Source organism: Coregonus lavaretus (assembly GCF_964263955.1).
Source record: "Coregonus lavaretus genome assembly, chromosome: 5".
NCBI lineage: Eukaryota > Metazoa > Chordata > Actinopteri > Salmoniformes > Salmonidae > Coregonus > Coregonus lavaretus.
The window spans coordinates 62,377,854-62,522,032 of NC_139992.1; the positions used below are offsets into that span (position 1 = coordinate 62,377,854).

The 144,179-nt window shown below is 42.4% G+C and overlaps 6 protein-coding genes across 9 annotated transcripts in view; 3 read left to right on the forward strand and 3 right to left on the reverse strand.

The window, feature by feature from the left end:
• The first annotated feature begins 8,972 nt into the window (after positions 1 to 8,972).
• LOC311129516 (integrin beta-2-like) lies at positions 8,973 to 37,269 on the forward strand. Its single transcript, XM_084161813.1, has 16 exons — positions 8,973 to 9,020; positions 11,725 to 11,773; positions 11,890 to 11,987; positions 25,995 to 26,199; positions 27,444 to 27,614; positions 29,836 to 30,077; positions 31,207 to 31,365; positions 31,559 to 31,654; positions 31,821 to 31,910; positions 32,748 to 32,882; positions 33,169 to 33,362; positions 33,677 to 33,909; positions 34,122 to 34,341; positions 34,648 to 34,859; positions 35,305 to 35,471; positions 35,780 to 37,269. The coding sequence occupies exons 2-16, from the start codon at positions 11,728 to 11,730 to the stop codon at positions 35,843 to 35,845; spliced, it is 2,334 nt and encodes a 777-aa protein (XP_084017939.1). The 5' UTR covers positions 8,973 to 9,020; positions 11,725 to 11,727; the 3' UTR covers positions 35,846 to 37,269.
• A 17,277-nt stretch (positions 37,270 to 54,546) lies between these two features.
• On the forward strand, positions 54,547 to 65,726 carry vil1 (villin 1; the record flags this gene model as incomplete). The annotated part of the gene is made up of 19 exons (XM_084162379.1): positions 54,547 to 54,627; positions 54,775 to 54,849; positions 54,942 to 55,138; positions 56,322 to 56,430; positions 58,021 to 58,131; positions 58,692 to 58,900; positions 59,123 to 59,201; positions 59,932 to 60,030; positions 60,576 to 60,729; positions 61,000 to 61,100; positions 61,189 to 61,326; positions 61,513 to 61,671; positions 61,818 to 61,997; positions 62,589 to 62,734; positions 62,871 to 63,015; positions 63,591 to 63,779; positions 63,973 to 64,041; positions 64,350 to 64,502; positions 64,642 to 65,726. 19 exons carry the CDS (start codon positions 54,547 to 54,549, stop codon positions 64,753 to 64,755), a joined length of 2,508 nt encoding a protein of 835 aa, XP_084018505.1. The 3' UTR covers positions 64,756 to 65,726.
• Positions 65,727 to 65,812: 86 nt separating this feature from the next.
• Positions 65,813 to 87,761, reverse strand: LOC311129864 (peroxisomal N(1)-acetyl-spermine/spermidine oxidase). 3 transcript variants are annotated; one of them, XM_084162380.1, is made up of 4 exons: positions 87,477 to 87,761; positions 67,733 to 68,925; positions 67,073 to 67,262; positions 65,813 to 66,329 (listed from the first exon to the last, which is right to left on the reverse strand). In XM_084162380.1, the coding sequence occupies exons 1-4, from the start codon at positions 87,510 to 87,512 to the stop codon at positions 66,189 to 66,191; spliced, it is 1,560 nt and encodes a 519-aa protein (XP_084018506.1). In that variant the 5' UTR covers positions 87,513 to 87,761; the 3' UTR covers positions 65,813 to 66,188. The 3 variants fall into 3 exon arrangements, with proteins under 3 accessions (XP_084018506.1, XP_084018507.1, XP_084018508.1); XM_084162381.1 differs by lacking the exon at positions 87,477 to 87,761 and adding an exon at positions 87,133 to 87,293; XM_084162382.1 differs by lacking the exon at positions 87,477 to 87,761 and adding an exon at positions 70,429 to 71,381.
• A 20,074-nt stretch (positions 87,762 to 107,835) lies between these two features.
• On the reverse strand, positions 107,836 to 117,775 carry bcs1l (BC1 (ubiquinol-cytochrome c reductase) synthesis-like). The gene is made up of 7 exons (XM_084162470.1): positions 117,118 to 117,775; positions 115,144 to 115,283; positions 114,779 to 114,973; positions 114,577 to 114,640; positions 114,164 to 114,336; positions 112,437 to 112,554; positions 107,836 to 109,313 (listed from the first exon to the last, which is right to left on the reverse strand). Exons 1-7 carry the CDS (start codon positions 117,435 to 117,437, stop codon positions 109,061 to 109,063), a joined length of 1,263 nt encoding a protein of 420 aa, XP_084018596.1. The 5' UTR covers positions 117,438 to 117,775; the 3' UTR covers positions 107,836 to 109,060.
• Positions 117,776 to 127,034: 9,259 nt separating this feature from the next.
• znf142 (zinc finger protein 142) lies at positions 127,035 to 141,122 on the forward strand. Of its 2 annotated transcripts, XM_084161854.1 has the most exons (9): positions 127,258 to 127,331; positions 127,716 to 127,741; positions 134,052 to 134,538; positions 134,659 to 134,892; positions 135,128 to 135,952; positions 136,051 to 136,228; positions 136,548 to 139,821; positions 140,014 to 140,119; positions 140,249 to 141,122. In XM_084161854.1, the coding sequence occupies exons 3-9, from the start codon at positions 134,064 to 134,066 to the stop codon at positions 140,785 to 140,787; spliced, it is 5,631 nt and encodes a 1,876-aa protein (XP_084017980.1). In that variant the 5' UTR covers positions 127,258 to 127,331; positions 127,716 to 127,741; positions 134,052 to 134,063; the 3' UTR covers positions 140,788 to 141,122. The 2 variants fall into 2 exon arrangements, with proteins under 2 accessions (XP_084017981.1, XP_084017980.1); XM_084161855.1 differs by lacking the exon at positions 127,716 to 127,741 and having other exon boundaries at positions 127,035 to 127,331.
• The window catches only part of plcd4b (phospholipase C, delta 4b), a 28,300-nt gene continuing 25,236 nt past the window's right edge, over positions 141,116 to 144,179 (reverse strand). Inside the window, exons 10-16 of the mRNA XM_084161856.1 lie at positions 143,797 to 143,958; positions 143,363 to 143,513; positions 143,091 to 143,207; positions 142,842 to 143,017; positions 142,567 to 142,699; positions 142,192 to 142,341; positions 141,116 to 141,900 (exon numbers count right to left, since the gene is read on the reverse strand). Of these exons, the coding sequence (XP_084017982.1) occupies positions 141,800 to 141,900; positions 142,192 to 142,341; positions 142,567 to 142,699; positions 142,842 to 143,017; positions 143,091 to 143,207; positions 143,363 to 143,513; positions 143,797 to 143,958 (990 nt within the window). The 3' untranslated portion in view covers positions 141,116 to 141,799. The remainder of the gene's footprint in view (positions 141,901 to 142,191; positions 142,342 to 142,566; positions 142,700 to 142,841; positions 143,018 to 143,090; positions 143,208 to 143,362; positions 143,514 to 143,796; positions 143,959 to 144,179) is intronic.

Below are 144,179 nucleotides of genomic sequence, written 5' to 3' on the forward strand. Positions count from 1 at the left end.
CAAGAACACAAAGAAACAGGGCTACGTTCAAGAACACAAGGTTGACTAAGAAAATAAATACAGAACCTTACAAAATCAAATCTAGTAATACATAACTTGACATTATGGGAGGATAACAAACCTTCCAATTAATGGCAATGCATTACTTAGCCGCTATAAATGCTTGGTTACACAATTTCTTCAGATAACAGTCTCCAGTATCAACATTTCCAAGCAAACAAAAACAGGAGGGAGAATCTGTAGACATGCTGAGATAAAATAACATACATTTTGCCAGAATTCAGCCAGCCTTCACAAGACCATATCATATGCAAATATGTCCCCTTTTGTGTTTTACACCTCCAGCAGAGGAATGACATTTCTTAGTGCATGTTATTCAGTTTCACTGGCATATAGTACTTTCTATGGATGGTCTTAAACTGCAGTAGTTTATGTCTGAGATGATATGAACATGACTGGGCATTCAAACATGTCTGTATCCATTTATCATCATCAATAGCTTCTACCAGATCTTCAAATGTTAGTTTTTTGTTGTTTTGTGTCATCGGGAAAAGCCTCTATCAACCCTTGACACAGTTTGAAAATCAACTTTGGAGGTGGTCAGACTGCCTTAAAATAGCATCTGGCTTGTCCAGTATTTGCTTCACAGAGAGAATAAAGTGTTGTATCTGCAAAAATTCACCTCAGCTCTGTCACAGACCGGTCTTCTCTGGCTGCCTGACCCTGCTGAGACCCCTGTCACCAGCTGATTCTCGTAAGATGAGGCATGACAAAGAAATACCTTGGTGTACATTTATACATTATATTTTCCAAGAATAGAATCAATGGTTCAATAATTGAAATGACCATTATTCCCAGATCCCAAACTGTAATTTTAAGCTTAAGCTGCTGTCCTGTAGCTACTGTAGGTCTACCCATCAATTCAAGATGGAACGTTGTATCATTCACTAATTTTGTTAATATACTGCAAAATTCACCTGAGCTCCGTAGACTGGTCTTCCCTGGCTGTCTGACCCTGCTGGGACCCCTGTCACCATCTGATCCTGTTAAGACATGATGAGCAGTGTTGTGTACTGACTGTGCACTAGAGGGCTGCATTCCCGAGGGATGCCTGCAAGACCTGCGTGTCCCGACAGAGGTGTGGTCGGCATTGGGATGAAAATATTTGTATTGTCCCACAAATTATTTGGAAACGGTCCTCTTTCTGCTTTGTATGCATTAGCCTACCTATTGTATTAAAATTACATATTTTTCGCATTATTCACTCACTCAGAATTCGCTGCTTCAACTTCAGTAGCCTACCTCTCCTAGTTGGGCGTGAGAGTTCAAGTGCGCCTAGTATGTGTGGTCTCATTGAAATAGAGTAGGCTGCATACATGGGCAGAGAATCAAGTGGCAGTTAACTTAAATATGACACTAACTTAAATATGATTAGACTGTAGTTTACTACAGTGTATGTAAATATATAGGCTATCGATAATGGAAAGAAGTGGAGGGCGCTCAACCAATGTGAGTCGAAGTGCAATCAAACAAAAATGAATCATTATTGAAAAGGAAAAGGCACAATGCACACATACAGTTGAAGTTGGAAGTTTACATACACCTTAGCCAAATACATTTAATCTCAGTTTTTCAAAATTCCTGACATTTAATCCTAGTAAAAATTCCCTGTCTTAGGTCAGTTAGAATCACCACTTTATTTTAAGAATGTGAAATGTCAGAATTATAGTAGAGAGAATGATTTATTTCAGCTTTTATTTCTTTCATCACATTCCTAGTGGGTCAGAAGTTTACATACACTCAATTAGTATTTGGTAGCATTGCCTTTAAATTGTTTAACTTGGGTCAAACGTTTTGGGTAGCCTTCCACAAGCTTCCCACAATAAATTGGGTGAATTTTGGCCCATTCCTCCTGACAGTGCTGGTGTAACTGAGTCAGGTTTGTAGGCCTCCTTGCTCGCACACGCTTTTTCAGTTCTGCCCACATATTTTCTGTAGGATTGAGGTTAGGGCTTTGTGATGGTCACTCCAATACCTTGACTTTGTTGTCCTTAAGCCATTTTGCCACAACTTTGGAAGTATGCTTGGGGTCATTGTCCATTTGGAAGACCCATTTGCGACCAAGCTTTAACTTCCTGACTGATGTCTTGAGATGTTGCTTCAATATATCCACATACTTTTCCTTCCTCATGATGCCATCTATTTTGTGAAGTGCACCAGTCCTTCCTGCAGCAAAGCACCCCCACAGCATGATGCTGCCACCCCCGTGCTTCACGGTTGGGATGGTGTTCTTCGGCTTGCAAGCAACCCCCTTTTTCCTCCAAACATAACAATGTTCATATGGCCAAACAGTTATATCTTTGTTTCATCGGACCAGAGGACATTCCCCCAAAAAGTATGATCTTTGTCCCCATGTGCAGTTGCAAACTGTAGTCTGGCTTTTTTATGGCGGTTTTGGAGCAGTGGCTTCTTCCTTGCTGAGCGGCCTTTCAGGTTATGTCGATATAGGACTTGTTTTACTGTGGATATAGATACTTTTGTACCTGTTTCCTCCAGCATCTTCACAAGGTCCTTTGCTGTTGTTTTTGGATTGATTTGCACTTTTCGCACCAAGGTACATTCATCTCTAGGAGACAGAACGCGTCTCCTTCCTGAGCGGTTTGACGGCTGCGTGGTCCCATGGTGTTTGTACTATTGTTTGTACAGATGAACGTGGTACCTTCAAAATTGATTTTCCCATGATGTCAAGCAAAGAGGCACTGAGTTTGAAGGTAGGCCTTGAAATACATCCACATGTACACCTCCAATTGACTCAAAGCTTCTAAAGCCATGACATCATTTTCTGGAATTTTCCAAGCTGTTTAAAGGCACAGTCAACTTAGTGTATGTAAACTTCTGACCCACTGGAATTGTGATACAGTGAATTTTAAGTGAAATAATCTGTCTGTAAACAATTGTTGGAAAAATTACTTGTGTCATGCACAAAGTAGATGTCCTAACCGACTTGCCAAAACAATAGTTTTTTAACAAGACATTTGTGGAGTGGTTGAAAAACAATTTTTAATGACTCCAACCTAAGTGTATGTAAACTTCCGACTTCAACTGTAGATTAGGCTACTATGGTGAGCGAAAGTTGCACCTTTTCATTTTCAATACGTTTTGATTACTCATTTATTTGTCTCTGCTTGCAAATCGTCCTCCTAGAAGGTAGACTATATCCAATAGGCTTATGCAAAACGTAGCAAGAGTCGCTGTCATCATTCTTGCTGCTTCAAGTTCAGTAGCCATATTTGCGAGATCAGATGCATGTGTGATCTCAATTAAATAGAGTAGACTATTGCCTATGCATGAGCGGAGAAGCACGGGGCAGTTATCTTTCCAAGGAAATATACTTCCTAAATAGTTTACTACATTGCCTTGAAATAGGCCTAAATATTGATCACCCATATTTCTCCATCTGAAAATCTTCCCACTCCTAAAAGGTAGGCTATAAAAATAGCTCAAGAGAAAGTGTAAGTCTCTCCTACTCTGCTCTCTTCAAACTACATCTAGTATATTGGCTGATATAGCCCAGTAATACAATATAAGGGCCATGTGAGAATCTCAGGTAATTTAAACTATTTCTTAAGTTATCTTTGCGCATTTTGTATTTCCAATAGGGCGCAAAATTGTTGGGACCATGGCTGTCAAGTGAGCTGTGTCACATATGCCTAAAATAACATTGCGGGACTGCGGTTGGGTTTGGGACCAGTTCTTGTGGTAGAAGGTGGGAGTCGGACAGAAAGCCAGCTGGTGCGCGGATAGGGGCAGGAGCGGGATGAAGAAATCGATCCCCTGCAGACCACCATGACAGTGAAGCCTGTAATATTAGAGCTGTTTATTACTGCGTCAGTGTGAAAAGTAGGGAATTAGCTAGGGTAACTGACAGATCAATAACATTACATTGCCATACTGACTGGGGCGGCAGGTAGCTTAGGGGGTAAGAGCGTTGTGCCAGTAACCGAAAGGTCGCTGGTTCTAATCCCCGAGCCGACTAGGTGAAAAATCTGTCGATGTGCCCTTAAGCAAGGCACTTAACCCTAATTGCTCCTGTAAGTCGCTCTGGATAAGAGCGTCTGCTAAATGACTAAAATGTAATAAAAACTCACTTTGCACTGAAAGAAACGTCAGAATATCAATCTTCAATCGTCTGGCTGATGGTTTCATCATTTGATTCAGGTCTAGTGTGATTGAGGCAAAAATAATAGCTAACATTAGCCAACTTTTGGCCAGCTCTCTCTCTCTCTAAAGGAACATCAACTGGCGAAAGCTAGCCAAGTTAATTTACTTCTGTTGAAACGGGACAAAACAAAGGCTACAAAACATTTCCATACAAACAACTGTGGTTAGATAGTAATAATAGCCCCCTCATATCGCTATCTAGATAGCTAGAGGCTAGAGCTGACCTGGCTGTGGTAGCTACTAGCTAGGGTAGCTAATTAATTCACCTCAGTCGAGAGGGGATGAAACATTAGCTAATGTTACATGTAAGTTACAATACTAGCTCAGCACTGCAAATAAACAGTAGTTAAAAAAATACTGTTAATTTAAGCAGCAGTTACCTTGCCAGCTATATCAGTCAACTAAAGAGTAGCCAGTTTCTGCTCTGCTTGCTTTTACAACTTGGTGAAAGAGCACAACACATGCACACTGAACTATGCTCAACTCTTCAGTGCTGGTCCAGCCAGCCTTCCAGAACCTTCACACAGCCTGTCAGCCCGGTCCTAAATCCAGCCAGCTGAACACTCCAAACAGCCTACCCCAGAGATGGAAACTCGAGTCTGAGACTCGGACTCAAGTTGCACTTAAGTTGCAAAGAAAATGACTTGCGACTTGACTTAGACTCGTGATCAATTGACTTGAGACTTGACTTGGACTCTACTGGGATACGTTTTTTTGTTGTGCATTCTGTCAGATAACATGGAAGAGGCGGCATTGTAACACAGAGAAAGTAGTTTAATACAGAGGGCTGAAAAGCGTCCTAGAACGTCTGCGTCATTTGTACGTCACTGTAGTACTACAGCTAAACAATCGTAATCAGCAACAATGTCATCAGGTGGTGAGGCTTTCGTTATTACATTTGGTTAAAAGGACCTGCAGTATAATGCCAATGACAAAAAACGAAATGCTGTTTGCAAAACCTGTGGAATTAACATTAAAGATGCTGCCGCAATTACATCTAACTTCATCCGACATTTGAAAACTCACCGCGAAAGGTCAGTTAGGCTAGCTAGCTAACAATGTTACAATGTGAAATGTATTACTGTCTAATATTTATTGAAAGGTTAAGAGGTGGGTTGTCAGATAGCTAGGCCTACTTGTTAGCAGAGATTATTAAGTTACATCTCGGCGATAGGCATATCACTCTGAGATTTAATATACTTTCTGTTGTAGCCTGGTCCTAGGAAGTAACTTAGTATAAAACGAGAGTTCAAAGCATGCAACTTCTTGGACATTTCTGCTGAAAGATCCCATAGACCATATATATTTGTTTGTGTCCTTGTACTTCCATCTCAAGTCAGCAACAACTATCCATCATGTTGTTCATCTGTAGGTTAACTGAATTCTGCAAAGCAAAGGTGGCCAGCGCAGAGACAGAAGGACAGAGCAGCATTGACTCATTCTTGACAACCACAGGTGTCCATGTGTACAGCCAGGGCCACCCCAGGCAGAAGGCCATAACAGAGGCTATTCTGCAAGACCTGATCATTTCCTGCAACCTGCCTATGTCCTTAGTGGACAACCCTTAATTTAGGCATTTCATGTCAGTGGTAGATGACAAATATAGACCAGTAAGTAGGCCCACATTGACCAGGCGCCTGCATGACTTAACACTGAAAAAAGAGGCTACAATCAAAAGTGCCTTAGAGAAGAGAGAATCAGTGTCTGTCACTGTAGATACAGTATATGGACTGACAGGACCATGATGGGCTTCATGGGAGTAACGGCCCATTACATGGCCATGGAAGAGAAAAAAACTCCCTGTCACGTCTACTCCTGCTCCTCCCCTCCGTCGAGTGACGTCGCCGGAATACTTACCACCGGTCCTGGGATTCATCATTACGCACACCTGGCATCCATCATTACACACCTGCAGATCATTATGATTCACACCTGGACTCCATTACCTTCCTCATGCCACTGTTACGCTGTCTCGTTTCATGTTTTATTAAACGTTTCACCTGCACCTGCTTCTCGACTCACGGTGTCGTTGTTACACTCCCAGACTGGAGTCCGTTCTGTTGAGCTGTGATAGATTCACAGGGTCACACAATGGGGAAAGAATCAGTGATACATTTGAAGTAATCTGTGATAATTTTGGCATAAAACATCAATTAGATTATATCATATTTGATAACGCTGCAAATATGAAAAAGGCCTTCACAGTTTGTTTCCCCAAAGCAAGCAATGATCATGATGATGATGATGATGTGGATAACCCCAGCCTATGGGAAGAATTTGGTGAAGAGTACAATGCTGATGTTGAAGCTATCCAAATCAACTGCAGGCAACAGCGCTTACAGTGCTTTGCCCATTCATTACAACTGGTGATTAGAGATGGAATAAAGGAAATAAATCATAAACAGTGTGATGGCTAAGGTAACTAAACTTTGCAGCTTACTACATACTACCTGTGGTCTGAAAGAAGCATTTTAAGCTGAGTTCAGAGCCAAATCGTAGTATCCCTGCTGCTATGTCTACCAGATGGAATTCCATCCTCCGGCTTGTTAGAGCAGTCACCAATCTGAATCAACAAAGCCTCAATACTCTACTTGAGGCCCAAGGACACAAGGAGCTCTGCTTATCACCAAGGGAATGGAGCCAGCTATTGGAGCTAGTGGACATTTTGGACCCTTTTGTCCAGGCCACCGACCTTACTCAGGGGAGAAAGTGGTGACTTTCAATGCTGCCCTTCCTTGTGTACTGTCACTCAACTATCATCTGCAAAGTATACTGAGCACAAGTCGTCACCTAGTCAGTCTAGTAAAAGCACTGCAGCAGTCACTCAAACGCCGATTCCAGGGGGTGTTTGTGAATGTCAGAATGGAGCACTCAGATGAACAGGCAACAAAACTTCCATTTGGTGACAATGTATAAATAATGGCTGCACTGCTGGACCCATCTTTCTGCCTGTTCTGGCTTGATCATGATGTCCTCATACCACATGAAGATAAAGCTGAATTGAAGGAGAGTCTGATTGATAGGTACAATGCATTGCAAAATGCAATGTTTTCTATGTCACTTGCATTCAAACGATATATATATTTTTTCATGTATAATGTATACTGTTATATTCTTGATCATATACATTATTTAATGATTTTTTTTCAGAACTTGCTTTGTCTGAGGCACGGAAAGTCACCGTTACGGAGAGCAGTAGTGGAGAAGAAGAAGAACAACCACCTGCCAAAACCTCCAGACTGTTCTCTGGCTACTGCAACAAGATCAGCAAGAAGAAAGGAGACATAAAGTCATCTGTCAGAATAGAGATTATTCGCTACATTCAAGTATCTTCTGATGAAAATGAAGTTGATTGCTTGGATTTTTGAAGAATCCATGCAAAATACTTTCCAAGGCTCAAGCAGGAAGCAATGACAGTGTTGGCTGTGCCTGCCACCAGTGCCCCAGCGGAGAGAGTGTTTAGTTATGGAGGCCTCATCATGCGCCCTCATCGTGCCAGGCTCAGTGCAAGAACGCTGACAAACTTGATCTTTCTGAAATGTAACCTGTCTGCAACAGAAATCTTCTCTGTCTTAGGGCACAGGACGTAATTTGCTACTTGTATTTCTGTTGTTAAGTGTCCAGGTCAGTAAGTATATTTTAAGGATAAAGGTCATTATTTTACATTTTACATTTTAGTCATTTAGCAGACGCTCTTATCCAGAGCGACTACAGTTAGTGAGTGCATACATGTTCATACTTGGACACTTTAGTAGTGCAGTTATTGAACAGTTGTCAGTCATTTTGGTTTACATTCATACTTGTCATTTATCTTCCCTCACCTACATATTTTCTGTTTGTGTGACAGAATGAAGTGAAATATAGACAATGTCTGCCTCAAAATACCATGCACTTTAAAATGTTATGTTTGCTTTTTTTCATATCCGGTACAATTACATTTATTAATGTAAACTGTCTACATTTTAAAAGGAAATGTATTTTGATTTAAATAGTGCCTGTTGTGCTTCCTTTCATACAAGTATGGTGTAATGAATAAGGGAGTCTCTTCAAATAATTTACAAGGTTTATAGACCTAACCCACAGCAGGTAGAAAGACAAAAGGGACTTGAGACTTGACTTAGACGTGGCCCTAAAAGACTTGAGACTTGACTTGGACTCTACCTCAAAGACTTGTGAACATCTCTGGCCTACCCGACCGCTCTGAGGCGTCCGCATGGTCCTAAAGCACACCGTTGCTGCTTTTTGTATCACATTGCAATGATAAAACTGGGGGGGACAAAAATGCAATTTCAGAATGTGGGGGGAACGTGACCCCCCTGTCCCCAGTGAAAGTTGCGCCCCTGGCTCCTTTTGTAATATCTCCGTCTGTTTCATCTGTCCACGAGAATCTGTCCACAAGAGATTAGGGCCGGAACGATACCAATATCGCGATACTCATTAATATAGTGGCAAGGAAACAAACACAAAGCAAATTTAACTTATTTAGGAAAACAGCCCTAATGTTGGGAATAAACATAATTATGTTGTCATCCACAGTCACATTTATATTTAAGCTATAGCACACAATATTTTACATACAGCAGGTTTTTAAAGGACCAAAGACTTTGGTCTGCTTCATGTTTACATTTTTGCCATACTGGTATCGTCATAACCCTTACTGTTTCCTTCCATAGTCTTCCTGTCATGAGGGGGTGTGCTTTTTACAAAATAACTGTGATGTTCATCTCAAGCAGTCAGTCACCCACATAGAGAAAACAGTGAGTTGAGGGTTACATAGGAGCTGCAACACCTTGACTTTTGTGAGTAGAGTCCATACTGCTGTATTTATAGTGTATATTTGTTGATACATTTTTTACTAGGAGCAATGACTGTTTTATTACTCAATTTAATAATTGGGACTTTCTATCTTTAGGAGAAAATTATCGTTTTTAATGTGTTAAACTAGACTAATAATAGAGTAATATTGTGGCATAGGAGATCAAGGATTTAGGTTCAGGACTGATATTTATCAGCCTATAAGGATTTACATAAAAGAAGTCTCCATTACACTTGAGGCATATAGTATACCGTATGATTATTCCATATACTACTACAGCACATATATACAGCATATGCCTAGAATGTGAAGCTAGCACCAATGTGTAACTGTACCCTGAGATAATTTGGTTGATTTAGCAATACATTTGAAAAGGAAAATAAATGAAGAGGAACTAACATTGTACTCTAATGCCCGTGTCTGTTTGAAGGAACTGAAAAGTAAAGAAGCTAAAAACTCTCGATGAACTAGAAAATGATGTAAAATGTAAATAATGAAAATGACAGCAACAAAAGTATCACAAATGAATGTTCACTACCTGTTTGTCAGACTTTTATTCGTTTCTTCATAGCCGACAGTGGAGCATTTAATGTTTCTAATATTAACTCACTTAGTTGACTCATATTTTTGGCGGATTGCTCACCATTTCCTAAATGATAGTAAGGCAAAAAAGATGATTGCTCATGCCTTATAAGAAGAAAAGTGAATTACTTAAGTACTTCTGGCCAACTATTTGAGTAGTTCAATATTTCACAAGAGTTTGGGACAATTTCCCAGACCCAGATCAAACCAATTCCTGAATGAAGAGTACCCTCAATGGAGATTCTACATTGAGCATGGTTTTCAGTCCAGGAGCAGACTTAATCAGGGTCCAGCAATACAGCCCCATAACTCTGTAGACTCATATATACTGAATAACTGATTGTCCTCCAATTCACAACCTATTAGCTATACCTCACTGGTCGGTTACAATTTTTTGGAAATTTGTTCTTAGATACCAGCCTGGATAAATAATGGTAATTAATCATTTTAATACTGGCAATGGAGGACATTTAATTTAACAGCAGCTATGATTTTGAAAGATCATTTTATCTCCTTTAGTCTCTGTTCATATTAGTGGGTTTGTCTTCAGCAGGGGAGGCTCCTCAGAGGAGGAAGACGAGGACTCCTACTCAGTGAATCTCATAAAAAAATGTATAGTGAAACATTAATAAAGTTATCCTTTTTAGATAAAACTATACTAAATATAGTGCATTCGGAAAGTATTCGGTCCCCTTCACTTTTTCCACATTTTGCTACGTTACAGCCGTATTCTAAAATGTTTTTTTTTTTTTATCCTCATCAATCTACACACAATACCCCATAATGACAAAGTGAAAACTGTTTTTTTATTTATTTTTGCAAATGTATTACAAATAAAAAACAGAAATACCTTATTTACATAAGTATTCAGACCCTTTACTCAGTACTTTGTTGAAGCACCATTGGCAACAATTACAGCCTTGAGTCTTCTTGGGTATGACGCTACAAGCTTGGCACACCTGTATTTGGGGAGCTTCTCCCATTCTTCTCTGCAGATCCTCTCAAGCTCTGTCAGGTTCGATGGGGAGTGTTGCTGCACAGCTATTTTCAGGTCTCTCCAGAGATGTTCGATCGGGTCCTTGAAAAGCTCTATTAGTCCCATGTATTATTATTATGATTAAAAGCACTGGGGCAAGTGTCCAACATGTTGAAATCGCTCTGCCATTTCCTGGTTGCTAAAATTCAAAATGTTGTTTATGTGACAAAACAAGCAATGTGTGAAGAGAATCAATGTACCATCTAAATCACTGTGAAATATATTTTCAATAATTAAAAATATCATATTTTCAGCTGTTTGAAGTTGGTGGACAAAACTGAAAGTAAAAGACTCAATAGGGAGTCTCCACTGTGGTTGCGGGGGAGGGGATGCAGGCAACCCAGTATCACATATTATTGTGAAATAGACACAAATTGCTTATTGAACATTTGTGACAGGCACACTAAAAGTGTATGTTTTCCTTAACCCCTAACACTAATCTTAACCCCTAGCCTAGCTAACATTAGCCACCTAGCTAGCCTAGCAATTGTGTAATACACACGAAATGCGTTGTGATGAACATCTTGTAAAAGTGAACTTTTTCGTGTCCCTGTCACACAAGTCATTTGTGTCTATTTCACAATAAGCTGTGATAGTGTGTTGGATGTGGGGGAGGGAAGAGAGTTGTTTTGAATGTATCCTACGTTTTAATCTTTTTGGGTTTTTTTGTGGTATTTGTCTTACTTTTTAGCTCTGCATTGTTGGGAAAGGGCTCGTAAGTAAGAATTTCACCTGTTGTATTCGGATTTTATTTTATTTAGGTGTTGTTGCAATTTACCTAGTTTCCGCAAGTGGTATCCATTCTACATAGAGATCCTTTAAATTGAGAAGGTTGATCATAGCTACCAAATATTGACCCTCAGAGACAGTAGTTGATATTGCTCAGAATATTGGACAGTGGCCATATGTGCATCATATTCTAATAGTATAGGAGCTCTTACAGTGTATGTTTATCTACAGTGCACTTTTACTGGTGGTTGAATGGTAAAAATAGATGATTGTAATAGTCTTTCACATACTGTCATGATTGATAGAGTGACAAATGGCTGTTCCCTCTTTCTGTCACCAGGAAATGTATCCGTGTGTGTCTCTCCTGCTCCTGCTGATGGGCAGAGGTGGTACGTTTTAAAAAAGTCAACAAAATCACCTCTTGATTTTTAAAAGTCTCACAAATATATTATGAGTCATTCTGTGTGTGTGTGTGTGTGTGTGTGTGTGTGTCCCATTCCCCTAGTGCTCTCCCAGGAGGTGGAAGTATGTTCCAAATCAGTGGTGAACTCCTGCAGTGACTGCATCATATCAGGAGCGTACTGCGTGTGGTGCAAACAACTGGTGAGGAGAGCCGTATATCCATGTGTGATAGCCAGTGGTGGAAAAAGTACCCAATTGTCATACTTTAGTAAAAGTAAAGATACCTTAATAGAAAATGACTCAAGTAAAAGTGAAAGTCACCCAGTAAAATACTACTTGAGTAAAAGCCTAAAAGTTTTTGGTTTGAAATATACTTAAGTATCAAAAGTAAATGTAATTGCTAAAATATACTTAAGTATCAAATGTAAAAGTACAAGTACGAATAAGTAAATGTAAAAGTACGAATAATTAACAATTCCTTATATTAAGCAAACCAGACGGCACAATGTTCTTGTTTTTTATATTTACGGATAGCCAGGGGCACACTCCAACATTCAAACAAAGCATTTGTGTTTAGTGAGTCCGCCAGATCAGAGGCAGTAGGGATGACCAGGGATGTTCTCTTGATAAGTGTGTGAATTGAACCATTTTCTGTCCTGCTAAGCATTCAAAATGTAACGAGTACTTTTGGGTGTCAGGGAAAATGTATGGAGTAAAAAGTACATTATTTTCTTAAGGAATGTAGTGAAGTAAAAGTAAAAGTTGTCCAAAATATAAATAGTAAAGTAAAGTACAGATACCCAAAAAAACTACTTATCTAGTACTTTAAAGTATTTTTACTTAAGTACTTTACACCACTGGTGATAGCAGTGCTAAAAAGAAAGATATAAACAGGGTGTATGCCTAAATTGTAACAACTCGTGGAGTTCCAATGCGTGTGTCGGTAAGCTAGATGCTAACATGCATTTGGTTGTCTATGTAAAGTGGCGTATGCAAACAGAGCTGAGAATATGCATGAAGGTGTTAAGCCACAGCATGTGGGTGGGTGTGCTAGCAGCAGAACCGAAATATACATGTGAAGGCCCAATTATATTTCAATTTCTTGGTAACACTTAATTTGAATAATAATCCCTTAGATCTAAATGTTCAACTAAGCACAAACTGTCAATTTAATTGTCAACTGCAACATCGTTTGTAAACAACTACAGCAACAACAAAACACCATCATTTTGAGTTGCTGGATATAGTTTGATAGTCAGATCATCTGTAGAGGACTATCCACAGAAAGTCAGACCTCTTGAAACCAACCCAGAGAGATGATCTTAACTAGGGGTCCTACTATTAAAAATTCAATCCAACACACTTACTACAAATTCAGAGTGGATTACAGAGCAACTACATCACTAGCTGCACTAGCTGCAGATTTAGGACGAGCTGTTTTTTTGTTGCCCATTAGTCATTACAGGATTGCTTCTGTTTGGCGTAGACATGTATCTTCTAAAATGTCTGTGTCCTGTTGCAGGTACAGTTGAAGTTGGAAGTTTACATACACCTTAGCCAAATACATTTAAACTCAGTTTTTCACAATTCCTGACATTTAATCCTAGTATAAAATCCCTGTTTTAGGTCAGTTAGGATCACCACTTTATTTTAAGAATGTGAAATGTCAGAATTATAGTAGAGAGAATTATTTCTTTCAGCTTTTATTTCTTTCATCACATTTCCAGTGGGTTAGAAGTTTACATACACTCAATTAGTAGTTGGTAGCATTTCCTTGAAATTGTTTAACTTGGGTGAAACGTTTCGGGTAGCCTTACACAAGCTTCCCACAATAAGTTGGGTGAATTTTGGCCCATTCCTCCTGACAGAGCTGGTGTAACTGAGTCGGGTTTGTAGGCCTCCTCGCTCACACACTTTTTCAGTTCTGCCCACAAATTTTCTATAGGATTGAGGTCAGGGCTTTGTGATGGCCACTCCAATACCTTGACTTTGTTGTCATTAAGCCATTTTGCCACAACTTTGGAAGTATGCTTGGGGTCATTGTCCATTTGGAAGACCCATTTGCGACCAAGCTTTAACTTCCTGACTGATGTCTTGAGATGTTGCTTCAATATATCCACATAATTTTCCTTCCTCATGATGCCATCTATTTTGTGAAGTGCACCAGTCCCTCCTGCAGCAAAGCACCCCCACAGCATGATGCTGCCAGCCCCGTGCTTCACGGTTGGGATGGTATTCTTCGGCTTGCAAGCCACCCCCTTTTTCCTCCAAACATAACGATGGTCATTATGGCCAAACAGTTATATTTTTGTTTCATCAGACCAGAGGACATTCCTCCAACAAGTACAATCTTTGTCCCCATGTGTCACGATCGTTGAGAGACGGGTCAGACCAAGGCGCAGCGTGGTATGCGTACATATTATTTAATGAAGATAAACACTTGACAAAACAACAAAAGCAACGTAATGTGAAGTCCTATGGGCTATACTCACAACAAGCCTAACAGGAACACAAACACAAGTCAAGATCCCACAACTAAGGTAGGCAACCAGGCTACTTAAGTATGATCCCCAGTCAGAGACAATGAGTGACAGCTGCCTCTGATTGGGAATCACACCCGGCCAAACATAGAAATACAAATACTAGATCCTAAACATAGAATCTAATAACATAGATCTCAAACTGAACTCACACCCTGACCCAACCAACAAGAGTTATCTCGGTCAGGGCGTGACACCATGTGCAGTTGCAAACCGTAGTCTGGCTTTTTTATGGCGGTTTTGGAGCAGTGGATTCTTCCTTGCTGAGCGGCCTTTCAGGTTATGTCGATATAGGAATAGTTTTACTGTGGATATAGATACTTTTGAACCTGTTTCCTCCAGCATCTTCACAAGGTCCTTTGCTGTTGTTCTGGGATTGATTTGCACTTTTCGCACCAAAGTACGTTCATCTCTAGGAGACAAAACGTGTCTCCTTCCTGAGTTGTATGACGGCTGCGTGGTCCCATGGTGTTTATACTTGTGTACTATTGTTTGTACAGATGAACGTGGTACCTTTAGGCGTTTGGAAATTGCTCCCAAGGATGAACCAGACTTGTGGAGGTTTACAATTTTTTTTCTGAGGTCTTGGCTGATTTCTTTTGATTTTCCCATGATGTTGTGGTGTCCGAACAACGATGCTGCAATGATGTGTTGATAAGAAATCCACTGACACTGTACTTTGATTATAAAGGTTTATTATATCAAAGATTCAGCATCAATTTACAGACTCTGCAGAATCTGGAGAGCAACGAAACCAATCCCAAATATGATCACGCTCCCATTCTTTTGTTAAAACATGGTATATATATCCTACGCTTTATGTAACATAAGGTAGCGTGATTTGAATAGACCAATCCCTGGCCTCCACATAGCCCAATGTCCTCTGTTTTAGGGGGCCCCTATAATAACACTTTCCAGATGTTTCAGCAAAGTAGAGTAAAGTTAATCTAACCCCCCTATATGCAAACCTCAGCCAAAGTTATAAAAGTTCCAGATACTACATATTTCCCCCCTTCGAGACTAATTAAGTCTCGAAAACAAAAAGAATAGGATTATGACAAATAAAAATGTGTATTACATCAGGCTTCTTGTGTAACTTTAGCAATAAAACAAAGTTTATGGAGTGTGAACAAATTGTTATGGAGTGTAAGAGCGAAAAACCTGTCTGGCAGCTTTCTTTCCAAATATCCATCAATCAATCAAGACAGGAAAATTCTCTCACGGCCCCTCTGCCTCAGGCGACCACCTAAGTAATCCAGGTCAATTTATAAATCTTTATCAATGCATTTTAAGCTATGGTGCAATCGAATACACGTGAAAGCCTCAGAAAACAAAATAAAATCAAAAAATGTCCACATTCAGGCTGGTCGACCCATCGGACCCTCCCGTGGATTCTCTCTGTCCCTGCCTAGACCCAATATCCCTAAGCGTCAAAGAAAAACGAAAAACATCTGAGGTCCCCACATGTACCCAACAACAGAAAACATAATTCTTCAAAAAATGTATACAGAAAGAATATGACACAAATTATGTATTATACATGCAAATATGTATATATATCAGTGCAGACACTGGAATGTAGTCCACTACACTGCAGCTCCTCAGCAGTGTCGACTTTCAATGCAACGTCGATGATGGAATCTGAACATTTCCACACCGTCCTTGTTCAGCTTCCTCCAGTCCATTCATATTGTCCATGTTTGAGTATTTGAGTACATTCCCCATATGCTTCTGGAAGAAAAGAAAACACCAACCAGTATCTTTTTGCAAAGCAACACATGAAAATGAAAACATAAATATCAAAAATGATATATAAAAATGATATATAAAAATGAATCACATTCCATTTTCCCCCTTTGATTCATAAGAAAATACTAAATATCACAATATGCAAAGATATGTGAAAATTATCGCACAATCAGTTATTCAAAATGGATATCTATCCATCAATACTCCATCCAGTACCACTTGTTCATCTCCATCTAGATCAGTCACGGTTAACAACGGCATCTGAGTGTTGTCTCCAGGCATCACAACTCCAACCCATCTCAATATCATAGCCTTCGCAAAAGTCAATAACAAAGACTTTCCTAGAGTTACTTCAACCCTAGTTTTCGTAACGTTTTGGTCTGACTTTTCTCCGAACTGGTCTGGAGCTACTTTGTCTAACCGAATCACCGGCTTCTCCTGTAACAGAGTTGTCCTTGGTGATCTCTGCGGTTTCACATTCCACTGAAATATGCCCTGTTGTTTCTGGGACATATTGAAAATCAATATCCCCAAATCTCCTTTCCTGTCCATCCATTGCAGAGTCGTGGCTGACATCATCAGAAGTGTACACATGATCATCAACGTTGTCCACAGCATGGACAATCTCTCCTTCTGGGTTTTGACTCTGGATATTGTCATACATCTCTCCTTCTGTCTGTTCTTCCCTATTTTCATCCTGCTCTCTTGAGCCTTCAACATCTTGGCTCTCTGCGCGTGGCACCTCTTCTCTAGGCGCTTTAACACAATGTGACAAATGATACCACGTTGGAGACCCTTTAACCTGGACAGCCATTCCAGTACTACGAACAACTTCAAATGGTCCCTCACGGCGTTCGTTATACCACTTCCTTCTAAATACCTTCACGAACACCTTGTCCCCAGGTTGCACTGTACTCCTTATTTGCTCATCGAGCTTCTCCTGCACCTCTTCTTTTCTTTGCCTATCAGAAACATATGTGGATAACTTTTTATGAAAATTGGCCATATATGTAACATACGCTCTCATTTCATCTTCCAAAAGAGCCAAACTTGGACCATTTCCGCTTTTTCGCAAACAAGGCGTAGGCATCCTTCTTCAAGTGACCAGTTCATGGGGTGTCATACGTAGATCACGCAACTCACTTGAGCGACACACCATTAATGCTAAAGTGAGCGCCGCTATCCAGTTTAGACCCGTACGCTGGAAAATCTTGACAATGCGATTTTTCAAAACACCATTCATCTTTTCACAAATTCCTTGACTTTGTGGGTGATAAACTGCTCCTAGACGTTGCTTAATTCCCAATTTTTGCTAAATCAATTTCACTGATTTATCCACAAATTCTTTCCCATTATCTGAGGATATTCGATCGGGAAGTCCCCACCTGCTTATGACTTCTTTACACAAGAACTTGGCAACCGACTGAGCGTCTTTTCGCTTGGTTGGACAGGCCTCCGGCCATCGTGAAAATCTATCCACAACTACCAGCAACCCTTCTCCTGGTTTTATCATATCAACAAAGTCGATAACCAACTCACGCATAGGACCTCTCGGTGTTGGAATGTGACCAGGAAGAACAGTCACACCCCTGCGAACATTATTTTTCAGACAGATTGTGCACCTGCCTATGACATAGTCAACCTGTTCAAGCAAATATGGTGCCCAAAAACCATACTCCTTTGTGATCTTTCTCCTAACCTCCCCCCTTGCAACATCAGCTAACCCATGTGCTTCCTGAATCATCAGACCTAATAGGTCTAGAGGCGCTACTATCAACCCCTCATGGTTTCTCCAAAGACCCGTAGCATCTTTGACGGCACCTCGGTCTAGTCATAACTGTTTGTCAATCGTAGAAGCAGCTTCCTGCATCAAAATCACATCCTTAAGCGTAATTTTGTCTTCCAAGTCCACTCCATGAGTGACCAGAAAAACCTTGCCCAATTTGTCCGCTCCTGTGATGGCTTTTGCACCTTCATCAGCAGCTTTGTTCCCTTGTGTGACTTTTGACACATCTGTTTTATGAGCTGCACACTTAGCTATCGCTATCTCTTTAGGCTTCATCATAGCATGCAACAGTTTCATTATTTGCGCGTGATGTTGTATCGGAGAACCATCCGTTTTCTTAAACCCTCGACCTTTCCACACTGCTCCAAACAAATGACATACATTATGTGCATATGCAGAATCAGTATATATCGTCACTCGCTTTCCTTCTGCTAACAAACATGCTTCTGTTAGCCCCACGAGTTCAGCAAGTTGTGCGGACGCAGGCTGTGGTATTACTTCAGCCTTTTCAACAACAAATCCAGTTCCTTGGGCTTTAACTACTGCATAGCCAGCACACAATTAATCTCCCACACGATAACAAGACCCATCAGTCCAATACTCCAGGTCTGCCTCACGTAATGGAAAGGCTTGCAAATCTGATCTAAGCCTCAAGTATTTAACTGCTTCTTGAACACAATCATGTGGCTCACCATCCTCTGAAGTTGGCAAATTCTCGGCTAGATTGACCGTATCACACCTCACTAGGGTGACATCTTCCTGCTCTAAGAGCCTATGATAATCTCTGAGCCTAGGCATAGTCAATGTATATTTTCCATAGTTCAGAAGATTTCTGAGACTATGATGGGTAAGAATTGTTACTGGGTAACTCATCGTAACAGATGATGCTTTGTCATACATTAAATATACTCCCACCATTGCTCTGTAGCACAGTGGTAGCCCTAATTCTACTTCTGAATAGGCAGTAGAGTAGTAGGAAATAGGTTGAGGATTCGTCCCTGTACCTGTCGGCTGACAAAGAACTGCACATGCATATTTACCTCCAGTAGAAGTAGACACATATAGCAAGAAATTCTTAGAGTAGTCTGGTAGTGTGAGTGCTGGTGCCTCTTGTAACCTCTGTTTGATCGTTTCAAATGCTACAAGGCCTTCCTGTGTCCAGGAAGGATTGCTATGGAGTTGACCACTCCCAGTATCTTTAACCATAGCTCTCAAAGGTCCCGTCAAACTAGTCGATCCCTTGGTTGCTTCATCTTTCAATGGATACTGATTCTTCCAAGGAGGTCTGACTCCTGGTCGAAGTTCAACTTTCACAGGTTGGGCTGATTTCACAAGTCCAATATCGGTACTGTGTTGAGACCACAAACATTCTGGAACTTGTTGCAACATCTCCTCTTTCATAGGGTCTGAATCCATCTTCGCACTGCAAATAGATTAATGTGTCATCCGTACAGCTTGTGGCTGTCCTTGTCCTTGAGCCGAAATCATGATTTTGAGAAATCGGTGATCTTCACTCCTCCAAATCGCTAAATTCTCTTTCATCGGTACAATAAGCTTCCTCTACTTCTGTCATCATTTCTCCTATATGCTTCTGCTCATAGTCTTCAGAAACCAACAAGGTGACATGTGGCACACTCTTCTCAATCTCAAATTCTTTATCCAGATAATCGTCTGTGTTTATCTTCATAGCTGCTCCTTGTGGTCCTAAAATTATGCAACATGAGCTGAGTTGAACTTTCTTTGGTTGATGACTCAACCATTCCTCTGAGTTCGATTGGGCAGCATTCTTGAAATACTTGAGCGTACAATGAAATGGATATTCCGGAAGCCTCGCATCTGGCATGTTTGCCACAATGAATTTCTCCCATATCTTAGCCGGCTTCAAAAAATCTGCACTGAGATTTCCAATCCAAAATACTGAAGAAGAGTCAATCTCTGTCGTCATCAACAATTGGTAAACCGTTTCTTTTGGCACTTCTACCAGACAGCCGTCTGGCGTACATTTTATTGTACAATTCAATCTACACAATGCATCTCTTCCCAACAATGCAATAGGTGTATGTTCCGATACCAGTATGGGTATTGTAGTTTTCTGATTTTTATAGCAGAGCTCAATTGGTTCCGTAAGAGGAATCAGCTGTTTCACTCCCTCAAACCCGATTGTCCGAATCAGTTGATTGGACATTGGGAGATGTGTAGCATCTTCAGGCCGGACACAGGTGAAAGCAGCTCCGCTATCCGCCATCACTTCCAATGGTCGGTTGTTTACTTTCACCTCAATTGTTGGATATTTTTCCGGTCCTGATGCTACCAGCTGACACCCCCCTTTCGGATCTTCTGGGCACCTCTAGAATCCTGGCTCCGGGCCCCTATAAGGGTTCACCGGTCCTCCAAATGATCTTGACTGGTCCTTGTATCTTCCTCTGAAATTTCCTCTGGTGTTACCTCCTGGCCCATTACACTCACGGGCAAAGTGACCAACCTGTCCACAATTATAACACACTTCTGAAGATTGCTGGAAGTATGGATTAAATCTTCCTCCTCTTCCTCTTCCTCTTCCTCTTCCTAAACCTTCTCGTCCTCTTCCTCTCCAATTCTGTGTCTGTCCGGAAACTGGCTGTGGATATGAAACAACTGGTACCACTAGTGGTGGCTGGGACAATTGCGGTTGGACCTGGTTTGGTTGAAGCTGTGGCAGTGATTGTTGATTTGGTGAACACTGATTCTACATAACCAAAGCCTGTTTCTTCTCCGTCTTCTTATTCTCCACCAGTTGTATTTGATTGAGTTTTCTGAGAGTTTCTTGGTCCTGTTCTTTCTGGTTGTGTTCCTTTTTCCTGTATAGATCCACTTGATGGGCTATATGATCTGTATAGATACCTTTTGCCATGCTTCCAAGTCCAACCACCTCTGCCAGTTTGCTCCTTACTGGTGAGGGCAGCCCCATCTGCAGTTTAGCTCGCAAAATTGACTGCTCCATTTGACTCACATCTGGATCATTTCCGGTAATATTTATCCACACTTAATGAGCTCTTGACACATAGGCTCTCGGATTTTCTTGTTGTCCTAGTGGGTCAATCAGAATGTTGTCAGGATGCACATTTGTTGGAAACATATCTTTCAGTGCTCTCCACAGCCAATTTCTACTTGCAGCTAACAACTCAGGATCATTCACCGCAGTCTCCACATATCGATTAAGTCCAGCTCTCTGAAAAATGTCTTCCATACCTGGAATCCCAAGGAGATAAGCCAAAAGTATCTTAATGTCTCCTATGGCAGACTGTGTTCCCACCGTAATTTCTTCCAACTTTGAAATCCAAGGATGTGCTCCATCTTGAAGAGTAGGCAGCTTCTCAAGTATATCTGACATATCGGTATTCTGCAAAGGCTTATACTCCAGGTTCTGTCCTCGGATTATCACTGGCATCATCTTCTTACTTGTGCTCCCTTTTCTTGGGCGCAATGTACACTTCCTCTCCAATTTTTGGGATAATTTTTTCAGCAGTTTTTCCTTCTGTATCTTCAGCTTCTCGAGTTGTTCTTCCAATTCTCTTACTTATTCTAAATTATTCGACTTATCCAAGCATGATATGCATCAATCCATATCTCTTTCTATTTCTTCTGTGCTAGTCATTGTAGGATAAAATCCTCTTGAACATGAAGCAACTTTAATCTCCAAATCTTCATCGCTGTCTCCATCTTCACTTTCATCAGAGGTCGGATCTCTTGTATCCTTCTTCTTCCAACTTCTATCACCCCTTCTTTCCGCTCTGGCCAACCTCCGTCTGATCACAGGGTCATATCCACCCATGATCTCTTCTGAATCACTCTGTTCATCATCATCATCATCTTCAAATTCCATCCTCCTGAACCTCACTCTACACTTAGTTTCCAGACGTGTCGTTTTCTTCTTACTTTTGGAGTTTGGATTCATCTTTATGGTCGTTTCTGCTTGTCCTCTCTCTATTATTCGTTCATCTTCATCTCTGATGCAATAATCACCCTCCTGAATGATCATTGGAAGCTGAGGATAGACGTCCTTAAACTCTACTTTTTCCTCGTAAGGTGGGGGCCTCTTTGCTGAATCCGTGTGTGAGAAAGGTGTATTGACTTCTGCCATTAGTTTTTCTGTTACCTTCGCCTCTTTTGCCATTTTCTCTATACCTCTGTCTCTTTTATCTTTTGTATCTTTTATCAGTTTTTGTCCCTCATTTTCAAACAACTTAAGAACACCCAGCTCTCTTTGTCTCTTTTCTTTATGTTGTTCCCCTTTTTTCCCTTTCTTTTGATCTGCCTTATACGTGGATACAAGCACTTGCATTATTTTAATTACGTCTGGGTTGAGAGTCCCTTCCACTGGCCATGGTTGTTCAATGTCAGGCCAACGTTTATTCCATTTTCCAGATAACCTTGCAATACCATTAACTAGAGGATTACTATTTTGTACTACATCAACAGGAGTAATTACTTTCGTAGATTTGATGTCCTTTTTCCCCATTGTAACAACTCTTTTATATTCCTTTATTGTGAATTATTTATTTTATTATTATTTATTTTAAACTAATTAATTTGTAAACCAAAAAATACTTTAAGCTATGAAGCTAATCTTTCCCTCCTATTTTTTTGTTATATATATTTTATTTTTATTTATTAATGTATTTATTTAATATTTTTTTATTTTTTTATTTTTTAAAACCAAATTATTGATTAGTGGCAATCTTACCACATCCGATAAAGAAAAGTAAAGGAAACTAGTCAACTTCAGAGCAATCAAAAAAGAAAGACCTGCAATCCAGCAACACTACAGCACCCACAAACCAATTGCTTAATAAGCACCCAATCACTTTAATTTTACAGAATAATCTCAGTGCTAGATTTCCAACACAATTCTAATCAAAACAGCTCATGCACAAAAAAAAAACCCTAATGTGCAATTCTCAATTACATCAATTGATCAGTCTGTTGCCAAGTCCCTGTAAAATTGTCACAACATGAAATATTCTATGCATACACAATGTATCTATTATATCCTGTAAGGGAAAGTAAGTTTGTGGATAGAACAGTACTGGCCTTAATTGGACTGGATCCGGTGCAGCACACGCTATCGCGTGACGCACTGGTCAGCACCTCCTCTCTCTCTGTCTCCTCCTTCTCGTTTCTCACATCACAGAAGAACAAAAGAAACAGATAAGAATTTAGTATTTTATGCATTCACTGGGTTATTTCAACCATACAATACCCTTTTAGACATACCTATGTTCACATTCGCGCTAAGAAATAAGCAAACAGCTTAACTCAGGAATATTATAAATAGCGCAATAATATTATTATTTTATTTTATCCGTCAACATAACTCTTATTTATAAATTCAATGGATCTCAATCAAATAGTTTCATAATTAAGCAACAGCCACTTAACAAACATAATACTTTATTCGTGTGTATTCAAAGTCCCCCTCCATCTTTTTCAGCTCTAAGTCTGCGTCTCCCAGCAGCTCAGTGCAGGCAGGGGAGTGGCATATTTGCTCTGTGTAACTCAATCTCATAAAATCCCACGCATGCGCAGCTCATTTACTAGTGCAATTTCAAGGTGAGAGGAGCTCTCCCACAGTAACTTTTCTCTAAGTCAGACAGCAGACAGACCAGCTGTCCCTCCGTTCTTTCTAACACAGACAAACAGTAACACTGAACAAAACGCACAAACCAACACAAAACATAGAACACAAATCCTACTTCGAAGTTTATTAACTTTACTATCTTCACTTATTCTAATCTGCAGATTTATAGTTATTTTCTTATCCATTACAAATCCTCTCTATACAATCATAACGTCCTCCCAGGGGCTCATAGGTTTTAACCGTAATTAACATATTTCCTTACAAAAACTAAAACCAAAACATATATATGTATATATCTCTAACATAAATCTTATCATAGCATGAGTCGACACACAGCTGAAACACAACAGAGACCTCTTTAATTTTGCGCAAACACACACACTCTCTTTCCCTCACACACACATGAAAAGAATGCATCCATTCATACGGTCCTTAAAAGCATGCTTACGTCGCTCCTATTTCCTTTATATTCCTTCCTAAATGTATGCTACCTTGAGTTGCAGATATTCAATGAGAGGCTACTTCGGACATATACCTCGTCAACTCTATACCGAGAGGTAACATACAATTGAATGTATATTCTACAATCTCACAGTTCCTTGAACTGACCTGAAAATTCACCTAGTGACTCTCCAGGATTTGTGGCCCATCAAATGATCGCCTCGTTTGAGGGCTTCCGTAGATCAGCGACGTCCTAACAGTATACTTTTTTCCTTAGTTCTTTGTTCCTTATTTCTTCATTCTATTCCTTTTTCCCTTTAATTCTATTCAAGACAAATTTCCCTGGGCCCAGTGTTATCAATTCCTATAGACACTTTTATCCTGTATTATGTTCTCACTCCCCCCTGTTTGCGTTGTTTTCAACGCACACAACTTTAGAAATTTTGAACGGATTCTCATCCCACAGCAAATAACAGCAAGGCGCACACACAAGTTCTAAACGGTGCATCCCCCAACGCACACACAGGCACACGAACTGACCAGCGCCCAAAGTTGTGAGAAAGCTCACCTTATCTGCTGGCCTCTTGAGCGGGAGTCAGCTTTCTGCAGAATCTGGAGAACAACTAACCCAATCTCAAATATGATTATTCTCCCCGTCCTTTGTTGAAAACCTGGTATATATCCTATGTAACATAAGATGGGTGTTTTGAATAGACCAATCCCTGGTTTCCACATATCCAAGTCTCCTCTGTTTCAGGGGGCCCCTATAGTAATGCTTTCCAGATGTTTCAGCAAGGCAGAGTAAAGTTCATTTAACCAACAATATGAAAACCTCAGCCAAAGCTATAAATTGTTCAGATACTACAAGCGTCTGCTAAATGACTAAAATGTAAAATGTAAAATGGTCTGAGAGTCCTTTAGGTGCCTTTTGGCAAACTCCAAGCGGGCTGTCATGTGCCTCCCTGACCATGGCCCTTCTCCCTCGATTGCTCAGTTTGGCCAGGCGGCCAGCTCTAGGAAGAGTCTTGGTGGTTCCAATCTTCTTCCATTTAAGAATGATAGAGGCCACTGTGTTCTTGGGGACCATCAATGCTGCAGAAATGTTTTGGTACCCTTCCCCAGATCTGTGCCTCGACACAATCCTGTCTCGGAGCTCTACGGACAATTCCTTCGACCTCATGGTTTTTGCTCTGACATGCATTGTCAACTGTGGGACCTTATATAGACAGGTGTGTGCCTTTCCAAATCATGTCCCATAAATTGATTGACTCCAATGAAGTTATAGAAACATCAAGGATGATCAATGGAAACAGGATGCACCTGATTTCAATTTCGAGTCTCATAGCAAAGGGTCTGAATACTTAAATAAATAAGGTATTTCTGTTTTATAATTTTAATAAATTAGCAAACATTTCTAAAAACCTGTTTTCGCTTTGTCATTATGGGGTATTGTGTGTAGATCGATGAGGATTTTAAAAAATATATCAGGTTTAGAATAAGGCTGTAACATAACAAAATGTGGAAAAAGTCAAGGGGTCTGAATACTTTCCTAATTTACTGTATATGCCTTCAGAATGATGTTCTTATTCTCAAACACTCCCTTTTCCCCAAGTGACCTTATCATTACCTAAACGGCTAAAGAGATCAAATTGGGAAAAAGTCAGATTTAATGTTATTATAATTGTATAATTTCATTTTTAATTTTTTTCAGTGTTATGTTTATATCAGGCCTTTTCATTAGGGGAACAATGTTAGAAAATAGTAGAAATATGGATTTGTTTATAACTTTTGTGGACATCTGCTACGGTGATGAGAATTTTGTGCAAATGTTGGTAAAATGCATAATATCTGATCAAAAAACATAATTATAATTATAAAAATAGATAAATACAGATGCTAATCTCAGTGATTGAAGAGGAAATTTGTTGAAAAAATGACACGAGAATTGTTTCGTGAGAATGACCTTGTAACGGCTAATGGATAATCATATTATCCCGTTACAAATCTGTAGCTACTCCATCACAGTACTTCATTAAGAATCTCCCTCCATTGAAGCCAGTCTGTTCCATTCCCAGAACTTCACCAAACCAGGGGAGCAGGAAGCAGCTCGCTGTGACACCCGGGCTCAGCTCGTAGAGAGGGGCTGCATGGAAGGAGACATCATATCTCCCATCAATATATTTTCTTTTTCTAAGAACAGCACCCTGTCCAACAGTACATTTGACAAGGACGAACCCATCCAGCTCCGTCCTCAGGAGGTCAATCTGAAGCTCAGACCAGGTGGGTGTTCTCAAAATGGCCAAACTGGTTTGTAAAATGGCTGCCATGTAGTGATGTTACGTTTGATACCGGAGCTCCGAGGCATGCGTCGAAATCTCTAAGCAGCTAACTTCAAAGGATTGTGCAGATGCATTTATCACTTTATCAGAAGTAAGTCACCAATGACGTTCAAAGATTCATTTGATCACATACTTTTTCAAACCGTGTGTTGCAAAATGCGAGATCCCACTGATTTCGCCACGGTTCCGATGCTTTCTTGGATTCCAAGCTGCTTTTAAACATCAAACTCTACTGGAAGCCATACTTACAAATATAGTTGGGGTTTTGTCCTAAAAGTTAGCAGGTAGAGTAGGGAACTACGTAACATTCAGGGAATTGAGAATATGAGGTCAAATCCCATTGAAGACACACTATTTAGAAAATTGTTTTATGTGAAACCACACTTTCTGCACTGTTGTTCAAATAATTTGTTTTATTTAGTATAGTATAAGCTTCTGGTTTAAGCGTCCTAAATAATGCCATATATTCCGTTTTTGAAAAATAGTAAACTTGAAGGCAAAAAAGGGAAGCATGATGTAAGATGCAAACCTGGTATTCCAACTAACTATAGGCTAACAAAGCCAATGACTTACTGCTGCACCATGTAGATTGCAGGAAAACAATGGAGAAAAAAATAAGTGTATCTGATAATCACACGCTGCTATTTATTGCTGACCATTGCATTGTGAACAGATAATGAAGCTCAGAGTAATTGACAGTTTTTCGGCACAATTTGGTGAAAGCGCCGAAGCCTTCAGAAAGCCTCGGTTTCCCATCACTACCACCATGTTCTGAAAATGGCTTAAACCAAAGAGTTGGATAGAGGCACTTGTTTTAGCATGGGCAGCTGCATGGGCAGAGCATTTCTTCACCAATTAGTCAACTGGGTTGGACTTTTTATGGGTTAAATGAGGATAACAGAATTCCATCCAGGTTAGCACCAGGTATCAGCCAATGAATTAAACTCCTCAGCAAACATTCCATAACTACAGGTGGCAGTACATCGCCAACCTTGGCTTTAAGCCCTCTATCCAACTCTATGGCTGGAACAGATCAAAACTAGTCGAAAGCAATCACAATAAAAGGATCTTAAAATTGCAAATAAACGTCCTCAATTTCTCATTACTGTTATCCTTGCAGTCTATGTTTGTTTTTATGACAGAAATACATATTTTCAGTTTTCACCTTGATTTTGCTTTTTTCAGGACTGCCTCAGACGTTCAAGCTGGATTTTCAAAGAGTGGAGGGCTATCCTGTTGATCTCTACTACCTGATGGATCTCTCTTACTCCATGGAGGACGATTTGAGGAGCATCAAGACTCTGGGAAATGAACTGTTTAATGCTCTGCAACGCATCACAAAAAAAGGACGAATAGGTGACATCATCTCAGATCGGATCAAATTGTTCAAATACTATTTGATTATTTTATTTGCATTTGCTTTAGCCTGCCTTGGGTTCCACGTCGGCAGGGTTTGCACTTTTGGGACTTTTCTATTAGTTCCATTCCAACAGCACAGCTAAAGTACAGTGAGGGAAAAAAGTAATTGATCCCCTGCTGATTTTGTACGTTTGCCCACTGACAAAGACATGATCAGTCTATAATTTTAATGGTAGGTTTATTTGAACAGTGAGAGACAGAATAACAACAAAAAAATCCAGAAAAACGCATGTCAAAAATGTTATAAATTGATTTGCATCTTAATGAGGGAAATAAGTATTTGACCCCTCTGCAAACATGACTTAGTACTTGTTGGCAAAACCCTTGTTGGCAATCACAGAGGTCAGACGTTTCTTATAGTTGGCCACCAGGTTTGCACACATCTCAGGAGGGATTTTGTCCCACTCCTCTTTGCAGATCTTCTCCAAGTCATTAAGGTTTCGAGCCTGACGTTTGGCAACTCGAACCTTCAGCTCCCTCCACAGATTTTCTATGGGATTAAGGTCTGGAGACTGGCTAGGCCACTCCAGGACCTTAATGTGCTTCTTCTTGAGCCACTCCTTTGTTGCCTTGGCCGTGTGTTTTTGGTCATTGTCATGCTGGAATACCCATCCACAACCCATTTTCAATGCCCTGGCTGAGGGAAGGAGGTTCTCACCCAAGAATTGACGGTACATGGCCCCGTCCATCGTCCCTTTGATGCGGTGAAGTTGACCTGTCCCCTTAGCAGAAAAACACCCCCAAAGCATAATGTTTCCACCTCCATGTTTGACGGTGGGGATGGTGTTCTTGGGGTCATAGGCAGCATTCCTCCTCCTCCAAACACGGCGAGTTGAGTTGATGCCAAAGAGCTCGATTTTGGTCTCATCTGACCACAATCCTTTCACCCAGTTCTCCTCTGAATCATTCAGATGTTCATTGGCAAACTTCAGACGGGCCTGTATATGTGCTTTCTTGAGCAGGGGGACCTTGCAGGTGCTGCACAGGATTTCAGTCCTTCACGGCGTAGTGTGTTACCAATTGTTTTCTTGGTGACTATGGTCCCAGCTGCCTTGAGATCATTGACAAGATCCTCCTGTGTAGTTCTGGGCTGATTCCTCACCGTTCTCATGATCATTGCAACTCCACGAGGTGAGATCTTGCATGGAGCCCCATGCCGAGGGAGATTGACAGTTATTTTGTGTTTCTTCCATTTGCGAATAATCGCACCAACTGTTGTCACCTTCTCACCAAGCTGCTTGGCGATGGTCTTGTTGTCACGATCGTTAACGGAAGATACGGACCAAGGCGCAGCGTGATAAGCGTACATTTTATTTAGTACTGAACACACGACAAAACAACAAACAAACGATACGTGAAGTCCTAGGTTACACAAAACAAACCTTTACGGAACAAGATCCCACCCCGACTAGTGCCAAACAGGCTGCCTAAGTATTTTCCCCAATCAGAGACAACGAGATACAGCTGCCTCTGATTGGGAACCACCCTGGCCAACATAGATCTAAACGATCTAGCACATCAACATAGAAAATATAACACAGAAACTACACACCCTGGCTCAACATTTCAGAGTCCCCAGAGCCAGGGCGTGACACTTGTAGCCCATTCCAGCCTTGTGTAGGTCTACAATCTTGTCCCTGACATCCTTGGAGAGCTCTTTGGTCTTGGCCATGGTGGAGAATCTGATTGATTGATTGCTTCTGTGGACAAGTGTCTTTTATACAGGTAACAAGCTGAGATTAGGAGCACTCCCTTTAAGAGTGTGCTCCTAATCTCAGCTCGTTACCTGTATAAAAGACACCTAGGATCCAGAAATCTTTCTGATTGAGAGGGGGTCAAATACTTATTTCCCTCATTAAAATGCAAATCAATTTATAACATTTTTGACATGGGTTTTTCTGGATTTTTTTGTTGTTATTCTGTCTCTCACTGTTCAAATAAACCTACCATTAAAATTATAGACTGATCATTTCTTTGTCAGTGGGCAAACGTACAAAATCAGCAGGGGATCAAATACTTTTTTCACTCACTGTATTTCAAATTATTTCAAATAGTATTTGAATCCAGGTCTATCTCAGCTCCAATTCCTACTCAAAATCGATGTATGTCAATGGGTGTCCATGAATCTCGTTTTTGTAACCATTATCTTTTGCTCTAGGTTTCGGCTCTTTTGTAGACAAGACTGTCCTGCCGTTCACTAACACCAACCCGGAGAAGCTGAATAAGCCATGCGCCGAAACTGAGAAGTACTGCCAACCTGCTTTTGGCTACAGACATGTTCTTAGCATGACGGAGAACAAAGCTGAGTTTGAGAGAGAGGTCAACAAGCAGCGCATCTCTGGGAACTTAGACTCCCCCGAAGGGACCCTGGACGCCATCATGCAGGCTGCGGTCTGTGGGGTAAGAGTAGTTTAATCCCACAGGGCAAAAATATGTTGAATCAACGTTCTGTCAACATACTGACATTGAACATCGGTGATGCTTTTGGTTAGCCTGTTGTCCAAGCAGCATTGTGTATCATAGATAAGTACATAAGATGCCAAATACCTGAACTCCCTCATGGAGTTGAGTGCAGACTATCGTTTTTTAAATGAACCTCCGACTTGCAATGCTTCGATACTTCAAAAATGTTAATTCTTAAACACTTACTGTGTACCTATGTTTGTCCTCTGTTGTTGCATGTCTTTCTTTGTTTGCTGAAATCGATAGTTTTTAATAAAACGTTAATCAAATACAACCACCGACTGTTTCCTGATTGAGATTCAATTGGCACATGCGCATTCTCGCTGAGTTGCCATCTTAGAGCAACAGCAATAAGGAAACAGTCGGTGGTTGTATTTGATTAACGTTTTATTAAAAAGTATGGATTTCAGCAAACAAAGAAAGGCACTCAACAACAGAGGACAAACATACAGTAGGTACACAGAAAGGGTTTAAGAATTTACATTTTTGATGTATCGACGCATAGAGACTAGGAGTCGGAGGTTCATTTCAATACAATAATAATAATAATAGTATAATATATGCCATTTAGCAGACGCTTTTATCCAAAACGACTTAGTCATGCGTTCATACATTTGATGTATGGGGGGTCCCGGGAATTAAGCCCACAATCCTGGCATTACGTGCTCTACCAACTGAGCTACAGAGGACCACAAAAACTGTAGTCTGCGCTCAACTCCATGGAGGAGTTGAGGTACTTGGCAAGTACATAGGTAGCCTATATAGACAAACAGGGAAATAGTTAACTTCTGCAACAAAAAATTCACACAAAGAGATCTGGTCGGTCTATTGTTATTCCAACAATTTTCATAATTCAATGAAATGTGCATATATTTTATCATTCTGCTCAGTTGTGAAACTTAAATGTATTTTCTGTATTTTTACACCACACGACAGGCTGCAGTGATAAAGTGTGCTGCCTGTGTAGCACTCGAAAGAGAAACTCAGGGCCCTACAAATGTGTGATAAATACTTTTTCACCTCTTTGCCATTCATTTTACATGAAGCCCCAAATTGTTTTCCACAGGACAGGATTGGCTGGAGGAATAGCAGCACTCGGCTTATCGTTCTGACCACCGACGATGGCTTCCACATGGCAGGGGATGGCAAGCTGGCTGGCATACTGGAGCCCAATGATGAGAGATGTTACATGGACAACAAGCTGTACACAAAGAGCAATGTCATGGTATGTGATGACATGCGGCACATTCAGATCAATATGATTGGTCCTCAACAAAACTATATGAAAAATACCATAAGAGATTATGAGAAATATGTAGTGAATGTAACGGCATGACTTAGAAGCCTGCATTCCAGCCCATTTGTTCTTAAACAATTACATTGTTGAGGTTGTACAAGTTAAGTGTCTCTGTATGTAGGACTACCCATCTGTTGGTCAAGTGGCTAATCAGTTAGAGAAGAACAACATTCAGCCAATCTTTGCTGTGACGAAGAAAATGGAGAAGGTATACAGGGTAAGTGGACTCTTTCTTTCCTTTATTTTTCCTCTGTCTTTCTGTTGTTATTCATTTTAATGTTATCTAAAGGTCCCGGGTTTCGGCACCAATATTTTGACACACTTCAAAATATCTAATGCAGGCACTTATTAATCCTGCCACATAATCAACACCTTTATTCCAGGAACTCAGTAAAATGATCCCCAAGTCTGAGGTGGGAGTGTTGTCAGCTGACTCCCATAATGTCGTTGAATTGATTGAAAATGCCTACAATGTAAGACATTTACAATCTTTTGTTATTAATTTAACAAATCACTTTTTAAAAACGGTACTCCAAGAAATCATATTGTAATTATGTGTTTAATGTGTGGAACCTTACTTGAGTTCACTGGTGGAAAAAGTACTAAATTGTCATACTTGAGTAAAAGTAAAGATACCTTAATAGAAAATGATTAGATTAAAAGTAAGTCACCCAGTAAAATACTACTATCTGGTTTTAAATGTACTTAAGTACAGTGGAACAAGTACTTAATTGTCATACTTGAGTAAAAGTAAATGCCACACATCGAATTCCTTATATTAAGCAAACCAGACGGCACAATTGTATAGATTTTTTGTATTTACGGACAGACAGGGGCACACTCCGACACTCCGACATAATTTACAAACGCAGTATTTGTGTTTACTGAGTCCACCAGCTCAGAGACAGTAGGAATGACAACGTGTTCTATTGATAGATGTGTGAATTGGACCATAATTCTGTCCTGCCTGAGCATCCAAACTTTTTGGTGTCAGGGAAAATGTATAGGAGTAAAAAGTGCATATCTTCTTTAGGAATGTAGTGGAGTAAAAGTAAAAGTAGTCAAAAAATATAAATAGTAAAGTACAAATACCCCCAAAAACTACTTAAGTAGTACTTTTTAAATATTTTTATTTAAGTACTTTACACCATTTTTACTTAAGTACTTTACAACACTGGTTGAGTTCATCATAAACTTGAAACTCTAGTATCTCTAGGAATAAAGTGTCAGTTTGGATTTGTTTGGGTTGTTTTATTCTGATGATGTAGCGTTGGTGTCAGCTCTGAGTCTGTTTTGTGTCTCTAACACAGAGGCTCTCCTCCAAAGTGACGGTGACTCATGATGCTCTCCCTGACAATGTGAGAGTCACTTACACTCCACTTTGTCCTGAAGGGGGACCCACAAGGGACAAAGGAGTATGTGACAATGTGGGTGTGGGACAGATGGTAAGAGCTCAGCAGCATTAATAAACTATTGACAAAACATTCAATAAATATGTACTTCATTACTTGTAAACATTTATATACATATATATATATATATATATATATATATATATATATATATATATATATATATATATATATATAAGCATTTTAATTCATATAATGGCTAATTAGTGAAATGTATTATAAACTGTTAGACTTTAGGAATACATTTAGTTACATGATACACAGCAACAAACATTATCCAAACAGATACCCTAAATTGCCTCTCCTGAATTCCTGTCAGGTGTCTTTCAACGTAACAGTGACAGCGGATGAATGTATGGACAGTGAAATGTCTTTCCTGATTGGCCCGTTGGGTATAAAAGACAAGCTGAAGGTGAGCTTGTCGACTCGCTGCAAGTGTGAGTGTCATGACCCTGTGATGGTCAATAACACGTACTGCGACAGGAAGGGCCAAGTCAACTGTGGCATGTGCAGGTAAGGCAGGCATTGGCCGGGATATAAAAAAAATAGCATGCACAATATTTTCATACTTATGTTGATTTAGTCAATATTTAATTCAATATGTGATGCATGATTCACCCTCCTTCCCGCTATGAGTGCATTGAGTCACCTGAACAAATGGCCTTCTGAGAAACATGAATTGATATGATTCATATATTTTCTATACTGTATTTCTATTCTCTGTATTCAGGGGGGACAAAACACAGGCACCACGGTGGGAGGGGGGGACATGTAAAGTCTTATCAAGCATTCTGTACATTTGGCTATTTCATCCCAACTCTGTGCAGTTGCAAAGCCGGCTTCGTGGGCCAGAAGTGTGAGTGCTCCATCGGGGAGAAGGACGAGAGCTCTCTGAGAGCGGCATGCCGGAAGGACAACGGCACGGAGTGCGAGGGACGAGGGGACTGTGTGTGTGGCATTTGCCAGTGCTACGCCTTACAAGGCGGCAGCACCTACTACGGCACGCACTGCGAGTGTGAAAACGAGAGCTGCGAGAAGTTCCAGAACAAACTGTGTGGAGGTGGAGTCTGATAAATAAAATATATAAAAATACTGTATCAATTGGGGGGAAAAAGATAGATAATAGATAACATAGGAAATATAGATGAAAACATATACATGTATAACAATAGAAAGAACACCTGCCATTTGTTATGATCTGTTAATGACAGTTCCATTATGGTTTAAGCTACATTCAAAATTCTGACATAAGATCACTTCTCTGTGTTGAAGGGAACGGGAAATGCCGTTGCAAAAATTGCGAATGCAACCCCGGGTATGAGGGCACCACCTGCCAATGCAAGAAGTCGGACGAGCGGTGTCGCACACCAAGCGGGAGTGTGTGCAGCAACAGGGGCACATGCCAGTGTAACCAGTGCAAGTGTATCGAGGGCTACCAGCGGCCCTACTGTCTGACCTGCCCCGCCTGCCAAACCCCCTGTATAACCAAGGGGTAAGAGGGCCTGGGCCCTCCTTTTCCACTCACATAACCACCTTTTTCACTGGCCCCTTGGGGTAATGTTGTTGGAGCCATTGTGTACACGTTAAAAGCCACAGGACAAAGATGGTTACCATTGATCATAAAGGAATAACTGGGAGAATAGAATGTAGGACTATAAAATACAATTTCTGGGTGTTGCCATCTTACTCAAAAAGAAGAGTTTTGGAACCAAAGCATGCGTTTAAGTGTTAAAGAGAAGAGACAAAACGTTGCGCAATGACATTTCTCACTATTTACCTCTTGTTCTTCTGTTTTCAGGAAATGCATTGAGTGTCTGGGCTTTCAGACAGGCCCATTCAGTAAGAACTGCTCCCAGGCCTGTAAGAGTATTAATGAATTCAAGATGGTGGAGACGTTGCCACCTGGTAAGCCTTGTGATGTGAGGGATGTGGAGAACTGCCGAGTGTTCTTTACCATTTCACAGTTGGATGGAGAGGACAACTACAACGCCCAAATACTAAAGACCAGAGGTAAGAGACTTCTGTCTTGTACAACTAAAAAGTATGCAAATGTTCATTGCCCACAGAGAACAGAAATATGTGCTGGGGTTAATTGACTGCACATATTGTTTGACGGGCATCATATAGTCAGCTTTTTCGTCAGCTTAATCTGGGTCCAGGAAATTGCCCCTAGATGCAATTATACTCCATAAACTATCAGTTACATTTCTTTCCCAGGTAATTGGCAACTGCAACTTTGCTGATGTGGGAAGGCTAGATTTAACACGGTTAGACCAATCTTAATTGCATATTATTTGCTAGATAGTGTTTTGACCAAGGCTGCTAACATGCATCTAAATGGAACTATGTCAAAACAAACTGTAACCAAATGTTTTCACAGCAGAAGTGAAACCCTGTAATTGCCTCCAGGACTGCCTAAACTGATGTTTGTTTATGTCTGTCCTAAATGTGTTAGAGTGTCCCGAGTTGCCAAACATCTACGCCATCATTGGAGGCTCCATCGCAGGCGTGGCTGTCATCGGCATCATGATCCTGCTCCTCATCAAATTCTTAATGTACCTCCAAGACCAGAAGGAGTTCCGCAAGTTTGAGAATGAGAAGCAGAAATCCAAGTGGTCGCAGGTGAGGGACATTTGCTCGTACATAAAAAACATCACTTTGAGAATGACAGAACTGCACAGCAGTGGTCTACACTACAGAACCTGGGGGACCTCATTTATAAAACACTCTTGCAAGATTTGATCCGCAATTGTATGAAAGTCAAAATCCAAGCCAATGTTGTGATTTATTAACCTTGTATGTCAGTTGCCATAAATGTATGGCTGGCTAAGATGCAGCTATGAAAAACAGGTTACTGTGCTTATTGCTCCAGACATCTGAGTTCCAAACATTACAGAGTTTTCATAATTTCTAATTTGTCCTCTCAACAGGCAGACAATCCACTATTCAAGAATGCAACCACCACCGTGGCTAACCCTACCTTTACTGGAGAATAAGTTCAGGGACAGAAGTCAGCTAAGACATTCAGTTGGATGCAAATGCATACATTTATTGTTTCTGTTTTAATGTGCATTTTATGTAGATTTACTAATTCATTTATACATTGGTCTGTCTTTTTTATGTGTCCTGAGTCTGAACATTTTGAGAATGACAGAACCTGTACTGATGGAGAACAAAAAACTGCTGCAATGTTGCTACATTATCTTATTTATATAGCCTGTTATCTTATATCTAGTTGGAGTCAATTCCATTTAAGCTCAATTAAATGCAGGAATTAGTTTAGAAAAGCCCTGAATAGTTTTGTGCAAGGCAGTTTTATTTTGTCGAATGAAAGTGTTATGAACTGTTGTGTAAAAAGTTGGACACATTGTTCAACTTCATGAAACCTATTAAAGGCCCAGTGCAGTCAGCGTGATTTTCCTGTGTTTTATATATACAGTACCAGTCAAAAGTTTGGACACACCTACTCATTCAAGGGTTTTTCTTTATCTTTACTATTTTCCACATTGTAGAATAATAGTGAAGACATCAAAACTATGAAATAACACATATGGAATCATGTAGTAACCAAAAAAGTGTTAAACAAATCAAAATATATTTTATATTTGAGATTCTTCAAATAGCCACCCTTTGCCTTGATGACAGCTTTGCACACTCTTGGCATTCTCTTAACCAGACATGAGGTAGTCACCTGGAATGCATTTCAATAAACAGGTGTGCCTTCTTAAAAGTTAATTTGTGGAATTTCTTTCCTTCTTAATTCGTTTGAGCCAATCAGTTGTGTTGTGACAAGGTAGGGGGGGTATACAGAAGACAGCCCTATTTGGTAAAAGACCAAGTCCATATTATGGCAAGAACAGCTCAAATAAGCAAAGAGAAACAACAGTCCATCTTTTGACTGGTAGTGTATATATATTCCCACACTATGAGGTTGGAATAATACTGTGAAATTGTGAAAATAATGATAATGCCCTTTTAGTGTAAGAGCTGATTGAAAAGACCACCTGAAATTTCAGCCTGTTTTTGTGGGATGGAGTTTTGGTGCCTGGTGACATCACCAGGCGGTAAATTAGTTAATAGACCAATAAGAAATAGTTCCAAACCTTTCTGCCAATAACAGCTTGTTTTCAGTTTTACCCTCCCCACTCAGACCACTCCCAGAAAGTCCTAGCAAAATTCTTGCTTGAGAAATGTCTCTTTGCTAAGATATTCGTATTTTATTTTTTTACCATTTTAATTGAAAACAATCACATTAAGGTACTTAATTGAGATACAATGGCTGCATTGGACCTTTAAGCAATTCTTTTTGTAGCTTTTATGTAGTTATCTAAAACATGACATGACTGTACATCATGGGTAAATATTGTGTAAAGAAGCAAGTGATCTTTTTTATTACAAATAAAACTATCTCTCTTGATTTGATGGACTCCAGCTCATGATTCAGAGAAAGAGACTGTGATGCACTCTGCAGTCATCACAACAACAGAGCACATTTTATTAATAACCTACAAAGATCTACTATTGTGTACACTAGCAGCGCTTCCCTCCCTTCTTTTCTCTACATTGTTAATATTCTAATGTATACTATAAACAAATATACTATCTCATCTTCCTATTGTGCGATTCCTTTACAGCAGCAACCTGCACCATCCCAAGCACTCAAAATCCTGTGCAACCTTGCCAGCTGATCGGCCCATTGTGTAAGAGACGGGGGAGCTGGGTCTCCTACGCACGAGTGTTGAGGTTGGGTCTTACCCCCTCCTCTGAGGGCCTGCAACACTCCGGAGCACTTTCACAAAGGGAGAGCCATGGAGCTGAACTAACCATTCGCCCAGCACCTCAGGCTTACATAAGCTTTGGGAAAGGGGGGTGAGAGTCCGCCAGACAATGCAGCCCAGGAGAGGAGCACCCAGTGGCAGCCAGTCAACGAGGGAAGCAGCTCTGAGGTGCTGGATTTCTTCATATCCTTCCAAGCACTTCCAGGCACTACCACCACCGCAGCACCAAGGGGCTGGTTAATGAGTTGGAGGAGCCAGAGGGAGTGGTTGTACACAAGGGGTTGAAGTTCACCGGCACAAGCAGCAGGTGGAAGAGCGAGAGAGAGTGTGAGAGAACCTGACACAGTGACGCTGTCAAGGAGACACACGCCCTTCACCTGACTGAGGTAGGTGAAAGCAATTTGACAGGTGAATGTTCGTTGGTTGTTTCTTGTGTTTGTAGGGGGTTGTGGTGCATGACGCACGTGTGAACAGGCTTTGATTTAGTGTGGATACCAATGGGAATGTGAGAGGGTCGTTTAGTGAGCCAGCTGAGCGAGACCTGGTGTAAAACCCTTAGGGCTTAGGGTTGACAAGGCTTTCAGAGCTGTCGGAAGGAGTGAGCAGGTGTCCGTGTGTCATGTGTTATTGTGTGTGTTTGTATGGATGTATAAGTGTGTCTGTTTCTGGAAGCCTGTGTGCACTGTTTGTGTGCCCCTGCTTGCATTGTTTCTATGTTGTGTCTCTGTATGAGCCTACTGTGTGTGTGTGACGTGTATGCAATTACAGGTCATTATAAAGCTGAGGGGAAGCGCATCGTACGTATGGCCCTGCTTGCATTGTTTATGTGTTGTGTCTACTGTTTGTCTGTTTGCGTGTGAACGTGTGTGTCTGTACATCACGTGTAGCCTATGTGTCTCTGAGTGTTGACCTATCTATTGAGGCCTTTTGGTAACCTGCCTTGCTCTGAATTTTCCCATGCCGTCTCTCCTCTCCAACCAGCAGCGTTTCTGAGGGGCTCCTGTGTTGAGTTGCTGCATGACTTCAGGGGAACAAAAGTCTGACCCATTAGTGGACCAAACAACTCCCTACTGTACCAACACATCTCCCACATAGCATTTGCCAAAACTTAATGGTCCGTTTAACTTGGTGAAGCACTCTGAAGTTCTCTGAAGAACCAACCCATTCGTCATTTGACACGGTGGTCCAAATAACACCAAGTGAGGCCATAATGGTCCGATCCTCTGGACAGTGGACAGTGGATAGACAGAGAGCCCAGTGAATGAGGAGGCGGGACAGGAGAGAAGAGAGTGGGTGGCACAGGGAAGGGGCCTCCATAATAAAGAGAAGGCTTGAGTAATAGCCTGCATTCGATATCTGGTTCAGCTGTAGTTCAAACTGTTCGTCACTGTATGTGTGTGTGTGTGTGTGTGTGTGTGTGTGTGTGTGTGTGTGTGTGTGTGTGTGTGTGTGTGTGTGTGTGTATGTGTGTGTGTGTGTGTGTGTGTGTGTGTGTGTGTGTGTGTGTGTGTGTGTGTGTGTGTGTGTGTGTGTGTGTGTGAGAGAGAAATTTGTATGCAATTACAGGTCATGACAAAGCTGTGAGGAACTGCGAGAGTTAATCATTTGTGCATTCCAAGATTTTGGCTTGAGTGTTGGTAGAATTCCCTTAATCTGAAAATCAGAGAGCTTTTAATCTCCAGACTATTATCCAGAGAGCTCTAGCAGAGGTTAAACCAGTACAATGTGGCACAAGCACAACTACAACCTACAGAAAACCAATATACAACCAACAGAGGAAAGAAAACACATACTACAACCTACAGACTAACATAATACAGTGGCTTGCGAAAGTATTCACCCCCCTTGGCATTTTTTCTATTTTGTTGCCTTACAACCTGGAATTAAAATGGATTTTTGGGGGGTTTGTATAATTTCATTTACACCACATTGAAGATGCAAAATATTTTTTATTGTGAAACAAACAAGAAACAAGACAAAAAAACAGAAAACTTGAGCGTGCATAACTATTCAACCCCCCAAAGTCAATACTTTGTAGAGCCACCTTTTGCAGCAATTACAGCTACAAGTCTCTTGGGGTATGTCTCTATAAGCTTGGCACATCTAGCCACTGGGATTTTTGCCCATTCTTCAAGGCAAAACTGCTCCAGCTCCTTCAAGTTGGATGGGTTCCGCTGGTGTACAGCAATCTTTAAATCATACCACAGATTCTCAATTGGATTGAGGTCTGGGCTTTGACTAGGCCATTCCAAGACATTTAAATGTTTCCCCTTAAACCACTCATTGTCCTGCTGGAAGGTGAACCTCCTTCCCAGTCTCAAATCTCTGGAAGACTGAAACAGGTTTCCCTCAAGAATCTCCCTGTATTTAGCGCCATCCATCATTCCTTCAATTCTGATCAGTTTTCCAGTCCCTGCCGATGAAAAACCTCCCCACAGCATGATGCTGCCACCACCATGCTTCACTGTGGGGATGGTGTTCTCGGGGTGATGAGAGGTGTTGGGTTTGCGCCAGACATAGCCTTTTCCTTGATGGCCAAAAAGCTCAATTTTAGTCTCATCTGACCAGAGTACCTTCTTCCATATGTTTGAGGAGACTCCCACATGCCTTTTGGCGAACACCAAACGTGTTTGCTTATTTTTTTCTTTAAGCATTGGCTTTTTTCTGGCCACTCTTCCGTAAAGCCCAGCTCTGTGGAGGGTACGGCTTAAAGTGGTCCTATGGACAGATACTCCAATCTCCGCTGTGGAGCTTTGCAGCTCCTTCAGGGTTATCTTTGGTCTCTTTGTTGCCTCTCTGATTAATACTCTCCTTGCCTGGTCTGTGAGTTTTGGTGGGCGGCCCTCTCTTGGCAGGTTTGTTTTTTAATAATGGATTTAATGGTGCTCCGTGGGATGTTCAAAGTTTCGAATATTTTTTTATAACCCAACCCTGATCTGTACTTCTCCACAACTTTGTCCCTGACTTGTTTGGAGAGCTCCTTGGTCTTCATGGTGCCGCTTGCTTGGTGGTGCCCCTTGCTTAGTGGTGTTGCAGACTCTGGGGCCTTTCAGAACATATACTGAGATCATGTGACAGATCATGTGACACTTAGATTGCACACTGGTGGACTTTATTTAACTAATTATGTGACTTCTGGTAATTGGTTGCACCAGATCTTATTTAGGGGCTTCACAGCAAAAGGGGTGAATACATATGCACGCACCACTTTTCCGTTATTAATTTTGTATAATTTTTGGAAACAAGTAATTTTTTTCATTTCACTTCACCAATTTTGACTATTTTGTGTATGTCCATTACATGAAATCCAAATAAAAATCCATTTAAATTACAGGTTGTAATGCAACAAAATAGGAAAAATGCCAAGGGGATGAATACTTTTGCAAGGCACTGTACAAGTTACCAACAGAGGAAAAATAACACATACATGATCATCTGTATTTTGCTTCCCTTTACTGCCTAAATCCACAGACAGACCACTACTACATAGAAACAACCACTACTGACAAAAAAACACCATGCAACTTCATTGTTATTGAATAGAAACATTTCTTTGATAAAGCAGGTTCAGTTTGAAAGTGGTATCTGTGGTATTCACTATGTAATTGTGTTCTAACAATATGTACGTCTAGTACTTTCTTCAAAGAATTCAACACAATTGCTTGAGAAAGAAAGTAAAAAACACGTCATTACTGTGCAATTAACAATAATTTCCATATACAGTGCATTCGGAAGGTATTCAGACCCCAGCCTTCTTCTAAAATGGATTATATAAAATAAAAATCCTCATCAATCTACACACAATACCCCATAATGACAAAGCGAAAACAGGTTTTTAGATTATTATCATTTCTTAAACAGAAATACCTAATTGGTAAATTCAATTGATTGGGCATGATTTGGAAAGGCACACACCTGTCTACAGTGCAGTCGGAAAGTATTCAGACCCCTTGACTTTTTCCACATTTTGTTACGTTACAGCCTTATTCTAAAATGTATTAAATAAAAAATGGTCCTCATCAATCTACAAACAATACCCCATAATGACAAAGCGAAAAAAGGTTTTTAGAAATTGTTGCAAATTTACTCAAAATAAAAAACAGAAATACCATATTTACATAAGTATTCGGACTCGAAATTGAGCTCAGGTGCATCCTGTTTCGATTGATCATCCTTGAGATGTTTCTACAACTTGATTGGAGTCCACCTGTGGTAATTTCAATTGATTGGACATGATTTGGAAAGACATACACCTGTGGTAGAGTGGCCAGACGGAAGCCACTCCTCAGTAAAAGGCACATGACAGCCCACTTGGAGTTTGCCAAAATGCACCTAAAGGACTCTCAGACCATGAGAAACAAGATTCTCTGGTCTGATGAAACCAAGATTGAACTCTTTGGCCTGAATGCCAAGAGTCACGTCTGGAGTAAACCTGGCAACATCCCTACGGTGAAGCATTGTGGTGGCAGCATCATGCTGTAGGGATGTTTTTCAGCGGCAGGGAGACTAGTCAGGATCGAGGGAAAGATGAACGGAGCAAAATACAGAGAGATCCTTTATGAAAACCTGCTCCAGAGCGCTCAGGACCTCAGACTGGGGTGAAGGTTCACCTTCCTACAGGTCAATGACCCTAAGCACACAGCCAAGACAACGCAGGAGTGGCTTTGGGACAAGTCTCTGAATGTCCTTGAGTGGCCCAGCCAGAGCCCAGACCTGAACCCGATCGAACATCTCTGGAGAGACCTGAAAATAGCTGTGCTCCCCATCCAACCTGACAGAGCTTGAGAGGATCTGCAGAGAAGAATGGGAGAAACTCCCCAAATACAGGTGTGCCAAGCTTGTAGAATCATACCCAAGAAGACTCGAGGCTGTAATCGCTGCCAAAGCTGCTTCAACAAAGTACTGAGTAAAGGGTCTGAACACTTATGTAAATATTATATTTATGTTTTGTATTTTTAATACATTTTCAAACATTTCTAAAACCCTGTTTTTGCTTTGTCATTATGGGGTATTGTGAGTAGATTGACGAGGGGAAAAAAACATTTAATCAATTTTAGAACAAGGCTGTGACGTAACAAAAAGTGAGAAAAGTCAAGGGGTCTGAATACTTTCCGAGTGCTCTGTAAATACCTGGTAATTGTCTGTACCATAAAAGTAAGTGTTAGGCTAAATGTGTATTGTCCAACAAACACACAACAAGGGCAGGAGGGAGAGGAAGTACCACACGTAAACATGAGGATGCCAAACACAATGAGACAGCTATAGACTAAGGGCAATTCCACAGTAACAGAATGACACTGAAACTTTAAAAGTATGCCAAACAAAAACTATTGATTGCAAAGTTAAACCAACCATACAACTCTATGCACAAGGACTACTTTTAACAGTTTCCACTGAAAATTTTACAAAAACACATTTACTCAAAGAACAGTGCAGGTGTAATGTTTGGTAACAGAATGAAGGTAAAATCTCCCTCCGTTTTTGTCCACGTTTTCTAAAAACTCTGTTAAATATCTACTCCGAATTAAGAATGGGGTGTCAGATATGACATGACACCTTGAGTAAAAAAAAAAAATCTTATTGAACTACAGTAAGTGAAGTGGATTAACACCCGGTACAGACTGACATCATTGGTCCCTGATTTGTACTATACAGAAATGCATTATTTTATTCATGGTGATGTATCCTGAATAGGTACACAAAGGTAGAAAAATGTAATATCCTCCTTTGCATGTTTAGGTATTATTCTACACACTGGCTATTATTCTAATGGCTCTGCCCCCAAACAAGACCAAATTTGGTTGGTCCAGTCCGGACCAAATCTGCACCAATCATAGACGTCTATGTTTCACAAGTTTGGACATCACAGTACAGCACATTAGAGCACAGTAGAGCATAGCTCAGCACAGCAGAGTACAGTACAGTGCAGTATAGTACAGTACAGTACAGTACAGTATAGTACAGTACAATACAGTAAATTATACTGTACTCTACTCGAGTGTGCTTTACTGTACTCAATGACTGTTTATGAATGGACGAAGCCATCGATCAAATCAAATTATATTTGGCACATGCGCCGAATACAACAGGTGTAGACATTACTGTGAAATGCTTACTTACAGTGGGGAAAAAAAGTATTTAGTCAGCCACCAATTGTGCAAGTTCTCCCACTTAAAAAGATGAGAGAGGCCTGTAATTTTCATCATAGGTTCACGTCAACTATGGCAGACAAATTGAGGAAAAAAAATCCAGAAAATCACATTGTAGGATTTTTAATGAATTTATTTGCAAATTATGGTGGAAAATAAGTATTTGGTCACCTACAAACAAGCAAGATTTCTGGCTCTCACAGACCTGTAACTTCTTCTTTAAGAGGTTCCTCTGTCCTCCACTCATTACCTGTATTAATGGCACCTGTTTGAACTTGTTATCAGTATAAAAGACACCTGTCCACAACCTCAAACAGTCACACTCCAAACTCCACTATGGCCAAGACCAAAGAGCTGTCAAAGGACACCAGAAACAAAATTGTAGACCTGCACCAGGCTGGGAAGACTGAATCTACAATAGGTAAGCAGCTTGGTTTGAAGAAATCAACTGTGGGAGCAATTATTAGGAAATGGAAGACATACAAGACCACTGATAATCTCCCTCGATCTGGGACTCCACGCAAGATCTCACCCCGTGGGGTCAAAATGATCACAAGAACGGTGAGCAAAAATCCCAGAACCACACGGGGGGACCTAGTGAATGACCTGCAGAGAGCTGGGACCAAAGTAACAAAGCCTACCATCAGTAACACACTACGCCGCCAGGGACTCAAATCCTGCAGTGCCAGACGTGTCCCCCTGCTTAAGCCAGTACATGTCCAGGCCCATCTGAAGTTTGCTAGAGTGCATTTGGATGATCCAGAAGAGGATTGGGAGAATGTCATATGGTCAGATGAAACCAAAATATAACTTTTTGGTAAAAACTCAACTTGTCGTGTTTGGAGGACAAAGAATGCTGAGTTGCATCCAAAGAACACCATGCCTACTGTGAAGCATGGGGGTGGAAACATCATGCTTTGGGGCTGTTTTTCTGCAAAGGGACCAGGACGACTGATCCGTGTAAAGGAAAGAATGAATGGGGCCATGTATCGTGAGATTTTGAGTGAAAACCTCCTTCCATCAGCAAGGGCATTGAAGATGAAACGTGGCTGGGTCTTTCAGCATGACAATGATCCCAAACACACCGCCCGGGCAACGAAGGAGTGGCTTCGTAAGAAGCATTTCAAGGTCCTGGAGTGGCATAGCCAGTCTCCAGATCTCAACCCCATAGAAAATCTTTGTAGGGAGTTGAAAGTCCGTGTTGCCCAGCGACAGCCCCAAAACATCACTGCTCTAGAGGAGATCTGCATGGAGGAATGGGCCAAAATACCAGCAAGAGTGTGTGAAAACCTTGTGAAGACTTACAGAAAACGTTTGACCTGTGTCATTGCCAACAAAGGGTATATAGCAAAGTATTGAGAAACTTTTGTTATTGACCAAATACTTATTTTCCACAATAATTTGCAAATAAATTCATAAAAAATCCTACAATGTAATTTTCTGGAGAAAAAAAAATCTCATTTTGTCTGTCATAGTTGACGTGTACCTATTATGAAAATTACAGGCCTCTCTCATCTTTTTAAGTGGGAGAACTTGCACAATTGGTGGCTGACTAAATACTTTTTTTCCCCACTGTACATGCCCTTAACCAACAATGCAGTTCAAGAAATAGAGTTAAGAAAATATTTACTAAATAAACTCAATTAAAAAATAAAATAACAAGTAACACAATAAAATAACAATAACGAGGCTATGTACAGGGGGTCCTGGATGGCAGGAAGCTTGGCCCCAGTGATATACTGGGCCATACGCACTACCCTCTGTAGCGCCTTACGGTCGGATTCCGAGCAGTTGCCATAACAGGCGGTGAAGCAACCAGTCAGGATGCTCTCGATGGTGCAGCTGTAAAACCATGCCAAATCTTTTCAGTCTCCTGAGGGGGAAAGGGTGTTGTCGTGCCCTCTTCATGACTGTCTTGGTGTGTTTGGACCATGATAGTTTGTTGGTGATGTTGACACCAAGGAACTTAACTCTCGACCCGCACCACTACAGCCCCGTCGATATTAATGGGGGCCTTTTCGGCCCTCCTTTTCCTGTAGTCCACGATCAGCTCCTTTGTCTTGCTCACATTGAGGGAGAGGTTGTTGTCCTGGCACCACCCTGCCAGGTCTCTGACCTCCTTCCTATAGGCTGTCTCATCGTTTACGGTGATCAGGCCTACCACTGTTGTATCGTCAGCAAACTTAATGATGGTGTTTGGAGTCGTGCTTGGCCACGCAGTCGTGGGTGAACAGGGAGTACAGGAGAGGACTAAGCACGCACCCCTGAGGGGCCGCAGTATTGAGGATCAGCATGGCAGATGTGTTGTTGCCTACCCTTACCACCTGAGGGCAGCCCGTCAGGAAGTCCAGGATCCAGTGGCAGAGGTGTTTAGTCCCAGGGTCCTTAGCTTAGTGGTGAGCTTTGAGGGCACTATGGTGTTGAACGCTGAGCTGTAGTCAATGAACAGCATTCTCACATAGGTGTTCCTTTTGTCCAGGTGGGAAAGGGCAGTGTGGAGTGTGATTGAGATTGTATCATCTGTGGATCTGTTGGGGCGGTATGCAAATTGGAGTGGGTCTAGGGTTTCCGGGATGATGGTGTTGATGTGAGCCATGACCAGCCATTCAAAGCAATTCATGTCTACCAATGTGAGTGCTACGGGGCAGTAGTCATTTAGACAGGTTACCTTCACTTTCTTGGGCACAGGGACTTTGGTGGTCTGCTTGAAACATGTAGGTATTACAGACTCGGTCAGGGAGAGGTTGAAAATGTCAGTGAAGACACTTGCCACTTGGTCCGTGCATGCTCTGAGTACACGTCCTGGTAATCCGTCTGGCCCCGCGGCCTTGTGAATGTTGACCTGTTTAAAGGTCTTGCTCACATCGGCTACGGAGAGCGTGATCACACAGTCGTCCGGAACAGCTGGTGCTCTTATGCATGCTTCAGTGTTGCTTGCCTCAAAGTGAGCCTAAAAGGCGTCATTCATTCCTATGTGAAGACTAAATAGCACATTTGAAGCCAAGGATGTAAGTTAAGATGGTCTTTCATGGATACATAACATGCACAGTTTGAGCTACTCAAAGAAGTGACGTTGCAGGCTAGCTCAGTGCTGCCCCTTCTCATTTAATATCTCAAGATGAAGGCCGACCGGAGTACTGCAGGCTGCCATTAGCAACTAAACTATCCTAACTACTTCTGTGTGCGATTTTAAAATAATCGGTTTGAGGACATACATCTGGTGTAATAGAAGCAATTATTGGTTCCATGATTGTCTTCTAAATATATATTTTTTTTACACAAAGATTGCCAATCTTGTTTTCTGCAAAGAATACCTGCTGAGAGTACAACGGTCTGCCTTGAACTTTGTGGCTTCAATGAGAGGGGTCAGTGTTCTTCCCTGTACTGTACTGTACTGTACTGTACTAAGCTCTACTCAAGTGTTCTGTTCTGTACTGTACTGTATTGTACTGACTTCTACTCTACTTTTGTGTACTGTACTGTACTGTGCAAACCTGTGAAACAGACGTCTATGATTGGTTAAGATTTGGAGGGACAAAATTTCAACCACTTTTCAACATCCATTGACGTCTGGTGTCGGTCGGTGCTCAGTGGATGAGAGAGCTGGTTACAGTACGTGGAAAGAGGGGCTCATGGGTAGGTGTCAGTAAGAGCCAGGAGAGGTGACATTAACTTGGAGGGGTTGTCCAGACTGTTTTCACACTTGCTTTGACCACCACACGAAAGAAAGAGAAAGAGAAAGAAAACAGTTATGAGCTGAACATAACAGTATGCCAGTGGAAGGGAGGACAGTAGCAGGTGACCCAACTGTGGTTTGTGACTACTATGAATTCTCATTGTAGCCAATTCATGCAGTCATTCTGTTCCAAAAAAAATGTTTTAATCAGCTAATAAATCATAAACCAAATTGTTATCAGTAAAATGAGTTAGAGAAATTTGAAAATATCTTAAAGATATGTGGCTTTTGGTAACAGTTTTTGTGCATCTATTTCATATGCTCCTATGAGCTCATGAAGCTTTTTACATGGAAATGCCCCTAAACACTGGGGTCTAGGAACAAGGTCGCTTGTCACTAGATAAGAGAAGGCACACACACCTGTATGCATATCACCTCTCTCCCCATATATGGCAAACAGAGAGAGAGAGAGAGAGAGAGAGAGAGCGAGAGAGAGAGCGAGAGGGAGAGAGAGCGAGAGAGAGAGAGAGAGAGAGAGAGAGAGAGAGAGAGAGAGAGAGAGAGAGAGAGAGAGAGAGAGAGAGAGAGAGAGAGAGAGAAGACAAAGTTCAGGTGCTGTAAACCGCGTGGTGAGATGTGCAGGTAGTCTGCTGCTGCCTGCTAGATCCTGACACATCTCACCCTCTCCTCTCCACTCCTGGTCCCTCCACACCAGGTGAGTCCTTTGTACAACATACCAAGCTAACGGTCAGTTTATGTGTGTTTTCGCAAAGACATTATGTAGAAAATGGGCGTTCATGCGGAATGGCTCTATTGATGTGGACAATTAAGGAGGAATGATGTCTTGGTCACTGTGGAACCATGGGAGGTTAGCCAGAGAAAATGGACCTCAACATGTATCAGATGTAGCTATCAGCTAAAGTAGTACAAATGTCTGCCGGCAAATGTATTGATATTGGTTATAGGAGTATTGGTTATAGGGTAAACATTTATTTGAATGAAGTATTGAACCCACTCTGGAAATGTGATGTGTTTGAAGAGTATATTGTTACAAAAATATGCCTAAAATAAGCCTAATCAAAAAGGGTAGTTTTGAGATATTCATGTTTTAAATGTCATTATACTCCTTGTAGTGTTCTCTGAAATATGGAGTATGTCTAGATTCTGAAATACACATTTCAAATTCATTTAATGAATGTGAAATTTGTATTACAGAATCTAGACATACTCCATAATTGAGAGAACACTATAAGGAGTATAATGACATCAAGATGTTGTCTGTATCATGTACGGTTCACAGATTATAGGGTTTTACAGGAGGCATGTAAAGGTCTAAAAAAGGCTTAAAATGGCCAATTTCATCATGATTTTCAAAACAATTGTTTGTGATACAAATGTAAAAAGCATGTTAAATATCCTTTCTCCCAATGAAGTTCCTATGTGAGAATTCATAGCCGCTGGAAGTAGTGGTAATGAGGGTGCTGCAGCACCAACTGATAAATCAGAATTTAAAAATGACAAAATACAATTTTACAAATATCTATACATATTTTTTAATGTGTGCACTGGGCCTTTGTTACTCCTGTATGAGCGGACCAAAATAGTTGGGGATTTTAAAAAAAATCTCAGCACCCCCACCTCTAAACATCGGTTCGCGGCCATGTGAGAATTGCCAGAGCGACCTGAGATACCAAAAATATTTTCTGCTCCCACTGCCGTGGAAACGCCCTATTACCCAATCATGACAGAAAGATAAATGTCATTGTGATAAGTCATTATTATATTACTCTATCAACAGACCTCTGAACAGCAGTTAGGGGAGGAAAAATGGTCCTGATAAGTAGACTTAAAGTTATTGTTTTATGACCAACACGCATCTATATTGTGGTTACTCCGCAAGTAGAAATGCTCATTATGAGTGCAACAGTCTCATTTATCATACATTTGATATATTCCATTTGACAATTTACAACAACAAAAACCTAATAGTTTTCAGCATCTTGAATTTGTCTGGGATGTGCAAATCGGAATGAGTGTTTTGAGGACGTGCATTTTTGGTAACAGAATGGAAAGACACTAGGCAATATTTCTTATACTTACAGAAGGCAAATAATTTCTGCAAAACTAAATATAAATGTTGATATTAGTTGGCAAGGGTCTTTACTTCAACATTGTTGTGTTTTGATGTACACTATATATACAAAAGTATGTGGACACCCCTTCAAATTAGTGGATATGGCTATTTCAGCCACACCCGTTGCTGACAGATGTATAAAATCGAGCACACAGCCATGCAATCTCCATAGACAAACATTGGCAGTAGAATGGCCTTACTGAAGAGCTCAGTGACGTTCATTATTCCACCTTCATAGGACAGTCATTTCTTCAAATTTCTGCCCTGCTAGAGCTACCCCGGTCAACTGTAAGTGCTGTTATTGTGAAGTGGAAACGTCTAGGAGCAACAACAGCTCAGCCGCAAAGTGGTAGGCCACACAAGCTCACAGAACGGGACCGCCAAGTGCTGAAGCACGTTGCAACACTCACTACCGAGTTCCAAACTGCCTCTGGAAGCAACGTCAGCACAATAACTGTTCGTCGGGAGCTTCATGTAATGGGTTTCCATGGCCGAGCAGCCACACACAAGCCTAAGATCACCATGGGTAATGCCAAGCGTCGGCTGGAGTGGTGTGAAGCTCGCCACCATTGGACTCTGGAGCAGTGGAAATGCGTTCTCTGGAGTGATGGATCACGCTTCACCATCTGGCAGTCCGACGGATGAATCTGGATTTGGCGGATGCCAGGAGAACGCTACCTGCCACAATGTAGAGTGCCAACTGTAAAGTTTAGTGGAAGAGGAATAATGGTCTGGGGCTGTTTTTCATGGTTCGGGCTAGACCCCGTAGTTCCAATGAAGGGAAATGTTAACGCTATAGCATACAATGACATTCTAGACGATTATGTGCTTCCAACTTAGTGGCAACAGTTTCGGGAATGCCCTTTCCAGTTTCAGCATGACAATGCCTCTGTGCACAAAGCGAGATCCATACAGAAATGGTTTGTTGAGATCGGTGTGGAAGAACTTGACTGGCCTGCACAGAGCCCTGACCTCAACCCCATCGAACCCCTTTGGGATGAATTGGAACGCCGACTGCGAGCCAGCCCTAATCACCCAACATCAGTGCTCGACCTCACTAATGCTCTTGTGGCTGAATGGAGGCAAGTCTCCACACCAATATTTCAACATCTAGTGGAAAGCCTTCCCAGAATAGTGGAGGCTGTTATAGCAGCAAAGGGGGGGACTAACTCCATATTAATGCCCATGATTTTGGAATGAGATGTTTGACGAGCAGGTGTCCACATACTTTTGGGCATGTAGTGTATTTCTAACACCTTTTAAGACTTCATGCTAGATGTATTGTAAGACCCCTTTTCCATATTTTATACCAGAAATCTAAGCATTTGCTTATTACTAATTTTCAGGATGGAAAATGGTTGAAAAATGTATATATGCCTTAATTACTCAAAATTATAGACTTCATTTTACACCAAAGTTGATGTGCTCCTATGACCTTCACATGTTAGTGCTCATGGAGCTTTTTACATGGAACACACTGTGGGGTCTAGGAACAAGGTTGCTCATCACTTGATAAGAGAAGGCACACACACCTGTATGCATATCACCTCTGCTTGCCATATATGGTCACTAGAGTAATCGACAATCAAAAGTGTGCGCGTGTGTGTGCATGCATGTGTGTGTGTGTGTGTTAGAGAGAGAGAGAGAGAGAGAGAGAGAGAAGACAAAGTTCAGGTGCTGTAAATGGGGTGGTGAGATGTGCAGGTAGTGACACATTTCACCCTCTCCTCTCAACTCCTGGTCCCTCCACATCAGGTGAGTCCTTTGTATAACGTGCCAAGCTAACAAACAGTTTCTGTATGTTTTCGCGAAGAAGTGATGTAGCAAATGGGAGTTTATGTGGAATGAGCAAATGGCCGTTTATGTCGAATGAGCTCTGTATTGATGTGGACATTTAAGGAGAAATTATGTCTTGGTCATTGTGGAACCTTGGGAGGTTAGCTAGGGAAAATGGACCTCAACGTGTATCAGATATATAGCTATCAGCTAAAGTAGAGACATCTTTTGCCTGCAAATGTATTGATATTGATTATAGAAGAAACATTTATTTAAATGACGTATTGAGCCCAGTCTGGAAATGTGTATATTGTTAGTAACAATATGTCTAAAAATAAGCAAAATCAAAAAGTGTAGAATATTAATATTTTTAATGTTGAATAAATGAATGTGAAATTTGTATTACAGAATCTAGACATACTCCATATTTGAGAGAACACTATAAGGAGTATAATGACGTCAAGATGTGGTCTGTATCATGTACGGTTCACAGATTATAGGGTTTTACAGGAGGCATGTATAGGTCTAAAAAAGATGATTTAAACACCATGTTAAACATCCTTCCTCCCAATGAAGTTCCTATGTGAGAATTGCTAGAACAATCTGAGATGCAAAAAATATTTTCAGCTCCCGCAGGCCTGGAATCGCCCTATTATCCAATCATGACGCAGACAAGATAAGCGTCGTTGTGATGACTCATTATTATATTACGCTATCAACAGACCTCTGAACAGCAGTTAGGGGAGGAAAAATGTTGCTGATAAGTAGATTCAAAGTTATTGTTTTATGATAAGCAAACACGCATCTATACCGTGGTTACTTCGCAAGTAGAAAGGCTCATTATCAGTGCAACAGTCTCACTTATCATTAATTTGAAATGAACATTTTGTGAACAATCACTCACTTGGTTTTATTCCATTTGACAATTTACAGTAACAAAAATCTAATAGTTTTCAGTGTCATGAATTTGGCTGGGATGTGCAAATCAGAAAGAGGACATACATACACTGAATGGAACAGAAAGGTAAAATAAGCAATATGTCAAGCAGTGATACACATTTAAACAACAAACACACACAAACCAGCATGGACCAACCATACAGTAATGAGTTAATGAAGCTGTGAATCATTGGGCTTTGTAGTTATGAGCCTTATACCCATCATTAAATCAACCCAGGGTGTTGGGGTGGGGCATATGATTGATTGACTAACACTCAGGCTACAAAGGACACAATGTAATAGGCCTGTTAGTCTGTTTCAGCGATGGTTGCTGTTTGGTTTAGAAGCCATATGGAGGTAAGTCTGTGGTTACAAGAAAGGGACAGAGTGCAAACACAGCACAATATCACTTTATGGTCCACTGCTCATAAACTGAACTGGGCTTCCATGGTCTATCAGCAGCCAGACAGCTAGCCAGCCTACCAGCCAGTCAGCCACACAGCATGCTGTTCCAGCTGGCCCTCTGATTCTCTATAGGAAGATTCTATTAATGGGGACAAATAGTTATGTTAAGTGGATGTTTTGTTCCTATATGTTGTTGGGGACTATCGCTACTTGATATTCAATTCAAGCCTTTTCACAGTGGACATTGAAATAAGAGTAGCCTACTCTATGTGTCCGAGAAACCGGTCCTTAAGGTTTAAAGCCTTGACAAGACCACTGTTCCTCACCTCTCCCTTAGATTGATCGAGAAATCATATTAGCATTATCATAAAAACTTGGCTTCGCCTCAGGAGCCCCATAAATGTCTCAATCCCTGTATTTAAAGTATGCTGTACAATGGAATTGACTATGAAATGAAGCACACGTTAGATGCATTTTTTTTTGGGTGTGATTAATTATAATTCTGGCAGGTCCTCATTACAAATAAGCCATGAGACCATGATGCAAAAGTTGACATTCAGCTATGCCTATATATACCAATATAGCAGTATAACTGTAGACACTGTAGTAAGGTACCATATGTTTTGACACTCAGGAAATTGGAGACTGCTGTGTTCAAGGTTGTGGTAACATCTGGGAGGTACTGAGAATTTCACTTCCTGCTTTGTAGCAAGCCGTTTACGCTCCTCCTGCAATGGTGGCTTCAAAATATGTGGTTCCTTTGTGTAGTACAATAAGCACAGACTGAGACACTCTTGAGCAGTATACTCCCATTACCATTCTGTGACCTGAGACAGGAAATACTCTACTGAGGTCACATCCAGGGGTGAAAGTAAGGCAGTATGGTCCGGTACAGTGTCCCAGCAAAATAAATAGTGGGGGTACGCCGTACCGGTAAAACATGATTAAAACAAAATAATTTAAGCAAAATGCCAAGAAAACTGTAGGCTATTACACTATTATGTATCATTACCGCATGAAAAATTAGCGAATGGACTTGAAAACGGGTGGTGTAGCCTATGTTCCAAAATGCGATGTGGTTCGATGAGAACACTCACATTTTGCCAAGGCAGAGAGAGATGAGTGGCCAACAGCAGCGGACAGCAGTACGCGTACTGTATAAATTCTGGCCTAATGACAATCGCCAAATGCCGTTACACTTTTTGGTGTTTTGTGTAACAGATGTCTCTTTCCATTCACCACTGTTTGGAGGCTGGAAATATGTTGCGAGTGGATGAACGTGCGATAACCTAGTAAAAGAGCTCTTTGAAGTGATTGTTTGACAATCAGATGACAACATCAAGACTGGTTGTGTTTATGCCACAGTAAAAGGTAATACATTTTAAAAGTTAAATGACAAATCTTTTTGACCAGGCCCACAGAGATCCTATTGAATTAATAGGGATTCTATATGTAATTCTATGACTGGCCCACGCGCAAGCGGGTGCACACATAGTAGGTCCCGTACAAGGAAGAAATTGAATCTACTTTCACCCCTGGTCACATCATTGACTCTGCCAATGATCAACTCAAAGACTTATGGATCAACTCCTCCCCTTAGCCAGTCATGCAAGGTAGCAGAGCCAGATAACACTAGGCAACAGCACAGTTTATTGAGTTTGTGTCTGTTTTGATTTAGTTTTTTGCTATTTCAAGCCCTCTGAATCTGTATGGAATACTATTGAACATGTAAACAACAGAATATGAATAGGTTAGCTTCATTAAGAAACAGTGAACGACCACTAACTCACTCACACATTCACTTCCCTCTAGGTATCTTCTCCAAGCTGAATCTGGCACCATGCCACAGATCCAGGTCAAAACCCAAGTTGCAAAAGTCCTCAATAAAACCACGCCAGGGCTGCAGATATGGAGGATAGAGGTGAGAGAACAGCACATAGTTCCTTTGTCATTACTACATAATGAATATGCAGAACATGTAAATGCCAAGTTAGGTTCATTATCAAACTTTTTCACACAATGACATTAAATGCAATTGTGAACTGGTTCCAATTTTCCAATTGGACAGGCCATGGAGATGGTGCCCTTCCCTTCTAAAGCATATGGGAATTTCTATGAAGGAGACAGCTATGTCATTCTATACGTAAGTAATCAATGTAACATTATGATGGCGTATTCCAAACAAATACATGAAGTGACATCCCAGTAACATCATGTTTCTGTCTAATCTCGTAGACCAAAAAGATGAACAGCTCGTTCACCTTCGACCTCCATTATTGGCTCGGAAAGGACACCTCCAACGACGAGCAGGGGGCGGCGGCCATCTACACCACCATGATGGACGAGCACCTAGGGGGTGTGGCTGTGCAGCACCGCGAGGCGCAGGGCTATGAGAGCGACACCTTCCGCGGATACTTCAAACAGGGAATCATGTGAGCTATGTAGGCTACACCCTACACCTGCCTACTGTATGGAAAGAAAATGAACAACTCTGATACAATGATTCCCATTGAACACAGACAAATTAGCAGCAGCTCACATGTATACAATGCAATTTCACTATTTACACTAGAGACAAACAACTTGAGCTCCTCCAACTCATCACTCAAATAAGCCACCATGTTGGCTTAACCCCAAAATAACACACCCAAACACCCATAAAACATCTGTTAAACACCCATAAAAACCATCTACCCAACACCCACACAGTTTAGTTGCACTGTCAATGAACACAATACCTAAAAGCCTCAAACCAAGATATTTGGAATGATTATGGAGCCATGAAAGATAGTGGCAAGGGAAATACCTTGTTGATATACAGGAGGTGACAATAGGAGGAACCAAAATCTTGAGAAAAAAGGTAGGTACTGGTATTTCTGTAGCCATCATCGGGTATGTACTATAGGTCATAGTGAAATTATATCGCCTCCCCCTCTCTACAGCAAAAGGCCATTTCCCCTTGTGGTGTTACCTTTCTCGGATAAGTATACAAAATATCACTGTGGGGAGGTTGGCACAACCAAAACTTCTGCATTCTGCACTCTTCGAAAAAGAGATGCTATCTAGAACCTAAAAGGGTTCTTCGACTGTCCCCATAGGATAACCCTTTGAAGAACCCTTTTTGGTTCCCGGTAGAACTCTTTTGGTTCCAGATAGAACCCTTTTGAGTTCCATGTAGAACCCATTACACAGAGGGTTCTACATGGAACCCAAAAGAGTTCTACCTGGAACCAAAAAGGGTTCTCCTGTGGGGACCATTTTGGAACCCTTTTTTCTAAGAGTGTTGCTTCTGAGAAACAGCATGGTGGTCAGGCAGAATAGTGGAGGTAAGTCAGAGCGAGACAGCACAACAGAAATAACCTTCATGACCGCAAGCTGACGTACATAACATGTAATGGTATTCAGAGCATCAGGGGTGTATTCACTAGGAACCGAACAGAGACAAACGGGCTGAAACAAGGAGGGATCTACCTGAAGTTTCCGTTGTTAAACCTTTTGCTGCAATTTGCACTAATGAATACACTCCTGGTAATTGCCAAATAACAACAGAAAGGGTTTCAGACCATCATTCATGGCTGTCATCTGACAGTATTTCTTGTGCATGTTTTTCTGCAGCTACAAGAGGGGCGGTGTGGCATCTGGGATGAAGCAGGTGGAGACCAACACCTACAACATCCGTCGCCTGCTCCATGTCAAGGGAAAAAAGCATGTGGTGGCTGGAGAGGTGAGAAAGCTCAAGCCAACGTGACCCTTGTGGAATATACTGCCTTCACAGCCTCTGCTCTGCCCTTGACTAGGATGTCTACTTCAGTTACTATATTTTACATTTTACTTGACTAGAAACAGCTCAGTCACTTCCTTCTCTGCTCAGCTCAGTCACACTTCTTGTACAGCGGATTCAACTTAAGTTCAAGTACATCAATTATTAGTCACATTTGCTGGGCCACTGACTACCATGTAGCTCCTCACTGACATAATCACATGAAAGTCTATCAAGAAACTACACTGATGTGTCTTATCCGTTACAAAAATCCCAAGGTTAAAGGTAGACAAATGACATTGCCAAAAGCACCGGAGATATTGAGATGAGCGAGATGCAACACTTTGCGCTCACACAGTCACACACAGTATCTGTGCATGCGCAAGGGTTCGCATCACGCTATATACAGCGTGGTAGCCACGGGACCAAAACAGCGGAGAAGTTGAGCCTCTTAGTTGTTGCGGAAATTGACGCACTATGCTGTTTACTTTCTGCATCTACGTATGTCATATCGCTGAGTCTACCTTTAATGTTCAACTCAGACATACTACTTATTGTGAAAGCTGAGTAGAATGAAGAAGAGATTGTTAACTCAATTAGTCCCCCCGTAATGCCGGTGCATTTTGGACTTCTAACCCCTTACATTTTTTTTGGAGCTACAGACTTCTGGGTTGTAACATTGGTTTAGTCTATTTCATCTGCATCCACAGATAACAACCATTCTGTGTGATTAACAGGGGCTGAGCTAGAGTGGCGTATCCCGAAGGGGCCCGGTGCCGGTCTTTTTACAAAAATGTCTGTGGAGTCCAAATTATTTGAGCTACAAACTATTACAATCTATCTATGAAAAGCTGAGACTCACACGAATATGCACATTTTGCTCTATGACGCCTACAAGCTACACAAGAGTCGTTAGAAGATAAGGGGTTCTACATAAAAGTTCGTAGGAAATCCCAGGACATAGTGTCTGTAATACTGTAATAATCTCACATAGTCGCTGTCACAAACTCCAAACATTTGTCACTGACTACATGGATATTAATTTCCCAGTGAGCAAACCATTACTGTACATTTTTATCCGATGTTTCCTTTGGCGGACCTTATTCTTTCATTGACATCTGTCAATAAAACTCATGAATGCAACTGTTTATGTCAAATTGTTTTGTGTTCTACTTGTAGAACATGTGGCCTGAAAAGAAAATGGCAAAATACTTCATTGTGAGGCTAAATATAAGGGCTGGACATGCAGATAAATGAAAGTCAGATAAATTAAAAGCAGATTTTTGCTGTGGTCTCGGGACTGATAGGGTTAACCCTTAAAGAGATTGTCAGTAGCCTACAATTGACTGACAAATACTTACAGTATCAATGTTACTTGATATAACCACATGTCAGCATCTAGTAAAAGCATCAATTCAACAGCTGCTGACCTGACCTATCTGCATCATGTCATTAATATAATGCTGGAGAACATTATTATGGAATTCATCTATGTGTCCTTTCCATCCCCATCAATCCCCCTTTCCATCATCATCCATCCATACTTGAGAAAAGGTGGACATGAGCTGGAGCAGCTTCAACAAGGGGGATGTGTTCCTGCTGGACCTGGGCAACCTCATCATCCAGTGGAACGGACCCAAGAGCAACCGGATGGAAAGACTCAAGGTAAGGAGACCTTTTAGACCACAGCCATAGAGAGATACAATACTACTTTATGGGTGACATTTTCTTTGTCTAAATGCTGCGAGCAAAATGGATAGATCTCGTCAGAGTTTAGTTCCTGTCTGTGCTTCGGGATTTTACCGCCCCAAGTTTTCAGGAAGGTACTTTGTTTTTTACTTTGGTGCATAATGAATGAGAGATAAGTGAAAGCAGGGGTTCAACCACATTGCTTTCACACCTTCAGGCATATCAGGTCAGTGATAACCATAAGGAAGAGAAGCGAGGACAGGTGCATTTTTTAAGTATTCAAACAAGGCCCCTATGTAGGAAGACCTCTGCTTCTAAACCTAACCCTTCCAGCATGGAAAGCATACAACTAAGACTGGAGTGTGGTTCCAATGGCTCAATAAGGTAGAGCGTGGTGGGTTCTATTGTAAAGTACTGCCCTTGCACTCAGGGTGCTTTGGATAAAAGCATCAGCTAAAAACTAGCATTATAGAGTGCCTTAGCCCCCTGGTGGTGGTATGATTGGTTGATATTGTCACATTTGTTTTTCTCTGCAGGGGATGACTCTAGCCAAAGACATCCGTGACAGGGAGAGAGGGGGACGGGCGCAGGTGAGTGTGGTGGAAGGGGACGACGAGAAGTCTTCAGAGGAGGCCATGAAGCTGATGAAGCAGCACCTAGGAGAGACAAGACGGGACATCAAGGACTGCATCGCATCTGACGATGTGGTCGACCAGAAGCTGAAGTCCAGCGTCAAGCTCTTTCAGTGAGTGCTGACCACTGACATGACCTCAGTGATATTTATAACCTCCTTATGACCTGTCATAGACATTATAAGCTCTTATGACCTGTCACAGACATTATAACCTCTTCTGCCCTGTCATAAACATGTACTGTAGCAGATGTGAACTAGCTAGTGAGAGCTAGCCATTTTGCTTACAGAATCGTTGTTAAAAATAATGTGTAACATTCTGATTGATCTGTGCAGTATCTCAGATGCCGAGGGGAACCTTGTGGTGCAAGAGGTGGCAGTGAAGCCTCTGACTCAGGACCTGTTGAATCACGAGGTCAGTTTCCTTGTCAATCAGGGAAAGGGGAGGGGGCATGTTAAAGGAGAAGGGGTTTAAAGTGTCCTTTGTTGCCACTTGTCTACTCAAGCAAACTTTTATCCACAATTCAAAGTACAGTATTTGGGTGTGTGCCATAAAATTATATTGACTGAGCTTAAGCATAGTACCATGATCAGGTTCATACAAGAATGAGAAGATGATAAGGATATGATAAAGATCCTTCTGAGAAATGTGTAAGCTGAGAGAGATGAGTATGTAAGGTTTACACTGGTTCTGTAATGTTTTAATGAAAATTGATAGAGACTATTTCTGCCCTGTGACATCGAACAGAGACAAACATAATTCTCCTTGAGGGCTGGCATGTGGTCTCAACAGTCAAAATTAGCCAAACTTCTAATACTAATACATCTAGACTACAAGGGGGACACGGAATAGAAAAACACTGTGGTTGTGGTTTAAAACCATGAGAAATGAGTCTCACATGAAAATGTAGGATTACAGTAACTGGTTCTCATAGTAACTGGTTCTCAATTTTAGCACAGTGAAAATGAATCTGTTGGGATAGTTACAGACATTCTCGGTATGCCACATTATAGAATTGTCCCTATGTGCAGAAGTGTATAATGCAGTAATGAAACTCAGGCAAACAGTAATCCTCTTTACTGAGCAGTAGAGGTATCAATAAATGTAATTTCATACATCTAATCTAAATCTACTCATTTCACAGGACTGCTTTCTGTTGGATCAAGGTGGTGTACAAATCTTTATCTGGAAAGGAAAGAAGTCTTCCAAGACAGAGCGGTCTGAGTCTTTGGCTAAAGCAGAAGTGAGCCAGACCTCTTGACACATTTTAGTTTACAATGTTTTTGATACCCCTTTGCTGTCCCCTATAGGCTTTTTAGGTGAATTCAGACTGACTGTTATAGAGGGTCCTAAAATATCAGACACCCTCAGTTTGTACATCCCAGATAACAAATACCCAAACAAGTTAACCCTGAAAACCAGCTGAACACCTGAAACACTTCTTCCGGTCCTGGATCTAAGCTCCACTCAATTACTTACCCACTCTCTCTGACACCCATATATCTATACCATTCTAATTTATGAATACTTTGGTATGTTCCTAGCAAAATAAAAAATAAACAAAGCACAGGAATTAAATTCCATGTGATCCCTGCAGATGTAGGATCTTCATTTGAGCCAATTTGCTACAGCAGGAAAATAACCCTGCAGCAACAGGAAATGTGAATTATTATGTGGATTATTATTAATGGCATTTTTTTTAGGGGTTGATACATTTCCATCAACAAAATAGTGATAAAATGAAGATACTACATCTGTATTTTAAAATCTAAAATGTTGGAATTCTAGGCATACAAGAAGGCGAAGGGCTACCCTATCTCCACCTACATTGAGACGGTGAACGATGGTGCTGAGTCTGCCGTATTCAAGCAGCTGTTCCAGAGGTGGACCGTGAAGGGTCAGACTGTGGGGATGGGAACCACAAACAGCCCAGGCAAAATTGGTGAGCAAGTCACACACTGGATATATTGTACACTCAATGCACATGTCCAATCAGATGTATTTATTTAGGATTTGTTTTCATGCTTTGCGGAGTATTGACTGAAGCATACTGTGCATTTCCAACAGCATATTTCAATGTACATTATGAATCAAACACCTATTTCTCAACTTGACTAATGAAACTAAGCATCCAGTATTCAATGCAAAAAAAAAAAAAAACTGAGACAAGACTTTATCTAGTATCTCTAAATGTGTTTTCTTGACAATGCAGCCAAGGTTGAGCAGATCAAGTTTGATGCAACTTCCATGCATGCAAGGCCTGACCTGGCTGCCCAGCAGAAAATGGTGGACGACGGAACAGGCGAAGCAGAGGTTGGTTGGTAACAATAATTATTCATAATGCTCCCCTTTAAACTATACATCCAATGGAAACTAACATGTCCTATTTTCCTCCAACCAGGTGTGGAGGTTAGAGGACAGTGAGCTGGTGCCTGTGGACAGGAAGTGGTTGGGCCACTTCTATGGAGGCGACTGCTATCTCATCCTCTACAAATATGATGTCAGCCACAGGAGTCACTACATGCTATACATATGGCAGGTCAGAGCACCCTGCTAGCCACCATTCCCTCTACGGCATAGCTCTTTGTCTGCCTGGCAATCAAGCTTTGTTAATACCAGAAGACGTTGATATGAGAAGAGCTTAATTCCATGACTTAGTCTCTGGCTTACTTTCTGCAACCTATGCAGATAGGTAACTATGATGTGTTTGATGTGTGCAATGTAGGGTCGTCATGCGACCACGGGAGAGCTAGCTGCCTCTGCTTTCCAAGCCGTGAACATCGACCGGCAGTACAACGGGGAGCCAGTTCAGGTCCGAGTGCCCATGGGAAAAGAACCACTCCACCTCATGGCCATATTCAAGGGCAAGATGGTGGTCTATGAGGTAAGCCCTCCACGTGTTCCTTTGTCAATGAGTTTTCAAGGAAATTCTTGGAATGTTTCAAATGTATCGTCTTAAAAGATTCTCATTGGAATCTCATAATGAATGTGATTGTATGTCATCATTACAATTGTAATCATGGTTTGCAGGAGGGGAGCTCCAGAGCCAACTCTAAACATGTCCAGCCGGCAGTTCGTCTCTTCCACATCCACGGCACCAACGAGTTCAACACCCGCGCCATCGAAGTGCCAGCACGCTCTTCGTCCCTCAACTCCAACGACGTCTTTGTGCTCAGCACTGACACTTGCTGCTATCTGTGGTACGGAAAGGTAAGCAGCAAAAACGCCATAACCTTGTAATCCAGGTTAAGCAGAGGTCTCCAGCTAAGCATTGATGAGGAGAGTACAAGCAGTGGTGTCATGCCCATAGGGGGCACAATGGTACGTGCCCCCTCAGATTTGCCCAGTTTTTGAAAGATTCTGACGCTAATTACAAAACTTTATTTTTAAGCCCGCATTTTATCATAATTATCTATAAAAAAGATCTGTCAGCGGTATTTTGTGGAGGGGCACAATGATTGGACCAGGCAAAAAGTACCAGGCAAAGAAAATTTTGGAAAAGCAAGAAATTACTAAATGTACTAAATGTTCTTGGGTTATGATACTATATACAAGTGTGGCATAAAATATCTTAAATAATCAATGTGCATGATTAATTAAAATTAAACAGGTATATACATATTTTTACATAGAATTAGGCATAATGATTATGGCTCTAGGGTGCAGGAAAAAACGGATTCAGGTGTTTAAGAAATGCACATACTTCGTGCCCCCTTTAAAAGAATGGGTGCCTGACGGTACTGAGTTCAAAGGCAGTACTTTACCTAGTTATGCGACAGGTATGACCCTTATCCCTTGCAGGGCTGCAGTGGCGATGAGCGAGAGATGGGCAAATCCCTGGCAGACATAATCTCCAGGAGGGAAAAACAGGTCATTGCAGAGGGCCAGGAGCCGGCTCACTTCTGGGTCAATCTGGGAGGCAAGTCCCAGTATGCCAGCAGCAAGAGGTACTACACTTGATCCTTTGGTTTTATAGTTACCTAAGGGGCCTGTTCATCTGAACTGAGCAAAACATTGTTTACAACTGAAAATTACATCCCCTTTTGATGCCTTCTTCCTGGTCCGTCTGTGGTCTCTGCCAAGGCTTCAGGAAGAGCACAGCAACATCACCCCACGTCTCTTCGAGTGCTCCAATCAGACGGGCCGCTTCCTGGCCACGGAGATTACAAACTTCAACCAGGACGACCTGGACGAAGATGACATCATGCTGCTCGACATCTGGGACATGGTGAGGGCCTGTCTTTTTAGCCTGTATTTGTATTTATTAGGGATCCCCATTAGCTGCTGCCAAGGTACTCTTCCACTCTTCCATTAAGGCACTTACATCACACATAAAACAAAATATTAAACAGTACATCATATAACATTATTACACCACTACATATCTACAATACAAAATGTATAATACCACCATACAACAATATTGGTTTTGTGATGAATGAACCATCTGATTCAATGAATGATGGAGCTGAGTTTTCTTTTTTGCCCAAAATGTCATTTAAGGTGCTCCAAAGCTCATTCTTTATATCATTTATCTTTGTTTCATAGTATATTTTCTTCTTCTTTTTATTCAGTTTAGTCACATGATTTCTCAATTTGCAGTATGTTTGCCAATTGGTTGTGCATGGAATCCAAACTGATGTGCCATGTTCAGCCATTGTTTCCGTTTGGGTTCCAGGCTACTACTGTATTGTCTTTTGGTGGCCACTATCAATCTATGATCTGGAGGTTTGGTTCTTGTGAAACACAAGCGGTCCTGAGAGGACATCCTTCCTTACAAACCCTTGACCTCTTCTTACTCAGGTGTTCCTGTGGGTGGGCAAGGGAGCCAATCAAATAGAGAAGGACAATGTGGTCCCCACGGCACATGAGTACCTGAGGAGCCATCCAGGGGGTCGGGATATGGACACCCCCATCGTGATGATCAAACAGGGCTTTGAGCCTCCCACCTTCACCGGCTGGTTCCATGCCTGGGACCCACACATGTGGAGTGTATGTAGCAAGAATATGAGTAATTATGAGATGATAATACACATTGTAGGATGGTCATGTGCTTATAACAAGTCTAACAATGTATTATAACTGCTTCATAATGCATTACACCTGTTGGTTTCAAGTATTACCAAAGTGTCTTTACTCAGGGCACAAAATATTGATTTAAACAAGCTGATTATTATGTCCACAGGGAGGGAAGTCCTACCAAGAATTGAAGGCTGAGCTTGGGGATGCCACTGACATCATCCAGATCACCGTGGTGAGTCTCTACTCTCTCTCAAGCCCACTAACATCATCTGATTTACGAAACTGTTCTCATGTAAACATGCTTTACAAATGCATCTACAGTATGCAACCCAAAGGAAATGTATTTAAGTGTTAATGTTAATCTGCCTCACGGAAAACAATGTCCACCAACAAAGTTGCCGAAGGTCTAGCCACCATTTGACCTGGTGTTTTAACCTAGCCTAGCCATTTAGGAACAATTATGGCATTGTCACAGAAACCAGTCAGATATGATTTTCTGCAACAGTTAAATTAATGGTCTCTGTCTGTTTGTGGCTACAGGACAGAACCACATCCAATTCCACTCAGAATAACTCCAAAAACATTGGAGTACCACTGTTGCAACCTACCGTTCAGGCCACCTTCCCTGCAGAAAAGCTGTTGAACTGCCAAACAGAGGACCTGCCCGATGGGGTTGACCCCACCAAGAAAGAGGTAAACTACACTGGAACTCCATGATTGTCCTCGCTTCAGTCTGTACTTCAGAGTAGCTGTCAGCTAAATGTATGCTTATCGTTCTCACTCATCTATTTTATCATGTACTATAACTATACCATACCTTTATCATTTCCAGGAGCATCTTTCCAATGATGACTTCACTCTGATCCTGGGTGTGTCCAGGGTAGAGTTCTACTCCATGCCCAACTGGAAGCAGCAGAATTTGAAGAAAGAGAAGGGTCTGTTCTAGGAGTATATCTACACTTCAGGTCTCATTTTGACAGCGTAAAATAGCTGCACTGTTGTCAAATCTCCTCAAATACTCTATTTCAAAAGGAGTTTGGAATGCAATAGTTCTAAATTCTGCATCTTGAATCTGCAATGTTATTTGTGCATCTTAGACCTGCAGAAATATTACATGATTTTGAAATTAGGCCCACTAAAACAAAAGTATAGGGAGTATTTCAGACATGGTTAACAGTTGACACTAGCACTGCTTTTTTGCGCTCTCAAAAGTAGGCCCCTCGTGTTTTGTCATCTAGCCTTGCACTTCTACTCTTAGCCAATCTGAGAACGTGTGCACGAGTGGGTAGTTCTCAAATAGCTGTAAACAGATTAAAGTGCCTTAGGTTTAGTCTTGCAAATAATCTATGATTTTTTTCTTGATTCTGAAATGTTGCCGTTATAATTTAGGCAATCAAGTTATGAAGAGGACATTTCTAGGTGATAGAAAGGATTCTACACGTTTTATTATTGGAGATTTAGCATATACTTTATTTGCATCACTTTTTCCCCTGAATTGCTACTTGTGTCACAGAATTATATCTGGATATGTACTGTGCCTGTCAGACATTTAAGAATACGCAGAATATTATATTGGTTCTATATTTTATGTCCACAATTAGCCTTAATATTGAAAATGTATCTTCAAATGTCTCTTTGTAATCTTCAGAGGACCACAAGGGCTTAGTTTTATGTTGAAATGCAGGAATATAAAAATGTGTAGGTACTTTATGTGCTTCATAATATAAATGTGGAGGTCTAATGTATCAATGAAATTATGACTGTCAAATGGAGATAACTATTGGGGTATTTAGTTTTTGCTATGTTGGATAAACAAATTAATATATCTCTATATGAAGACCCTTCATTTGCAATGGCAGTCAATAAAGATCCTATTCCCCATTGTGTGTGTTCAATACCTTCAGCAAATCATAATGAATCATTTGCACATACTGATATGTGCAAAACAATAGAATGTGAAAACAAATGGCAAAGTGTGGTGTATCTAATTGGGATCCAATTAATCATTTTATATCAAGTTTATTCATCACAAAAATATATTAGTGTTAAAAATAAAAAGGTGTCAATGAATTACAGCTACAGTTTCAATTTACATGAAAGAAGGAACGAGGTCATTACATTATGAGTGAGGTAGTATTAGTATGTTAACCAATCCCTAAAGGAAAGGACTGATATCGAGACATACAACTACAATGCACTTCAACTTTAACACAATCGCATGATGGAGACCAAAGTCCACAGCTGAATCCATAGTGGTGACATTCTAATGATTTCAAGCAGCTGCGTACTAGATATCAATCACAATTCATGGTAATTTCATCAGTATCAGTAACCTGTTGTGAAGCTGGAGTTCTTAGTAATTAGGCGTTTTGTGTATCACTAGTTATAGGAATCGGGCTCCTTCTCGGTGTAAAGGTCAATGAGTCTTTGTGCTTCTCTGATGCCTGTCATGTAGGCCCCGTGAGTGGTGGTGTAGAAGCTAACGTGGGTGGCCTCGCCAGCAAACAGCACCTGAAGAGGCTGAACAGACAGAGACCAGAGTAGAGATCAATTCAGTATTAAATTCAGGGAGTAAGTTGAAATTCTATTCATGAATTGAAAAATCTTGATAGAAAACAATGGACAATTTCCAATTCATGAATATCATTTTAATTCACTGAATTAACTGACTAAATTGAAAACTGAATTGACCCCAGGACTGACTAACACACAAACTTTGGTCCCTGAGTATTATCTTTACCGTAAATCACGTGTGTATATTATGCAATTCTACAACGCATTGTTAAAAAAAGAGGTCACATGGTCTACAAAGCACCGCCAACTCTGTCGGTATTTGGTATATGATCTTGGCTTCAATTGCAGATACTGAGCGGAAATATCTTCTCCATAAACTCTGATTAAGGGTCAGCTTGCCAACCATAAAATTAACATTGACTGAGATCATTCTGAGTGATAAAATGGCTTAATTGATGCCGTCTCAAAGGCAAGTTAGCTAACTTAGAGACATATCACTGGTTCATAGTCTTACAAACTTGACTGTGTGTGTACCAATATCAGCCATGTCAAACTACTGTACATGCTTACTAACATGTTATTAGGAAGTAGGTATGACAAAGATATTAGTTATTGCAATAATGAGCAGTTAGCTTCTAGTAACATTAAGCATATTTCTATCTTCATTTTAAAGTGTTGCCAACTACACATTCAAGTTGTTGTCAGAATCATGTGAGTTCAGGAAGGGTTGTGAACGTCATGTACTGTACCTTTGCCTGTGAGTGTCCAGCCTCACAGGGCAGAGGAAGAGGGGCTGCCAGGGCTGTGTGTTCCCTCACAGCGTCCACTCCTGGAGGGGGGTACGTATAGGACCCACGGACAAAAAGCTCACTCCCCCACTTGGACATCAGGACCTGGGCTGGCTCTGGTACTGACCAGCCAGTGAAGGACCTGAGCAGTCTGTCAAAACACAAGCCTGATTGTTACTCATCCTGAACATGCAAATACAGTCTGCCAAAATAATAGCTGACTAATAATATAATCAAAAGTGATGACAGTGTGTGTTTCTGATTTAATTCTTCATGCATGCATTCTCACAGTTTTTTTGCTTGGTGAGCAATAGCTCATGCTTGAATGCTGCAAAATAGGTTGTTTTCTTTAAAAACTCACCTTTGGCATCAAGCACAAAACAATAGCAGATTAAAATGTCCTTAAATATTAGTGTGGTAAACCATTGTAGGGCGTTTAAGGGTATAAAAGCATGGAATCTGAGGCCATCTACAGACACCACCTTAAAGACAGGGTGAAAGGTTCAACATGAATGTCACATATTTCAGTGATGAGATATGATGGCCACACCTCTCTCCCACACACCCAATTATTGAACCTTTGACCTGTGCACCTGATTGATAAGCAGATGTGATACACACCTTACACACACCTCTCCCACCATCTTCTCTTCCAGGCTCTCCATGTGTTGGGCCTCCCGGCCTGTAATCCATCCGCAGAGGACTGTGGGATGGCGGGCCACCGTGTCGAAGCCACAGATCTTCTTATACCACATGTCTCTCCAGGCCCCACCCTCTGACCGAGAGTGCTGGTATACCTCCTCATCCTCCGGCCCCGCGTCCCACACCAGCTGGATCCCAGCACAGTCGTGGGGCCAGAACCTGTCCTCGAACCGCAGGTAAATCTTGTCCACCGTGCCGAAGCCCAGTCTCTCGATGGCATCGGCCTTGGACTTGGGGAGGGCTGGCTCAAACATGGCCGCCGCATTCTCTTTCAGGAAGCCTAAAGGGACGGTCACGATGACATGGTCTGCCGTGAAGCACTGGCCCCCCTTGCACAGCACTCTGACTGGATGGGTGTGGTTCTTCTCCTCCTGCAGGCCCCAGTGGATGCTGTGTACCGGCCTGTCACACAGCACAGCTCCAGGCTGAAGGTTGTCCAAGAGTGTGTCTGCCAGGGCCTGATAGCCCCCGGGGCCCAGAGAATTGAAGAAGCCCCCCTCCAAGGCCACATAGTGACCCAGCTGCGAGGCGGACACCTCATAGAGGGAGGAGCTGGCCTCATCTGTGCATTCGCTCCTCTTGCACCACTCGAAGACCCTCTGGCCATCCTCCGAGGCCGCCAGGGGTGACTGGGCGAACTCCTCGTCCAGGTAGCCCCCCAGGCTCTGACTGCTGTGCCTTGGCTCCAGCTCTGATCCGAAGGCCCTGGAGGTGAGCCCGCTGAAGAAGGAACATACCTGCTCCACCTCGTCCACCGTCAGCTGTCGCCCGCTCTCCCGGAAGAAATAGTCCCTAGGGGTGACGGAGCCTGGCAGGCACATGATGCTGGCTGAGCCTCTCTCCTCCAGCAGCAGGCCCCGCTCCTGGGCTAGCAGGAAGAGAGGGTTAGCCTCCTGACCGTGGATCCAGTTGGCCCCCAGCTCAATGACATTCTGGCCAAAGGGTCTTGTGGTGTAGATCCGGCCTCCAGGCCTGCCCATAGCCTCCAGGACTTGGATGTGCTGAAAGCCAGCTTTCACCAGGGTGGAAGCTGCAGATAAGCCTGCTAGACCAGCACCAACCACCACCACTCTGGCAGCAATGTGCGGACTCATTCTGCAGTGAGCTGTCTCCTGAGGGAAGGAGGTGAGAAGGGTACAGTTTTTGCCCTGTCACCATAGAATTGCTTGGGACACATTCCTTCACCAAAAACTAAACTTTCCAATTGCATGCTGTATTTGTGCAGCTGTTTAACAACAAATAATAGACAATTTCAGTTGCTCAAAAGTTTAGCCAAAACTGTAAGGCAGAGTGGGGTAAGTCATGCCAAAGGGTTAGTTGAGCCACTCTTTGTTTCTAGGAAACTATACACCAAATTAATAATGTGACCAAATATTTAGGAAGAGGTCATCATTTTATGGAGTATGTGAGTGAAGAAACCACATGGAAAAATTGAGGTCAAAAAATGTTATTCATCAAGTCCAATGATTTTATTGTGTTATAGGTTTCATGAGGCTTGTATCTATGCCAAAATACATAGTTTTAAGACGGTTTCATACATCATTTGGGGTCTCTATAAGCTACAATATGAGGTCCTAAACCTAGCATGAAAGTGCATCCTTGTAGCTGTGTGGGCTAATATAGTCAAAATGGTTATTTTGGGGTAAATTGTGCCATTTGGCAAGTTGAGCAAATGGCTAATCAATATAACCCATACAAATGATGAATACATTTTGTCAGTTTTATGCATAATATGAATGGAAGACACCTCGCATGTGTGATTTGCCAAGTTGCCTCTAAACCACAATTTAAGTGTTTTATTCCCAGGCATAATGCAACGCATTATCGCTGGGATATGAGGTTACACCAGGGCCTGAGCCTATGTTAAAAGTGTACAACAAAAATTCAAAGTGTTAGAAATGTGTCCCTATTCTCAATTTATCGCCGAGACCTAGCGCAGACACTCCTAGTGGGCGTAGTTCTTCCTTATGTCGTATTACCTCTAGGTTTCGAGTCAGCCCAGATTGTAATACACTATTTTGGTCAATTCTGTTTTCCCCGCTAAATGTTTTCTGGTTATCGAGTCTTCCTCGTTTTTTCAAGTTTTCATTCTCAAAATCACAACAATGCTTAAACCACATCAGGAGACCACCTTTGAGTTGTGAGAACATTCAATAAAATACATTTGGAGGGTGTAGTTGCCCTTTAATTCAATTGCGCGCCTAGCGAGAGAAGATTGTGTTTGGCTAGCGATGTTTTTCAACTGTACAATGTACAGTGTAGGCTACATGTGATGGCAGAATTTGCTAACCAAATGCCCCGCGATTGATACAAATCATTATGACATAATTCTGCCAGGTATGCCTACTTTGCAGTCAACATTTAATTGGGAAGATTTTTTGAGAAAGCTTTTAGAAATGTTCATTCAAACAGCAAATGATGACTGAATTGCGCATTGCAGAAATTCAACCAAGACTTCGGACCAAACTTTTTGAATACCTGGTCTGCATACCCATTGCTGTTTGAATAAATCTTGATAATTAAAAAGCAAAAGCAGATTATGAACCAAAAACTAACGTGAGCAGCAATTTTTTTATGAATTAGAAATGTGTCCCTATTGTCAATTTATCCCATACCTATGGCCACGACTCCTAGTGGGCGTAGTTCTTCCTGATGTCGTATTACCTCTAGGTGCCAACGCATTCAGCCCAGATGGTAATACACTCGTGTCCACCCATGGACTGGCTCGTACATAAAACATCCTCCATTCTGGCTGCAAAGGCATCGGTTTCCTCCTTAACTGGATTTAATGGCTCGTCGGTGGAAAAAAACAACAGAGAATATGCGTAGTGTCTTAATAAAACACAATTTTCCAACACCAAGCTAGGGTGGCTAATGCTACTTCCTGGTGTTCTTCTTATTCTTCAGTGGGGTTTATCGGGGGTTGGCATCCAACGTTATGGTGCATTACCACCACCTACTGTACTGGAGTGTAGGCCAGAGACGGAGAAACTCAACCATACCTGCCAGCCCCGTTGCTCTTAAAAAAGATAACAAAATATTAGAGACTATATCTAATGACGTTCTAATCAATATACTCTTTAAACTAATTTACTGTATCCCCTTCTCCCTCAAACTAGATCTCATCCTCTCTCTTTCCCCCTGATACTGCCCACACTGTAGCAATACATGCTCCAAGGTCTCTGTTTCCTGACAGGCAGGTCTTGTCTGCTACGTGAGCTAAAGGACTGGAGACTCATTAACACTGCACATGAATCAGAGCAAATAACTACTCTGTCTTGTTTGACTTCCTCCACCAGTATGGGCATCAGCTCCGCCGTATATACAACCAGATGATTTGTAATACCTTTCCTGACTTCCACCCCACATTCTTGCACTACAAATGCTGACCCAGTACGTCCTGTCCTTGGATCTTTTGAACCATCTGTGTAAATGGCCACAAAATCCTGATACACAGTTTCCAGACGTCTCTTAAAGAAATCAGATGGATCAACACCCTCCCTATCTTTCTGTAGTCTCTCCAACACTTCTAGATCAACTACTGGAGGCGGGAGTAGCCATGGTGGATTTACAGGAATAACTACCATTGGACTAAACTCCCTTCCATACAGTCCCATCTCCTTCGCCTGGGTATTACCCACCCACCCACCCAAAGCTCATGTTCTGTCTTCGCTCATGTTCCCAGCATGCCTGTCAAATCCCTTTCGCAGGATGAGACACCTCATGTCCTTGTAGGTTGACCCAATAATTCATTGCCAGCTGCTGTCTCCTAATCTGCAATGGCATATCCCCCATCTCCACCTGTAATGCAGCCACTGGGGACGTCCGAAACGCCCCACTACATATTCTGAGTCCTTGCCCCTGTATGACATCTAGCCTTTCCAGTGAGGTCCGGGCTGCCGAACCATATGCTATACTGCCATAGTATATTACAGATCGGATCAATGCAACATACATGGTCTTCAATGAGGAACGCCCAGCCCCCCAACTTCCTGATGTTGTGGTGTGCGTTCAGCCAGGGGTAAACAATAGACTCACGAGGTGTGCAACATCCAGAACTTTTCAGAAAATGTGAAAATGGTGGTGGAAAATTGTGATTTATTAAGACAGTACAAATATTTTCACCGTTTTTTTAAAACCGAAAAGCCATTAAGTCGAGTTGAGGAGGAAACCGACGCCTTTGCAGCCTGAATCGAGGATGTTTAATGTACGAGCTGGGCAATGGGGGACACGGCTGTATTGCCGGCTGAGCACATTAAAGTCGGATGTAAGATGACAAACGACGTAAAAAGAATAATAGTGCCATTTTTTTAGGGCCGGTTGGGCTACTCCATACCCATTGTAAATTGTGCCAACCCACAGTCTATAAACTGGTTGAATCAACATTGTTTCAACGTAATTTGTCAACGTATTGTGATGTGGAATCTACATGGAAAATACATTGGATTGGAAAAAAGTCATCAACAGGATTATATCATCATGGTAACCAAATTTCAACATAGATAAACCTAAAATATGATGAATTTGTACCTTTGAAACAACGTCAGATCTTCAACGTTATATACACTATCAGAAAAAAAACTATAGGCTGGGCAGCACCTCATACTGGAGAATTGATCTATCTACAACAGGACTGCCCAACCCTGTTCCTGGAGAGCTACCGTCCTGTAGGTTTTTGCTCCAACCCTAATCTAGCATACCTGATTCTAATAATTAGCAGGTTGATAAGATTAATCAGGTTAGTAACACCTGGGGTTGGAGCGAAAACCTACAGGAGAGTAGCTCTCCAGGAACAGGGTTGGGCAACCCTGATCTACAGCTACCCTTTGGTCTCCCATCCAGGGTTTTAATCATGCCCAACCATGATATTTGTTACTGATTATTACCAATGCGCTATCGTGAGAATGATTGTTGAGAGATCTCTACTTAAAAAACTAATTAGATTCACTGTTGCTATCAAAGTCATTCAAAAGGTTAGGTTTAACAGAGCAAATAAAATGTGACCATACTTTATCCAGGGTTCTAGACTAACTTTATCCACCGGTGGCACTGAGGCTACCAACTTTTTCAGTTGATGGCACCAGCACATGATTTGGTCACACCAATTTTTCCTCGCTGCGCAGCGATAATGTCCTGACCTGTGTCCCATAATGTACCTGCATTCCATAGAGAACCAGGTTAATAATGACTAGCCATCTTTTAAATTAGCATGACCTTGCAGGGCTTGACATTCAGGTAAATTTGCCAGAGGCACACCGGGCCAGTGCCAACTGAAAGCTACTGGCAAGAATGAAAACAATACTGGACCGGGAAAGTGGATGATGCTCTTACACAAAGCGTGCCATAACTATGAAAATCATATATCCTGAATCGGGGGAGGACTGACAAAATTTGACATTTTAAATTTTTTATTCAGAATATATCATTTTCATAGTTATGGCACACTTGTGTAATACCTATTGAATATTGAAAGCAAAAACAACATCTTGGCATTCCATTCTCTCAACAATGACCCAACACACCTCCAGGCTGTGTAAGGGTTATTTTACCCAGAAGTAGAGTGATGGAGTGCTGCATCAGATGACCTGGCCTCCACAATCCCCCGACCTCAACCCAATTGAGATGGTTTGGGATAAGTAGGACTGCAGAGTGAAGGAAAAGCAGCCAACAAGTGCTCAGAATATGTGGGAACTCCTTCAAGACTGTTGGAAAAGCATTCCAGGTGAAGCTGGTTGCGAGAATGCCAAGAGTGTGCAAAGCTGTCATCAAGGCAAAGGGTGGCTATTTGAAGAATCTTGAATATAAAATATATTTTGATTTGTTAAACACTTTTTTGGTTACTACATGATTCCATATGTGTCATTTCATAGTTTTGATGTCTTCACTATTATTCTACAATGTAGAAAATAGTTTAAAAATAAAGAAAAACCCTTAAATGAGTAGGTGTATCCAAACTTTTGACTGGTACTGTATATCAACATTTCCACCCCCAAAAAAGCATTGAATATTTGTTAATCCTCCCCTGATTCAGAATATATCACGGTTGACAACTACACAGTGTCGCCCTCCCAGAGTGCAGTGACCTTGGACAACACCCTGTCGTTCTCTGCAAACATCAAAGCAGTGACTCGCTCTTGCAGGTGCATGCTCTACAACATCCGTAGAGTACGACCCTACCTCACACAGGAAGCAGCGCAGGTCCTAATCCAGGCATTTGTCATCTCCCGTCTGGACTACTGCAACTCGCTGTTGGCTGGGCTCCCCGATTGTGCCATTAAACCCCTGCAACTTAACCAGAACGCTGCAGCCCGCCTGGTTTTCAACCTTCCCAAGTTCTCTCATGTCACCCTGCTCATGCACACAACCGTTCAGCTGAACCAACAGAGCGTGCAGTTCAAGACTAGAGACTCAGTTTGTTTTACTTTAACAACAAACTACCTAGTTAGCTAATAAAAGTTTATAGTAGTTTTCCTATTCATATCTGGATCATGCGACGCCATTAGCGTTAACGCTGGGACTGCTTGATATATGTCCCGGGATCCTTGCTCAAACAAGGTAGTACTACATTGGCGAAGCAGCTAGCCTAGCTGCTAGCTATCAAGCTAGGCAACCTGGTCTACTGCTGCCGGATACCAAGCCCGCTAGGGTCGCACTTCTATTTGTCCCTGGCTTAAAAGGGTCGCACTTCTATTTGTACCTGGTTTAGGACTACCGATTTCTAGAGTGTTCTCCTGCCTGCGTCTCTCATTTTACGGAGTGAATAGTAGGCTCACCCTACTATTAGTACTACCATGCCTCTGAAGAAAGATGAGGATCACATCTCCGTTGGACAGGTACGTGAACTCTTGGAGAAGCAGAAAGTATTCTATAAGGAAATGGTACTTCAGCAGGAAAATAACTTTAAAAGCGTCATACAAATGATAATGGAATCTACCAACAAACGGCTGGACGACCTGACTAAAGATGTACAAGACATTAAACAAGCCTTCAGTTCACACAGAAGGATGTGGATGTATTGAAGACCACACAGGATACACTTGCCAGAAACTGTTCCTCTATGCGGAATGAAATCACCACAGTCAGGGAGGGCCTCCAGAACATGTCTGGGAAGGCTGATTACCTGGATGGACAATCGAGGAGAAATAATCTTGTAATAGATGGTATCCAGGAGAACCAAAGTGAGACATGGGCTGAATCAGAGGACAAAGTTCGAAAGCTGTTTTCTGAGAAGCTACAATTGGATCAACAGGTTGAGCTGGGACGTGCTCACCGGTCTGGGAAACCATGGGGCACTGGTGGTGCCAATTGTGGTGCCAATGGAACCAGAGCCAGGCCAATTGTAGTGAAATTCCTCCAGTTCAAGGATTGCAATCCTTGAAAAAGCCAAATGCCTTAAAGGGTCCTACATCTACATCAATGATGATTTCTCTGATGCAGTTCGTTGAAGAAGAAAGGAACTAATACCAGCTATGAAGGCTGCAAGAGAACGAGGTGGCATAGCCTACCTGAGGTATGACAAACTGATTGTTCACCCTCCCTCGCAAGGAGTTAGGAGGAGCGACAGACACAAGTAATTCCAGCCCCCAGCCCACCCACCCCCACTCACTTGGACTCTTCTTTTGAGGATGTTGAGATCTCTATACATGAATACAATTTGTTCAGGAGGGACAGAAATAGATATGGGGGTGGAGTTGCAGTTTACATCCAGAGTCATATTCCAGCAAAACAACAATGTTGACTGGATTAGAGGCGCTATGGGTACAGGTGCATTTACCACATTTGAAACCTATACTAGTTGGTTGCCGCTATAGGCCACCTAGTGCTGATGTGAAATATCTTGATGTAATTTGCAAAATGTTGGATAAGGTATCTGATGAAAATGTGGGAAATATATTTTTGGGGAGATATAAATATTACTTTTTTTAACACCAACTGTCCAATGAGAAATAATCATATTTCTGTTGCCAATGTATGTAACCTGACCCAAGTTATGACATTACCAACCAGAACGTTCACTAATAGGTCCGGTATCACATCATCAACTTATATTGATCACATTTTTACTAACATGGCTGAACATTGTTCTAAAGCTGTATCAGTGGCACTAGGTTGTAGTGATCATAACTTGGTTGCACTCACTAGGAAAACTAAAATACCAAAGGTTATCTACCAAAGATCCTACAGAGGGTTCAATCAGGACTCATTTGTGGATGAGATTAAGCATGTGCAATGGTTAGAAGTGTGTAGCAAGGATGATCCTGAAATGTCACTAAATTTGTTCATGAAATTATTTATGAGTATTGCTGATAAGCATGCCCCTTTAAGAAAATGCACTGAGGTCAAACGGTGCCCCATGGATTGATGATGAGCTGAGAAATTGAATGATTCAACGTTATGATGACAAAAAAGCAGCAAATAAATCTGGCACTCTGTTTGATAAGCAAAGTTATTGTAAATTAAGAAATCTTGTGACCAAGCTAAACAAATGAAAGAAAAAAGGATTCTATCAGCACAAAATTTATGAAGTAAAGGGTGATGGGAAAAAACTGTGGAGAACATTGAACGCTATTATGGGTAGGAATTCGAACATGTCCGCCTCTTTTGTTGAATCAGAGGGTATATTTATTACAAAACCACACAACATCGCAAACTACTTTAATGAATATTTTACAGGCAAAGTGGACAAGTTGAGGAATGCCATGAGCCCAACTGATGGCTCCATGTCATATACCCTTATAAAAGATTGTATCATGAAGAAAAGGCAATGCATGTTCGAATTTCACCAAGTTGAAAGGGAAGCGGTTGAAAGGATGCTTTTGTCTCTTTCGGATGACAAATCACCTGGTACAGATCATCTTGACGCCAAGTTACTTACAGTTACAGCTAACCAAATATCTACCCCAATCTCTCATATTTTTTATAAGTGCTTGATGTATGGGGTGTGCCCAGATGTCTGGAAAGAGTCAAAGGTTATTCCACTACCTAAGGATAAAAAATCTGCATTCACTGCTCCTAATAGCCGTCCTATAAGCTTGCTGCCTGTGTTAAGTAAATTATTGGAAAAAAATGTATCTGTACAAATCAAGGATTATTTCTCATGTAATGGTCTGATAACGGTCTCCAGCATGCATACAAAGAAGAGCATTCTACGAGTATGGCCTTAGCACAAATCAAATCAAATTGGCCACATGTGCCGAATACAACAGGTGCAGACATTACAGTGAAATGCTTAGTTACAGCCCTTAACCAACAGTGCATTAATTTTTTTACAAAAAAGTAAATATAAAACAACAACAAAAAAAGTTTTGAGAAAAAAAGAGCAGAAGTAAAATAAAATAACAGTAGGGAGGCTATATATACAGGGGGGTACCGGTGCAGAGTCAATGTGCGGGGGCACCGGCTAGTTGAGGTAGTTGAAGTAATATGTACATGTGGGTAGAGTTAAAGTGACTATGCATAAATAATTAACAGAGTAGCAGCAGCGTAAAAGGATGGGGTGGGGGGGCAGTGCAAATAGTCCGGGTAGCCATGATTAGCTGTTCAGGAGTCTTATGGCTTGGGGGTAGAAGCTGTTTAGAAGTATTTTGGACCTAGACTTGGCACTCCGGTACCGCTTGCCATGCGGTAGCAGAGAGAACAGTCTATGACTAGGGTGGCTGGAGTCTTTGACAATTTTGAGGGCCTTCCTCTGACACCGCCTGGTATAGAGGTCCTGGATGGCAGGAAGCTTGGCCCCAGTGATGTACTGGGCCGTACGCACTACCCTCTGTAGTGCCTTGCGGTCGGAGGCCAAGCAGTTGCCATACCAGGCGGTGATGCAACCAGTCAGGATGCTCTCGATGGTGCAGCTGTATAATTTTTTGAGGATCTGAGGACCCATGCCAAATCTTTTCAGTCTCCTGAGGGGGAATAGGCTTTGTCGTGCCCTCTTCACGACTGTCTTGGTGTGTTTGGACCATGATAGTTCGTTGGTGATGTGGACACCAAGGAACTTGAAGCGCTCAACCTGTTCCACTACAGCCCCGTCGATGAGAATGGGGGCGTGCTCAGTCCTCTTTTTTTTCCTGTAGTCCACAATCATCTCCTTTGTCTTGGTCACGTTGAGGGAGAGGTTGTTATCCTGGCACCACACGGCCAGGTCTCTGACCTCCTCCCTATAGGCTGTCTCATCGTTGTCTGTGATCAGGCCTACCACTGTCGTCGGCAAACTTAATGATGGTGTTGGAGTCGTGCCTGGCCATGCAGTCATGGGTGAACAGGGAGTACAGGAGGGGACTGAGCACGCACCCCTGAGGGGCCCCCGTGTTGAGGATCAGTGTGGCAGATGTCTTGTTACCTACCCTTACCACCTGGGGGCGGCCCGTCAGGAAGTCCAGGATCCAGTTGCAGAGGGAGGTGTTTAGTCCCAGGATCCTTAGCTTAGTGATGAGCTGAGGGCACTATGGTGTTGAATGCTGAGCTGTAGTCAATGAATAGCATTCTCACGTAGGTGTTCCTCTTGTCCAGGTGGGAAAGGGCAGTGTGGAGTGCAATAGAGATTGCATCATCTGTGGATCTGTTGGGGCGGTATGCAAATTGGAGTGGGTCTAGGGTTTCTGGGATAATGCTGTTGATGTGAGCCATGACCAGCCTTTCAAAGCACTTCATGGCTACAGACGTCAGTGCTACGGGTCGGTAGTCATTTAGGCAGGTTATCTTAGAGTCCTTGGGCACGGGGACTATGGTGGTCTGCTTGAAACATGTTGGTATTACAGACTCAGTCAGGGACATGTTGAAAATGTCAGTGAAGACACTTGCCAGTTGGTCAGCACATGCTCAGAGTACACGTCCTGGTAATCCATCTGGCCCTGCGGCCTTGTGAATGTTGACCTGCTTGAAAGTCTTACTCACATCGGCTACGGAGAGCGTGATCATATAGTCATCCGGAACAGCTGGTGCTCTCATGCATGCTTCAGTATTGCTTGCCTCGAAGCGAGCATAGAAGTGGTTTAGCTCGTCTGGAAGTCTTGTGTCACTGGGCAACTCGCGGCTGTGCTTCCCTTTGTAGTCTGTAATAGTTTTCAAGCCCTGCCACATTCGACGAGCGTCAGAGCCAGTGTAGTACGATTCAATCTTAGTCCTGTATTGACTCTTTGCCTGTTTGATGGTTCGTCGGAGGGCATAGCGGGATTTCTTATAAGCGTCCGGGTTAGAGTCCCGCTCCTTGAAAGCGGAAGCTCTACCCTTTAGCTCAGTGCGGATGTTTCCTGTAATCCATGGCTTCTGGTTGGGGTATGTACGTACGGTCACTGTGGGGACGACATCATCGATGCACTTATTGATGAAGCCAGTGACTGATGTGGTGTACTCCTCAATGCTATCTGAAGAATCCCGGAACATGTTTCAGTCTGTGCTAGCAAAACAGTCCTGTAGCTTAGCATCTGCGTCATCTGACCACTTTTTTATTAACCGAGTCACTGGTGCTTCCTGCTTTAGTTTTTGCTTTTAAGCAGGAATCAGGAGGATAGAGTTATGGTCAGATTTGCCAAATGGAGGGCCAGGGAGAGCTTTGTATGCGTCTCTGTGTGTGGAGTAAAGGTGGTCTAGAGTTTATTTTATTTTTTTCTCTCTGGTTGCACATTTAACATGCTGGTAGAAATTAGGTAGAACGGATTTAAGTTTCCCTGCATTAAAGTCCCCGGCCACTAGGAGCGCTGCATCTGGATGAGCGTTTACCTGTTGATTTATGGCCTTATATAGCTCATTTAGTGCAATCTTAATGCCAGCATTGGTTTGTGGTGGTAAATAGACAGCTATGAAAAATATAGATGAAAACTCTCTTGGTAAATAGTGTGGTCTACAGCTTATCATAAGATACTCTACCTCAGGCGAGCAAAACCTCGAGACTTCCTTAGTATTTGATTTTGTGCACCAGCTGTTGTTTACAAATATACACAGACCGCCACCCCTTGTCTAACCGGAGTCAGCCGTTCTATCCTGCCGATGTAGCGTATAGCCCGCTAGCTATATGTTATCCATGTCGTCGTTCAGCCACGACTCGGTGAAACATAAGATATTACCGTTTTTAATGTCCCGTTGGTAGGATAACCGTAATCTTAGGTCATCCAATTTGTTCTCCAATGATTGAAGATTGGCTAATAGGATTGATGGGAGCGGCAGTTTACTCGCTCGCCGTCGGATCCTTACAAGGCACCCCGACCTACGTCCACGATATCTCCGTCTCTTCCTCATGCGAATGACGGGGATTTGGGCCTTGTCGGGTGTCTGTAGGATATCCTTCGCGGCCGCCTCATTGAAGAAAAGATCTTCGTCCAATACGAGGTGAGTAATCGCTGTCCTGATATCCAGAAGCTCTTTTTGGTTATAAGAGACGATGGCAGAAACATTATGTACAAAATAAATTACAAATAACGCGGAAAAACACACATAATAGTACAATTGGTTAGAGGGCTGTACATCGGCAGCCATCTTTTCCGGCGCCGAGTATGCTTTTTCGATGACAGATGATTGGTTAAAGAGTATGGATGACAGGAAGTTAGTTTGTGCAGTGTTGCTAGATTTCAGTGCTGCTTTTGATGTAATTGATCATGAACTGTTACTAGGTAAACTCAAATGTTATGGTTTGCAGCTCTATCCTGGATGGAAAGCTATCTATCCAGGAGAAGGCAAAAATAGTGTTTTAATGGTAGCGTTTCAAACATAAAAGATATACACTGTGGTGTTCCACAACGAAGCTGCCTAGGCCCACTTCTCTACTCTATCTTTACTAATGATTTACCTTCAGTAATGAACAAAGCAAGTGGTAATGTATGCTGATGACTCTACAATGTATAGCGCAGCATCAGAATGTAATGAGCTAACAGATGTACTGAGTAGTGAACTAAGAATGGTGTCTGAGTGGGTTGATATGAACAAATTGGTGTTGAACATTTCTAAAACTAAATGTATTGTATTTGGTTCAAGGTATATGCTTGCTGATGATCCCCAATTGAATTTGTCGATGAATAGAACGCATGTAGAGCAAGTGGAAAAAAACGAAACTACTAGGCGTCATGTTGGACGTAGCTTTATCATGGTCGGAACACATAGATAATACTGTTATTAAGATGGGTAAGGGAATTGCTGTTACAAGAAAATGTTCAGAGTATGTCAAATCTAGCACTCTGAATCAGGTGATTCAATCCCTGGTCCTATCACACCTAGAGTACTGTCCAGTTATATGGTCATCTGCAGCAAAGAAAGCTCAAAATCGCTCAAAACAGGGCTGCCAGATTAGCTCTTCATTGCTCTATCTGTATGACTATTATCCAAATGCATCAGAATCTCTCATGGCTTCACGTTGAAAACGAATTACTATCCAGTCTTCTGATTTCCTTAGGAAAGTTATATTTTTCAAAAAACCACAGTATTTTTCAGACCAGTTAGTACATACTAGCAACATGCATAACCACCAAACCAGACAGGTAAATTCAGGGCATCTAAGACAACCCAAGCCAAGGACAAATCGCCTTAAATCTACAGTTTTATATAGAGCCATAGCTGAATGGAACTCTTTACCAATTCATATTTCTCAGACAAAAAGTAAATCCACCTACAAGAAAAAAAATTAAAGAACATCTAATGCGATAGAGGATAGACCATATGACTGGACAGGAAATAGAAAGCATCAACTGAATGTTAAATGTGTTATCTGTCATGTATTTTAATTGTCTGTATTGTCTACTTGTTAAATGATTGTAAAGTCTTAATTTGTAATTGTTTGTAATGTCTTATTAATTGGTGTTGGATCCCAGGAAGATTAGCTAACGTTACGGCGTTAGCTAATGGGGATCCTAACAGAAATCATCCCCCGTATGATGCATGCATTTTGCATCATATGATGCAAAACACAGCATCATATGATGCAAAATGCATCAAACAGGGATAATTTATGTATTTTGAAAGTTACATATCTTGAAAACTTGATTGCTGACAAGCAAATCATTTTGGGACTATGTCCACAATGGACTAATGAAACTAATACCAAAATATAGTTTTTGGGTGGAGTTTTCCTTTAAGATGAATGCACTAACTGTAAGTCGCATCTAACTGGATAAGAGCATCTGCTAAATGACTCAAATGTAAATGTAAATGATCATAGTCATGGCACGCTTTGTGTAAGAGCTATTGAAGATTAAAATCCCAAATCTTTTATTAATTTTTTTAGGTGTGGATTGTTCTCCATCCAACCCTGATTCAGAATATACCATCTTCATAGTCATGGCAATAGCTATTTATACACTATATATACAAAAGTATGTGGACACCCCTTCAAATTAGTGGATTTGGCTATTTCAACCACACCCGTTGCTGACAGCTGTATAAAATCGAGCACACAGCCATGCAATCTCAATAGACAAACACTGGCAGTCGAATGGCCTTACTGAAGAGCTCACTGACTTTTAACGTGGCACCATCATATAATAATAAAATAAATAATATGCCATTTAGCAGACGCTTTTATCCAAAGCGACTTACAGTCATGCGTGCATACATTTTTGTGTATGGGTGGTCCCGGGGATCGAACCCACTACCTTGGCGTTACAAGCGCCGTGCTCTACCAGCTGAGCTACAGAGGACCATCATAAGATGCCACCTTTCCAACAAGTCAGTTCGTCAAATGTCTGCCCTGCTAGAGCTGCCCCGGTCAACTGTTATTGTGAAGTGGAAACGTCTAGGAGTAACAACGGCTCAGCCACGAAGTGGTAGGCCACACAAGCTCACAGAACGGGACCGCCGAGTGCTGAAGTGCGTAGCGCATCAAAATTGTCTGTCCTCAGTTGCAACACTCACTACCGAGGTCCAAACTGCCTCTGGAAGCAACGTCAGCACAAGAACTGTTAGTCGGGAGCTTCATGAAATGGGTTTCCATGGCCAAGCAGCCGCACACAAGCCTAAGATCACCATGCGCAACGAGTGGTGTAAAGCTCACCGCCATTGGACTCTGGAAACGCGTTCTCTGGAGTGAATCACGTTTCACCATCTGGCAGACCGACAGATGAATCTGGGTTTGGCGGATGCCAGGAGAACGCTACCTGCCCGAATGCATAGTGCCAACTGTAATGTTTAATGGTCTGGGGCTGTTTTTCATGGTTCGGGCTAGGCCCCTTAGTTCCATTGAAGGGAAATCTTAACACTACAGCATACAATTTTATTTTTACCTTTATTTAACTAGGCAAGTCAGTTAAGAACAAATTCTTATTTATAATGACGCTGGGCCAATTGTGCGCCGCCCTATGGGACTCCCAATCACGGCCGGTTGTGATACAGCCTCGAACCAGGGGGTCTGTAGTGATGCCTCAAGCACTGAGATGCAGTGCCTTAGACCACTGCGCCACTCAGGAGCCCAATGACATTCTAGACGATTCTGTGCTTCCAACTTTGTGGCAACAGTTTGGGGAAGGCCCTTTCCTGTTTCAGCATGATAATGCCCCCGTGCACAAAGCAAGGTCCATACAGAAATGGCTTGTCAAGATCGGTGTGGAAGAACTTGTATGGCCTGCACAGAGCCCTGACCTCAACCCCATCGAACACCTTTGGGATGAATTGGAACGCCGACTGCGAGCCAGGCCTAATCGGCCAACATCTGTGCCCGACCTCACTAATGCTCTTGTGGCTGAACGGAAGCAAGTCTCCGCAGCAATGTTCCAACATCTAGCTGAAAGCCTTCCCAGAAGAGTGGAGGCTTTTATAGCAGCAAAGGGGGGACCAACTCCATATTAATGCCCATGATTTTGGAATAAGATGTTCAAAGAGCAGGGGTCCATATACCTTTGGTCATGTAGTGTCAGAGAAAACCGAATATCCACCAAATATCCAATATAAAACTAATTTTACCTCGGTAAAAATGGCAAAAACTAATGGCTCAACATACCCCACTCTTCCATATACGTGTTTTCCATATATTAATTTAGAAGATATTCTATGATTTTCCAAAAGTTTACCTCATTGTATTAGCAGTATATTACCAAAGTTCCCGAAAAAAACATATTTCTTACCTGTTAGCTAAACCCAAATCAAACGAAAAGGTGTTTTTTTAACGTGCGTGAACGAGCATGTACACGTTGGAATTAGACTGCATATTAGTGACTGAAAGAAAACAGATGGGCTGCCAACGGCGTCATACACTTAGAAAGCAAGTCTATTTTTCTCGCATCTATGCGGAGCAATACTGTTAAGGGAGAACGGGAGCGACTGGAGAAGATGGCAGAAAAGGAAATAAGGAAGAAAGTGGAGCATATTATGAATAAACATGGAGTGGGGGATTACACAGGCCTTCTGAAAGATCTGGTGAAGGAGAAGATAATGGACAAGAAAAAAAGGAGAACAGTGGAAATGGTTATGAGGGAATATGGAATGAGGGATTTCACAGAACTTTTGGAAGAATGGAGTGTGACAAGAGTGAGGATGAATTAGATGTGGTGGCAGGTTCAGTGATGACTGTTGAGAAGAAGTTGAGTGTAGAGGGAAGCAGTGTGGCAAGGAAGGTTGGTGTCAAGTACAAAAAGAGGGATACATGTTCCAGTAGCTCAGAGATGGACCCTGACGAGAGTGTGGATGAAGTTCCTGCAGTGAGGACCACCAAGGTCGGGCCTCAGTCCGAGGATGTAAAGGATGATTCTGGCCCAGTGGGAGTAATATTTGTGGAGAGAATGGATCCTTGCATTTTGGCTGATCCATATGTGGTGGTAGGTTGGGTGGAGAAGAGGTTGGTGACTGTTGAGTTGGTGAAAGTAACTAGGAATGGACTAGGGATGATTTATTGTGTTTCTTCAGCCCAGTGGGAGCGGGCACTCCAGATCACGCGATTAGAGACAAGAAATGTGAACGGGGGTGGCATTAAATGTTAAGGAAGATCAGTTGAAAGTGAAGATTCCCAGTGTCTGTGACGCTCGTCGTTTGGTGCGATGCAGATCTGGTGGAGAGCTTGGGCAAACGGAAAATAAATTGTCTGTTCTATTGAGTTTTGATGTAGAGTCTTTGACAGATAAGGTTAAGGTATCCCGTGAAAGCGTTTGTTGTGGGGGTGCCCATGGGGCTGGAGATCGGAGGTGTCCAGTGAGAGAAAGGCAGGTTGAGGTTGCTAGGGTCAGAGTAGTACAGAAAGTGTCGTATGCTGAAGCAGTGAAGAGAGTGGTAGAGGAAGATTGGTACAGGGTGAGAGATCCTGAGAGGATTCCTGTGATTAGGCAGAGACTAATAGAGAGTGATGGGAAGAATACTGTATGTGCTTCAGTAAGGTAGGTTTCTTGGCATTCATAGCTACGGTTGTCAATTGTACTGCAGAAATTGATCGAAAGTCACAGAAAATAGAGGTTGTGGTGGCAGCAGCAGAGAAACCACTTTACAATATATATATATATAAATATATATATATATATATATATATATATATATATATATATATATATATATATATATATATATATATTGTAAAGTGGTTGTCCCACTGGCTATCATAAGGTGAATGCACCAATTTGTAAGTCGCTCTGGATAAGAGCGTCTGCTAAATGACGAAAATGTAAATGTAAAATGTACTCCAGACCAACGGTCTGTGAGGATAGAACACTACCACTCAACATCCCCCTCAACTGTTCTGCAGCAAAACCTTTTTCTGGGGGGTGGGGTAAGGGGGGGTAGAAGGATTACTTTATCCTATCCCAGGTATTCCTTAAAGAGGTGGGGTTTCAAGTGTCTCCGGAAGGTGAATTGGATGAACGCAATGCCCTCGTTTGGGTGTAGGGACTGATCAGAGCCTGAAGGTACGGAGGTGCCGTTCCCCTCACAGCTCCGTAGGCAAGCACCATGGTCTTGTAGCAGATGCGAGCTTCAACTGGAAGCCAGTGGAGTGTGCGGAGGAGCGGGGTGACGTGAGAGAACTTGGGAAGGTTGAACACCAGACGGGCTGCGGCGTTCCGGATGAGTTGTAGGGGTTTAATGGCACAGGCAGGGAGCCCAGCCAACAGCGAGTTGGAGTAATCCAGACGGGAGATGACAAGTGCCTGGATTAGGACCTGTGCCGCTTCCTGTGTAAGGCAGGGTCGTACTCTGCGAATGTTGTAGAGCATGAACCTACAGGATCGGGTCACCGCCTTGATGTTAGCAGAGAACGACAGGGTGTTGTCCAGGGTCACGCCAAGGCTCTTTGCACTCTGGGAGGAGGACACAACGGAGTTGTCAACCGTGATGGCGAGATCATGGAACGGGCAGTCCTTCCCCGGGAGGAAGAGCAGCTCCGTCTTGCTGAGGTTCAGCTTGAGGTGGTGATCCGTCATCCACACTGATATGTCTGCCAGACATGCAGAGATGCGATTCACCACCTGGTTATCAGAAGGGAGAAAGGAGAAGATTAATTGTGTGTCGTCTGCGTAGCAATGATAGGAGAGGCCATGTGAGGATATGACAGAGCCAAGTGACTTGGTGTATAGCGAGAATAGGAGAGGGCCTAGAACTGAGCCCTGGGGGACACCAGTGGTGAGAGCACGTGGTGCAGAGACAGATTCTCGCACGCCACCTGGTAGGACGCAATCCAAGAGTGAGCCGCGCCGGAGATGCCCAACTCGGAGAGGGTGGAGAGGAGGATCTGATGGTTCACAGTATCAAAGGCAGCAGATAGGTCTAGAAGGACGAGAGCAGAGGAGAGAGAGTTAGCTTTAGCAGTGCGGAGAGCCTCCGTGACACAGAGAAGAGCAGTCTCAGTTGAATGACCAGTCTTGAAACCTGACTGGTTTGGATCAAGAAGGTCATTCTGAGAGAGATAGCAAGAGAGTTGGCTAAAGACGGCACGCTCAAGAGTTTTGGAGAGAAAAGAAAGAAGGGATACTGGTCTGTAGTTGTTGACATCGGAGGGATCGAGTGTAGGTTTTTTGAGAAGGATTAGATAGGGTAAATAGTGGAATGTGGTGTTGTGTTTTTTTTATTTATTTTTTTATTTATTTTTTTAGAGAGGGCTAATAGTTGGCAGGGTCATTTTTCCTTTTCCCCAATTTTATAGTACCCTATCACAAATAATTTAATGTAGATAGAGTGTGAATAGCCTCACACTCCAGTACAGTAGGTGGCGGTGTATGCACCTTAAATTGGATGTGATCTGCCAACACAATCCAAAGAAGAAGAACAATACAGGTAAAATAAGCTGATAAATGGTGTGGAATTTGAGAAATGTTTATGATTTTCCCTATGCTAAGTAGACTAGCTAAATATGTCGTTTAAAATGTATTGGGCTGTAAGCTAAGGTTTCAGTCAAATAGGCTATATATTTGAAAACAATTGCAGCCTACCTGTGTTGATTTCGATAGCATATAGCTTAGGTAGGCTGGGCTGGAAAACTCGAGGACTCAGATTTCAAGAGAGAATACTGTTATGTACGAAGAACAAGACCAGCTAAATTCTTTATAAACTGCTCGGGGTGTGTCTACCACTCTCCTCACATTCTTGAGCTAACGTAACAACTGTTTAGTGCAGGTACGGTGGCTCCCGTAGGACATATAAGGTGAGTCAAAAGGAAAACACAACAATAATATAAGGGTTACATAGCAAACATAACAAAAACAACTGTGGATTCTCATGACAAGTAAGTTGGCATACGCTATGTACTGTATGGGGTTTGACGCTCTCTACTCACGCACGGCAAATTTTGACTCCGTTGACGTCTCTCCATGTGGTTTCGGCTTTAAATCCTGGACCAAAATCTCATGCTGGGTAGGCTAACCTTTGGACCCATACAGTTATAGCACAGTTAGAACAAGGAAGAGTTAGGTAAATATCTTTGGTAGTCCTCTTCATAACACTTTATAAAACACTAAATAACATTTATCTGGCAGTGGCATCTTAAGAACGCTCTGGAATTCGATTTTATTAATTTGTGCATTCATGCATATCCAGACCTCATTTACAACTAGCCGGACATGTGCAGCTACAGCAGCTGTTTGACAGCATGATCTTCCTGGTGATTTATGCTACTGACATCTGCTGGACATTATTAGTTCATTTTTTGCAACATCACTGCCAGGTACCAATGACTGATTTTATTACTGATAAACCACAATATTAGGGAAAGGGAAAAGGGGATACCTAGTCAGTTGCACAACTGAATGCATTCAGCTGAAATGTGTCTTCTGCATTTAACCCAACCCCTCTGAATAATGGGGGGTACCCGGGCAGCGTCATCGCCGCCCGGGTAGCAGTGGGTTAACTGCCTTGCTCAGGGGCAGAACGACAGATTTCTATCTTGTCGGCTCTGAGATTCGATCCAGCAACCTTACATTATATGTGGTATTGGTGCACCTGTATAAAGTTGAAAATCCACACAAGAAATTGTACAACTTCACAGATCTAAAGTAAGTAAAACAAAACAAAAATGTACAGCAGTCCTACTCAAACACACAGACACACACACAGGAAAATATAAAGTTTACAACTACAACATCATTGTAGTGAATTTATTTGACTGAAATATAGAACAGACTTTTCATAGTGAGAATGTATTTTTCAAAATAAAACAAAAAGGAATAACAGAACAATTTGGTCTAGATATAGCAATTTATATAGTAGCCTACATTTTAATGAGTCATTGTGAAGCCTTTTCAGAATTTCCAACATAGAAGACAGCTGAACCCCAACTAAACCAGCTAGTGCATAATGTTCTGAGAACCATGTTTCTTGGCGTTGGAAGTTTCTCAGCACATTTAAGGAACTTGACCAAAAAAGTGTACACTGAACAAAAATATAAACATAACATGTTGGTCCCATGTTTCATGAGCTGAAATAAAAGATCCCAGAAATTTTCCACACGCACTAAAAGCGTATTTCTCTCAAATTTTGTGCACAAATTTTTTACATCCCTGTTAGTGAGCATTTCTCCTTTGCCAAGATAATCCATCAACCTGACAGGTGTGGCATATCAAGAAACTGATTTAACAGCATGATCATTACACATGTGCACCTTGTGCTGGTGACAATAAAAGGCCACTCTAAAATGTGCAGTTTTGTCACACAACACAATGCCATAGATGTCTCAAGTTTTGAGGGAGCGTGCAATTGGCATGCTGACTGCAGGAATGTCCACCAGAGCTGTTGCCATATAATTTAATGTTAATTTCTCTACCATAGGCCGCCTCCAATGTCCTTTTAGAGAATTTTGCAGTACTTCCAACCAGCCTCACAAACGCAGACCACGTTTAACCACGCCAGCCCAGGACCTCCACATCCGGCTTCTTCACCTGCGGGATCATCTGAGACCAGCCACCCGGACAGCTGATGAAACAGAGGAATATGTCTGTCTATAATAAAGCCCTTTTGTGGGGAAAAGCTCATTCTGATTGGCTGGGCCTGGCTCCCCAGTGGGTGGGCCTATGCCCACCCAGGCCCACCCATGGCTGTGCCCCTGCCCAGTCATGTGAAATTCATAGATTAGTACATAATGAATTTATTTCAAATGACTGATTTCCTTATATGAACTGTAACTCAGTAAAATTGTTGAAATTGTTGCATGTTGCATTTATATTTTTGTTCAGTATATTGTATTGGTATTTCATTACTTTAACTAAATGTTTCCTAAAAGTTCAAAGATGGTTATATTTCATTTCAATTTTGGTAATTTTCTAGGAATGTTCTCCAACTGGTTTGACATTGGGAATGTTCTCAAATAGTTCAGAGAATGTTAAGAAACAGCATTCTAATGTGGGAATTTCAGTACGTCAGCATAACGTTTCCTACAGGTTTCCTCATGGTTCTATTTAAAGTAATGTTCTCAAATTGTTCCAAGAACGTTAAGAAAACTTTCCATAAAAACCACAAGAAAACTTGGTCAAGTTGGTTGTTGATCATTACTAGACAGCCATCTTCAAGTCTTGCCATATATTTTCAAGACAAAACTGTAACTAGGCCACTCAGGAACATTCAATGCTGTCTTGATAAGCAACTCCAGTGTATATTTGGCCTTTCCTGCTGAAAGGTACATTTGTCTCCCAGTGTCTGTTGGAAAGCATTCTCAACCAGGTTTCCCTCTAGGATTTTGCCTGTTCTTACTTAGCTCTATTCCATTTCTTCTTAACCAAAAAAAAAAAACTGCCTAGTCCTTGCTGATGACAAGCATACCCATAACATGACGCAGCCACCACAATGCTTAAAAATATGAAGAGTGGTACTCCGTGATGTGTTGGATTTGCCCCAAACATAACGCTTTGTATTCAGGACATAGTTATTTTCTTTGCCTCATTTTTGGCAGTTTTACTTTAGTGCCTTATTGCAAACAGGATGCATGTTTTGGAATATTTTATTTTGTTCAGCCTTCTTTCTTTTCACTCTGTCATTTAGGTTAGTATGTTGGGGTAACTACAATGTTGTTGATCCATCCTACATTTTCTCCTATCACAGCCATTAAACTCTGTTTTAAAGTCACCATTGGTCTCATGGTGAAATCCCTGAGTGGTTTCCTTCCTCTCCGGCAACTGAGTTAGGAAGGACGCCTGTATGTTTGTAGTGACTGGATGTATTGATACACCATCCAAAGTGTAATTAATAACTTCACCATGCTCAAAGGGATATTCAAAGTCTGCTTTTTTTTTTACCCATCTACCAATAGGTGCCCTTCTTTGCGAGGCATTGGAAAACCTCCCTGGTCTTTGTGGTTGAATCTGTGTTTGAAATTCACTGCTCGACTGAGGGACCTTACAGATAATTGTATGTGTGGGGTACAGAGATGGGGTAGTGATTTAAAAATCATGTTAAACAATATTATTGCACACAGTGAGTCCATGCAACCTATGTGACTTGTTAAGCACATTTTTACTCCTGAACTTATTTAGGCTTGCCATAACAAAGGGGTTGAATACTTATTGACTCAGGACATTTCAGCTTTTCATTTTTAATTAATTTGGAAAAAATATAATTCCACTTTGGCATTATGGGGTATTGTGTTTAGGCCAGTGACACAAAATCTCAAGTGAATCAATTTTCAATTCAGGCTGTAACACAACAAAATGTGGAAAAAGTCAAGGGGTGTGAATACTTTCTGAATGCACTATACATTCCATTCTCAGCATCAACAAAACTCTCTATCCTCCATCTTGTTAATTGTGTTCAGGTGTGTTGGCCATGCCCACTAATTGGCCACACCTGATCTTAATGAGTGCTTGTTTTCTTTGAAATGGGTTCTGAAACGACAGGTAGCTTAGTGGTTAAGAGCGTTGTGCCAGTAACCGAAAGGTCGCTGGTTCTAATCCCCGAGCCGACTAGGTGAAAAATCTGTCGATTTGCCTTTGAGCAAGGCACTTAACCCTAATTTCTCCTGTAAGTCGCTCTGGATAAGAGCGTCTGCTAAATGACTCAAATGTAAACGTAAAATGTGGTTCTGTTTGAATATACCAAAATGAACAGTTCGTATGAGTTAATAAATGGCATCTTAGCTCCATCCTGGCTAGCAGTTTTATTAAAAGTCTTATTGAAACATATTCTCAGAACGTTATTTAATTACCTTCAAATTACCTATAATTTTTGTTCGCAGAATGTTAATAAAACCTCAGAGGAAAACTTAAAGGGAACCATAGTAAAACATTCTCCGAACCTCCCTTCAACCTAAAATTAACGTTCCCAGAACAGGTGAAATGTTCACTTCCATTCTCAGAACATTAGAAAAAACTGCCAGGAAACATATGTCTTCATTCCCAGAACCAATGGGAAACCAAAACCTGACTTTCCCACAACTTCCAAGGAACCAAATGTGCTAGCTGGGAACTGTCTATCTATGAAATCAAACCTTTAATACAACTGTAATGCCACAGTGTTGGGTTGTAGTGGGACAAGTTGCAGGTTTAGTCCAGCTACCCCCTTCATACAATATATCAAAATATTTATGTATGCTCATTTACATTCAGCGATAGATATTGTAGGCCTATATAGTATGGCTGCTTCGTGAGAAATGGCTATCACCCCTCTTTGTCTGTCCTCTCCAGGAAGTGCAGATTGACATGTCTGTCTGCTACTAAGACAAAGCGAATGAGGGCTTTCACCTCTCCTATGCTGGGGTCCGGTCTGATTTCAAACAGCTTTATTATCTGGGGGAGAGAAAATATAATTTTCATTCATTCTCAGGGTCTCTTCAGGGGTATTCATGTTCAAATAACATTCCTGTCCTGTCGGCTTCCTGACAACCACCAACCGCCCTGAGTTCTAGGTCTAGTAGTAATTGAAGTAGATGCCTTTATGTATCCACTAAGAGAGAATAGGCCTAAGCCGTCCACCTAAGCATCGACCAAAACTCCTGGCAAGTGTTCCCTTTTTAGGAGGGTCTTTTCCACGATTTCCAATACCCTGTCCAAACCTTACACTTCTTCCTCAAGAAAGACTGTCAACGTTCCCATGAAAGTTGTCTAGAACATTAATATCTTATATTCTGAGAACATGGTCACCACGTTCTGGGTAAGTTCTGTTTGACAATAAGGGAATGGTCTCTTGGAAACAGTCCTTGCACATCACTGGAACATTCCTATGAAAACATTAAGTAATTACCTAATGAGACTTAAGGGAACGTTGTTTTGTTAGCTGGGTCACTACCAAGAGTTCAGGCATTCTCGTAGTTTAATGTTTCACATCGGATATTATTTTATAATGTCTTTACCTTATTTTTCTATTTCTTTGAATGTCTTGAACTGAAAGGATATATCAGAGATTTGAATACTTTTTTGTAAAATCCAATGAGAGGAGCTCAAGCTCTGATAGAGGGAATTGGGAGGGAGATGACAAGGGATGTTCTCTTGATAAGTGTGCAAATTGGACCATTTTCTGTCCTGCTAAGCATTGAGTACTTTTGGGCATCATTCACAAGTGATAATATATCATTCACAAGTGATAGGCTAATATTGTCACCCATCAGACCATTCTTGATTTAATCTTGTCTTTACATATAATATGTGTGAAATTTGTTCTTGATTTAGAATGGACCATTATCATGCACCTGTCTCGAAACAGGGGCAGGGGAAAAAATACATGTCATCTATGCACTTAAATAGCAAATGGAGGATGCTTTTCCCTTGGTTCATTTTTATGCCAGCCAGGTAGTCTATACTTCTGTTGTAAAGATAAGCAATGTGCTTAATATTAGGAAAGTTGAGAAATAAATATAGTAGGCCTAGCCTATAGAAAGCTGATGGGATCCTCCTCTTTTTAATAGAGGCCATCACTCTGTTTTCTCTCACAATTGCATAGCCTATAGAAATGTTGCGCATCATGAGCTCATGGGCTCTCATGAAGTGTTTGATTAGATTTTCGATTACATTTGCATTGATGTCAGAGTGATTAGAGGGACAATAGAGTTCTGAGTACCAGGCAGTCAGCAAGTTTGGTAGGCTACTAATGACCATCAGCAGCATCAGAGCTTGGAGAAGCCTAATTACTGTGACTAAACGGTCACATGGAATTTGACTGCCTTCATGACTTTTGACTGCCGGTGTGGCGGTAATACGGTCACTGCAACAGCCCTACCTGTACCCTGAAAGCTCTGTATTAAAACTTTTACTTCGACCGGTTTCCTCTTTTATCTTTACCAAGTCAACTGTGCTACTGCAAAATCCGCTCTACACAATCTATTATTGGTTGAAATAGTGTAGTGCAATGTATCTGTAAACTGCTCTTACCCGTGACAAAGCCAGGTACATCTCCAGTTCAGCTATCCGACGACCTATGCAGCCCCGAACCCAAAAAACAAATGGGATAGAGCCAAAGGGGTTTGGTCGGACTCGGCCGTCCCTCAACCATCGTTCAGGCTTGAACTTCGATGGTTCTGGGAATGTCTTTTCATCCTGGCTGATGGCATAGTGGCATATTGTAAACAAAGTCTAGAGACACAAGACAGCAGAGAGGGAAATAATTGTTACAGCACTATCCTAACAACGGCATGATTTACATGAATTCAAATGTTGTTTTGTTTTAATGGTTGGGTCAGTTTTACGCCAGTAAAGTGAAGATGTACTTGAAAGTCCCTGAAAGTTGGTTGTTTCCCTAAAGATAGACTAACCTTCTTGGGGAAAAAATGTCTGCCAATGATGACATCATTCTCTGCCATTCAGGGGGACAACAGGGTACATTCTGGAGAACAGGAAGTACATCAGAAATGGTGTTAGAGCAAAGTGACGTACACAACCACTTCCACATTTCTTACCTTAGTGCTTCCTTGATGACAGCCTTGAGGTGTGGCATACAGTTGACATCTTGAGTAGATGGAATGTTGTCTCCTGGTATGCAGCGGGACACCTCCTGATAAAGGGTGTTCTGCACATTGGGGTCCCTGGACAGCAGGTACATGGCCCACATCATGGTATTGGATGTCTTAAATTATGACAACAACAGCGTTAGTGACACAGGCTACTGAGGGGAGAACGGCTCATAATAATGGTAGGAACGGAGAAAATGGAAAGGCATCAAACACCTGGAAACCATGTGTTTGATGTATTTGATACCATTCCACCAATTCCATTCCAGTCATTAACACAAGCCCATTCTCCGCAATTAAGGTGTCACCAACCTCCTGTGATTAGTGAATACATGCCCTTATCGTACAACACACCAGGGCCATACTTGTGAAATTGTGACCTGTTTCAGGAAACTAGGTGTATGTCGCGGGTCACTACTTTACAGGAGAGCCGTTTGAATTTTTTTATTTTTTTATCAAAATGCGTTTTTGGGCAGAAATGCCTTCTCGAACATGTGAACTTTCATGTGCCTTAATAACAAACTTGTATGCCATCTGTAAATACGAATAAAATTGTTAAATTACGAGCCTAGTTGGTTTAGCCAAAGAAAAAGACAGGAACCTTCCCGCTAGCCATGATTGGCTGAGTTGATGAGTGGGCTGGACATGCCGAGAGATGAGTTTGGACTGGTCTGCCATATAGCATGCTTCTGTCTATTTGAGCTGGTCAGTATGTCTAGGTAATCCTGTCTAACACGGCTTTTAAACAAATGTATTGTGTATTAAAACTGCATAAGTGTTGCTCTCCACTTTCTGGAGGACCAAGTTTTGAAATCAGTGGAATTTGAGTATGATAGCTAAGGAGATGGAGAAAACACCTGTTTCCGGATTACATCTTCAAACTAAGGGCAACCATGGAATCCGACAGGAGACACGTCCATCCATGAATGATGTATACGGGTAAGATAGTCTAGCTAGCTACATTTTCAGATATTACACGTTTCTAATTTTGACAGAAAGAGCTATTTGCTTGGCTAGCTATAGCCTAATGTTAGCTAGCTAACATTGAACCTGGTTGGTTAGCTACCTGCAGATTCATGCAGGGTAGTAACATCATGAGTTGTGATTATGGTTAATTGTTTACCTAGCTAGCTAGCTACATGTCTTAACAAAAGACTCTACTATGCAAGTTACCATTTCGGGTGCGTTCGTAAACGCAGAATAACTGATTAATTTACAAACGCTCAGCACCCGTTGAATATGGCCGGTGTCAGTAAACGTTGGCAAAAAAACTTAATTCAATTGTTGCCAGCAGCACAGTTACAGTCACCAACGCTCTGGATAACATGAAAACAGCCTAACCAGCTCTGCTAGGGCGAGTAAAAAGAGTGGGGTGTTCTCTCATTGTGTCTGGAAGTAGCTAGCAAGCGAGCCAATGTTAGCCAGTTAGCTTGGGTGCTTGACTTCTGTTGGGAGGTCAGAATGTTCGGATCAACCCTACTCATCGGCCAGAGCGTCCGGTGTGCGCTCTGAACGACACGTTTTGAAGCTAGGGCGAGTAATGTTCAGTGAGCTGTTCTGTCATTTGTGTCTGGAAGTAGCTAGCAAGTTAGCTTGGGTGCTTGACTTCTGTTGTTAGTACAGAACGCTCGGATCAACCCTTAAAAGATGGGTGGGGCTAAAGCTTAAGAGGGTGTGAACGATGCTGAATGGGTGTAGACAAAGAAGGGCTCTCTCCAGTAGTAATTGGTCACAATTCTGGTTAGAACATGGTTTGAGTCACTCAGACATGAATCAGTGTTAATTTGGTCAATAAAAATAGTGACAAAAATATTTGTCAAACACCTATTTTTCAGTGGCAATTGACGAGACTATAACTGACTAAATAGTGCCAGAAAAAACTAGAACTAAACAAAAATTATTTTTCATTTCAGTTGACTAAAATGTGACGAGACAAAATTATCTCTGTAACTAAAATCTGACTACTAAGTGGACTGGACAATCGTTTTTGGAGAGATGGAGAGCTTTTTAGTGATAAGCACAATTAATATTAGCAGCACAGATGCGTAGCAACACAGCCTTCTAGTTATCTACCCTTTGCCTGGTTAAAAAACACAAGCTGCTTTACGATATTAAAGACAATATTAGCAATGAGGTTAATATAAAAACAATAGTCTAGCTGTTTTTCTCCCACTTGAGTAGGCTATAGAAAAGTAGGCTGTCTTTGAATTTGTAGTCTCGCTCAATCCTTCCACTTTTTCCACTGAATTTCATATACAGGTTCTGTAGCCAAGTCTCCCTCTTTTCTTCAGAGAAAACGTCTGGATTCTAGCCCTTAGGCTACTGTTCATAAACGGGTGCTACGTCTTTTTCTTTCTATCATGCATTGGCAGGCCGCATTTTACATTCATAAAGCATATCGTGAGCCATTCTAAAACTAGGCTACTTGTGGACCGTACCGTTAACCATTTGTTTTGGCAGCACCTTGTTCAGTGATGTTACCTCATTAGCTAGCTATAGCTAACAACCTGGGGGCCCGTGTTCAGCAGGACACAATGTTTTAGAAATATGCTATGTAGAACAAATAACTTTGTTCAAGAATGTTTTTCAATTGAAAGTGGCCCTGGTAACATTACCAGTAGGGTATATGCAAACATTTGGTGGCACAGAAAGAAAGGAAAAGGGATAGCAAACAATTTATTGACAATCGTGTCCAAAAATTGTGTTGATATTTTATGGCTGGTTATGACAACTACATAATAATGTAAAAACCCACAAAACCTACTACACAAGGTAAAACATTCCATTACACTATAGCCTACTTGTCAACAGTAATATGGTCTGAAATGGACCATATTAAATTATCATTGTAATTGCGCACACATTGATGTCAGACATGCAGCTACCCCAATGCTCTGTTGCTGATGAATGGGATAAATGCAGGAGCACATTTCAGGAGCAGGACAAGACACCCTCTTTTTGACTGATGACTGACATAAGGGTATGTACGTGATAGGCCTATCTGGCTTATATGATTATGATGTGTCACAAAGTGTCCAAGTAAAGTGACACGTAATGCTTCTTGACAGTCATAATGCTTCTTGACAGTGTCATAAAGTGTATTTTCTAATAAGTCATTTAAAATACGATGAAAAAAAATATGGCTGTAAATAATTAATTACAACAACAACAAAGGATTTAACAAACTTTCAAATGAAAGGAAACTTCTTGGCAGGGAAAAAACACATTTGAATAAATGTGGGTTTTGACACTCTTATGTACAGTTGAAGTCGTAAGTTTACATACACTTAGGTTGGAGTCATTAAAACCCGTTTTTCAACCACTCCACAAATTTCTTGTTAACAAACTATAGTTTTGGCAAGTCGGTTAGGACATCTACTTTGTGCATGACACAAGTAATTTTTCCAACAATTGTTTACAGACAGATTATTTCACTTATAATTCACTGTATCACAATTCCAGTGGGTCAGAAGTTTACAAACACTAAGCAAAACTTACATAGGTCACGTTGTTTTTATCATTGGATGAGTCCGTGCTCCTGGTGAGTTTTTTTAGGGCAATAATTCCTTCCTTCAGGCTAGATGGACTTCATAGCCTACAATATGTGTCTCCCCTTTTCATCGGCCTCGATTAGATGATTGCATTCAAGACAAGGTCGTTTTATTAATCTCGGTTTGTCAGTGTCAGCAGAGTAGCCTACCCTGTCATTTGTGTGGTTTTAAAGATTCTGCTACTGTCTACAGTCATGGAGAGTAAAGTGTTGCAGAATTGCATGAAAAAAGTTAATAAAAGGCAAACATTTTCTCTGTTTATTCTCTGATCCTCCTAGACAAATTCCCTCTATGTCACGTTCGTTCATGAACGAGAAGGACCAAGGCGCAGTGTGATATGCATTCATATTTATTTACGTACTGAACACACGACAAACAACAAACGAAACGTGACGTCCAAGGTAGACAAATAACATACCTCACACGGAACAAGATCCCACAACCCACTAGTGCCAACCGGCTACCTAAGTATGGTCCCCAATAAGAGACAACGAGCTACAGCTGCCTCTGATTGGGAACCACCCTAACCATAGAAAACACAACATAGCAACACACAACACGGAAAATACACACCCTGACTCAACAAATACAAGTCCTCAGAGTCAGGGCGTGACAGTACCCCCCCCCCCCCCAAAGGTGCGGACTCCGACTGCGCCACATAAACATAACAGGGTAGGAGCCGGGTGGGCATTCCGCCTCGGAGGCGGATCCGGCTCCGGGTGTGACCACCACTTACTCTCCACCTCCCCGTTGCGCCCCTGGTCTGGTCTGGACCTCGGCGCGCTGCTTCCCCTCTCCTTCCTCCCACGAAGTACCAAGCCCTGTCTGGACCCTGGTGTGGGAGACCCCGAACCTGGAGAGGGGCTGACGTCTGGGTCTGGACTGGAACCGCTGACTGGAGCTGGACCTGACGACGGTGGATCGAACTGCTCTGGCTCCGGGGTGAAGCCGCTGACCGGAACTGGATCAGGCACCGGTGGAGCGGACTGCTCTGGCTCCGGAGTGGAGCTGCTGACCGGAGCTGGACTGGACCCCGGAGGAGCGGATTGCTCTGACTCCGGAGTGGAGCAGCTGACCGGTGCCGGACCAGGCACCGGTGGAACAGGCACGGGCCGTGCCGGACTGGACACACGCACCACTGGCTTGGTGCGGGGAGCAGGAACGGGCCGGACTGGGCTGACGACGCGCACCACTGGCTTGGTGCGGGGAGCAGGAACGGGCCGTACCGGACTGGCGACGCGCACCACTGGCCTGCTGCGGGGAGCAGGAACGGGCCGGACTGGGCTGACGACGCGCACCACTGGCTTGGTGCGGGGAGCAGGAACGGGCCGTACCGGACTGGCGACGCGCACCACTGGCCTGGTGCGGGGAGCAGGAACAGGCCGGGCCGGGCTGGCGACGCGCACCACTGGCTTGGTGCGAGGGACAGGAACAGGTCGGACCGGGCTGGCGACGCGCACCACTGGCTTGGTGCGAGGGGCAGGAACAGGTCGGACCGGGCTGGCGACGCGCACCACTGGCTTGGTGCACGGGGCAGGAACAGGCCTGGCCGGGCTGGCGACGCGCACCACTGACTTGGTGCGAGGGACAGGAACAGGCTGGACCGGGCTGGCGATGCGCACCACTGGCTTGATGCGAGGAGCAGGAATGGGCCGAACCATACTGGGAACACCCACCACTGGCTTAGTGTGGGAATCAGGAACGGGCCGGACCGGACTGGCGACACGCACCACTTGATTGGTGCGAGGAGCGGGACTGGGTTCCTTCATTAACCCCCGCTCCTTCTGCTGCCTAACCAGCTCCTCTCGCCGTGCCTCTACACTTTCCTTCTGCTCCCTCTGAACCAATAACCCCCTTAATCTGGCGGCCTCCTCTGCTAAACGGCTGAACCGCTCTATCGCGGCCTCCTGCTGCCTCGTCGTCCACGGCGTGAGCCCCCCCCTAAAAATGTTTTGGGCTTGTCTCTCCCCCGTGATCATGGCCTCCATCCCTCTTGCCAGACTCTCGCTCATCTCCTCCCAAGTCCATCCTCTCTCCTCGTCACGCTGCTTGATCCAGGATTGGTGTGTTATTCTGTCAAGGAGTGATGTGTACGCGGCGAGTGAAGTCAAACGCAGGACACAGAGATACTGACAGACTACTTTACTCAATGTAAAGTACAAAACAAAAACCTCCGCAACTGGAGGGAAAAACATCATATACGTAATATGGAATGAAAACAGCAAGGCCGAACATCGACTAGACACAAACAATAACACACAAATACCAAACGTGAGACAAGGGAAATGATAGGCTAAACAATCAAACATAATAGACAACAGGTATAACTACTCAAGACAAAACAAGACAAACACCGAAACATCGATCGGCAGTAGCTAGTACTCCGGGGACGACGAACGCGGAAGCCTGCCCGAGCAAGGAGGAGGAGCAGCCTCGGCAGAATCCGTGACACTCTAGCTGGGGCTGAGCTCTTGATGTGTGCAAAGAAATTAGAAGAAAAGCAGAAAGGTATGTTTTGCTAACATTGAGTCAGTTATATTATTAGCTTAATTTATGACTATCCAATCTACTCATCACTTTATGAATAGTAGGCTATCTTACAGTAGTCTTCAAATGCAATGATAGATACAGTGGGGAAAAAAAGTATTTAGTCAGCCACCAATTGTGCAAGTTCTCCCACTTAAAAAGATGAGAGGCCTGTAATTTTCATCATAGCTACACGTCAACTAAGACAGACAAAATTAGATTTTTTTTCTCCAGAAAATCACATTGTAGGATTTTTAATGAATTTATTTGCAAATTATGGTGGAAAATAAGTATTTGGTCAATAACAAAAGTTTTCAATACTTTGTTATATACCCTTTGTTGGCAATGACACAGGTCAAACGTTTTCTGTAAGTCTTCACAAGGTTTTCACACACTGTTGCTGGTATTTTGGCCCATTCCTCCATGCAGATCTCCTCTAGAGCAGTGATGTTTTGGGGCTGTCGCTGGGCAACACGGACTTTCAACTCCCTCCAAAGATTTTCTATGGGGTTGAGATCTGGGGACTGGCTAGGCCACTCCAGGACCTTGAAATGCTTCTTACGAAGCCACTCCTTCGTTGCCCGGGCGGTGTGTTTGGGAGGTGGACTTACCCTGGGAGGTGGACGGTAGGGCGACTGAGGGAGAAGGGGTGCCTCCTGCCCCCGTGGTGTAGAGCAGAGCCGGAGCCAGGGCAGTAGGGAACGGCAGGAGCCAGCGGCCACTCCTCTGCACCATACTCTGGGCCAGACAGAAGGCCATGATGGGAGCAGTACGAGGAATGTCTTAAAACACAGGGCTCCTGTTTCACCAGTGAGATTGTGGAGGGGCCATATCACTGGAAAACAGGAAGAGGAATAGAAGGAATGTCCCCTTGTTGAAGAGAAGCCCTACAGAAAGTAATGCTTACTTGGAACATAAAGGAACAGAAGGCCTAAACGCTTAAATGGAGAATGTGTTGACAAAATAAAAATCTCACATAAAAAAAACTGATAAGGGAATCTGGCCAGTCATGTTCTGGAGTGACTTTAATTTGCTTTTCAAATAGAAAATACAAAGAACTTATAAATGTAATTTTGAAATAAAAAGTGACACTCAATAATATCAACATGTAAAATGTAATAGTTTTTTCATAGCATTTTACCTTTTGCACCTTTTTCATTAAAGGTATACTGTAGTTCAGGAAAAAGTAATACAGGTGTTACAGGTCCCAATTTTGGGACTGGTGCAGCAGACAATAGTTTCTGTACCGCAGAATAAATGATGAAACAGGAGAACGTGGCTTCTCTTTCAAAGGGTCTCTGAATTATTATATTCAACATTTTCTCAAGGGCAAATTGTATTTTTCTGTCTTTTCAGTTACAACATTAAATTATCTAAACCCTTAGGATATTGGCAGGAGTGTCTTTTTTGAGTGGTATGGTAATGTTTGGGAATGGTCAACCCCCGACAGCTGCTGGAGTGTACGGAACAGCTCATTCTCAAACTCCCGACCCTGATCATGATGCAGTTTCGAGGGGTATCCAAATCGGGGTAAGAAGTCATTAAAGATACGCTCTGCTGCAGTCCATCCGGACTTGTCCTTTGTCGGGTAAGCTTGAGCAAATCTTGTAAAATGATCAACCACCACCAGAATGTACTCATAATCTCCTTGGCTGGTCTCCAGATGTAAGTATTCAATACAGACGAGCTCCAGGGGTGAGCTAGACGTGATGGTACCCATAGGTGCTCACACATGCATGGTGGGTTTCTTCTGCTTTATGCACAGACATTTACTTGTGACATAGTTCTCGATTTCCTTCTTCATATATGGCAAGTAGAACCTCTCTCTAGCAAGGTGGAGTACTCTTTCGGTACCAACGTGTCCCATGTCTTCATGGAGATGTTTAAGGGCTGCTGGTCTATACTTTACAGGAAGGACAAGCTGTTGTCTCTCGTTGGTCCGTCTATATAGGAGCCCGTTCTCCAGGTGCAGTTTGCTCCACTTGTAGAACATCTTCCTTGTGAACCCGTTCACCGCTTTTTTGATTTCATCGGTAACTACTGTAGCATTCTCCTTAAACTTTACAATCTCTCCAATGGTTGGGTCTTCACGTTGTGCTTTCCCCAGCTCGTCATGACCTATCATTGGCAGAAGTGCACTGGGCTGTTGACTGGAGTCTACGGAGGAGATGTGGAGGGCAGCGATCCACATCCTTCCTCTGGGCCGCTTGGCCCCCTTCCCAAGTTGTACGCACAACGTCCTGTGACAGCTCCTCAGTGCATTCTGTCACATATTGGTTGATGTCCATGGGGATACGGGACAATGTACCCACTTCTATATTTATCTTTCCAGGCCTGTACTTAATGTTGAACTGGAAATCTGACAGTTCTCCAACCCAGTGGTGGCCGACAGCATTAAGCTTTGCGGTGCTCATGACGTAGGTTAGGGGGTTGTTATCTGTATAAATGGTGAAGTGCGGGGTATAGAATAGGTAATCCCTAAACTTTTCACACACTGCCCATTTTAGAGCAAGGAACTCAAGCTTCCCACTGTGCAAATTGTAGTTCCTCTCAGCTGGTGTCAATGTTCCTGATCCATACCCGATGACTCTCAACTTCCCATCCTGCTGCTGATAAAGGACGGCTCCAAGGCCCTTCTCTGAAGCGTCGGTATGCAGTACGAGTGGTAAGTAAAAGTTAAGGTATGCCAACAGAGATGGGTTCACAAGCATGTCAACGAGTCGTTCAAGTGTGCTCTGGTGTTCGCCTGTCCAGTCCACAGGGGTCCTGGAGGACAGCTGGGGGCCTTTGTGTTACAGGAGGGGGTCGCAGTTCCGGAGCGACCCTTAGGCACCTCCTCACTCAAAGTCTGGACTAATCATGATCCTATTGGTGTCACCTGTGTCTACCTGTTCATCTATGTATTTATGCCCTCACTTCCCTGTGTTCCCTTGCTCAGTTTTCTCTGCTAGTTTCTCGATGCCAAGCAGTACGAATGTGTCTGATCGCGAGACGTATGTACAGGTACATGACAAGTGTTCTCCCTGTTTCAGTCGTAGTTAGTATTTCGTATTTTTGCTGTCAGCCTGTTTTTGGAGACCAATTTGCTCTTCCTTTATTTTATCGTGACAAGTCCGTTATTTTGTATCCAGGCTTTGGGACCACCAGTAAAGATCCTAGTTTCACCATCTCTGCCTACTGCCTACTGTCTATCCTGCACCGCACCTGGGTCACACCTCACACCAACCCTTACACAGCACCCCTTTAAAAATCAAAAAAATATACAGTACCGTTCAAAAGTTTGGACACACCTACTCATTCAAGGGTTGTTCTTAATTTTTTTAAACTATTTTTTACATTGTAGAATAACAGTGAAGACGTCAAAACTATGAAATAACACATATGGAATCATGTAATAAAAATATATTTTATATTTGAGATTCTTCAAATAACCACCCTTTGCCTTGATGACAGCTTTGCACACTCTTGGCATTCTCTCAACCAGCTTCACCTGGAATGCTTTTCCAACAGTCTTGAAGGAATTCCCACATATGCTGAGCACTTGTTGACTGCTTTTCCTTCACTCCGACTCATCCCAAACCGACTCATCCCAAACCATCTCAATTGGGTTAAGGTCGAGGGATTGTGGAGGCCAGGTCATCTGATGCAGCACTCCATCACTCTCCTGCCTGGTCAAATAGCCCTTACACAGCCTGGAGGTGTGTTGGGTCATCATCCTGTTGAAAAACAAATGATAGTCCCACTAAGCCCAAACCAGATGGGATGGCGTATCGCTGCAGAATGATGTGGTAGCCATGCTGGTTAAGTGTGCCTTGAATTCTAAATGAATCACAGACAGTGTCACCAGCAAAGCACACCATAACACACCATAACACCTCCTCCTCCATGCTTTACGGTGGGAACTACAAATGCGGAGATCATCCGTTCACCCACATCGCGTCTCACAGAGACACAGCGGTTTGAACCAGAAATCTCAAATTTGGACTCCAGACGAAAGGACACATTTCCACCATTCTAATGTCCATTGCTCGTGTTTCTTGGCCCAAGCAGGTCTCTTATTCTTATTGGTGTCCTTTAGTAGTGGTTTCTTTGCAGCAATTCAACCATGAAGGCCTGATTCACACAGTTCCCTCCAAACAGTTGATGTTGAGATGTGTCTGTTACTTGAACTCTGTGAAGCATTTATTTGGGCTGCAATTTCTGAGGCTGGTAACTCTAATGAACTTATCCTCTGCAGCAGAGGTAACTCTGGGTCTTCCATTCCTGTGGCAGTCCTCATGAGAGCCAGTTTCATCATAGCGCTTGATGGTTTTTGCGACTGCACTTGAAGAAACTTTCAAAGTTCTTGAAATTGTCCGTATTGAATAACATTCATGTCTTAAAGTAATGATGGACTGTCGTTTCTCTTTGCTTATTTGAGCTGTTCTTGCCATAATATAGAATTGGTCCTTTATCAAATAAGGCTATCTTCTGTATACCTTGTCACAACACAACTGATTGGCTCAAAGGCATTAAGATGGAAATAAATTCCATAAATGAACTGTTAAGAAGGCACACCTGTTAATTGAAATGCATTCCAGGTGACTACCTCATGAAGCTGGTTGAGAGTGTCAAGAGTGTGCAAAGCTGTCATCAAGGCAAAGGGTGGCTATTTAAAATATATTTAGATTTGTTTAACACTTTTTTGGTTACTACATGATTCCATATGTGTTATTTCGTAGTTTTGATATCTTCGCTATTATTCTACAATGTAGAAAATAGTAAAAATAAAGAAAAACCCTTGAATGAGTAGGTGTGTCCAAACTTTAGACTGGTAGTATATATACAATGGGGGAAAAAAGTATTTAGTCAGCCACCAATTGTGCAAGTTCTCCCACTTAAAAAGATGAGAGAGGCCTGTAATTTTCATCATAGGTACACGTCAACTATGACAGACAAATTGAGAAAAACAAATCCAGAAAATCACATTGTAGGAATTTTAATGAATTTATTTGCAAATTATGGTGGAAAATAAGTATTTGGTCACCTACAAACAAGCAAGATTTCTGGCTCTCACAGACCTGTAACTTCTTCTTTAAGAGGCTCCTCTGTCCTCCACTCGTTACCTGTATTAAAGGCACCTGTTTGAACTTGTTATCAGTATAAAAGACACCTGTCCACAACCTCAAACAGTCACACTCCAAACTCCACTATGGCCAAGACCAAAGAGCTGTCAAAGGACACCAGAAACAAAATTGTAGACCTGCACCAGGCTTGGAAGACTGAATCTGCAATAGGTAAGCAGCTTGGTTTGAATAAATCAACTGTGGGAGCAATTATTAGGAAATGGAAGACATACAAGACCACTGATAATCTCCCTCGATCTGGGGCTCCACGCAAGATCTCACCCCGTGGGGTCAAAATGATCACAAGAACGGTGAGCAAAAATCCCAGAACCACACGGGGGGACCTAGTGAATGACCTGCAGAGAGCTGGGACCAAAGTAACAAAGCCTACCATCAGTAACACACTACGCCACCAGGGACTCAAATCCTGCAGTGCCAGATGTGTCCCCCTGCTTAAGCCAGTACATGTCCAGGCCCGTCTGAAGTTTGCTAGAGTGCATTTGGATGATCCAGAAGAGGATTGGGAGAATGTCATATGGTCAGATGAAACCTAAATAGAACTTTTTGGTAAAAACTCAACTCGTCGTGTTTGGAGGACAAAGAATGCGGAGTTGCATCCAAAGAACACCATACCTACTGTGAAGCATGGGGGTGGAAACATCATGCTTTGGGGCTGTTTTTCTGCAAAGGGACCAGGACGACTGATCCGTGTAAAGGAAAGAATGAATGGGGCCATGTATCACGAGATTTTGAGTGAAAACCTCCTTCCATCAGCAAGGGCATTGAAGATGAAACGTGGCTGGGTCTTTCAGCATGACAATGATCCCAAACACACCGCCCGGGCAACGAAGGAGTGGCTTCGTAAGAAGCATTTCAAGGTCCTGGAGTGGCCTAGCCAGTCTCCAGATCTCAACCCCATAGAAAATCTTTGGAGGGAGTTGAAAGTCTGTGTTGCCCAGCGACAGCCCCAAAACATCACTGCTCTAGAGGAGATCTGCATGGAGGAATGGGCCAAAATACCAGCAACAGTGTGTGAAAACCTTGTGAAGACTTACAGAAAACGTTTGACCTGTGTCATTGCCAACAAAGGGTATATAACAATGTATTGAGAAACTTTTGTTATTGACCAAATACTTATTTTCCACCATAATTTGCAAATAAATTCATTAAAAATCCTACAATGTGATTTTCTGGAGAAAAAAATTCTCATTTTGTCTGTTATAGTTGACGTGTACCTATGATGAAAATTACAGGCCTCTCTCATCTTTTTAAGTGGGAGAACTTGCACAATTGGTGGCTGACTAAATACTTTTTTCCCCCCACTGTGTATATATATATATATATATATATATATAAACATTATTTTTTAAATAAAATATTTTCACAAAAGTTGTGCACTGGGCCTTTACTAGTATTAGCGACAGATATATACCTCTGTAGCATGGGCAAAAAAGGTACTTGTATAATTAAGAACAGTATCTTGCAGGTTCAATAGGTGGAATTGTCCCTTTCTCTGTGATCGTCATTTTTTTTCTCTAATGGAATTCAGAAAGAACAAAACCCTGTCCTCAAACATTTACATCAAAAGATGCATAGTTATGGGCAAAGACACAGAACACCCACTTAAGACACAAAAGGGTTCTTCGGCTGTCCACATAGGATAACCCGTTTTGGTTACAGGCAGAACCCTTTTGGGGAGAGCATTTGAAATGTTCACAATGTACTTCACAGCTCAGCATCTTTCATCAGCTTTACCAGTCCTTCTGTGTTAGATAAACTTACTTCACACAGTGAGATTGAAAGCATTGCTTACAGATCAAATTTGAGGCTGCGAGTGTGCATGTGTATAGCTTCAAAATGGCATGTGTATACTGCTCTTTTCACACCAATACAAATGTAGACATAAATTGATGAAGCAAAATGGATTCTGTATTCATGATCTGTATTGGAATTGACTGACGTATCATTCAATCTCCATTTATAGTCCCAGTCAGTGGCTCCTCCATCTTCTGCCACATCTGAAAATGACAGTCTCTCTTTTGAATATCTGAGTCCAGTTTGACTGCAGGGTTAGAGCAGCCACAAGTCTCCCTGGCAAAACATAACTTATTTCAGAAATACAAATAAAAAATATATAATTATAACCAAATTAAATTAAAAGTGTGAAACTGAAATATGGCAAGACATCAGATGAAGAGTGAGGAAAAGGATGAATGGATAGAAGATCAAGGTCTGTTCTTTTGTCAATTGCACACAGGTCCAACCGAAATTTGACGTACACTTTTAACCCAACCCCTCTGAAAGACACACATACACAGGTTTTGGAGAGGTGTGGGGGGCAGCCACACTAGGAGCTGTTGTTGTGGGGAAGTTAATTGCCTTGCTCAATGGCACAACGGCAATCAATGGCATCTAGGACTGGATACGAGCAACCCTCTGGTTGCCAGCTCACTTCCCACAAGTTTTCCCCATTGGACCCAGGATTCGAACTAACAACCTTACGGTTGCTGGCCCGCTCTCTAACCGCTAGGCTACCTCCTGCCCCAGAAGCTGGAGATAAATGGATGGAGAATCTGACATTACTACAGAACATCCCATTGGGCAACCAGCTTAGCCCGCTGGGTAATTTATTGAAAAAAAATCCCTCATCGTGACTGTATCCAGAGTAGGTGAATGTACAGTAATTAGTACTAAAACACATAAATGTCATTAGATGATACAACCACTCATCTAAAATAAAACAAAAGTAGACAATTATGTTGTAAATCAAGGACAAAAATACAATAGTGAAGCACACAGCGACCCTTTCTCCACTCTGTCCTTACAGTGTGACCCCTATGTAAACTGCTGTACATAATATACTGTAGACCCCTCCACTTCTTAAATGAAGTCAGCTAGGTTGTGTAAGAAAGACACAGAGAGGAAGAAATACAGAAATAAAAGTCATACATATTTTTAAAAATTCTCTACTCAATTTATCTTTCTGTGGAGCTTAATCTTACATAGAGGAAGTAGAGGGGCTTAACCTTACATAGAGGAAGTAGAGGGGCTTAACTTTACATCTTGGACCAGTTCAGAGTTTGTCAGTTACGAGCAATGACTGTTACTACAATATTGCGTTATATGATTACTGGATCCGTTTCTACCGGAATTATATCGTAATATTGCAGTACTTAGTTTTCTCCCAATCGCAAAGCTCAGTAATACAGGTACCAACCAACCTCAAATCAATAAAATGGTATTGTATAAACTAGGGACATCAATACTTAAGCAGTTGCCAAAAACAGATTGATTTGAGAAGTTTCTGTGACAATCAATGAGAAAGGCTACCTAGGTGAAGGTAGACTTATGCCAATATTCAATCAAATTAAGTGTGGATTTAAGAAGTGTGTTTGATTTGCACAGCAGCATGTCCCGGTAGGAGGGAGTTGAGACTTGATATAGAAATCTGGTTCTGGGAACTGGATGACTTCTCAGCCAGATTTGCCATTGGATTACCAATTTTGAAATTCTTAGAATTCTGAGTTTAATACATGCCACGCCCCTTTTACTTTGAATCTCTACATACTGTAAATACCATGTCAATAGTACCTACTTACTTGTGTGCCTTTGATTTGATTTAAAACATGTTGAATTTACACTCACTCACTTTTATTCAGTATGTGACTTTGCCATAAATAGCATTCCCATGACAACACATAAAATTGTTGACAAGTTACAGCATTTTCAGTCTCAAACAGAGTCCATTCATCTTCTCCTTTCGTGTCAAATGGCAATTTCTTCTGTGACCCTCCTTCCCAGAGTCCTTAGCGTCTACTCACTCCTTCATCTTGGCCACGTTGTCTATGGAGCCCGTCGGGTCCATTTTGAACAGCATGAAGTGCCCCTGCACCTGGGCAGCACTGATGTTGGGGTGTGCAGCCAGCGCACTCTCCGCAAAACGGTCCCCCTCTGTGGCTGGCTCGGCCGGGTAGAAGCGTCTGAACATCTGGGTGAGCTGCCAGTGGGTGCAGTGGCCCACATATTGTTTCAAGTCCACACGGCCCGGCCTGATCAGAGCTGGGTCCAACCTATAGGGATGAAGGGAGATGGTAGTCAGGATACACAAATGACTGCCTCGCCTGGTTCACCAACTACTTCTCAGATAGAGTTCAATGTGTCAAATCGGAGGGCATGTTGTCTGGACCTATGGCAGTCTCTATGGGGGTGCCACAGGGTTCTATTCTTGGGCCGACTCTTTTCTCTGTGTATATCAATGATGTCGCTCTTGCTGCTGGTGACTCTCAGATCCACCTCTACGTAGACGACACCATTTTGTATACATCTGGCCCTTCATTGGACACTGTGTTAACAAACCTCCAAACGAGCTTCAATGCCATACAACACTCCTTCCGTGGCCTCCAACTGCTGTTAAACACTAGTAAAACTAAATGCATGCTCTTCAATCGAACGCTGCTGGCACCCGCCCAACCGACTAGAATCACTACTCTCGACGGGTCTGACCTAGAGTATGTGGACAACTACAAATACCTAGGTGTCTGATTAGACCGTAAACTCTCCTTCCAGACTCACATTAAGAATCTCCAATCCAATGTTAAATCTAGAATCGGCTTCCTATTTCGCAACAAAGCCTCCTTCATTCATGCTGCCAAACATGCCCTCGTAAAACTGACTATCCTTCCGATCCTTGACTTCGGCGATGTCATTTACAAAATAGCCTCCAACACTCTACTCAGCAAATTGGATGTAGTCTATCACAGTGCCATCCGTTTTGTCACCAAAGCCCCATATACTACCCACCACTGTGACCTGTACGCTCTTGTTGGCTGGTCCTCACTACATATTCGACGCCAAACCCACTGGCTCCAGGCCATCTATAAATCACTGCTAGGCAAATCCCCACCTTATCTTAGCTCATTGGTCACCATAGCAACACCCACGCGTAGTATGCGCTCCAGCAGGTATATCTCACTGGTCATCCCCAAAGCCAACACCTCCTTTGGCCGCCATTCCTTCCAGTTCTCTGCTGCCAATGATTGGAACGAATTGCAAAAATCTCTGAAGCTGGAGACTCTTATCTCCCTCACTAACTTTAAGCATCAGTTGTCAGAGCACCTTACCGATCACTGCACCTGTACACAGCCCATCTGTAATTAGCCCACCCAACTACCTCATCCCTATATTGTTATTTATTTTGCTCATTTGCACCCCAGTTTCTCTATTTGCACATCATCTCTTGCACATCTATCATTCCAGTGTTAATACTAATTGTAATTATTTTGCACTATAGCCTATTTATTGCCTTACCTCCATAACTTTGCTACATTTGCACACACTGTATATATATTTTCTGTTGTATTTTTGACTTTGTTTTGTTTTACCCCATATGTACAGTGAGGGAAAAAGTATTTGATCCCCTGCTGATTTTGTACGTTTGCCCACAGACAAAGACATGATCAGTCTATAATTTTAATGGTAGGTTTATTTGAACAGTGAGAGACAGAATAACAACAAATAAATCCAGAAAAACGCATGTCAAAAATGTTATAAATTGATTTGCATTTTAATGAGGGAAATAAGTATTTGACCCCCTCTCAATCAGAAAGATTTCTGGCTCCCAGGTGTCTTTTATACAGGTAACGAACTGATATTAGGAGCACACTCTTAAAGGGAGTGCTCCTAATCTCAGCTTGTTACCTGTATAAAAGACACCTGTCCACAGAAGCAATCAATCAATCAGATTCCAAACTCTCCACCATGGCCAAGACCAAAGAGCTCTCCAAGGATGTCAGGGACAAGATTGTAGACATACACAAGGCTGGAATGGGCTACAAGACCATCGCCAAGCAGCTTGGTGAGAAGGTGACAACAGTTGGTGCGATTATTCGCTAAATGGAAGAAACACAAAATAAATAACTGTCAATCTCCTTCGGCCTGGGGCTCCATGCAAGATCCCACCTTGTGGAGTTGCAATGATCATGAGAACGGTGAGGAATCAGCCCAGAACTACACGGGAGGATCTTGTCAATAATCTCAAGGCAGCTGAGACCATAGTCACCAAGAAAACAATTGGTAACACACTACGCCGTGAAGGACTCAAATCCTGCAGCGCACCCAAGGTCCCCCTGTTCAAGAAAGCACATATACAGGCCTGTCTGAAGTTTGCCAATTAACATCTGAATGATTCAGAAGAGAACTGGGTGAAAGTGTTGTGGTCAGATGAGACCAAAATCGAGCTCTTTGACATCAACTCAACTCGCCGTGTTTGGAGGAGGAGGAATGCTGCCTATGACCCCAAGAACACCATCCCCACCGTCAAACATGGAGGTGGAAACATTATGCTTTGGGGGTGTTTTTCTGCTAAGGGGACAGGACAACTTCACCGCATCAAAGGGACGATGGACGGGGCCATGTACCGTCAAATCTTGGGTGAGAACCTCCTTCCCTCAGCCAGGGCATTGAAAATGGGTTGTGGATGGGTATTCCAGTATGACAATGACCCAAAACACATGGCCAAGGCAACAAAGGAGTGGCTCAAGAAGAAGCACATTAAGGTCCTGGAGTGGCCTAGCCAGTCTCCAGACCTTAATCCCATAGAAAATCTGTGGAGGGAGCTGAAGGTTCGAGTTGCGAAACGTCAGCCTCAAAACCTTAATGACTTGGAGAAGATCTGCAAAGAGGAGTGGGTCAAAATCCCTCCTGAGATGTGTGCAAACCTGGTGGACAACTACAAGAAACGTCTGACCTCTGTGATTGCCAACAAGGGTTTTGCCACCAAGTACTAAGTCATGTTTTGCAGAGGGGTCAAATACTTATTTCCCTAATTAAAATGCAAATCAATTTATAACATTTTTGACATGTGTTTTTCTGGATTTTTGTGTTGTTATTCTGTCTCCCACTGTTCAAATAAACCTACCATTAAAATTATAGACTGATCATGTCTTTGTCAGTGGGCAAACCTACAAAATCAGCAGGGGATGAAATACTTTTTTCCCTCACTCTAACTCTGTGTTGTTGTTTTTAATCACACTGCTTTGCTTTATCTTGGCCAGGTCGCAGTTGTAAATGAGAACTTGTTCTCAAATGGCTTACCTGGTTAAATAAAGGTTAAATAAAAAAAATAAAAAAAGATCACAATACAAACAAATGTTGCTCAATACTGAAGGTACTTTAAAAAAATAAGTGGCTCATACCTGTCTATGAAGTTGGTGGTCATGAAGACGATTCTGGCCTCTGACGAGGCCACTCCATCCAGAGCGTTGAGGAGGCCACTGAAGGTCAGCCTGCCCATGCCCTGGTAGGCCAGAGGGCCTGTGGGACAGAGATATGCAATAATGAGTCCTAAAGAGCAACCGAACAGGCAGGAAGAGTCTTGTTTTTAAAAAAGTATTTAGTCAGCCACCAATTGTGCAAGTTCTCCCACTTAAAAAGATGAGAGAGGCCTGTAATTTTCATCATAGGTACACGTCAACTATGACAGACAAATTGAGAAAAACAAATCCAGAAAATCCGGGAAATCACATTGTAGGATTTTTAATGAATTTATTTGCAAATTATGGTGGAAGATAAATATTTGGTCAATAACAAAAGTTTCTCAATACTTTGTTATATACATTTGACACAGGTCAAACGTTTTCTGTAAGTCTTCACAAGGTTTTCACACACTGTTGCTGGTATTTTGGCCCATTCCTCCATGCAGATCTCCTCTAGAGCAGTGATGTTTTGGGGCTGTCGCTGGGCAACACGGACTTTCAACTCCCTCCAAAGATTTTCTATGGGGTTGAGATCTGGAGACTGGCTAGGCCACTCCAGGACCTTGAAATGCTTCTTACGAAGCCACTCCTTCGTTGCCCGGGCGGTGTGTTTGGGATCATTGTCATGCTGAAAGACCCATCTTCACTGCCCTTGCTGATGGAAGGAGGATTTCACTCAAAATCTCACGATACATGGCCCCATTCATTCTTTCCTTTACACGGATCAGTCGTCCTGGTCCCTTTGCAGAAAAACAGCCCCAAAGCATGATGTTTCCACCCCCATGCTTCACAGTAGGTATGGTGTTCTTTGGATGCAACTCAGCATTCTTTGTCCTCCAAACACGACGAGTTGAGTTTTTACCAAAAAGTTATATTTTATCTGACCATATGACATTCTCCCAATCCTCGTCTGGATTATCCAAATGCACTCTAGCAAACTTCAGACGGGCCTAGACATGTACTGGCTTAAGCAGGGGGATACGTCTGGCACTGCAGGATTTGAGTCCCTGGCGGCGTAGTGTGTTACTGATGGTAGGCTTTGTTACTTTGGTCCCAGCTCTCTGCAGGTCATTCACTAGGTCCCCCCGTGTGGTTCTGGGATTTTTGCTCACCGTTCTTGTGATCATTTTGACCCCACAGTTGATTTCTTCAAACCAAGCTGCTTACCTATTGCAGATTCAGTCTTCCCAGCCTGGTGCAGGTCTACAATTTTGTTTCTGGTGTCCTTTGACAGCTCTTTGGTCTTGGCCATAGTGGAGTTTGGAGTGTGACTGTTTGAGGTTGTGGACAGGTGTCTTTTATACTGATAACAAGTTCAAACAGGTGCCATTAATACAGGTAACGAGTGGAGGACAGAGGAGCCTTTTAAAGAAGAAGTTACAGGTCTGTGAGAGCCAGAAATCTTGCTTGTTTGTAGGTGACCAAATACTTATTTTCCACCATAATTTGCAACTTAATTAATTAAAAATCCTACAATGTGATTTTCTGGATTGTTTTTTCTCAATTTGTCTGTCATAGTTGACGTGTACCTATGATGAAAATTACAGGCCTCTCTCATCTTTTTAAGTGGGAGAACTTGCACAATTGGTGGCTGACTAAATACTTTTTCCCCCCACTGTATATATATCTATATGAGAGAGCAGGACAAGCAGGTGCAATAGACATACTCTCGATGGGCAGCAGCTCTCGGCTGACGAAGGCGGCGTCCACGTCCTCCAGCAGGATGATGCTCTGCTGTGGCGCCACGCTCAGCAGGTGGTTGAGGCGGTCGTCAGACAGGCTGCGGTCGCTCAGACTCATCAGGCAGATGCTGTAGCCCAGCTCTCCAGCCAGGGCAGTGCTGAAACACACAGACAGAACATGCAACAAAAACTAATCCGTTCAAGTAGGCTAATGCTATCTCTGTAAACTGGGCCAAAAATAAAATCATGTCAATTTGTATTTTGAGAGATCTATCCCTTTAAACGGAATAACTGTTTATAAGGGATTATACACAGATAAGTGTGGAGAGTAAACACCAGTAACACAAAGCTTCAAAGCCAGATTGAGGCTGCCATACTATCATCATCAGCATACTCACATGAAGCTGCTTTTCCCACAGCCTGGAGGTCCATACAGCAGATAACCTCTCCTGTAGGGGATCCCTGAATGCAGAACACAAAACACAACCACATTAACCCTGACAAGACCATACACTTATCTGCTTGTACGGTGAACAGGGAGGGGTCAATTCAATTTCAAAACAGCTATTCATTTGTCATTAATTACTGAATTGGAATTACCTCGGTCTGTGTACCACTTGGGGTTTCCGATGAACTCCTTCACGTCATCTACAATCCTATCGGCCAAGCCCTGTTCCAGGACCACTGAGCTGAGGGGCCGTCGTCGCCGCGGGAACCCAAAGGGCCTCCACTCAGAGCCCAGGGCCGTGTACATCACCGTCCGACCCTCCTCCTGCTTCAGGGCCAACTCCCTGGCTGCAACACACCCAAACAGACAGACAGCCAATCAACTCCATATCACAAGCAAGTAATACAGCCAATAATCTCCCTCATTTGCAGCAGCCAATCACATCAGATATCAAGTTGTGTACACATTTTCCTGGGCCATTGTCACGGTGTCTACTTGTCTAATGATTCTAGTGTACCTTCTTGCAGGATGTTGAAGAAGACGTCTCTGTTTCTGCCCATGGCGGTGAAAGTGACAGACTCCCAGGGAGTGCCTGTGTGGAGATCCACCATCTGTTTCTCTCTGGTCCTCTCCACTCGGATCCACTTCCTCCCATACCTGCACTCAAACACAGATGGCAGTCAGCTGTGAGCACTCAGTTTACCGAAACAAAAGTGTTTTTTCTCAATTCTGGTATGTGTTGCTACAGTGCTGTGTACATATACAATCAGGTCCAAAATTATTGGTACCCTTGATAAAGATGAGCAAACAAGACTAAAATAAATAATACAAATAGTGAGCTATATTGTATGCTCATAAAAATTGGAAAATTATTTTATATTAATATAATTGCTCAGAGAAAGAGAGGCAACCAGTTTCTTGCTAAAATGTCCTGGTACTGGGTAAAGTTAATGACGCTGTTGACCTTAACAAGGACCCCGTGTGGCTCAGTTGGTAGAGCATGACGCTTGCAACGTTCGATTTCGACAGGGGACCAGTAGGGCTGGGAATTGCCAAGGACCTCACGATGCGATATTATCACAATACTTAGGTGCCGATACGATATGTATTGCGATTCTCACCATTCTACATGTACTGCGATTTGATACTGTGATTTTATTATGATTAGATGTTCCAAACCTATTTCTCACCATATGTCTGCTGCAGAGGGATAAGAGAGAGCCATGAGAAAATGAGTTTTGATCAGTCATGGAAATAAAAGCGCTGAAAACAAATGGGCTCCCTATTTAAAAAGAAGATGGAGAACAAGCTATGAATTACAAATACTGGAGTTTTGGTGCAGGTACAGCCAAGTTGCGCAAAAATAATATTGCGATATTGTCAAAATGATACGATACATCAAAAATTATATCCCGATATGTAACTTTAGCGATATTTTCCCACCCATCACTAGTAGGTATGGGGTTCTTTTCTGGATATGCGTATTTATTTAGACGCAAAAACCCACCACTGGTGTGCATGGCCAAAGAGCTCTATTTTCATATAATCTGACCATAGCATCAGTTCCAATCCAAGTGCCAATGCCGTTTAGCAAACTCTAGGCGTTTACATTTGTTGGATGACATCAAAATACAGCTCTTTGGCCACACACACCAGTGGTGGGTTTTGCTTCGAAAGAAAGATATGCAGAGAAGAACCACTTACCTACTGTAAAATATGGTGGTGGATCTTTAATGTTATGGGGCTATTTTGCTTCCATTGGTCCTGGTGCCCTTGTTAAGGTCAACGGCATCATGAACTTACCCAGACAAACCTGGTTGCCTCAGCCAGGAGGCTGAAACTTGTCCACAAGTCAATCTTCCAGCGAGACAAAATGAAATGGTTAATTGACCACAAAATTTACATTTTGCAAAGGCCATCTCAGTCTCCGGCCTTGAACCCCATTGAAAACCTGTGGTTTGAATTGAAGAGTGCAGTCCATAAGCGCAGACAAAATATATAAAGGATTTGGAAAGATTCTGTATGGATGAATGATCTAAGATCACTCCCAATCTCTCTTTTTTTATTTTTTTATGTAAGACTCAGTGCCGTTATCCTCGCAAAGGGAGGTATTGAAAGGTATTAAAACGGTTGCCAATAGTTTTTACCCCCCCCATCTTTTTTAGAATAATTATGACTTACTTAAAATATATATATATATATATATATATATTTCACTAAGTATAAAACATAATATTTCTTGAGCATACAATATAGCTCAGTATGTTTATTTATTTTATACAGATTTTTTTGCTCATCTTTATCAAGGGTGCCAATAAATTTGGACCTGTTGGCTACCTGTGAAGAGATATCCTACTGTATGGTATCTGTTGACAATGTTAGGTTCAGCATAACTTTCTCACATCAGCTCAGAGAAAAACAGAGAAGAACTATGAGAGCCCACTACGACAACTCCTACAGACAGGGTTATTGAGTCTTCTCAACATTTTACCAGATTATGTGGTTGCCAGGACTGGGGTGAAAGTCAAACTGTGTGTGTACCCGTCCACTCTCGTGCTGCATGTAGGAGGTCTCCACACTCAAGTGCTGCGTGTGCTTGGCGTGCTTGGTGATCCAGCTCAGCAGCCAGTGGTAACTCTTGTCCCGACTGGGCACCTCCAGGGTGATCATGTAGTTCCTCCGGAAGAAGATCATCCCAAATTGAGCTGATTTCCTAGCCACAGCGATGGCCGAGCCCACCCCCACCAGCCCAAAGCCAGCCCCAAAGTAAGGGTTGTCCTTCAGGGCATCCACGAAGTCTGATAGAGTCATGGTCCTTATGTTTCCTAGCTATGTAACTAGGCTCCTCAGGAGCTCAATGCAGGTTCTCTCCCAATACAACACCTCGACCTAGAAGAAAAATATAAGACTTTCTTAAAGCTAGCTAAATTACAGTCAGTATCATTTTTAGCTACTAGCTAAGGAGGCCCAGGCTGGTTAGATCTCTTGCTCTGATCACGCCGGTAAACTAGCTGTCATACGTTATGCGAATCCCGAAGAGGTGTCCTCACAATTTTCCCTTTCCAGTCTCATTCGTACAACCATGGCACCCTTGGCCTTATGCTCCTCGCTGCTGTGGTTTGGTTCATCAGCGGCTCATCAGCAACACTAAGAATGTACTTCCGGGTCACGGAATTTCGGAACTTTTCCAAATAAAAGTTCCCCACGTAATAGTAGAAAAGTGTCAATAACCTGTATTTATTCACGATATTTGAAAAATAATTGTCTAAACATGAACAATTATTCATATTTGTTCATATTTAAGTGACAATTGTATTAAACATGTTCCAAGGTCAAGTAAATGCCCCCAATGCAAATCACTGTGTATGAAATACATATTGGTTTATTGAGCAAAAACGATTCTAGGTTCTGCAGTAAAAGTATTGTAGGGAATACTCAGTAGGGTATGTAGAATGTATATATGGTGTCATTTCATGGGGCACTGAATTATACGGAGTGTTGCTGGCCTTTTAGTACATTTTTGATATCATACATTTTCAGTCGCTCAGAAAAGGATATAAAAACAAACACATCTTAAATTAAATGGATAAGTTATTGTTCTGGACACTGCGAATGCAATAGATTTCCATGTATCATAATCAGGCGATATCATACATTCAGATGAAGATGGTATAAAGACCATTTCAAGCTCCAGAGAAGGAATGCACTTACTTTTCCAAAATGTGATTATTGCGCAACAGGACAGTTAACCCGCACTGTCCTCAAACCAATGCACGCTGCCTGCTAATTATCTATATGTTTCAACTTGGCCATTTCTAATTATTTTCTAACAAGTTTTATTTTCTAACAACAGTTTGAATTGAGGTGTGTTCCGCCTCCTCTTTAATTCACATAGAAGTAGCCCATTTCACTGTTGCGGACAATTTATGTTTGAGGCTTTACTGAGCCGGAGAATTCTCTCTTCAAGGAGAGCCCAAGCACTTCCCCAGTGTTTCCCCAGATCAAGTAAGCAGACATTTGCACATCTCCAGTCAGAACAGATACTTGCATAAACCTTTTCCCCCTGGTACATTTTCCGTCTGGCGCCCGCATTGCCTTCATTGTCGTTTTCCTTACTAATAATAACTTTGGACTTGTTGTCGTTTCTACTGTAGCACACCATATGTATGTATAGAGCATAATGTATTTACTGTTTTATTCACATATTTTCATGTACTGGTGACAAATCATGCATTCCGATTCTTGCATAGATTGTAATTGACACATCTGATGTGTGTAAAATACTTTTTGGAAGGTTGTACTGATTATGATGCGCTAATGCTAAGCTAAATGCCAGCTATGTGTTGCGTCATGTTTGTTGCCATCATACAATGCATTCTGGTTGACACGTAAATGTCTCAGACCAAAGATGTTATAACAAAACGAGGTGAAGGGATGGTTCACACGACTGATTAATGCCGCGTTCAAAACAACTGGGAACTCGGAACTGTGATATCTCTGACTTCCAACTTCAGCGCGTTCAAGACAACTGGAAAAACAAGGTCCGACTGGGAAAATTTGTTTTGAACGGTGATCCAACTCGGAATTCCAACTCGGGAACTCTGACCTCTTTCTAGAGCTCTGACCTTCCGACCTGAAGATGACCGACTTCATGATTTGACCTTGTTTTTTTCCCCCTGAGTTCCCAGTTGTCTTAAACACGACTAATTGTAACTATCGTTTGCCAGCTCAGACCCCACTTTCCAGAGGTTTTATTTATATTTAGCTTATAAACTTATCCTGTGTTTTCCCCCCATTTATTGATAAATCCCCCCTCATAGTAATATTTCCTGCATCATAGCCCCCCATGATACCTTCCCCCATTTCTACCCCCCATGGACTTGAAATCCCCCACTAAACTAAAACTAAAATGGTTTCAACCAAATCTGGCAACCTTGTTTAGCTTTCGCGCTACATTTAGGCTATGCAGTAGGCTTGTATTTGGGGTGATGATCTGTGAGGTGATAACATTTTATTTTCTTTGTGATTTGTCAAAAACTGTAAAAGACTTTTAAGTCATGCTCCAGTTCTTGTATACACTGTAACAAGTTCATCGAAGATTTGTAATATGCTGAGAAGTGGCCAAACTAAGTTGATATTTTTCAGGCAATGGGCACAGCCATCTTTGACTGTTTATTTGCGTCTTATAGTGAATGGCATTCTGGGATTAGGGAGTTTTCGCGTGTCAAACAAACAAAAATGGCTGCCATCATAAAGAATTTAGCTGCTGTTAGCTTAGCTGACACGCATCTATTTTCTAAACAATATTACATTTCTCCCTTGTACTCACCAGAGATGCTGTTGTAAACCAGAGATGTACACATACAGAAAATTTATTTCAATTGACTGATTTCCTTAAAAGAACTGTAACTCAGTAAAATCTTTGAAATTGTCGCATATTGCATTTATATTTTTGTTCAGCGTGTGTGTGTATATATATACAGTACCAGTCAAAAGTTGGGACACACCTACTCATTCAAGGGTTGTTCTTTATTTTTAATATGATCTACATTGTAGAATAATAGTGAAGACATCAACACTATGAAACACATATAGAATCATGTAGTAACCAAAAAAGTGTTACACAAATCAAAATTTATTTTATATTTGAGATTCTTCAAATAGCCACCCTTTGCCTTGATGACAGCTTTGCACACTTTTGGCATTCTCTCAACCAACTTCACCTGGAATGCTTTTCCAACAGTCTTGAAGGAGTTCCCACATATGCTGAGCACTTGTTGGCTGCTTTTCCTTCACTCTGCGGTCCGACTCATCCCAAACCATCTCAATTGGGTTGAGGTCGGGGGATTGTGGAGGCCAGGTCATCTGATGCAGCACTCCATCACTCTCCTTGGTCAAATAGCCCTTACACAGCCTGGAGGTGTGTTGGGTCATTGTCCTGTTGAAAAACAAACAATAGTCCCACTAAGCTCAAACCAGATGGGATGGTGTATCGCTGCAGAATGCTTTGGTAGCCATGCTGGTTAACTGTGCCTTGAATTATAAATACATCACAGACAGTGTCACCAGCAAAGCACCCCCACACCATAACACCACCTCCTCCATGCTTTACGGTGGAAACTACACATGCGGAGATCTTCCGTTCACCCACACGTGTCTCACAAAGACATGGCGGTTGTAACCAAAAATCTCCAATTTGGACTCCAGACCAAAGGACAAATGTCCACCGGTCTAATGTCCATTGCTTGTGTTTCTTGGCCCAAGCAGGTCTCTTCTTCTAATTGGCGTCCTTTAGTAGTGGTTTCTTTGCAGCAATTCGACCATGAAGGCCTGATTCACACAGTCCCCTCTAAACAGTTGATATTGAGATGTGTCTGTGACTTGAAATCTGTGAAGCATTTATTTGGGCTGCAATTTCTGAGGCTGGTAACTCTAATGAACTTATCCTCTGCAGCAGAGGTAATAATGGGTCTTCCAATCCTGTGGCGGTCCTCATGAGAGGCAGTTTCATCATAGCGCTTGATGGTTTTTGCGTCTGCACTTGAATAAACTTTAAAAGTTCTTGACATTTTCCGTATTGACTGACATTCATGTCTTAAAGTAATGATGGACTGTTGCATGGGCGGTGTGTTCAATAGGGCGATATGGGCGACGCACTGCCAAACGGGAAAAGGAAGGGATTTTTTTCCTAATCAATTATATCATGGCAACAGTAGTTCAGTGTTCACGTCTGATCTGCCAGCCACTAAATGTCCAATCAGGCTAAAGTCGTGCTTCAAATGTCCCCGCCCGTTTTGGGGCGATTTCAGTCAGGTTGAAAATCGCCCAGAAGTCTCTCATAGCCTCTAATGTAAAATATTTTTTTTTCAAATTTCTGAGCTTTCAATACATTCTCTATGGGTGTCTGAGGGCATGCACTTACGCGCTTTCGTCATACGTAACGTAACGTAACCATGAACGGCAGACAGCAACGCTTGGACAGCGACTGGTGTAACCGACATGCACCATCTTTCAGAAAAGATTAAGAAAAATGAGCTGTCAAAGACCCACATTGATAGCTGTTTGAGATTGTCTGCTTTGGTGAGAGTGAATATTGCCACTCAACTGGATGAGGGATACAGGCTAGCTGTCCGCCGCCACAACGATGAGGTTAGCAACAGCAGAGTCGTGAACACTGTCTACGAGAATCGAGACGACCTCATAGAATGTTTTGAAGCCATCCGGACGGGTTCATTGGGTTCATTTGACCAGCCCACCGTACCAGAAGCTACAGAATAAGGACATCGATGCTGTCTTTATCAAACGTGCCCTCGACAGCTTCGCAAGCAGTGTGCAGGCCATAAGGTAAGATAAAGATTAAACAATATCATTCGATCTTTCTCAAAGCAGAGCTTTATTTGAAAATGTATGCATGAAAGGAGACTGCATTTGTGTTTGAAATTACATTATTGTCATTATATATGGCCAGTGGTGTAATCTATCTTATTTTATATACTATGTGTACTGTACAGTGGTGCTCATAAGTGTATGAACACATTCTAAAGCTGACTAAAAAGAGGAATAAAAAAATCATCTTTTGGAAATTGATCTTAATGACTTAATTAAAAAAGTTGGAAAATCCAACCTTTAAGGACACCAATTTTCTTTTCTTTTTTATTCCTCTTTTTAGTAAACTTTAGCATGGGATCATAAGCTTATGAGCACCACTGTATACTGTGCTGAACATCCAGGCTATGTGAGACACAAAGGCTAACTTAAACACTAAAGACTTTATGCATCCCTGCCCATTTTAAGTGGAACTGAAGTATTGTACTATACATGGATACATTGCATATACCTGTGCATCACATAGACAACAATACTGTACAAAGCCAACAAACACATTGGTCTGTTTGCCTTCAGGGACTCCTCTCAACAGCAGCTGCAAGAAGCAACAGGAGCCAAAAGACCCAGAACAGCTTTGAGAGAAGAGGAGAAGCAGAGGCTGTCTGAAGAGGTCTGCAACACCATCCTGGATCACACCAAAGAAAGGTTATCTTTCTCTGGCCACCTTGTGAGTGCTACCTTACTGCAAGCAGACATGTTTGAAAGGTACTGCCATTCAAAAAAATAAAAAATCTGTTCATGTTCATTTTTACAAATCTATACAATTGGCCAGAATATGGTTGTTCATATTTACAAATCTATACAATTGGCCAGAATATGGTTGTTCATTTTTACAAAGCCATACATATTGTTTATGCAGTGTTGAGGAATGTGAAAGAACACCCTTGATTATTTTTACTGTGATAACTTATTTTGCTTTTGTAAGCCAACACTTTTGAGATCAGTCAATAAATGCTTCTGGTATTGACTTATATGCTGCCCCTGTCTTCATGTTGTTGCTGGACATATCTTTTTAAAAATGTGTGTAGGTCACCTAAATCATCAGAAAAATTGCCCCTCCTGAGAATTTTTTCAGGAGCCGCCACTGGACTGTTGTTTCTCTTTGCTTATTTGAGCTGTTCTTGACATAATATGGACTTGGTATTTTACCAAATAGGGATATCTTCTGTATAACCCTCCTACCTTGTCACAACACAACTGACTGGCTCAAACGCATTAAGAAGGAAATAAATTCCACAAATTCACTTTTAAGAAGGCACACCTGTTAATTGAAATGCATTCCAGGTGACTACCTCATGAAGCTGGTGGAGAGAATGTCAAGAGTGTGCAAAGCTGTCATCAAGGCAAAAGGTGGCTATTTGAAGAATCTCAAATATAAAATATATTTAGATTTGTTTAACATTTATTTGGTTACTACATGATTCCATGTGTTATTTCATCGTTTTGATGTCTTTACTATTATTCTACAATGTAAAAAAATTGAAAAACCCTTGAATGAGTAGGTGTGTCTAGACTTTTGACTGGTAGAGTATACAGTTGAAGTCGGAAGTTTACACACACTTAGGTTGGAGTCATTAAAACTCGTTTTTCAAACTATACTTTTGGCAAGCCGGTTAGGACATCTACTTTGTGCATGACACAAGTAATTTTTCCAACAATTGTTTACGAACAGATTATTTCACTTATAATTCAGTGTATCACAATTCCAGTGGGTCAGAAGTTTACATACACTAAGTTGACGGTGCCTTTAAACAGCTTGGAAAATTCCAGAAAATTATGTCATGGCTTTAGAAGCGTCTGATAGGCTAATTTACATCATTTGAGTCAATTGGATGTGTACCTGTGGATGTATTTCAAGGCCTACCTTCAAACTCAGTGTCTCTTTGCTTGACATCATGGGAAAATCAAAAGAAATCGGCCAAGACCTCAGAAAAAAAAATGGTAGACCTCCACAAGTCTGGTTCATCCTTGGGAGCAATTTCCAAATGCCTGAAGGTACCACGTTCATCTGTACAAACAATAGTACGCAAGTATAAACATCATTGGACCACGCAGCCGTCATACCACTCAGGAAGGAGACGCGTTCTGTCTCCTAGAGATGAATGTACTTTGGTGCGAAAAGTGCAAATCAATCCCAGAACAACAGCAAAGGACCTTGTGAAGATGCTGGAGGAAACAGGTACAAAAGTATCTATATCCACAGTAAAATGAGTCCTATATCGACATATCCTGAAAGGCCACTCAGCAAGCAAGAAGCCACTGACATTTAAATGTTTCCCCTTAAACCACTGGAGTGTTGCTTTAGCAGTATGCTTAGGGTCATTGTCCTGCTGGAAGGTGAATCTCCGTCCCAGTCTCAAATCTCTGGAATACTGAAACAGGTTTCCCTCAAGAATTTCCCTGTATTTAGCGCCATCCATCATTCCTTCAATTCTGACCAGTTTCCCAGTCCCTGCCGATGAAAAACATCCTCACAGCATGACGCTGCCACCACCATGCTTCACTGTGGGGATGGTGATCTCGGGGTGATGAGAGGTGTTGGGTGTGCACCAGACATAGCATTTTCCTTGATGGCCAAAAAGCTCAATTTTAGTCTCATCTGACCAGAGTACCTTCTTCCATATGTTTGGAGAGTCTCCCACATGACGTTTTTTTCTGGCCACTCTTCCGTAAAGCCCAGCACTGTGGAGTGTACGGCTTAAAGTGGTCTATGGACAGATACTCCAATCTCCGCTGTGGAGCTTTGCAGCTCCTTCAGGGTTATCTTTGATCTCTTTGTTGCCTCTCTGATTAATGCCCTCCTTGCCTGGTCCATGAGTTTTGGTGGGCGGCCCTTTCTTGGCAGGTTTGTTGTGGTGCCATATTCTTTACATTTTTTTATAATGGATTTAATGGTGCTCCGTGGGATGTTCAAAGTTTCTGATATTTTTTTTATAACCCAACCCTGATCAGTACTTCTCCACAACTTTGTCCCTGACCTGTTTGGAGAGCTCCTTGGTCGTCATGGTGCCGCTTGCTTGGTGGTGCCTCTTGCTTAGTGGTGTTGCAGACTCTGGGGCCTTTCAGAACAGGTGTATATATACTGAGATCATGTGACAGATCATGTGACACTTAGATTGCACACAGGTGGACTTTATTTAACTAATTATGTGACTTCTGAAGGTAATTGGTTGCACCAGATGTTATTTAGGAGCGTCATAGCAAAGGGGGTGAATACATATGCACGCACCACTTTTCCGTTATTTATTTTTTAGAATTTCTTTCATTTCACTTCACCAATTTGGACTATTTTGTGTATGTCCATTACATGAAATCCAAATAAAAATCAATTTAAATTACAGGTTGTAATGCAACAACATAGGTAAAAAGCCAAGGGGGATGAATACTTTTGCAAGGCTGTTGGAATTTCAATGCTCAGGTAGATGGAAGTAGTCGTGGTCCCTATGTGTGTTTGCTTACTAAAGCAGTCCAATTTGGAGATAACATCAATTAATTAATTCACGACAACATGAGATGTTGTATTTTGTATGAATTATCAGAAACAAATATTATTGCATTAATGTTATGCAAGAACGTGTATATCAGACTCATTGAGTATAATGGTGAGTGCCATTAAAACAATGCTATAATGGTGAACGCCATGAAATAATGTTTCCATGTAAATTGTCAAAAGAAGATCAATCTGCAATGATGTGATTACGTGGTGTAACCTACACATGTACTATGGTTCTCAGATTGTTTGGTGTATTTCAGGATCTGATATCCTGAACCCTGATCTTGCATAAGGACATCCAAGACATACACTACATGGCCAAAGGTATGTGGACACCTGCTCATCAAACATCTAATTCCAAAATCATGGCCATTAAAATGGAGTTGGTCCCCCTTTTTTTTAAAATGTTTTTATTTTATTTTATTTTTTTGTCTCTTATCCAGAGCGACTTACAGTTAGTGAGTGCATACATTATTTTTTAGACCCCCCGTGGGAATCGAAACCACAACCCTGGCGTTGCAAACGCCATGCTCTACCAACTGAGCTACATCCCTTTGCTGCTATAACAGCCTCCATTCTTCTGGGAAGGCTTTCCACTAGATATTGGAACATTGCTGCGGGGACTTGCTTCCATTCAGCCACAAGAGCATTAGTGAGGTCGGCACTGATATTGGGCGATTAGGCCTGGCAGTCAGCGTTCCAATTCATCCCAAAGGTGTTCGATGGGTTTGAGGTCAGGGCTCTGTGCAGGCCAGTCAAGTTCTTCCACACCGATCTCGACAAACCATTTCTGTATGGACCTCGCTTTGTGCACGGGGGCATTGTCATGCTGAAACAGGAAAGGGCCTTCCCCAAACTGTTGTCACAAAGTTGGAAGCACAGAATCGTCAAACCAAATGTTATTGTTCACATACACATATTTAGCAGATGTTATTGCGGGTGTAGCGAAATGCTTATCTAGAATGTCATTGTATGCTGTAGCGTTAAGATTTCCCTTCACTGGAACTAAGGGGCCTAGCAGGGGTGGGAAACTCCAGTCCTCAGGGGCCAATCAGGCCAATCACCAATCAGGCCCCTGAGGACTGGAGTTGCCCATCCCTGCTACAGGATGCTACTAGGATAAGACACATGAGGCTTTAAGCCACTAGGCAGACCTGGACAATTATTTTCCAAACTCACTGTTCAAAGCACGCAGCAGCGATGTATACCTCTCCCGCTGGTCATCTGATAGGGAACAGACTAGTAGTGTTGGAAGGTGGGTAAGATTGTTGGCTGCCATTCCATTTATGCCATTCCAACCATTACCTCCCCAAATAAGGTGCAGCCACCAACCTCCTGTGAGATTTCGTATCATACACAGCGTTTTACCGCATACTTTTATTTTGAAGGCAAAATCAGAAAACCGGAAGTCTTAATGCTGCTGTCGGACGCTAATGTCACGGATAGAACAATGAGGTATTAGTTATCAAAAGTCTTTGCTAATGTTGCTGCCGTGAATCATGTGTCGACCTCTACAATACTTCCGGTGTTCTATGAAAATAGCTCCGTATTTTCAGGGCGCAGTTGTTGTTAATTCCTAGTCTTCAAATGCACTGTCATTATTAATGCAAGACCAAGCAAAATTACCGAAAATGATTTTAATTTTCAACAATATACCTAGCTAGCTATATCTATATGCTGTCCATATACGCCCTGAGTGTGAAAGTAATGATGATGAGATTCTTTCAACTGGAAATGCTTAATCATTGCTCCAACAAAACAAACATGGTGATCGCGTCCTTTGGTTATTGAAGTGGCGATTTACCCAGCTTCAATACCTTATTAAGGTAAGGCAGGCTCATTAAATGACTTGGCTAGTTTGTTTATGTTAATTACAGGTAAACATATGTAACGATATCCATCAGAATAAAGGTCAATTTAGAAAGGTCTGACGGGGTAAAATGCATTGTATTCCAGAGACAAAGAATCTCGGAAGTTGACGTAGTAGGTCAGAATTCTGTTTCAGAAGTGCTATCATTATTCAGCACTGCTGATAATGGATTTGTTACTGAAGAACTCGAAACATAAATTCGAAATGCTAATTGTGTTTATTAGCTAGTACTTAGTTTTTAAAGAGGGCCAGAGTGTACATGGTCATAATACCCATAAAACCTAGCGGTCAAACACAGAAATGGTTCCAATCGGTTTTTCACCATTCCTTTTTCCCACAGGGGATTTTAGAACCACTTCAAACAAGGTATGTGTTTCATGTAGGCTTTTCCTGGCGTGACGTTTTGATAACTGGTCGAAAGTTTTAGAACACCTACTCATTCAAGGGTTTTTCTTTTATTTTTACTATTTTCTATATTGTAGAATAATAGTGAAGACAACAAAACTATGAAATAACACATGGAATTATGTAGTAACCAAAAAAGTGTTAAATAAATCAAAATATGTTATATTTGAGATTTTGCCTTGATGACAGCTTTGCACACTCTTGGCATTCTCTCAACAAGCTTCACCTGGAATGCTTTTCCAACAGTCTTGAAGAAGTTACCACATATGCTGAGCACTTGTTGGCTGCATTTCCTTCACTCTGCGGTCCGACTCATCCCAAACCATCTCAATTTGTTTGAGGTCGGGGGATTGTGGAGGCCAGGTCATCTGATGCAGCACTCCATCACTCTCCTTCTTGGTAAAATAGCCCTTACACAGCCTGGAGGTGTGTTGGGTCATTGTCCTGTTGAAAAACAAATGATAGTCCCACCTAAGCCCAAACCAGATGGGATGGTGTATCGCTGCAGAATGCTGTGGTAGCCATGCTGGTTAAGTGTGCCTTGAATTCTAAATAAATCACAGACAGTGTCACCAGCAAAGCACCCCCACACCATAACACCTCTTCCATGCTTTACGGTGGGAAATACACATGCGGAGATAATCCGTTCACCTACACCGCATCTCACAAAGACACGGCAGTTGGAACCAAAAATCTCAAATTTGGACTCCAGACCAAAGGACACATTTCCACCGGTCTAATATCCATTGCTCGTGTTTCTTGGCCCATGCAAGTCTCTTCTTCTTATTGGTGTCCTTTAGTAGTGGTTTCTTTTCAGCAATTCGACCATGAAGGCCTGATTCACACAGTCTCCTCTGAACAGTTGATGTTGAGATGTGTCTGTTACTTGAACTCTGTGAAGCATTTTTTTGGGCTGCAATTTCTGAGGCTGGTAACTCTAATGAATTTATCCTCTGCAGCAGAGGTAACTCTGGGTCATCCTTTCCTGTGGCGGTCCTCATGAGAGCCAGTTTCGTCATAGCGCTTAATGGTTTTTGCGACTGCACTTGAAGAAACGTTAAACGTTCCCAAATGTTGTCTTAAAGTAATGATGGACTGTCGTTTCTCTTTGCTTATTTGAGCTGTTCTTGCCTTAATATGGACTTTGCCTTTTACCAAATAGGGCTATCTTCTGTATACCACCCCTACCTTGTCACAACACAACTGATTGGCTCAAATGCATTAAGAAGGAAAGAAACTCCACAAATTAACATTTAAGAAGGCACACCAGTTAATTGAAATGATTTCCAGGTGACTACCTCATGAAGCTGGTTGAGAGAATGCCAAGAGTGTGCAATGCTGTCATCAAGGCAAAGGGTGGCTATATGAAGAATCTCAAATATAAAACATATTTTGATTCGTTTAACACTTTTATGGTTACTACATGATTCCATATGTGTTATTTCATAGTTTTGATGTCTTCACTATTATTCTACAATGTAGAAAATAATAGTAAAAATTAAGAAAAACTGAGTAGGTGTTCTAAAACTTTTGACCGGTAGTGTATGTATGTGTGTGTGTGTGTGTGTGTGTGTGTTATATATGGCTCTATTTACTCTGATTCGAAAATGATAATTTGCATAAAAGTAGACATCATGCAAGACTACAAATCAATGTAAGCTCCTGCACGTCATCTATAGCTGACACCTTTGCTGTCAGCAAGCTAGAAACTATCTACCTTGATCCAAAACGAAAGATATATTGAACATTTCCATTTACTGTTCCATGTTTTAACTAATATTTGTCTTATTTATGCATTTGGTCTTGTCTTGTACAGAATATAGCTCAGTTGGTAGATCATGGCGTTTGCAATGCCAGGGTTGTGGGTTCGATTCCCACGGGGGGCCAGTATGAAAAATGTATGCACTCACTAACTGTAAGTCGCTCTGGAGAAGAGCGTCTGCTAAATGTAAAATGTATGTAGTAGCAGTCAGATATTTACTATGTGCCATGAATACTAAGCTAGTTTTTTTTGCAAAGAAGCTAGCTAGCTAGCTACCTAGTTGATATTAGCAACAGACCCTTATTTTACCAGCTCCTCGTCTTTAGCCGGTGGATGTCCGATATTTAATCCCTTATATCTGCCAACTATATGAACTAGGTGAAATCTATTTCAATTCATGGTGTCGGAAAGGATTCAGACCCTTTCACCTTTTCCACATTTTGTTACGTTACAGCCTTATTCTAACATTTATTAAATTGTATTTTTTCCTCATCAATCTACACACAATACCCCATTATGACAAAGTAAAAACAGGTTTAGAATTGTTTGCAAATTTACAAAAAATAAAAACTGTATTCAGACCCTTTACTCAGTACTTTGTTGAAGCACCTTTGGCAGGGATTACAGCGTTAAGTCTTCTTGGCTATGACGCTATAAGCTTGGCACACCTGTATTTGGGGAGTTTCTCCCATTCTTCTCTCCAGATCCTCTCCAGCTCTGTCAGGTTGGATGGGGAGCGTCGCTCCACAGCTATTTTCAGGTCTCTCCAGAGATGTTCGATCAGGTTCAAGTCCAGGCTCTGGCTGGGCCGCTCAAGGACATTCAGAGGCTTGTCCTGAAGCCACTCTTGCGTTGTCCTGTTGGAGCAGGTTTTCATCAACGATTTCTCTGTACTTTGCTCTATTCATCTTTCCCTCGATCCTGACTAGACTCCCAGTCCCTGCTGCTGAAAAACATCCCCACAGCATGATGCTGCCACCACCATGCTTCACCGTAGAGATGGTATTGGCCAGGTGATGAGCGGTGCTTGGTTTCCTCCAAATGTGACGTTTGGCATTCAGGCCAAAGAGTTCAATCTTGGTTTCATCAGACCAGATAATTTTGTTTCTTATGTCAGAGACCTTTAGGTGCCTTTTGGCAAACCCCAAGCGGGCTGTCGTGCATTTTACTGAGGAGTAGCTTCTGTCTGGCCACTCTACCATAAAGGCCTGATTGGTGGAGTGCTGCAGAGATGTTTGTCCTTCTGGAAGGTTCTCCTATCTCCACAGAGGAACTCTGAAGCTTTGTCAGTGACCATCGGGTTCTTGGTCACCTCCCTGACCAAGGCCCTTATCCCCCGATTGCTCAGTTTGGCCGGGCGGCCAGCTCAGAAGAGTCTTGGTGGTTCCAAACTTCTTCCATTTAAGAATGATGGAGGCCACTGTGTTCTTGGGGACCTTCAATGCTGCAGACATTTTTTGGTACCCTTCCCCAGATCTGTGCCTCGACACAATCCTGTCTCTGAGCTCTACGGACAAATCCTTCAACCTCATGGCTTGGTTCTTTGCTTTGACATGCACTGTCAACCATGGGACCTTATATAGACAGGTGTGTGCCTTTCCAAATCATCCCCAATCAATTGAATTTACCACAGGTGGACTCCGATCAAGTTGTAGAACATCTCAAGGATGATCAATGGAAACAGGATGCACCTGATCTCAATTTCGAGTCTCATAGCAAAGGGTCTGAATACTTATGTAAATCAGGTATTTCTGTTTTTTAAACATTTCTAAAAACCTGTTTTCGCTTTGTCATGTGTATTGTGTATAGATTGAGGATTTTTAAAAAAAAGGATAAGGCTGTAACGTAACAAAGTGGAAAAGTGAAGGTCTGAATACTTTCCGAATGCACTTTAACTTTTTGACATGTTCTGTTGCAGATTCAATGCCAAATTAACTCATTGCAGAATGTATCCATAATCATGAATAAATAAGCATATTTATTTGACCAGAATGCACATAGTCACCCATCAATCACATCAAACACCTGAACTCCAACAATTACATTGTTTTAAAGAAAACAAAATGTTAAACAATTCATACATATGCCTTTTATAAACAGCATATAAACATATGACTTGAAGTAAATATTACATGATTTATTAATCAATGCCACAAACCTGGGACATCGGAGAGAACCAAATATCAGAGTGCACACAGATTCTTCTGCTTTTCCATTTTAAGAATTAGACCAGCACAAATAACACAACATGTAAAACAGCATATTGTGATTTTTGGTGGGTGAGTTACAAATTGAGAAACAACTGGATGCGTAAGGTAGGTTTATTATAAAATACTAGGTCAACTCCAGCAGAATGAGAAACGCACTTAACTGACTCAAAGCAAGGAAGCCATTCCTAAACGCAGCTATATCAACACCCTTCTTGTCAATTTAACAGGTCCATGTTGCTTATGTCATTTGTGAGCAGCACATTTGCCACAGCATTCAGTCCAAACCCCAGAATAAGCAGGAGGACAGAATTACACAGGTGAAAAAAAAGGTAGCAAAAACAATACAGCACAACACTTTTAAACGTGTTACTGAGTCTAGATGTTATCAAATCAGGAGAAGAACAAGTGAAGGAAGCAGCATAGGGAAAATAGGTGAAAGTAGGGTGGGCTTATAGAGATAAGATGGAGAGTTACATGGTGTCCGAAGTTGAGGGACCATGGGGCATAAAAGGCATTGTGTGGAATAAGGAGTAGCTACAGGGATGGTTGGCAATGGAATAAACATAAAATGGTGTGCTTATCCACCCCTTTTAGGTCGTTGTCACAAATATCCGGCCCATGTCCAGTTATACTCGGGGTCTCAGCTTGTATCCCTCGACGTCATTCTGTCTCAGTTGCAGCATTCAAATCGTGGTCATCGTGTGTATGTGAATCAAGACATTAAAGTTGATGAGTGAGCACATCATTTCCACAAATTGAGCCATACACAATACAACTTAAGCATTGAGGACAGCATTTTGTTGACAACATGGTGGTTTACACTATGTCTACTGTGTGTGAATGATGGAAGAATCTTACCCAAGCTGTAGGTCCATTTCAGTATGTGTGGTCACTTAGGCCTGCACATCAACCAGTACTGGGACCATTGGAGACTTGAAGCTTCCTCTCAAAGTGCTGCTTGAATGTCTTTGGGTCTGCATCTATAAAGGTCAAGTACAAAATGGAGAAAGTTAACAATCTGTGTCTTAGATTGAATTCAAAGTTGACACATGATCAACTAAGCAATACGATGCAACAAACTACTACACATATGAAAGACTGTACCACACAGGCCAGTACAATAGCCTACACATGGAGAGGAACCTAAAGGCACATACAGTACCAACTAATACTACTCACCCGACAGAACAGGTGTGGACCAGTGCTGCCTTGGCTGCAGTCTTCTGGTCCGCAGCAGCTCCGTTATATATCAATACAGATCTGAATGGCAGGAGTGTGCATAAGCTTTTGTTCCAGCCCAGCTCATACCTGATTACAAATCATAGCCTATCGTCGTGATTCGTTATGTTGATTAACATGTTGATCTTGATTAAGTCAGGTGTGAGAGCTGGGCTGGGACAAAACCCTTGCAAGTAGAAGAAACATGTTTACTCACCCTATTTGTAGAGAAATGCCAATGACATCCTCCTCTTTCATGTTGCCGAAACGGTCTATGACTTGTCATACAGAACATGCTTTTAGTTTTTGTTGTCCTAGGCTACCTGGCTGAAATGCTTGCCCGCTAGCCTAACTTCCTTTCATGGGCAACAATGAGCCAGCTAGTTAACCTACTTAGCCTACTACATCTAGTTACATATTGATTTTCAATCCTCTAAGGCAAGGGGCACAGTGTATGAATTTATGGTTGGATCAGAATCGCCTTTATAATCATTGACCAGTACGGAGAATTAAGTAAAACCACAAGTCCAAATCCTGGTGCACCAGGACCATTCACAGTTGAACTTGCTCAATTTAGCGCAACACACTTTTATTATATATATTTTTTTTTTATCAAGGGGGCGTGCTGTGGGATTATTTTAGATACTCTTTGAAGAGGTAGGGTTTCAGACATTTTCGGAAGATGGGCAGGGACTCTGCTGTCCTAGCTTCAGGGGGAAGCTGGTTCCACCATTGTGGTGTTAGGACCGAGAAGAGCTTGGACTAGGCTAATCCTACCCCATTGATTTTAGATCACTCAGTTGTGAGTTTATTTGCATGCATGCAAACAGATAGTACTGTTTACAACTGTTATAAGCTATGAAACAACACAGTGCCTATAACTGTAAATACATAGGTATGGACACCTAAGGTAAACATTTTCTTGTATATTCCTCCCTGTGTGATCAGGCAGCTCCAGTAGTTGACATTTCACTGTGACATAGTCCTTGGTGATAGGCACACTAACTCATTGTTATTTAATATTAATTGCCTAAAACCTGTCATGTTATATGGCATAATGTTTTTAATATTTTCTCAACAGACAAATGAGCCAATGGAGACTGAGGAGTTGTGTCTCTGTGAGAAGTGCGGGAAGGAATTCTCAGATAGCAGCCGCGTTTCCTCTCACCTTTGCACTGCTGATTTCACCAAAAAGGGACAGTTGACCCGTTATAAGTGTCCTTTGTGCGATGAGGTCTTTGCCATGCCAGGTGTGCTGAAGCACCACTTCCAATGCCATCGGAGGGAGGAACCTACAGGTCCATTCCACTGCTCCGAGGAGGGTTGCCAGTTCAGCACTTCACACCGGTTGGTGTACCAGGAACACCTGCACTCACAGCATGCTCTGACCCTTGTCTCTTGTACCTTCCGGTCCTGCACCTTGGCATTCCGCACACATGCCGAGATGGATGGGCACTGGCGTAGCCATATGCCCTTCCACTGTCCCCGCTGTGACTTTGTGACCGCTCATGCTAAGCAGCTGAGTACCCATGGGCTGGAACATGACCGTTCACTTGCTGCACCTGAGGGTAAGCTTTTAGAATAAATGCATCGTTCTCCACACACACAAACACTCATTCACACACATTGTTATATTTAGGGTAGAGCCTACACTGGATGCCTCAATTTGTGAAAATGTTTGTGCTCAGGTGACAAGGTGCCAACAACGACAGGCCAGGGTGGAAGCAGCCAATCGGCTCTGGAGACCAGCTCTGGAAGGCCAAGAAGGGCCTGGAAACGCAATCCAGCTTATGTGTCATCACAAGAAGAAGATGAGGATGAAGAAGAGACACAGCAGCACAACATCAACAATAGAGCCAGTGAGGAGGTGCAAAAAGACAAATCATCTGCAGCTACAAACATCAATGAGAACCCATCTAAAGGTAGTGTGGGATCTCTAGTCCTGCTTTGGCATTGTTGTTCTTCTCTTCTGTGTTAAGGACCATTCATGTTTTCTGGTGAGGTATTATCTCAGGTAAATGTTGTGCTGACCATAGCACTTTAATCAGGTTTAGGTCAGTAAATGTAGGTCTACATTTACATACTAGGAAATAAGTTGTTCTGTTTCATTTGTTTCATTACAAAAGATAACACCCGCATCTCCTCCCTGTCCTGAAGATCATATTATGGAGGGCACGGAGCATATGTATCGCACTCACATCTGCCCCGAGTGCCGCCGCTGTTTCAAGATGCGCTCCCACCTGCTGGAGCACCTCCACCTCCACTTCCCCGACCCCAGCCTCCAGTGTCCCACCTGCAATCACTACTTCACCAGCAAGAGCAAGCTGCGCATCCACATGCTTCGCGAGTCCGGCCAGAAGGTCCACCGCTGCCACCTGTGCGACTACGCCGCTGTGGAGCGCAACTCGCTCCACCGCCACTTGGCCAGTGTGCACTCCAATGAGGTGGGGGGCGACATCCACCCGGACGTCTACCCCTGCCCCACCTGCGGCAAGAGCTTCCGCCAGAGCCAGGCGCTCAAGGCCCACATGAAGTCTCACCACACGTCGCGGGACAGCCAGCCACTGGCCTGTTTCCAGGAGGGCTGCTCCTTCCAGACCTCTGACCGGAAGGAGCTCCAGAGACACATGGCCGATGTCCATGGAGTGAAGGCCGTAGAGTGCCGCCATCATGCCTGCAACGCCATCTTTGGTAGCCTCCAGGACATGGAGGCCCATTACCGGATGCACCTGGCCTTCCACTGCTCACAGTGCGACTTCTCCTGCTCCAACAAGAGCCTCTTCCGGCAGCACAAACAGCAAGGCCATGCCGGGGATGAGGAGTTGACCTGCAACTTCTGCCCCTTTGCCACGTTCAACCCTGTGGAGTTCCAGCAGCATGTTGGCCATTTCCATGCCAATGAGAAGATCCACCGGTGCCCTGAGTGCAGCTTTGTCACCGCACACAAGCGGGTCCTTCGACGGCACATGCTGATGCATAGTGGTGAGCAGAAAACTGTAACATCAGACTGTTCTACTCATCCATAGCTTCCAGATTACCAATTTTTAACAGTTCCATTATTCATGTATTTTTCTTTCAAGGTGAGAAGCCCCACAAGTGTAACCTGTGTGACTTCAGGTGCCGTGATGAGACCTACCTCTCAAAACACATGCTCATCCACTCAGATGACAAGAATCATATGTGTTCTGAGTGTGGATATGTCACCAAATGGAAGCACTACCTGAATGTGCACATGCGCAAACATGCTGGTGACCTTAGGTAAGTGATTTATGATTAGTTACAGTTCTTTTGCACATACATCTTAGAGAACTGACAGAGAAAATAGTGGTCTGTTTTATGGAGTGCATGCAGTAGTGTAGGGTTTTCTAACAGATAAAGGCGAGTCCGGCCAGAAGGTCCACCGCTGCCACCTGTGCATTACAAGATACTTTTTGTCTGATGTTCACCCAAGTTGATGTGTATGTCTGCTCTATCACCTCTTGGTGTGAGAAGTGGGATATCATATCAGGAGTTGGGTTCATTAAGGCCACACTTAGGCATTGAGAGATTGACATATCCAGTCTGTTTCCTCTCCTAGGTACCAGTGTGACCAGTGCTCCTACCGTTGTCACCGCACAGACCAACTGAACAGCCACAAACTCCGACACCAGGCCAAATCACTGATATGTGAAGTCTGTGCATACTCCTGCAAGCGCAAGTACGAGCTTCGCAAGCACATGCTCCTCAAGCACTCTCAGGGAGAGGGCCATCAGCCTCCCGTCTTCCAGTGCAAGTACTGCCCCTATCAGACATGCTACCGCCAGGCTCTGCACAACCACGAAAACTGCAAACATACCCGGACTCGAGAGTTCCGCTGTGCCCTCTGCCCCTACTCCACTTACAGCAGCACCGGCCTCTTCATCCACAAGAGAAAGGCTCATGGATACGTGCCTGGAGATAAGGAGTGGCAAGAGAACTATGCAGAGAAGGAGAGGGAAAACAACTCTGTGGACCTACTGCAGGGCTTCTACAAGATGCCAGCCAAGAACTCTGCTGAAGGTCCTGTCAAGAACCTACAGGAGAAAGTCGCTGGCTCTGCTGTTCAAAATGAACACAACCTAGAAACTGTAACCGGCCCCAAAACCACAGAAATGGCTAATACAAATTCTGATATTGTCCAAGTGGTAGTTGACAAAGGGATTCTGGCGAGTCACAATTCAACAGATAATCCGGAGCAATGCTGTACGTTAGTTTTAACAACAATAGCTAACACAGAGTGCACTGAGATGGCAAACATGCAGGGTGAGATGCCAAACAGCAGAGACCCAACTTACAGAAGACCCACAGTGGACCCTAAAGGATCTGACACCCAGAGGCAAAAGTCAGCATCTGCAAGTGAGGCGGAGGAAGAGGACATGGCTATGGAGGATTGCGATGACCTAAATGATTCAGAAGACAGGGAAGCTCCTTTGACCTCTACAAGGCAACAAGCAGAGGCTGCAGAGAATAACACACAGATAGCGGAGGTGTCTAGCGCAGCTAGCAACTCATCCGCTGAACCATTGGCGCAAAGCACCGACTCCGAGATCCGTCTGAAGGCCTTGAGGAAGCAAGACAAGGACCAAGCGGAGGCTCTGGTCTTGGAAGGCCGGGTGCAGATGCTGGTGGTGCAGAATGAGGCCGGAGAGGCTAGCATGTACCGTTGCGAACACTGCTCCTACGTGACTCGCAAGCAGACCTGTCTCCGACACCACTGCCATTCCCTCTGCCTCGCCAGGTGGAAGAGACTCAAGTGCCAAGCCTGCGGCGCGCAGTTCAAACAGAAGAGAGGCCTGGACACCCACCACCTCAGGAAGTGTCCCGCTCTGCAGAAGAACACCAGGAGGTTCATTGGCACGCCCTCTGCTGGACAGTCTGGAGAAAGGGACTCGGTACATGGTCAGGATAAATCCCAGAACCCTGATAAAACCACAACTGCAGATCAATCGGAGATAGTATCTTGTGATGTTGCGCCAACCAGAGATTCCATAGACACACAACCAGAAATTAGAGGAGAGGAACCAAACTTGTGCGATTTGACCAGTCCTGAAGGCTCCAGTGAGAGGGGATCTACAGCACTACAGAAAAGCCAAAGAAAGAAAGTTGGAAAGACAAAGAAGCAAGTGAAAGTTGGCAAGGTAAAGAGGCCTGTGAAGATTAAAAAGATAAATGAAGGGAAAATCTTAGGAAAGACGGACAAAGCCCATCCCGTGAACACAGAGAATGACAATGCGCATAGCTATACAGAAGAGGACAGAAAATTCACTTGCAAGACGTGCAGTTTCAGGTCCTCCAGGCTTGCAACTATAGAGCGCCACTGCTCGACGTGCACAAGGAAAACTCCCACAAAGAAGGCTGTCCGAATTGTAAGCTCTCTGGAACAGGATGATGACAGCGATGAGGAGGAGGAGAATATTAATGGGGGTTCTGAAGAAGATGTGGTTGAGATTAAGGTATCAAATCCAAGCTATTCTCCTAAGTTTTCCTGTCTCAACTGTCCTTTCAGGTGCAAACAAAAGAGGGCACTGAACAATCACAAGAAGCGAGGCTGCCTGAAGCTGGACGAGGTGCAGTGCCAACTCTGCTCGTTTGTGGCCAAATCTCAGAAAGCATTGGCCAACCATGTGCTGGTACATTGGAACTATGAGGAGGCGGAGGAGGAGGGGAATATTAATGGAGGTTCTGGAGAAGATGTGGTCGAGGTGAAGGTATCAAATCCCAGCCATAAGTTCTCCTGTCCCAACTGTCCTTTCAGGTGCAAACAGAAGAGAGCACTGAACAACCACGAGAAGCGAGGCTGCCTGAAGCCGAATGAGGTGCAGTGCGAATTCTGCTCGTTTGTGGCCAAGTCGCAGAAAGCTTTGGCTAACCATGTGCTGGTCCATCGGAAAGACAAGTTATCGCTCCTCAAAAAGGTCAAAAGGGCAGTTTTGCGTTGCGACCATTGCCCCTTTACTTGTAAGCAAGAGCGCTGCATGACCCAGCACGTGGCTCTGAAGCACGAAGGTGCCAAGCCCCACCGCTGCCGCTTCTGCCCGTTCAGCACCACACGGCGCTACCGCCTATATGCCCATGAATCGCTTCACACCGGCATGGGCCGCCACAGCTGCGACGTCTGCGACCAGACATTTGGCGCCGCCTCCAAGCTCCGGCAGCACCGCAAGCGTGTCCACGACAAACAGCCTTCCCATTTCTGCACCCTGTGCGACTACAGCAGCTACTCCCTCAACGATGTTGGACGACATACCCTCCGCTGCCACACGGGGAAGCTCCTGCACCCCTGCAGCCAATGCGAGGCACGCTTTAGCTCCGACACGGCGCTCAAGCAGCACTGCAGCCGCAAACACCTGAGCCCCGCCAGTGTAGCCTGCCAGCAATGTGACTTCATCTGTGGCAGCCAGGCCACCCTCAAGGTCCACCAGCAGAAAAAGCACCCTCAGCTGGACTGTGCCACCTGCCAGGAGACCTTCACCACCCGGGAGAGCCTGGAGGAGCACCGGAGGACCCACCTCACCCAGCAGTGCCCGCTTTGCCCCTTTGCCACCCGTAAGAGGCAGCCACTTACCCAGCACCTTCTTGACGAGCACGAGGATGGCCCCCCAGAGGACAAGCCCCTGAAGTGTCCCATCTGCGGCTTCGCCTGTCGCCACCAGCTGGTCTTTGAGCAGCACGTTCGCTCCCACGGGGGTACTCGCCTCTACAAGTGCACAGACTGCCAGTACTCGACTCGCAACAAGCAGAAGATCACATGGCACATTCGCATACACACAGGGGAGAAGCCCTACCACTGTGAGCAGTGCAGCTACTCCTGCGCAGATCCCTCTAGGCTAAAGGTGAGCATTGAGGTCCTTCACATTTTTCTGTAATGTAACATGGTACTACACCATTTTATTTGATAGAAGTCAGGTCCTCTCTGTCTATTACCAAACCATAGGGCTTAAAAAGTCTACAAGGACTGGTAGAGGACCATGTGTTACAAATGGCATAGTAGAGTCCCATTTATCATCATTATCATTACATTCTAGTATCACATGAGGATCCACCAGGAGGAGAAGAAGTACCTCTGTCCTGAGTGTGGCTACAAATGCAAGTGGATGAGCCAATTGAAGTACCACATGACCAAACATACAGGTACAAAGTATGAGTCACATACACACTATTGCTGTCATCATTTATAACATACATTTAGTTGGAATTAGATCATACATTTACCTTTCCCCTGCCCTTTCTTTCTCTCTTCACCTCTCCCTCCACCCTCAGGGGATAAGCCATATGCGTGCGACGAGTGCGAGTACCGCACCAACCGTGGTGACGCCCTCCGCGTCCACAGGGAGACGCAGCACTGCGACGCTCGCACCTTTATCTGCGAGAAGTGTGGCAAGGGCTTCAAGACGCGCTTCCTGCTTAAGACCCACCAGCGTAAGCACAGCGAGGAGCGGCCTTACGTGTGCGGCCTGTGCCGCAGGGCCTTCCGTTGGCCAGCTGGCCTCCGCCACCATTACCTCACCCACACCGACCAGCAGCCTTTCATGTGCTGCTACTGCCCCTACCGTGCCAAGCAGAAGTTCCAGGTGGTCAAGCACCTCCGGGGGCACCACCCGGACCAGCCCGTGGAGCAGGGGGTGGCCAAGGATCCCCACGCCCTCAGCCTAACCCTGCAGGAGGCCCGTCGGGGGGGGCTGGAAGAAGGGGCTGGGGTGGAGGAGGAGGGGATGGAGGTGAATGTACCGGATGGGGTGGAGGTGTTGGTGCAAGAGAGGGTGGAGGAGGTCACAGAAGGCCAGCAAGGAGAGGAGTAGAAAGGTTCAGGCCACTCAACTGGGACCTGAGAAAACAGACATTTTAGTGAATGTTTTGATGCAGTTTTCCTCATCCAAGCATGATGAGGACTGGGCTACAGCAGTAAACTGAATTAAACATCAACAACTGACCTTGTCTTATTGAGTATGCATGTACATATACTATTGCAAAGTGCACCATGAAATAAATATACAATTGTATGTTTAGTATTAAAACATTGCCAATTAATGGCGTATAAAACAATTGCTAACTGATAATGAATTACAAGAAATGCGCGGTTTAAAAATGTTTAACCAATAGGAATAACTTTTCATAATAAGATGTTTTCAAAACAGCAGGTCTTTAATTTCTCTTTATTTACAGAGCTCTATGCACATTCATACATTACAATATAATACTTTTACAACATGATGCATGAGATACCGATATAGTTTCATGCCACACTTTGAGGAACTGTATAAAATGTCTATAGAAATGTTTCGATGGAGGACTAATTGTTTATGCAGTTAAGTTACTCTACCAGCACACAATGCAAATGTTGAATACTTGAATGGTTATGAAACACTGATATAAAAACACAAAGGTCATTGCATAGTCTCTTACTCTAAAATGACTTGTGAGCCCTGCAGTATGTCAGTTGTTATATCAGTTTGATCAGCCAAGGCTATTGAACATTGCTTTAATGCATTCCCATGACATACAAGTAAAAAAAGATTATTTTAAAATACTTTATATTGGGGAAATGGGCAAAAAATCACTTAAATGCTGTGAATTCCCAGGTAATGCTGTCTAGGCAAGTGTATTTTCATCTTTCATCAGTGTGAGGCCCCACTGATGTTTGCTTGAACAGAAATTGGTATTTAGGCAGAAATACTCTAAAGCAGTTCATATAGATTTATCTTTTAATACTGATAACAGTTAATTTGTTGAAAGTGACAGCAATCATGAGGTATTGTAGCCCTCCCATGTGGTTGGAGTTTGCAGCATGTTATTCAGCCAATCATTGGGCCATCAGACTTCTGTTGTTACCTCAGAGATCTTGACATTGACAAACAGAGTAGACAGAGGGATAGCCGTTCCGTCTTTGGACAGGAGGTGGATGTGCCGATATCCTGGGAAAAGTGGGGAGAGGAGCCAGAAGAAATTCAGATTTCTGTCATGGAGATCCACTTAGAAACCATCACTCATACAGTAAAATATGTACATTTGTACATAACAGGCTTAAATAAAAAACACTCCTGCGATGTAAAATTCAGACAAGATTCATCAATTGATTTAACATTTAACCAGGTAAGTCAATAGGATAACATTCTTTTGTGCAATAATTTGAAGAACACTGCACTTGAGATTTACCAAGCTGTCCAGACTTTATCTCAGTTGTAATATGATCATGTCTATCTTACCTGGCTGAATACAGGTGAAGGGCACGGTGAACTGGCCCATGAAGTCATTCCTGGAGGCCTTGTCATAGTCCTCCACCACAAAACGCACTAGGGCCAACTCTGGGACGTGGACGATAAAATTGAGGGTCTCGTTCCACAAAGGGTTAAAACCTGTAGGCAGGGGGCAGCAGAGACCAGGTTTTAGGCAGCCAAGAGAAGGACTGGGGTTCTATGTCATGTTCTATCTAATTCACTAAAACATGGCAAGGTCTATACTATTTACATGTAAAAAATTATAATAATGATAATGCATGCATTTTCGTCTCCAAGTAGGCTGGGTCTGTACAAAGACCCCAATGAATCTGTTTTGTCAGGCCATGTAAGATGGTCCCTCACCGTTGTTGTCAATGTAACTAGTCTCTTGCTTGGCTTGGTCTTGTGATACTCCGTAGATCTCCACTCTAACCAGAGGGTCAACGATGGAGCCCTCCTTCTGGTTCACCTTTGGTAGCTGCTGCCCACTGATTACCTGATGGACACACACACACACACACAAACAATCAAGACTCGGACAAGTACAAACATGCAAAAACGAAACCTCCAGAACACAAACTGTACATGCACAAAGGCACACAACATAGTTGTATGATACAGAGCAGTTGTTTCTGGACCTGGATAGACAGTTGGAGTGATGCGTAGCCATCCCGGTCCTGGGGTCTTTCTGGGTCAAAAGAGTCATCATTCCTCATGAAGTCAGGTTTGAGGACGTAGCCACAGCCGCCATTCTGACTGAAGAGCCCATCATTCAGATCCATCTCCAGCCCAGCCGTCTGGACGTTCAGAGCCACTAGGAGTACAACAATCAACCAATCACGTATTTATTTCTATATGTATGGATGTTATTGTAGAATATGTCTCACCTATCTGACAACCCACGTTCCACAGCTCCTGTGGGTTGTAGTTGGAGGAATCGGTCCTCATGCCACTGGGATAGACCCTGCTAAGCTGTCTGCTGTTGTGTTGCACAAACTCCGTCCCTGAGAAAGACAGCCATACAGCGACGTTTTTTCCTATCCCCTAATCCAGGGGTCCTACAACAGTGAATGGGAGTGAATTCCTCACCGATGATCCTTGGCAATATATGAATACATTGTTTGCTATGTAGGTATTGCTAAAATAGTTCAGGGCGCACCTGTGTCCTTTGCAAGTTTCCTGGCCTTGGATTCAGAGAAAGATGACATTTCGTAGCACTTGGAGTGCAGGCGAGAGTACTCAAAGCTGTGAAAATGGACACTCTTGCAGTACACCACCAGATCCGAGAGTTCCCTAGAGAACTTGAATTTCTGAGGAGACAGGAAATGACATGACTACGTAAGTGACCAAATCTCACCTGCTTTGTGGCTACTGAACCAAGGCAAAACATGATTAGCTGGCAGGTCAAGGTGCAGTGTTCATTGCTTGCTAGTGTGTGATAGACAAAAACATGATCTAGATTTTTTACATAATGGCAGGATGTATTAACAGTAATAATGTGTGAATGTATAAGTGTAATAGTTGGCGCAGATGACGGCAAGAAGTTGCCAGACGTTCACCTCCATCCATCCATTTATCCAACCATCCCCATACCTTATCATGGAGACAAAGGGCCTCTGCAGACAGGTTTTCTGCAGACGGGCTCTCAGGTTCAGCCTCATCGCTGACCTCATCAGTGGCCTCATCGGTCAGCGTTTCACTTTCTTCTAGGCTGCCAATCTTCTTTGCTTTCAGCAGGATCTTTCCCTTCAGATCCTAATATGGGTATGCACGCATGCACATGCATACATACACACACACACACACCTCATAGGATATTCCTCATAGGAAGTGTCTGCCAATCATAAACTTGAGTATTGATTATCTAAAGTGCTCTGAATGGAAAAATAATAAAACAAATCACTGGAGAAAACAGACTGTACTCAGTGGCGGAATGCGAGGGGATGCTGGCGGTGCACGTGCACTGGAGCCCATGG

Excerpts from the sequence above, each read along its gene's own strand:
- LOC311129516 (XM_084161813.1), top strand. The coding sequence starts at position 11,728 with ATGTATCCGTGTGTGTCTCTCCTGCTCCTGCTGATGGGCAGAGGTG. Across the intron at positions 31,655-31,820 it reads AAATGGAGAAGGTATACAGG|GAACTCAGTAAAATGATCCC; the intron begins GTAAGTGGACTC and ends CCTTTATTCCAG. Across the intron at positions 33,910-34,121 it reads CCAGAACAAACTGTGTGGAG|GGAACGGGAAATGCCGTTGC; the intron begins GTGGAGTCTGAT and ends TCTGTGTTGAAG.
- LOC311129864 (XM_084162380.1), bottom strand. The coding sequence starts at position 87,512 with ATGGAGAGACGTCAACGGAGTCAAAATTTGCCGTGC. Across the intron at positions 68,926-87,476 it reads GGAGTCAAAATTTGCCGTGC|GAGACAGCTCACTGCAGAAT; the intron begins GTGAGTAGAGAG and ends TCCTTCCCTCAG. Across the intron at positions 66,330-67,072 it reads CTGGACACTCACAGGCAAAG|CCTCTTCAGGTGCTGTTTGC; the intron begins GTACAGTACATG and ends CTGTCTGTTCAG.
- bcs1l (XM_084162470.1), bottom strand. The coding sequence starts at position 117,437 with ATGACTCTATCAGACTTCGTGGATGCCCTGAAGGACAACCCTTACTTT. Across the intron at positions 115,284-117,117 it reads CCTGGCAACCACATAATCTG|GTATGGGAGGAAGTGGATCC; the intron begins GTAAAATGTTGA and ends GTTTGAGTGCAG. Across the intron at positions 109,314-112,436 it reads ACCACCAACTTCATAGACAG|GTTGGACCCAGCTCTGATCA; the intron begins GTATGAGCCACT and ends TCATCCCTATAG.
- znf142 (XM_084161855.1), top strand. The coding sequence starts at position 134,064 with ATGGAGACTGAGGAGTTGTGTCTCTGTGAGAAGTGCGGGAAGGAATTC. Across the intron at positions 136,229-136,547 it reads AAACATGCTGGTGACCTTAG|GTACCAGTGTGACCAGTGCT; the intron begins GTAAGTGATTTA and ends TTCCTCTCCTAG. Across the intron at positions 140,120-140,248 it reads CCACATGACCAAACATACAG|GGGATAAGCCATATGCGTGC; the intron begins GTACAAAGTATG and ends CTCCACCCTCAG.